At 48.2% G+C, this 143,512-nt stretch overlaps 2 protein-coding genes across 6 annotated transcripts; one reads left to right on the top strand and one right to left on the bottom strand.

The window, feature by feature from the left end:
- Positions 1-2,849: 2,849 nt before the first annotated feature.
- Positions 2,850-46,475, top strand: LOC105096050 (tyrosine-protein phosphatase non-receptor type substrate 1). 2 transcript variants are annotated; one of them, XM_064475826.1, is made up of 9 exons: positions 2,850-3,194; positions 4,062-4,149; positions 22,962-23,315; positions 29,247-29,567; positions 30,145-30,471; positions 32,232-32,342; positions 35,035-35,059; positions 41,474-41,513; positions 43,965-46,475. In XM_064475826.1, exons 2-9 carry the CDS (start codon positions 4,071-4,073, stop codon positions 44,217-44,219), a joined length of 1,512 nt encoding a protein of 503 aa, XP_064331896.1. In that variant the 5' UTR covers positions 2,850-3,194; positions 4,062-4,070; the 3' UTR covers positions 44,220-46,475. The 2 variants fall into 2 exon arrangements, with proteins under 2 accessions (XP_064331896.1, XP_064331897.1); XM_064475827.1 differs by lacking the exon at positions 4,062-4,149 and having other exon boundaries at positions 2,921-3,194.
- A 37,103-nt stretch (positions 46,476-83,578) lies between these two features.
- On the bottom strand, positions 83,579-97,714 carry PDYN (prodynorphin). 4 transcript variants are annotated; one of them, XM_031434071.2, is made up of 4 exons: positions 97,412-97,714; positions 96,058-96,118; positions 87,227-87,371; positions 83,579-85,818 (listed from the first exon to the last, which is right to left on the bottom strand). In XM_031434071.2, the coding sequence occupies exons 3-4, from the start codon at positions 87,353-87,355 to the stop codon at positions 85,177-85,179; spliced, it is 771 nt and encodes a 256-aa protein (XP_031289931.2). In that variant the 5' UTR covers positions 87,356-87,371; positions 96,058-96,118; positions 97,412-97,714; the 3' UTR covers positions 83,579-85,176. The 4 variants fall into 4 exon arrangements, with proteins under 4 accessions (XP_031289931.2, XP_010986593.3, XP_031289932.2 ...); XM_010988291.3 differs by having other exon boundaries at positions 87,227-87,374; positions 97,412-97,713; XM_031434072.2 differs by lacking the exon at positions 96,058-96,118 and having other exon boundaries at positions 97,412-97,713.
- Positions 97,715-143,512: the final 45,798 nt, after the last annotated feature.

Below are 143,512 nucleotides of genomic sequence, written 5' to 3' on the forward strand. Positions count from 1 at the left end.
ATTCCACAGGTGAAGAGACTGAGGCTCATAAAAAATATTTTTTCCCCAAGTCACGTAAATCAAATCGGCTCTCTTGGCTTCAAGGCTCTAATCCTCCCAGCCTCGCACTCACTCAAGTCTTCTTTCCAGCCAAGACTCTGGACAACAGGGGAGGGATGAGGTCTGACTTCTTTCAAAGGGTCCCTCTGGCTGCTGAGTGGAGAATAGACAAGGCTGGGAAGAGGATGCCCAGGTGGGAGATGGTGGAGGCTCAGACCCAGGCAGGAGAGGGGCTGTGGAGTGCTTTGGTTCTGGATGTGGAGGGACGGTCCAGCCGGGGGATGTGCTGACAGGTTACACCAGGGAGTAACAAAGATTCGAGGACCAATGCCTGGATGGAGCCGCCCCTCCATCAGCCCTGGGCCCCTTCCCTGCTTTATTTACCCCATAGCCTATTCCCATCCGATGACAGACTATTCTACATACTGACTTAGTTTGCCTTCACTAGAATGTCAGTTCCCTGGGGCAGCGTTTTTGTCTGTTTTTTCCGACTGCTGCATCCCCAGTGACCAGCACAGTGCCCAGCACACAGTAGATGCTTTATAATGATGCACAAGTGCATGAATGGCTGGGATAGGTATGGAGGCTTTGATATGAGTCCAGGGCAGCCCAGGATGCCGCCTATGGAGGTGGTTGATTCACCTCAGTTACCTGCCATAATCTGCCTGTGTGACCTCAGGCAAATTGTCCCCCAACCTCAGCATAACCAGCTGCCCATTGGTCTCAGTGACCTCCCAAGTCAGCCAAGCATGACTTTAATGCGGACACTGGGTCAGGAGAACGAGGCCCACGGCCCCCTCCTGGGGTGGAGGTGAGGGTGTTGGGAAGCCTGGCTGGGCGCCTTGGCCGAAAGTGCTATATATAAATAGCAGCCGGTTCCATTATTATCCTCCCCTAATCCGCAGTTTCCTAATCCCAGGCAGGTTTGTGTGTGTGTGTGTGTGTGTGTGTGTGTGTCTCCGTCCGTCCTGGGGAACGGTGAATGGCCCCGCCTTCTGGAAGCCCAGGCCAGGAGGCCGCCTCATCTCTGAGCTTCAGCAGCAACCCCAGCCCCTACTCCCACCCCAGATGTATTCGGGAGATGGGTTTTCCTAGGAACCCCTGGTCACCTTCATGGTCTCAGCTAGATGTGGCCTGAACAGTGGGAGACTCCTTACCCTCACCTCAGACACTAGGAGGACCCTGGTACAACCTCCTCAGTGGTGCCCCGATTCCAGGCTCCCCTCCCTCCCGCCCACTCTCCACTCACAGCAGTGTGGCCTTTTAAGCACATAAATTAGACCACGGAGCTCCCCTGCTTAACACCCTCCAATTATTTCTTCGCTGCAGAATGAATGTGGGCGCTTTACCAAGGTCTGCAAGGCCACCCAGCTGGACCACTCTTCACTGGTTCCCCTCCAGCCAAGCTGGCCCCTGGGCCTTTGTATGTGCTGTCCCCTCCTCCTAGAACAGCAAATCCCCAAATTCTCACCTTGATTCAGCTCCCAGCTTCTTGGGAGGCCTTCCCCTTATCTAAATGAAGGCACCCTTCTTGCTCTGTAAGCTCAACCTGCTTGTTCATTAATTACTGCTGCTTGGCTATTTACCTGTCTCCTCATTAGAATGTAAATTCCTTGTGGACAGGGACATTGTGTGCGTCACTGCTATATCTCCCGCACCCAAAGAAAAGAAAATCCTCTTGTACTCAAATACTGCCCAGAACCCTTTGGGTTCCCAAGGACTGCTGTCAAAGATTTGACTCATTTATCAAATGTCTGTGGCTCTTGGTACATGCTAGGTGCTTTTCAAAGTGTTGTACAAATATTAATCCATCTAATCCTCACCCCAAACTTTTTAGGTTCACACTCCAGTTAGTCTCATTTCAGATGAGCAAACTGAAGCACAAAAATGAGGAGGTATTTTCTCAAGTCTACACAGCTCACAAGAAGTGGCTGGCAGGATTCAAACCTGGACTCAGGTCCATGGTGGCACCCTACCTGCCTCCTTGCACAATATCAGCACCAGGCATGTGACAGGGAGGCTGAGATAGGGTGGGGTGGGGGTCACTTTGCAAAGATCTTTAGCCTGGGAACCAGGAATTAAAATCCTGTTTCTACTCCAGGCCTTGCTGTGTGGCCTTAGGCAAGCTCACTCTTTCTCTGCGCCTCAATTCCTGCTGGATTTATAGGACCGGCCCTTCTCCCACCTTGCTTCTTTCATATGTCTTGATGGCTTTTTGAAGCCAAATTGGTCATTGCTTATTTCCAATTAGCAGAGGGTCTTGGACTCCTTTCCCTCCCACAGGCTGGAAGCTTCTTTGGGCCTCTGACCAGAGCATTCCCACCCCTTATGCCTGATCTGGCTGCTGTTGGGAACACAGCTTTCCCTCTAGAAGAAGAGAGACTGAGGCTCTGTCCTGCCTCCAGGCCTCTTGTCTTTGCTCTCCTCCCATCCCCTCACCTTCCTCACCGCCTGTCATCTTCCTGAAGCCCAGGCAGGCAAGTCACCCCCCCCCTCCGCCCCACACCCCAGCCTGGGCCTTCCCCACCTCTGAATCAGCCATCCTTGACAGAGAGGCACTTGGCCAAAAAAGAGAAAGAGAGAGCGAGAGCGCCCACCTCCCCAGGGAGGCCCAGACCCTTCCCCTCCGGTTTCCTGGCCACAGCCCCCCTCGTCGCTCCCTCTCCTCCCTGCGCCTCTTTTCCAGGCGGTACTGAAGTCCTTCCTACACACACGCTATTTTTGTACCATCACTCTCTCCTTCCTCTCCCCTTCCCCCTACATTCATTTACTTCCTGCTTTTCCTTTACCTCGGCCCAGCTCTGAGATAATCGGCCCCCCTGGCCCTCACCCACCCCAGAGGGGCCTTCAGCTTTGGGGAACAGGGGCAGGGCCGCTGGGGAGGGGCGAAAGGCACACAGCCTCCCTCCTCCACTTCCCCCTCATTCGCTGCCTCCAGCCTCCTGCGGCGGGAAGCGGGGACTGGCCGCGGCCAGAGTCCGGAGGCCGGGGGAGGCCGGCCGCAACTTCCCCAGTCCACCTTAAGAGGACGATGTAGCCAGCTCGCGGCGCCGACCTTAGAAAAACAAGTTTGCGCAAAGTGGAGCGAGGGGCCCGGCCTCTGGGCAGCCCCCGGCGGCGCTTCCACCGTCTCGCAGCCCTCGCAGGCGGCGCAGGTCCGAGCCCGGCCGGCCGAGGGAGGGGGAGAGCGGGGGGCGGCGGTTCGGGGCGGGGGGCAGCCGCGCGGGCTTCTGAACTGGCACATTGTTGGAGCCGAGGCTCGTCCAGTCCCGAGCCGAGCGGGGCGCCGGCGGTGGGGGCCGCAGCCAGGGCCTGGCCGCGGGTGCCAGGGGTGCCGGGGCCGCGCGCGCCGCCCTCGCTCCCTCCCTCCCCTGGGCGCGCAGCCGGCAGGCGCTCCGCGGAGGTGCCGGCGGGGCCCGAGCCCCGCAGCCTCCCGCGCGGCGGGAGGGAGGAGGGGGAGGGGAAGGAGGGCGCGAGCTGCGACCCGGACTGCGGGCCGGAGGAGGCGATCCGCGGCGCCGCGAGGAGCCCGGGCGGGGCAGGTGGGCAGCGGCGGGGGCGGCCCGGCGCCGCTGCCCCTCGCCCTGCCCTCGCGGTCCTCCCCTCTCCCGCGCTGTCTGTCTCGATCTGCGCGCCGCCTCGCTCACTCCGCGCTCTTTCTCTCTCTCCCTCGCTTTCCCCTTCTCTCCCCTATCTGTGTCTCTGGCTCTCTGCCTGGCTCCCTTGGGTCTGTTTCCCTCTCCCGCCGCCTCTCTCGGGCCGTCCCTGGCTTCGTTTCTCGCGCGCTTGGGGTCTCTCCCCCTCTCTGTCTCTCGAGCTCTCTGGAGGGGGGAAGGGTTCCTCCGAAAATCGCGGCGCTGACGGCGCCTCCTAAGCGGCTCCGGGCGCCCGTTCCGGGGATGGGGGGAAGCCCGGCCGGGAGGGGAGGTGGGGGGAGAGGGGGGAGCCTTAGTCATTTCCCCGCTCCAGCCCGCTCCCGCCCGAGCGCGCACTCACGGCCGCTCTGCCTCCTCGCTCCGCAGCCGCGGCCCATGGAGCCCGCCCGCCCGGCCCCCGGCCGCCTCGGGCCGCTGCTCTGCCTGCTGCTCGCAGCGTCCAGCGCCTGGACAGGTAAGCACCCCTACCCCCCACCGCTGCTGTTCCCAGATTGCGGGCTCAGGCCTCTCAGACCGCCCCTGGGAGCCACTCGGCTAATGTCCAGCCGTAACCAGGGTTACAGATGCGGAAACTGAGGCCCAGAGAGGGTCAGAGACTTGCCCAAGGTCACACAGCCAAGGATGGAAGACGGAACCCAGTCTTTCTCGAGTCGGACTGTGCGGCACAGCGCTGGGCACTGCGATGTACCCAGATGAGTTGGTTTGCCAGTCCCTGTCCAATCTGATGGGGGAGGCAGGCTGTCAACGGCTTTCAGAGAAGGGTGCCCCTGGCTTCTCTAGAAGCTCTCTCCCTAGACTTATGTTTTCCATATGTTTGACTTCAGGGTCTGAGAGAAGGGGGCAGAGGTCCTTCCAGTACTGTCTGGGAAGGAACAGAAGCCGGCTGTTGCAATTAGGGAAGAGTGAGCTCTCCCTCTTGTGTGCAGAGTAAAACAGTGTTAGTCTAGGGCAGAGAGAGGCAGGGAGGCCGCGGTAACCCTGGGGTGAGCTGCTGCGATCAACAGATCCTGATGTGAAAACACACGGCGGATTGTCTCCCAGCTTGCCCAAGCCTTTCATCAGATGGTCGTGCCCCCTGCTGCTCTGGCCCCCTCCCCCTTCCTCCTGCCTTCCCCAGGCTTCCCGGCAGCTCCCTGCAGTTCAGGTGCTCTGAGGGGCTGTTACCTGTGGCTCTGAGCAAGTCTTTTTGTTGGCCTACATCAAACACCTGGCTGTCTCCAGCAGGCGGGCTCTGAAGGCTACCGTGTGTTCGCCAAGGGGTGAGGTCACTATTCAGGAGCCCTGCTTCTTAAAGGGATTTTGTAGAATCCTGAGTCTCCTGGGAGGGTGTGGGGGGTTAAAGGACTTGGTGGCAGGGGAGAATGGGGATCTTGTTTGTTGGCTCCTTGAAGCTGTGTTGTCGGCAGAGGGGTCTCTGCACCTCCCTCCCTTGAGGAGCGAGGTAAAGATGAGCTCAGTATCCACCTCCCCCCCTCCCTCTGCATTTGCCTAGAGACTGGTAACCATCTGATAGCAGTGAGAAAGGGAGAACTAGCAAAGAGTGGGTGGAGGGAGAAGTGGGGGTGGACAGCAGCTTCTCTCTGCCCCGCAGTTTCCCGTGAACCCCCGGAATCTACACAGGCACTCCCCCACCCCACCCCTGGGTCTTTCAGTTACAGTTGGGTCCTTGCTGGGCAGGAGGAAGCACTGATAAATTTCATGTCTGTCTGGTGAGTCAGTGGCATCTCCAATCTACTCCTTCCTGCCTGAGCCAGCCAGTACACCCAGCAAAAGTCCCAGTCCCTGCCCTGCGCTGCCGTCCTTCCTGGCCTGGAAATGCACGAGGGGCTCTCACAAGTGTTAAATTTTCCTGGAGCAGGGAACTGGGCCCAAGTTAATTTCTAAATGTCTATTCCAGACCCCTCTCCAACCAGGACCCTGTGCTTCCGTCCCTGGCAAATGAAGGGTGACGCTGATTAACGAGTGTTCAGATGGGCAGCTGCCTTTCCCACGGCTGCCCAGGAGCACCAACACCCATTTCGTGAGCAAATTCTCCCCCTTTTGCCTATAAAAACAATCTATAAAATGGTAAAGATTAGGCTGTAAAACTTCCGTTCCAATCCATTCAGCATCAATAGCCTGAAAAAGTGGGAGCAGCAGAGAGGCCAAGATTAACTTTGAAATAAATAAATCTTAGGAGGTAAGAATAAATTTCTTGGTTAAGAGTGGTGGGGAAGGGGTGTCACCGCCAGAGCTCAGGGCTCCCAGGATCCTTCACTCTGTCCTATGGGGTCCTGGTCACTCTCGGCCCTGGCATGGAATTCACCTGGTTTGATTGAAGGATGGGGCTTCAGGCCTTTCTCTTATGGCTCTGGGTATGGAATTTATGACAAAGCAGGAGAGAGGCAGGACAGGAGGCAGGAAGGTGGAAGAAGGAGGTTGTCCAGTTTTCTAAGAAAATAGATTTGTTTGAGTGAGAAACTCAAATGTCAGGCTTAGGAAGGCAGCTTTGGATTGAGTGACTGCTAGTGTCTCAGGCAGAACTGTCAGCCTGGGAGGTGTCACATGATTGCTATGGTTTCACATGATCCCTGTTTGGAGGGGGCTGGTCATGTGAATTATCTTGATGGGGGCAGGCAGGGAAAGAAGTTTCTAAAGATTGCCTTCAGCACAAATGCTGCCAAAGGGAAATTCTAAAAAGATGCGGGTGAAGTCACCAACCTGTGTTCTTGGAGCCAACGTAGGCCTGTTTCCTGAAACAACTTCTCCTTGGGAGATTCTGAGGCTGGGAGAAGGGCAGGGGCCAGGGGTTGGGGACACCTGGGCAGCCGGATTCTGCAGTAGCAGCAGAGACTGACACCGAACCTGCCAGTGCCTCACGTGACCCCCCCCAGGACCTTTGGGACCCCTAATGGGCAGACTTCAGCTAAACCTCCATTCACTACTCGCTGTGACCTGGAAAAGGCCAGGCCAAGTTGGGGTTCGGGCTTTGGGGGACAGCTGCGTCCTCTAGTGAAACTGACCCTTGGGTAGAGGGTAGCATACTGGTGATTCCTCTGTGCTTTCCTAAGTTCATCTCACTTCCTCTTTCATGAGAAGAGCAAGGCAGGGGTACTTGGGTCCTAAAGGGCTCAGTCTGTGAAAGGTCCTTTAAGGCCTCGGTGTTCTCTGGGTACATTCTGGCCATTCATTATTCCTCTACCAACCCCGGGGAGACGCGTGATGTGATCATTCCTTTACTTGCCGTCATTCGGCATGTATGAAGTCCTGATGGGAACCATGTGTGAGAGAAGGGAGGAGAAACCGAAGTTCCGTGAATGTTAACTGTATTCCAGGCCATGTGTTGAGCACTTGATCTGCGTAATCTCATCCATCAGCAAAGCAAAGCATGAATTGGCTCTTATCCCCATTTTGCAGAGGAGGCAAATAGAGCCCAGAACTGGAGAAGTAACTTGTCCAAGGAGTGAATGGTAGGGAGCCTGGGTTTTTAGTCTTGGCCTCGTGGCCTCGTGGCTGAGGAAGTTCAATGATTTCATCAGGGTGACTTAGTCGAAGCTGGAGGGAGCAAGAGGGGCCCCCGCCCAGCTCAGAGGGAGGTTTGTGGAAGGGTTTCTTCTGGGACAGAAGTTTTTCACTGAGTCACAGTCATTTCTCTGAAAGCGCCCTGAGGATGGAAACACTGACACCCCATAGGCCCTCCTAAATGACAGCTCATGGGAGCAAGGTGGGTCCCATCAGAGCCCCCCATCTGGGCTGCCGAGCTCTGGAGCCCCCAGAGCTGGAATCTTCCTGCATCTTCCTGGTGCCCTTTGCGACAGATGGAGAGGGGGTGTGTGAGAGGAAGGCAGTCTAAAACTGTTGTGTGGATCCCACACGCGCTTGCTCGCTGCTCCCAGTGGCTCTGCACGACAGATTATTTTCTTATTTGTAGTCCTTGGCTGATGGAAGGTACCCCCCTCCCCCGCCTCTTTTTAATGCACTCAGATTTCTGGTCTGTCAACACAGTTCTGATCATGTTACTCCCCTGCTCAAAACTGTTGAGTGGGTCCAAGTTTTCTTTAAAAAAAAAAGAAAAACAAACCTGCAACAGGGCCTGCGCTCCCTCCCCGACAGACCCTGTTTCTCAGCCACGTGTTTTCCAAGCAGCTGACCTGTTGAAATGCTGCAGGATAACCAGGCTTCCTCCCTGCAGCCAGAGCTTTCCCGGCAGCTTAAGGAAATTGGCACCTAAGAGATTCTAGAAGTAGAAGCTCCAGCCGGACCCTGTTTGCTCCATGGTTCCCCAAACATACGAGTAGGAGGCATTTGGTTTGTTTAGCGCCCATTAACACGCAAGCTAACCCAGTTTGGTAAATGCTTTTGTACAAATCCACACCCTCAGCTGAACTTTCTCATCTCTGTGCCTTCGCTCATGCTGTTCCTGCCACCAGAGATGCCATTCCCTGTACCTCCCTGTCTTCATACTACTCAGCCTTCCATTTGTGCTACCTCGTGTTCCATGGGATTGCTTCCTCCTCTGAACCGTCACCCCCGGATTTATCTGAGGTTCCTTGTCGCTTTCCCCTTGTTTTATCACATATGAGTGCATGTTTAACTCTGGTTCAAATAGTGCTCCTGCAATGTAGCCTCTCCAGGTAGAGACGCAGCATAGCCTGGTGCTGAGACTCAGGCTGGGAGTCAGACCTCACCCCTCAAGGTGACTCCCAGTGCCGCTACCTACTTGGATAAATTTCCTGAGCTCTGTGTCTCAGTTTCCTCATCTGTGAAATGGAGATGACAGCAACAAATGTATTTCGAGGATTAAGTCAGCTAATGCAGGTATAATACTTGAAGCCAAGCCTGGCACGTAGGAGGCGCTCAGTCTCAGCTCACTGCACGTTACATCTAGCCAGTGCTGTAAGCGTCCTTGTTTTGTGCTGCTGGGTTTTCCTTACCTTTGGGAGTGGAAATGACCCACGTCAGTTCTTGTACATAGTAGGTGCTCACAAAACAACACAAGCTGTTGAGAGTGAACAAGAGCTTGGTGTTTTTCCCTGTGGCTTTTGTGTGATCAGGGGAGGGCAAATTGAGCGGAAACCTGGCTGGTGGGATTAAATAGTTACTGGGACTGAGCGCCGAGGGCCCAGCCTGCCTCTAGGTGTCTCTGTGGGATCCACAGGTCTGGTATCGTGGATTCTCAGACCTAGAAGGCCTGAGGGGACCCGAAAGAGCCGTCAGTCCACGCTCCTCACTCTCTGTGGGGCTGAGAAAAGAGCATCCCTGAGGGAGGAAGGGGCCGGCCAGGCTCACACAGCGGGTCTCTGGCAAGGCCTGGGTAGCATGCCAGGCCCCCTGTCATCCAGACCAAGGCTTTTTAAAACTGAGCTGTGCTGGAAGTTTCCATCATTAAAGCTAGAAATCTGACAGGATCCCAAATTCTGTGGGAAATAGCAAAGTAATAATAATGGAACCCATCGTTTCTGGCCACTTACTGGGCTGAGCGCTTGGCATGGAAGATCCCAGTGGTACTCACGGATACCCTGGGTACTGTGCCTAGTTATCATCAAGTCCATCCAACCAGTGAGGAAACTAGGCTCAGAGAGACACAGCAGCTTGCTCAAGGCCACACAGTGAGAGGCAGAGCCAGGATGACGACTCCCAGCAGCCTGACTGCCACGCCCACGCTGTTCACGCGGCATCCCTTCGCCCTGGCAGGTAGAGACACTGAGGCCCAGGGGTGCGGGCATCCTGCCCGCTTGGCCCCTCTCATATTTCTGTCAGTCAGTGTATCCTTCTGGGAGGCAGAGGTGGTGCGTGTTCCCAAGATGTGTTTCCGTCCCATACGGAAGAAGGAAGTGTCTATTTTCACAGCCGAAACTGCTTTCCTATTGACTGGGGCGTTCCTGGGACAGGTCTTCTGATGGAGCCCTCCACAAGGTGGGTTTTCCCTGACAGGTGTCTTGCCAGGCCCTCTGTCCAGGGATGCAAAACAGCTGAGGCGGAAGTTGGCCGTGGTACAGAATTGGTTCTTTGTGTCTGTAAGATTTCCTGGCACATCCGTTTGGGGGCGCCGGGGGTTGGATGGCTGCAGATTAGTGCCAGGAGCTGAGGGAGATCAGGTGCGCAGATCAGGAGGGAGCTTGGAAGCCGGGGGTGAGGGATGAGCCTGTAGGCGGAAGGGACAGAGCTGGGGCGAGTGGATGACGGAGCCAGGTGGTCTCTAGGCCCCCATTCTTTTTTTTTTTTTAATTAAAGTATAGTTGGTTTACAATATTGTGTCAGTCTCTAGTGTACAGCATAGTGATTCAGTTATACATACATATATATTATATATATATATGTTCTTTTTCATATTCTGTTTCATTATGGGTTACTACAAGATATTGAATATAGTTCACTGTGCTGTACAGTAGGACTTTGTCGTTAATCTGTTTTATATATAGTAGTTAGTATCTACAAATCCCAAATTCCTAATTTATCCCTCCCCCATCTTCTTTCCCCTTTGGTAACCATAAGTTTGTTTTCTATGTCTGAGTCTGTTTCTGTTTCATAAATAAGTTCATTGGTGTCATTTTTTAAGATTCCACATATAAGTGATACCATATGATATTTGTCTGTTTCTGTCTGACTTACTTCACTTAGTATGATAATCTCTAGGTCCATCCATGTTGCTGCAAATGGCATTATTTTACTCTTTTTTATGGCTGAGTAGTATTCCATTGTAGAAATATACCACATCTTCTTTATCCAGTCATCTGTCAGTGGACATTTAGATTGCTTCCCTTTCTTGGCTGTTGTAAATAGTGCTGCTATGAGCACTGGGGTGCATGTATCTTTTCAAATTAGAGTTTTCGCTGAGGCTATGCCTAGGAGTGGGATTGCTGGATCATATGGTAGTTCTATTTTTAGTTTTTTAAGGAACCTCCATACTGTTTTCCATAATGGCTGCACCAAATGACGTTCCCACCAACAGTGAGGGAGGGTTCCTTTTTCTCCACACCCTCTCCAGCATTTATTTGTTGACTTTTTAATGATGTAGAACCCCCCCTCTTCTTCAAAGCCTACAGTGTCCTCCAGAAGTGGCAGCCCGTGCTGGAGGGAAATCATGCACGATGTGCTAGCCGAGCTGTGAATCCTTGCTGTCTCTTCCTTATCTTTTTATTTTGGAACATTTCAAACATTTGCAAAATGAAGAATGGTGTGAGGAACCCCAGCTTCAGCACTCACCTGCCATTTGGGTTTCACCTGCCCCTCCCTTTTCTGGGGTTGGGGTTGTGGGGAGGATTATAAAGCAGACGCTGGACATGAGGCATCATTTCATCCATCAATACTTGGATGTGTGCCATTGTCTAATCCAATGTCTAATACAATGAGCTGAAAAGCATAGAGTCCTTCATCCCCACTTGACAGGTAAGGAAACTGAGGCTCTCCAAAGCCAAGCTGGGCTTTACCCAAGGCCACATAGCCAATGAGAATTAAATAAAGCTGGATCTAAACCTCAGTTTACTCTTAACCACTTTTCCATCCTTGTTATGGTCATTTTAATCTTTATTCGTTCAACAAGTAATTTTGAGCATCTGCTGTGTGTAGGGCTGGCTCTCGGTGCTGGGGATACACCCACAGACAAAAATACCTGCTCTCATGGCGCTGAGTCTAGTGAGGAAGGAACACAGATTGAAGTAAACATTACAGCAGGTGGAGACAACGTCTATGCAGAAAACTAAACAGGATAAAGTGGATAGAAGGTTGAGTGGGAACAGAGGGCCTCTCTGAGGAGCAGAGGTTTCGATAAAACTGAGGGAGCAGCCATGGGAATATTGGGGGAAGAGCATGCCGCACAGAAGGGATAGCAAGTGCAAAGGCCCTGAGGCTGGAATGGATTAGCTCTGTTCTGGGAACAGCCAATGAGGTTGGAGTTAAGGGAGACAGGCAGTGGGAGAGTTAGGAGAGGTCAGGGCCAGACCAAGTAGGATCTGGTTCACTGAGCACTTGACTTTGAACATGTGAGGTCAGGTGATAGGATCTGTACATTATCTCATTGAATTCTCACCACAGTTCTGTGCGATGGGAAGTATTATTATACCCACTGCGCAGATGATGAGATGGAGACTCAGAGAGATGAAGTGACTTGCCTCAGGTCACAGAGCTTTTAACTGCAGAGCTAGGATTTGGGCCCAAACCCCTAAATGCTATAACATCCTCATTGCTGCATTCCTATTTTCACTCTTGCCCCCTCCAGTCTTGTTACCCATAGCAGCTGGAATGAATCAAATCCTCTTTGGTCCTGCTCCAAACTTTCCAATGGTTCCCACTGCTCTGAGAATAAAATCAGACTCCTTACCATGATCCATGATGCATGGCCTTTTCTGGACCATGTCCATCTCTCCAGCCCCAACTAGTACTACACTCTCCTTCCTCCATGGGCTTCAGCCATGGCGGTCTTCTTTCTGTACCAGCTTTCAGCCCTCATCTGCACCAGCTGCTTTCCCACCTCAGGGCCTTTGCACTTGCTCTTCTCACCGGCTGGAACACTTCCGCTGGCCTTTGCTTCCTTTGGGTTTCAGCTACAATCTCACCTCCTCACAGTTGCCTTTCCCAACTGCCCCATTCTAAAAGTGACTCCCCTGTTAGTCTCTGTTGAGAAACAAATTCATTTTTTTCTTAGCACTCCTAGCCTTTTCCGTATTTATTTCATTATTTCAGCCCTGTTTCCCCCACTAGAATATAAGCTACATGAGAGGAAGGATTGTGTCTGTCTTAAATTCTCCTGGGCCTCCTGGGACCTTAGCACACAGCCTGGTAATGGTAGGCGTGTTAATGCATATTGGTTGAATGAGGGATCAGGTAGGTACTAAGACCTTCCTATTAAAAAGGAGGCTCAACCATGAGGTCCTAGAGACAGTAAACCTGGTCGGAAAGCAGAGCTGTACCCTAGCTACTGGAGCATCCCACCTCTGTGGCGGGGGCCGTGACCACACCACAAATCCCTGCCCATTGTGATGAAACAGGGATCCCTAAGATATCAGCAGGCACAAAATATCAGTGCCAGCTGGGGTGAAGGGGGGGTCCAGAAACCCCAGAATGGGTACTTGAAATTTCATCTCTATAGTACGGCTTTCCCCAGTGTAGGCACCGCGGTGAACGGGCAGGCAAACCATGACATGTGATGCAGTTTGGGCTACACTCTCCTGGCCGGGCTCGGTTTGGAGGGCGTGAGTCAGCGCCTGCCTCCTCCAAAGGGCCCTTCATTGCACAAGGCGGTCTGATGCAGTGGGTGAGGACGCAGGTGGAGTCAGACTGCTCTGCAGCCGCGTGACCTTGGCCAAGTGGCTGTACCTCAGTCTTGCCCTCTGTGAGGTGGGGGTGGTGACAGCCCCGTGTTGCTGGGTCCTTGAGGAGGTTGGTGATGTCCGTTGTGCTCCTCGTAATGCCCATGCTCAATGCTCATTAGCCATCATTACTATTACTGTTATTGTTGTGTGATCATCATTTCATAGTTGGGGCTCTAAGGGGCAGGTGGAGCCCCCCTCCGTCACCTGGAATCCACTACACTGCTGCTCTGGGCCTCAGTTTCCCCTTCTGTGAAGCAGACTCAACTTGGCTGCTCTCCTGCTGGTCCCTTCCAGCTCTCAGACTCTAGCCCAGATGCCTGTTTTTCCCTGCTCTGAGCCTCAGTCTCTCCATTGGCAAAATGGAACTGCGACCACTCTTTCCTCCCGCACAGGGACTGTGGAGGGTTAAGGGAACTAAGAGCTGTGGAAAGTGCTTTTGCAAACTGCAAAAAGCGCTATAAAAGGCATCAGCGAATAGTGTCAGCTTGGGGAGAAATCTCGTCCGGAGACTATCTGCTGTCAGCAGCAGAGTGTGCTGAAACCTTGGCAAATGTCGTTTAATAAGCGCGCATCGCCTTTAAGGGGGCCTTCATCTCAGCTGGGAAAATGTGTGCGCGTCCTTGGCAGCCTAAGAATCCAGAGGCCTGAGCCGGAGGGGACCCGGCCGCAGGGAGAAGAGATCGCACAAGACACCTCTGTGTTTGAGTCCTGCCTCTGCCCCTTCCCTGGCCCGCGGGGTCTCACCTGTACGAAGAAGATGCTGACAACAGCACTTGCCTCATGGGCTCATGACAGTTAAATGAGGGCTTCCTCTTATCTGGCCTCATCCATATGTTGCACCTGTGGGCTCATGGCCGGCAGCGCCTGGGCCTGCCTTAGAGGAACAGTTGGGCCTGGAGGTTGGGAAGGACACCCTTGGATTCTCAGCCTCTCCAGTCCTTACTTCCGGGCCTCAGTTTCTCCCTCTGCAAAATGGGGAGGTGGGAAGAAGGTCCTTAGGTTGTCAAGGTACCAAACGCAGTGGATGGTGGGTGTTGGTGCCTGTGCGTGCTCTCGCAACCTCACCTGTCCCCCACCCCCAGGCATGGTGAATACGAGGGGTGCTTACAGCACACACATCTTGATAGTTCTTTCCCTGCTGCTTTGCAAACAGGGCGCACTGTGAACATTTCTCATCACCTCCAGGTCCCTGAACCCAGCAAATGCCTCTAGCCCTCCCTGCCTCCCAGACTCCTGCCAACAGTGTGCACAGCTTGTTCACAGGTCCAGCTCCAGGTGGTCTTGTGCAAACATTGGGCAGAGCTGGTTCTGCCTCGGAGAGAATCCTTTGCTTCTCAGGCTGAAGGCCGTGATCATATGTCATCCCCTTCATCCTTAAATGTCCGCTGCCTGGAAACGCTGCCCTGCACCGGGTGCCTCCTCTGTGCCCAGCACAGCACTGAGCTCTCTACACACATGAGCCTGTTTCATCCTAGAACAACCCTAGTGTTATTATTATTATCTTCCTTGTTCTACGGGTGAGAAACCAGAGGTCTGGTGGGTTAATTTCCTGGGGTCTCATGAGTGGCAGAGTTAGATTCCAAACCAGAACATACATTTAACAAATGCCAGGCACTGATATAAATCTGGAACATACACCGAGGAACAAAATAAGTCTCTCTCAAAGGGCTTATAAGTAAGTCTAGGGTAGGGAGATGGATGCTAATGAAATTGACAAATATCTACATAATATGTTGGGTGGTGGGTAATATGTAGAAAAATAAAGAAAAGGAAGGGATATTGGGGGGTGGGTAGTGTTTTATACGCAGCACCAAGAAAGCCTCTCAGGCCTGAAGCAGGAGAGGGAGCCAACATGTTGATGATGAGCGTGAGGTAGAGGCAGTGGCCAGTGCAAAGGCCCTGAGATGAGCAGAGAAATCTGGCATGGTTGAGAGCAGAGCTGCAGGGCCCTGGGGGCCACCGGAAGGACCCTGGGTCTCACTCTGAGTGCGGTGAAGTCTGCTGGAAGGTTTTGAGCAAAGAAAGGATGTCACCTGGCTTAGGTTTTAGAGGCTCCTCTGGCTGCAGGGGGAGGGCATGTTGTAAAGAGGTGAGGTGGCGCGGGAGGCCAGTTTGGAAGCTGAGATGAGGATCTAGGTGAGGGATTGTGGTACGGAAGTGGTGGTAAGAAGTGGGCAGAGTCTGGCCAGATCTTGGAAGTGGAGCCACTAAGCTCTGCTAATAATACATGGTCGTGGGACGGGGAGTCGAGGAAATGTGCAGATCTCAGTCCAGCTCTTCTAACTGCTGAACCTCTGGCCTTGGGAGGAGAGAGACGAGGGACCCCTTGTTTACAGGTGAGAAAGTGCAGGCTTAGAGAAAAGCGACTCTGCCAAGTCACCCCACTTAAGACTGAGATATATGGGTCCTCTGGTCCCAGAGCACAAGCTTTAGACTGTTGGTTGGCACCTTAGGAGTTTACCTGCTACATAGAGGGGACTACCAGGGTCTGCCCTGTCCCCGCAAGGATATGGACAGTGCCCAGTTCTCTGAGTTGCCTGGAGGGAGAGTACCCTGGCCCACTGGGCCCACCCCCACCTTATTTCAAGGCCATGAGCATCTGCATTTGCACTGATTCCAAGGCAGGTGGTAGTTTCCGCCGCAGCACCTGGGGCACTGGTGGAAACCTTGGCAAATGTCATTTATTAAATGTGTGTCACTTTTAAGGGGGGGCTTTATCTCAGCTGGGAAAATGTGTGCGCATCTTTGGCAGCCTGAGAATCCAGAGGCCGGAACTGGAGGGGACCCGGTCACAGGGAGAAGAGATCACATTTATCGGGTGGTACCCGTAGAATGCTCCCGGTGATGGCCTGCTGTTCAAATGTCAACTGAAGCCATCCTTTTGGGTGTTAGATTAGCCTAGTCCAGGCTGGCCCTATTTCGTCTTGCTCACAGCCATTGAGCGTGCCCCAAAACTCTGCTCTGGTCCTTGAATTGTGCCGAGCCCTTTTCCCTCCTCTGTACCTTTGCTCATGTGATTCCCTCATCTTCAATGCCTTCCCTTCTCCCCAGCCTCTGTCAGCTTTCAAGACCCAGCTCAGGGGCCACCACCTCTAGGAAGGCTTCCCAGATCCCACTCCTCTTCCAAGACCCTATACCCAAGATTCTTCTTGCTCACTGATCACCCTGCACATGTTCATTGTCTGTGTCCAGGACTCTGGCCCACAAGGGTGGGGACCCATCTTACTTGGCTCTGTGTCCTGTGACATCTAGAACAGGGCCTGGCAGTAGAATGAGTTTTGAAAGGGCGTGAATGAATCATTCTGACTCCAGAGGAAAATCAGCTCCCAGCTGCAGCAGTCAGAGCCCTGCTACTCCTGCATCAGAGCCCCAAGCTCCCTGCTTGGGATCTGCAGAGTATACATAGTCCTCCGCCCACGCAGCCCTGTCCTGAATCCAGCCTGGGGACCATCTGCCCCACCCGTGGTCCTGAGCTCCAGCAGGGCATTCCCATTCCGGGCTGGCCTCTTCACGGCTGTGCCCTGCGGCTGGCGCCCAGTAAGCAGGTGCTCAGTAAAGGTGTGAGCCTCCCGTCAAGAGCAGGACCCTGTGCCGGGGCTGCGCAGACCCCTGTCCACCAGGGGCCAATGACAGACTTGAAGGAAGCCTCTCCCCCCACCTCCTTCGTCTCCCACCGCCCTGCGTGGGCCAGCACGTTCACAGCTGGGCACACCTACGAGCATGGTGTGTGGACACATGGGTGTATGTCGTGGTCCCCACTCACACTGTGGCCCCTGCCCCCCAGCCCTGAGGTCAGCATACACACCCTCGTGTTCACTCATGTATATGCCGTTCCCATCGCACATGTGCCCTCCCTGCACGCACACCCTCTACACACACACACACACACACACACGCATGTGCTCATCCCACTCCTACACCCCTGCCCGCACACACATCCGCATGCTCCCACACACTCATACCCCTCCCAGACACCTATCTGTTCACACCTCGGGCACAGACACACCCTTTCACGCCACTGACGGGCTCACATCCACGTTCACATACTCTCCTATGCACAGTTCAAACCCCTTCTGGCCCTGTTCCCCTCTGATACACCCCTGAGCTGCACTGTTGCACGTTCCTACACACAAAGGCATCTTGTGCACACGCTCATGTGCATACACTCCCACTTGGTGCACCCATGCACACGTGTGCAAACGCTTGTGCTCAGCACATGTGCACACGTGTACGTACTCCCGCATCTGCCCTCTTGCACTCCTGTGTGCGTACTCCCATCCACACTCCTGACTACGCACTCACACAGCTGTCAAATCATAACTCAGAAGATGCCAAAGGTGGCACTGATGAGGTGCTGCCGTGTTGGGGGGATAAACCAGCAGCTCCCCGAGGATGGCCAGTAATAATTGTAGTCAGGGAAGGGGGTTGCTGAACACCGGGCACTGCCAGACCTCCAGCCATAGCCTCCCAGGTCCCAGGCTCCTTGAGTCTGTGGAAACCTGAGGGGTGGCCTCCAGCCTGTTCCCAAGGCCCCTGCTGTGGGGGCCTACCACTTCCTGGGGGCAGGCCAGCTCCCATGCGAGTAGCAGTGAGCACCTGTCAGGGAAAGGCTGGCTCCTCCTCCCCGTCCTGATGAGACAGGCTCTGGGGGAATCACAGCCAGAGATTGCAGTGGCCCTGTTTCCCTCCTGGCAAGTTTTGGTTCTAAGTTGATTTTTTTTTTCTATTAGAAAAACATCCATGCTTATTTTTTCACTTCTGATGAAATTGTTTTCATCTTTTCTTCATCTCAAAAACTACATGTGAATGTTGGAAAGAAAAATCAAAGATATCTTCCCAAGTCTGATGGTCAATTGTCAGTCCACGTCTCTCACACCCTCCTTGGCCTTCTCGTGGAAGACCCAGTAGATGGGTGGTGGGAGAGCAGGTCATGGGGAGGGGCAGGAGATGGGGTCAGAGATGCCAGCAGGAGTCCCTTGTTTAAAGGATTGGGGCTCATTCCAAGTGTAAGCATTGGAGTTAGTTCTTTAAAGTCTATCTTCTCCGCTCGTGTGCAGGCTCAGTGAGGCCAGGACCCAGCCGTTCAGCAGCCCTGAGCTCAGGGCCTGGTGCATAATAGATTCCAGTAATGCATCACTGACCGGCCCTGCGCTGTGGTCACTGAGTTCCTCTTACAACAAATTCCACCCACTATGCTGACTTCTTCCATTAGATACTCACTGGTTTTATTTCATTACTTTAATATTTTTCCAAAAGCAATAAATGTTCATGCAAAGAAAGAGAGAGGGAGAGAGAGACTTCAATATATTATTTACTATGAAGTAGAAAACTTGGCTTCTCCTGTGCCGGTCCACCCCAGTCCCATTTCCCAGAAGTAACACACCTGAATATCGTGGGGTTTATCATTCTGAGCCTTTTTCCTAGACAATTTGATTGGTCAGGCTGTAAATATTTACTGAGCATCTGCTCTGTGCCAAGCACTGCATCAGGAGCTGGGGAAAATAGCAGTGAACAAAACAGACAGAATTCCTACAAGGGAGGTTCATTCACGTGATAAACACACATGTAACATACACATTACATGTATAGATTTTTCTCATTACAAAATGGGATACTGTAAATTTTCTTTGATATTCATCCATTTAGAAAATCTGAAAATATCCAAAATAGAAGGAAAAAAAGAAAACCCCATCAGTTTTAGATTCATGATCCAAAGAGAGTTGCATTTTATAGTTTTGTATGGTATTTGCAGTGGTTTATTTATACATAGTTTATTTTATACGTACATAGTTTATACATAGTTTTAGTCTACAAAGTCACGATCATACTGAAAGCAGTTTTTCTTCTTTTTTATGGCACAAGTAACACAAACAGAAACCATAAAAGCAAAAGCCCTTGGAAGTCTACTCACAATTAATCACTGCTAATCTTTAGTATCAGATATACATTTTTGTCAAAATTAGAAGTTTGGGATCACACTGAAAACATAGATCAGTAACTGACTCTGATCTCATGATCTATTTCTGTGTCGATAATTATAATCGTTTCATTACATGTACACTTGATCATCACGTGGGTTGACCATCATGGCATCAGTCAGTCTCCTTTTCTTGGAAACTAGGATATTTCCAATTTTTCATTTTTATAAGAACACCTGAATGAATGAAGCAAAATGTTTGCACATATCTTTCGTAACTGAGTATGATTTTACTTCGCTTTTATTCACTTGTACTTTTAACAACATCAAAGTGTTGATTGCAGTTATCTTTGATGGTATTCTATGGGATTATTATTCTGTTTATACTGTTTTGTTTTTTCTAAATACTTTGCAATGAACAAATTTTATTTGCATAACCACCGTGTCATTTAAAATTATACCATGCAGAAATTTCCAGATTACTGCAGTTTTCATGGTGATGATTTTTGATGGCTACCTGTAATTCCATGGAGGGGACAGGCCACAGTTCACTGAACCATCCGGTGTCAGTGACCACTTGGGTTTTTCTCCAACTTTTATACAGTTCTTCTGTGGGAACCCCACACCATATTTGAGGTTATGTCCTCGTGAAACAGTCCAGCAAAGGCTGGTGAACATCTTTCATACCTATGGTCCATCCTGCCACACTGCTTTCCCGAAAGGATGTTCCCACTCTCACCAGCAGCGTGTGAGGCTGCCTGTCCAGCTTCCCTTCTCTCCTGGATACGGTTCTGGCCCCTGGATAGTCACTGTCTCTGCCAGGAGGGCAGGAGAGAGCAGGAAATGGGTTTGTCAGTGATGCCAGCGTGATGACCCCAAGCCCAGAACCGCAGGAGGGATTTTTTAACAAGCCCGCTTCCCAGAACAGAACCTGCAGAGAGAAAGAAAAGCAAGCGAGCGAGGGAAAAACTCTGCTGGAAAAACACACACTCACACAGATTAAAATAATATTTGGCACTTACGTCGCACTTTTAAAATTCTTCAAACGCTTTATAAACACTAGCTAATTAATTAAGCCTCCTAAATCTGGCTGCAGTTGGTGGAGAGAGCTTGAGAGGAGCTAAAAAAAAAAAAGGGGGGGGGTGGGTAGGGAGCAGCCCTACACCACTCCAGATTTTATTGTCGCCTCCCCGGGTGTGACTGCGGGCCTCCAGCTCAGCCTGGCTCAGCCCGCCGTGGCACCTCCTCTCCGGCTCCCACGGCTCCCGCACCAGCTGCTGACTCACAGCCCCGCGCCGTGGTATTGATATGGGTAATAATAACTGCCATTTATTACCGCGTCTGTGGGCCCGGCGCTGTCCCAGGCTCCAGGCTCGCGCCGTCTCCCAGATCTGCCTGTAGCAGCGCCTTAAACAGATGAGGAGAGAGAGGCTCAGGGAGAGGGTTTGCCTGGGAGCACGTGAAATCCTTCCTTCCTTCCTTCACTAATGTGATCACTCAACGTGCATCTATTGAGGGCCTGGTGTGTGCCAGGCAGTGTTCTAGGCAGGGGGATGGAAACAGTTCCTTGTGGATCCTACGTCCGGGGGAGGGTGTAGCCAGTGGTAGAGCATGTGCTTAGCATGTGTGAGGTCCTGGGTTCACTCCTCAGAACCTCCGTTAAAAAACAAATAAATAAATAAACCTAAATACCTCCCAACCACACACACACACAAAAAGTGTTGATACTATGCCCTGGTTGGGGGGAACCTGACAGTCCAGAGGAGATCAAGTATATAATAATGCATCTGGTAAGAATGGGAACAGAAACTATGGAGGCACTTATGTCCAACGTGTCACGGTCTGCAGTCATCACAGTCATATCCTGGGGGGTGACTTTGCAGAGGATGGAGTGGAGGCCCATGGAGGGCAGGTACTGAGCTGGCTTGGGGCGGGACCGTGCTCGCGCCCAGGCCTGCTGGCCCCATCGCCCCTGCTTCCTCCAAGCCGCATTTCCAGTTCAGTCTCCCATGTGGAATGTGGGCCCACTGGGAATGTTCCTGGCTGGATGTTCTTGGCAGCTGCTGAGCCACCTGGGATGTCTCAGGGTCCTGCCTGCCTCTGTGGGCCTCCTCCGTGTGCCTCTCACACACCTGGCCACCAGCTCCACCTGAAACTCTGCCCTCTGCGGACTCTGGTTTCTTCCCTGCACCATGAGGGTGGGGCCACCGTCACCTGCTGAGGGAACTGAGCAATCCCTGGCGTGGGAGTCAGGGCTGGGACTGTGGGCAGGGGGATGAGAGGCTGGTCCTGAAGCCCTGGGCTTGCCCGCAGTGAGGGCAGGCGGGAATCTGTGGGCCTCCCTTCCCTTGGATGCCCTGCCCCTTTTCAGCAGGTGGTTCCAGGCCATGGGCTGGTGGGCAAATTCACAGTGTCTCTCCTGCTCAGCCAGAGGCGAGGGGGCTGCTCAGGGCATCGGCTGCAACCCTGGCTGATGTCCAAGGCAAAGGTGGACTAGATCATGCCAAGACAGGGTCACTTCGTGACCAGGCAGAGGCCAGATGGCCTGTCTGCACCTCCACCAGGCTGACACAACACCGTGTCACTGTCTTATTCTCTCTTTTTCCCTCTGTCTCAGTCTCTCACTCCATCTCTGTCTGTCTGCCCCTCCCTCTGCCTATCTCATGTGTGTGTGTGTGTGTGTGTGTGTGTGTGTGTGTTTCTCCAAGGTCTTCATGATTGGTACTTTCTCCTCCTCAACCCTGTTCTGAATCGGGGCCCCAGCCGCACCTCCCCCTGAGCATTGGTAACACCTCTCACAGCATCTTCACCCTACCTGTCCACCTTCTTACTGTGTCCCCCTTCCCCCTATCTCCTGGGAGCCCCTGTTCATGTGTCCCAGTCCTCTCTAATTTGGGGCTCAGGCCCCTCCCCAGCACAGACCTCTAGGACCCCTTCCAGCTGTCCAGCCCTGGAGCACTTGAGGCCTGACCTGGGTCCAGCCCCTGTGTGTCCCAGCATCCAGCCCGGGCCCGGCCTGCATCTGAAAGGGTTGGTGGGAGTGAAGTTTGAGCAGCGGACTCATCCTCATTTATTCAGTGTGTGATGAAGCAGCTTCCCTGTGCCCCGCTTGGTGCTAAATGACGTCCACGTGGGATCTCACTTTCTTTTCAGAACACGCGAAGGGCTGGGGCGGTCTGCCCATCTTGTAGATGAGGAAACAGACTCTAAAGCAGTGAGAAACTCAGATCAGATGTGAATAAAAGGTGAGCCAGGTCTGAAACCAGGCTGGATGGCTCCAAAGACCAGACACTTTATTTTTGACACTGTCCCAGCCTAGACGTGTGGTCTGTTCCTACCAGGGATCCATCAAGACAGGGCCATAGTAACTGACAGATGAGGAGACTAAAGCTCAGGGGGCGGTAAAGGGACCTGCCCAAACTAAGGGCAGCACTCAGATGACGCGGTGCCGGGCAGGATGCAGCCCGGACACTCGGAAGGGTACCTGCAGAATCTTCTCGGTCGCCCAGGTGAAGCCAAGGTCACACAGCAGTCAGCTCTGAGCCAGGACTCGCACCCAAGTCCTCCTACTTCACTAGTCCACAGCCTGAACCAAACCCGGCTGCTGACTACGGCTTCCTACTCAGGGCCTGCTTCCTGGGCCAGACCCGGAACAGAATCCAGACTCTTAGTAGAGCCCCCCACGCACCGTGCTGCCACCTCTGGGCCTTTGCCCAGGCTGTTCCCTCTGTCAGGAACACTGTGCCCTTTCCTCCTGGAGAATTCAGATTTGGATTCAGAGCCCAGCTGAGACATGAGTCTTCTAGAGGAAGTTTGGGAGTGTAGACCTGCTCGCTGCCATGTCATTTACCCTCTCTGTCCCTCAGTTTCCTCATTTGTGTTGGGGTCTCACGTTACAGGCTCTTTGTGAGAGTCACATGCCATGGTAGCTGCGCTGGGTTGAGTTCAAGGCCGGCTCACGGTGCTCTCGGTCAGTGAAAGCTGCTGTTGGTAAACACGTGAGAAAACCTACCTGATCACATGAGGAGGAATGAATAACTACTCTGTGTTTCCCTCCAGGAGTGGCGGCTCAGGAGCTGCAGGTGATTCAGCCTGAGACGTCAGTGTCGGTCGCGGCTGGAGAGACGGCCACTCTGCGCTGCACCGTGACCTCCCTGATCCCCGTGGGGCCCATCAGGTGGTTCAGGGGCACAGGGCCAGGCCGGCAGTTCATCTATGATTTGAAGAAAAGCCACTCCCCCCGAGTAACAAATGCTTCAGACACCACAAGGAGAGACAACATGGACTTTTCCATCCGCATCAGTAACATCACCCCGGCAGATACCGGTGCCTACTACTGTGTGAAGTTCCAGAGAGGAAGCCCTGGTGACGTGGAGTATAAGTCTGGACCAGGCACTCGGCTCACTGTGAGTGGTGAGTACACGTGGGCTCCTCGTCCCCTGCTCTGTGATAAGAATACCCATCTCTCTTTGAGCAAAAGTAAGAATCAGGTGCAGCAGTGGGTGTTTATGTAATGATCTGATTTCATTCCTTGTACAGACCAGGGAAGTTGAGGCCTGCAGAGGTCGTGCTGTTTGCTGAAGGTCCCACGGCTGGTAGAGGTGGGAAAAGTCTGGAAGCCCAGGCTGCCTGGCTCCACAGCCCTTGTCTCTTAAGTCCCTTCCAGCCCTTTGATTCTAGGGATGAGGGAACTGAAAGTCTGAGTTACTTGCTGCATCACAGGCCAAACCTCATTTCTTGCCTCCAGAAAGTGCTCCCCTCAGTGCAGCTGAGTCTTCACTTTATTGAGCACTTACTGAGCACCTACTGTGTGCCCGGCCCTGCTCCAGATGCCATGGAAGCAGCAGTGACAAAGCAGGAAACCGCTCTTCTCCCAGGAAGCTTATGTCTCTTCCCTTCCAATGAGGAGAAATCCATCCAGGCCAGGGAAGGGCGGGGGGAGAATGTGTTTCTTCATTTCATCCTCAGAGACAGCACACTGAGAAGAAATAACTAAAGGCACAGATTCAGTGTTGACTCTGATGGCCCTGGTTGGAGGAGGTTCCCAGAGGTTTGGTGTTTGCTGGGAAAACTCTCATGTGACTCAGTCACTGAAGGCTTCCAGCAGAGCTGGCTCGTCTCAGAATGTCCTGACCCAGGGAAGAGGTTCCCCATGTGACTGTCTTAATCGCTGCCCCATCAAGGTAACAAAAGTGCTCCTTTAGGGTTTTCTGCCAGAGGCCCAGGATCCTCATTCTAACTCCTGAATCCTGGACTGTCAGGGCAGGAAGGACATTTAGACACCAACTGCCCTGCCCCCCACCTACGGTTGGGGAGCCTGAGGCCACGAGATGACAGGGGCCCAGACCACAGTCGCATGGCCAGTGCGTGAGGGGAGCCTTCCGGAACCCAGTCTGACCGAGGCCAGGCTCCTTCCTGCACTTGTTGGACACTGGCTCCACGGAAGAGCCTGGCACATAGTAGGTGCTGATTAAAAGCTTGTTAGACCAAACCATTGAACAGGGAACATTTCTATCAGTTTCTCAAAGGTTCAGAATGCCCGTCTCATTCAGACTCTGAGGACATAGGTGAGTGGGGACCTCTCCCAACTTTCAACCACATGATACCAAGTCTAGCATTCCATCTCAACTGGAGCTGCCCCTTCCTAGAGCTGCCCATTGTTTCCACAGCTACAGAAACTGCATTGGATGGAGATCGCATCTACTGTTGATGTGTACTAAGTTGTTCCCGATGTTGGGCTATTAAAACAGGGCTGCAGTGGATAACCTTGTCCATGCATCACTCTACTCAAGGGGGAAATACCCACTGGAAGTGGCATTGCTGGGTCACAGATTATGTGCATTTTAATTTGTGGATATTGTCAGATTTGTCTTCTAGACATGGTACAATAAAGTCTAACTAAATCCTGCAACATAGGCCAGGAAGGTGGCTTTTGCAGATATTACTAAAGTTCCCAGATAGTGCATCCCTTCCCCAGCTGATGGCAGCTAGTAACCAGCTCCACCACCACTCAGACCTGCTGCCTCCCAGGAGACTGTCATCCTTTTCCCCAAGCCACCTGCCAGGGCGATTCCCTGGATAAGAAAGGAGGGAGGCAGGAGGGGCCAAGGAGCAGCAGCCTGTCAGATACTGAGTCTTCCCCCTGGCATTTACTGCCTATAACCAGCAGTCTGCGGGAGAGGCCATGTGTGCCCCTTTTACAGATGAGGACATTGAGGCTCAGAGAGGGGACCTGGCTGGTGAGCAGGTAGGGGAGCCAAGATGGAACCACAAGCAGCCTGACTCACACTCAGCTCTCTGCATAGCTGATGTGCTTGTCAAAGTGGGGAGAAAACTCCACTGTCTCCTTTTGTATCTTGTATTGTTCTGTTCTCAGCAATAAGCATTTTAAAAAGTCCTATATGAGAGATGGGGCTAGCTTTACAACCCATACCAGACAGACAGACAGACACTGCAGTGTCTCCTGACATCCTGAACCTGCTCCTAGGAGGCAGGGCTCAGCGCACTCAGAAGCCCCAGGAGTCCTTTTCTCCCTGTTGCTGTGATGTCGCCCCTTCGCTGAGCGGCCTGCGGGAGCAGCTCCGGGAAGGGGAGCGAGGACAGAGCAGAGGGGCCGCTGCATCCCAGCAGCACCGGGCACGCCCACTCCTGGCCCCGCAGACTGAGGATGGGGAGGGGGAGGTAGTTCCTAGGGGATGCTGGGATCCCCGTGTGGACAGAGTTCATATTCTAGACTCAGGTGTCAGAAGCCCGTGTCTCCCCCTTGTTGCTACAGGGTCCCCAGGCCTGGGCCCTTGGAGGGCACTCCTCCCTATCCGTGATTGAAGTCAAAATCTCAGAGGGAAAGGGGGAGGGTGGTGGTCAGTGTTAGGGCTCCTGAAGGTGGGCGCCTGCTCTGTTGATGGACATCAAAGCTTGGAGGTGACAGGAGGTACTTCTGGGACACCGAGTGGGGTTTTGAGGAGACAGTCCCTTCATTTCTCCCAGCCTCGGTTTTCTCATCTGTAAAATGGTGATAACAGGGTCTCCTTTTAGGAGAGTTGAAAGGATTTGAGGCCCTCTGTCTGAATCACCGGCACAGAGTAGGCATCTCCCTGAACAAGTGTTATTTCAAGGCTGTGACCCAGTTCCCTTTGCAGGGCTTACTGGCCTGTAGAAGGATGCCAATCACACCAACTTTGCAGGATGTCCTGAGGGTACAATGAGCCTGGTGACAGAGCAGCCTCTCAGTGAGCCATGGCGTTGTCCCCCGAGGCTGTGCTCTGGGCAAGTCTCAGTTCCCTCTAGTCCTCAGTTTCCCCACCTGTGAGATGGTGGTAATCTTGGCTGCCTTTCAAGGTCTGTGATGACTGGAGAGGATCTAGAAAGCCCTAGATGGGGTGGGCTAAGGTGTCACTGAGCCTCAGTGCACAGTAGTTGACCGCCTGGGCAGAGCCCCACTGCCTGGGCTCCCATCCCAGCTCCGCCAGGTCCCGGCTCTGGGATCTCGGACGCGTCCCTCCCCACATTGGGGCTCGGGGGCCTGGTGCGTCCCTGTCAGCACCCACCTCCCAGAGCAGCTGCAGGGGGTGAATGGGGGATCCATGTACAGAGCTTAGAGTAGAGCCCGGCACGGAGTATGTGTTCCACCAGCGTTAGCTCTGATGTGCCGAAGCCGGAGGCCTCAGATGGCTCACTCCCTCCGGGACTGAGTATAACTGGGGTTGGATTGGGGCCGGGTGCTTTCCACCTTGGCTGCCCATCAGAATCACCTAGGTAACGCTGACACTATCCCCAGCCCCCGTCCCCACCCTAGAAACCCTGGTTTAATTGGAGACACGTGGGCCCGGGCAGCTGACTCATTAACTCCTGCAGGGGATGCTGCCCACAGCCCGGGCGGAGAAGCCCTGGGCTCCGTGTTCTCTGAGGTCACAGGCATAGCTGGGCTTTTTCCCTGACAGAGGCGGGTCCCCGTGGTGCCTGGGTAGCCCAACTCCCCAGCCGTTAGTAGCCCAAGAAAGTGAGTCCAGTGGAGTGGCAGGCAGAGCCCACCCCCGGGAGCACGCTTTCCCTGAGCGTGGCTTCCTGCCCTCTCCAGCCTCAAGGAGGGGCTTGCCCAGACCACCCTCAGCCTGGAGTTTTGTCGATGGGGAGACCTCCCCAGCTTTAGAGACTTGTGTCTAAACAGGCGCTGGGATCCCCGCAGACACTTCCTGCTCAGCCCAGAGCTCTTGCCTCAACACACCAACGTGGCACTGATGGAATCTCTCCTCCCTCCTTTCAAAATGCCTCCAGCTTTCTGTAAAGAGCGAGTAACCAGGAAAACACCTGTGATCTCACATGTGTTGAGAGCCAATTCCCCAAACTTGTTTTCTGAGGGGACTATTAAAAATAGGGGGAAAATCATAATTTGGTGTTTCTCCTCCTTTTTTCATGTGGATTTTACGTGGCAGCTGCATGGAGCAGGATTTGAGACTCTTCTTGGTGCTTCCATTGAGCTTTTGTTTTGCCTTCTTACCACCTAAGGAATAGACAGGTAGTTTCAGAACTAGGAATGACCAGATCACGTGATAACAATCACAGGTCTTGTTCACTAAGCACCTACTGTACACCAGGCTCTGTGTTTTACATACATCCTCACTCGTCTGACTAGGTTTGTCCAGAATCAGATTTTGAGGCTCAAGGATAAAGATCAGAGACCCTAAAATCAATCAGCCCTGTGTGTGCTGAGATGAGCTCCGACCTTTCCTCGCTGGTGTCCTTGTCCTTGCGTCCTCCCTGAGCCTCGTCCTGTAAATGGGACCCCACTTGGGCACCCTTCTCAGGGCGGGTGGAGGGAACTGAAGAGCTGAAGGTCGTGGGTGGATCAGCCAGCCTCAGGCTGATCGCAGCTTCTCGTCCTTTTGGGGGCATCCAGAATGCTGGTGTTTTTATGACTTCACATGTTCAAGTAACACCCTCTTACTATATCCTTAAAATGTTCCATGAGTTTTAGGAAGCCTGTTAACTATTGACAAATGCAAATATTTATAATATTTGCTGTCTGTCGACTTTTGACTTTTACAGGCAATATTGGGTAATAATGAACAATTTGAAGACACCCTATAGGAACTTCTACAGGAAGAAACTGTGCTCACATTTTTTTTCTCTTTAACGGAGGCACTGGGGATTGAATCCAGGACCTCATGCACGCCGTACACACCGAGCACGTGCTCTGCCACTGAGCTATAGCCCTCTCCCTGCACCCTCACTTTGATTCTCTGATTTGTGTGTGTTTTCAGGACACGGGAGCTGCTTCTGCCTGCTTCACGGGCCTGTGTCTGTGTCTCTTCTGACTTAATAACAATTAAGAAATTAACCACCTCTGCTTTCTCAGCTCTCAGTGACCTTTGCTTTCAACTCAAAACTGACCCAAGAGAAGAACCCAGATTCAGAAAAACATCCCTTCACCCTTTTCCTTTGAAATTCAGGGATTGGCACATTTGTCCTACTGGAATATTTGTGGAGAGAATGAAAACTATGGAGTAAATTAATAAATACCTGAAGGGAGAGCTCTGGATATAAATACAGTCCAGGTTGAAGAGAAATCTTTGTTTAGTTTTGTGAAGCATCTTGATTTTACTCACAGCAAGGATGCTTCCACTGCCAGACTGAACCCTCACTGCAACCCCAGGAAGGACAATGCCTGCTGTCCCGTTTCACAGATAAGGAGCTGGGAGGGGCCCCGGCCACATGTCTCGTCTGCAGCCCAGGATGGTCCAGCATCCGTGGTGGTCCCGCCCCACCCCTGCTTCCCCTGCACTTACTTCTGTAAACGCTTCTCTGATGGGAGTTAAGTTTCCCAGGGGAGCCCAGCTAGGAAGAGTTAATAGGAGAGTGGCAGCCATCGGGTCTTTTGTTCCTGTGCCCAGATTGGTGGGAATTTACCTGGCAGAGGAAAGAAGGTGGACTTTGAACTCAGGCCTGGAAACCATATTGGCCCTGGCCCTGACTCAGAGCTCACCTCTGGGAACCTGTGTGTCTCCTCAGATGAGGATGAAGACACTGCCTTCCGAGACCTAATAGAAGGATTAAAACATAATATATGTAAACGTTCTTAGTGGGGAGCGTATAGCTTAGTGGTAGAGCGCATGCTTAGCATGCATGAGGTCCTGGGTTCAATCCTCAGTAAACTAAAGAAAAAAGATGGAAAAAAAAAAGAAATTAAATAAACCTGATTATCTCCCCCTGCAACAAAATTGAATTGAAATAAAGTTGAAAACAAAATCTTAAAAAAATATGTGAACGTTCTTAACTGCGTTGCAAGCTTATCATTAGTGATGATAATGACAATTATGTTCATTGTTGTAAATGCTCCTTTTGTAGCCAAACCCTCTCCTCCCGTGGTATCAGGCCCCGGCACGAGGGCCCCACCTGAGCAGATGGTGAGCTTCAACTGCACATCCCACGGCTTCTCCCCCAGAACCATCTCCCTGAAATGGTTCAAAAATGGGAATGAGATCACAGCCTCCCAGACCAGCGTGGACCCGGAGGGGGACAGCGTTTCCTACAGCGTCTCCAGCACAGCCAAGGTGGTGCTGGCCCCAGGGGATGTTCACTCCCAGGTCATCTGCGAGGTGGACCACATCACCCTGCAGGGGGGCCCTCCTCTCCGTGGGACTGCCTACTTGTCTGAGACCATCCGAGGTAGATGTCCCTCACACCAGCCCGAGCCCACACCTGCCCCCAAGCCCCACCTGCTCCTCCCCCTGCTATTGGCTCCAGGCCTTGAATTGCCTGGAATTGAATTCCTGACAGTCCTTCCCGACCACCAGGCACCTCCATGTGCTGGTCTCTCACTACTGATTTAATGGCAGCTGCCAGGTGACACCTGCCACGTGCCAAGCACTGTGCTCAGCAGTTTCCTTTACTTACAACAGCATCTCCAACTACTGAGCACCTACTCTAAGCCAAGCCCCTAAGTGCCTAGGGATTTCACTTACTTGGCTGCAGTTATTATATTCCAACTGCATGCCAGTTGCTTACTGATTCCCCACATTATAACCCTAACAGGAGCAACCAGTCCTTGAGCACCTGCTGTGTGCCCTGCACTGTGCTTAGGATCTCATTGATATGCAAATTGCACACTCAGTGTTTGAGCACCTGCTGCATGCCCGGCTCTGTCCTCAGGCACCCCCTTGCTGGGCTGGGAGCTGCTCTCCAGCCCCTGCCCTGTGACCTCTCTGTTCCACAAGGTCAGAGCTCCTGCCCTGTGCTGTTTCAGTTCCGCCCACCTTGGAGGTCACCCAACAGCCCATGGCAGGGACCCAGGTGAATGTCACCTGCCAGGCGAAGCAGTTCTACCCCCAAGACCTCCAGCTGAGCTGGGTGGAGAATGGAAACGTGTCCCGGACAGAAACGGCGTCGACCTTCACGGAGAACAAGGACGGGACCTTTAACCGGACGAGCTGGCTCCTGGTGAACTCGTCCGCCCACAGAGGGGAGGTGCTGTCCTGCCGGGTGGAGCACGACGGGCAGCCGGCGGTCAGCGCCAACCTCACCCTGGAGGCCTCTGCTCCCCAGAAGGACCAGGACACACATGAACACCCTGGTGAGGCCTCCACTCCAACTCACCTGGCTCTTAACTTTTGTTTTTAATGTTAAAAGTAGTAACTCATGCTTATTATAGAACAGTCTAGAAGTCAGTGGATACAGAATTTTAAAATGAGCTCCCTTCCCCCAAATCCCACACTCCAAGAGTACCACTGGTAACAGTTTGGTACATTCTTTATAGATCTTTTGAATTTAATAATTACACATTAAAGAAAGGAAGCAGGGAAGGAGGGAGAGCATCCTGTCCTTTCTCTTACTTTCTTCTACTAGCAAAGATCACGGTCACCGTTCCCCATCTGCCCGCCTCCCTCCGCCTTGCTCCTTCCTACCTCTGCCTGGCCTCGCTGGCTGCCATCGCAAGGGTGCCCTGCTGGGAGCGGGGCCGGGGCTGCAGGGTGTCGGTGGCTTATCGCAAATATAATCAAGGCTGCACTAAACATCCTGGGACGTATTCTGTTACACATGTAGCTACTTCTGTGGGATGACTTCCCAAGGGGCATGTCTAGGCCAAAGTGCGTGCCCGTGTGAGAGAGTGACAGGTGTCAGGGTGTCATTTTCTCAGCCCCCTTCCAGCCTTTTGTTGGTGTTATCTCTCTTCTTTTTCAACATGGCAGCACGTAGTTGGTGTCTCTCTGGAAGTTTCCATCACCTGAACCCTTGTATGTAGCAGACTCTTTGAATGGATTAGCATAGAGGCCATGTCCTTCCTTCATGCATCCTTCAAGGGAATAGCTCTGAAGAAGCCTTGGGGCCATTGTCAGGGTGCCCTTGGATGTCACCAGTGGCTGGTGTTCACAGGACGAGCCTTGTGCTGGGAGGCAGGCTGTGTGGACCCACTCTGGCTGTCACAGTCCTGGGGAGCTTGGACGAGTCAGTGCCTCTGTCAGGGCTGCTCTGCCTGCCCCTGGCGGTGTTGAAGGAGACGACCCAAGCTGCCAGGACCCTGGCTGTCTCAGCATCGTAGCTTTAGGGCTAGGCACAAGGAATAGTAGACACTCAAGGAATACTTTTAGAAAGGACGAGTGAGATGGTTGATTGGTTAGTTAGTGAGGTAATCCTCAGAGCTATCCAGTGAGGTAGAGATTATAATTGGCCTCAGTAACACGTGAGGAAGCCAGTATGTGGAGAGGGGTTTAAATAAGCTTCTTGGGGTCACACATGAGGGGCATTTATTGGAACCTGCATTTCTGCAGCTCAGAGCCCTGCCCTCTTACGTAAGATCCCCTCCCTGTGCCCCGATGCCAGCCCCATCCTCACTGTCTCCAATCCAAGTGTCCTGGGTTCGGCACTCCCGTGTCCAGGTCCTGGGCGCAGACCAGTGCACATCTTTGGAGCTATGCAGAGTCCAGTAGCACGACCACCATTCCTCACCACCCCTTCCCGCTGTGCGTGTGATGCCTTTTTGGAGTTTTGGTAGACCTGTGTCACCAGGGCGGCAGTGCCTGGCTCACTCGGATGAGGGCGAACAGGCTTCTGTTCCTCGGGAGGGAGACTCCCGCCCACATCCTGCAGCCGGGGCTCCTCCGTGGCCTTTGGCAGCACATCCCTCCTGGCGTCTTGGCCTGGTGTTTGTGCTGCCCGTGGGGGACCCTCAAGGGGAGGTGTGTGCAGACCCAGGAAGGTGCCCACGTGGCCCAAAATGTCTGAGCCAGAGGTTCTCAGTTAATGATGCCTGTCTCGTAGTGGAAAGGGACAGTGGGTTTTTATCTTCTTTGTTTTACATCTCCTACGTGATGCCTCTGTTTTGTGTGGTCCTAGACAAGCCTGACAACTGGCACAGTATCTTTATCGCGGTGGGCGTGGTATGTGCCTTGCTGGTGGCCCTGCTGATCGCGGCCCTCTACCTCCTCCGAGTCAGACAGAAGAAAGGTAAGTGGATTCCCCGCTGCCTCCCCAAGACTTTGCCCCTGGGCTGTCCTTCCCAGAGGGGGAGGCCTCTGCTTTGGGCTACATGTAGCTTAAGCCAGAAGGACGTCCAGTTACTCCCAGTAACAAGTCCAGAGGTAGCGGTGCCAGGGCTGTGTGGCCCCTCCACCAAGCTGGGATCTGGGTGGGCCCCCACTTGGCCTTCCCCTTGTGGTTGCAAGATGGCCATCACTGCTCCAGACCTCACGTCCCCATGGGATTGCTACCGAGGTGGAAAGCAAGGAGCTGCCATGGTGGTGAGAGAGTCTCAGGGAGGAACAGTGTTTCCCAGGGGCCCCTGGCAAACTTCTGCTTCCCTCTTACCTGTCCAGGCTACATGCCCAGCCCCCGGCAGGAGGCTGGGAGGGAGCAGGGATACCAACACCGGCCTCCAAGGCCTTTGGGAGGATTAAATGGGTGATTCCGGGTACAGTGTTTGGAAAGTGCCTCCACGAGCCTCAGTTTCTTCACCTATAAAATGGGTGTAGCAGTGCTGGCCTGGGAGGATGGTTATGAAACCAATAAGCCCATATGAAACAGCAGCTCTGACACATTCTCAGACTCGAAAAAAATACATGTCCTCTTTCCCACTCTTGGAGGAGACAATTTTAAGCCAGTGTTTCTGAAACTTATTTGGCTACAAGTGATAGAAATACATTTCATGCCTCACCCTAATGCACACACACATCCCATATATAAAATTGGAACTCTGATATTTTCTTTTTTGTCATATTTTATACTATACTCTCTTTAAAATGCTGGTTGTCACCCACCACGTGCCACAGCCTGCAAAGTGCTGTCCTGAGCTACGCTTCTGCGCCCGGACTTGCGGACTGAGCTCGACAAGCATGCTGTGCATCAGCCCTCCGGCACCCCCTCTTCTCTGCCCCTCGAGTTTCCCTCCCTGCTGGGCTGGCTGGAAGGACTGAGCTTTAAGCTCCCGTCCAGGAGGGCTGCTGTCAGGCCCCACAGCTCTGGAATCTGGACAAGATTCTGCCTACTATGTGGTTTCCCTAATGTTCCTAGAGCACCCCTGCCGACACAGGAAGGACTTCTCCTTCGGTGGGGAGGCAGGATCCCTTGCTCACCAAGGGTGACGAGCCAGCCCTTCGATGGAGCATCCATAGTGTCAGTGAAACCCCAGCTCCCTTTGGAGCCTCACCCCTGGGCACCACGTCAGGCTCTGGCACATGTGAGCTCATTAGTGTGGGCAGAGGCATCGGCAATTTGTGTTCTGGAGGAGGAATTGGGGGTTGAAGAGCTTCAGACGCCGGTGAAGGCCACCCCAAGTGGTGGGTCTGCTTGTGTGCAGAGGCCATCTCACAAACGTAGGCTCTAGTGACAGTGACAACTAGCACTCACCTGGCTCTTCTGATGTGCCCGACACCGTTCTCACCACAGACCTGACCCCACTTCACAGATGAGAAAACTGAGGCATGAGGAAGTTGTAAAACTTGCTTAGGGCCTCCCAACTGGTGGGTGTGGAGGCTAGGATTCAAACCTGGGCAGTGGTTCTCCAGGGGCCATGTTTGAGACCGCTCTGCACATCCCCTCCCCCCAGTGAGACACCTCTTCTCCCTCATTGGTCCCTGGAGGGGACTGTTCATCCTCTACCTTAGTACTTGCAGTGAAATATCCTAATTTCAACTCTGTCTCTTACCAGCTCTGTGACCTGATGGAGTCATCCAGTGTCTTCGGTGTAAAATAGGGGTGATCACTGTCCCACCATTGGGTTCTGTGTGATGACTTGTGTCCCAGCACTTGACAGCCCATCAGCCTGCATTCAAATGTTAGATGCTGAGCTTCAGGCTTGCTAACTGGTACCACTCACCTAAAACTCCAGTACTGCCCGGGCACCAAGCATTCATCTGGCAGTAAGCATTCTTGCATCGTGGCAGCCTCCAGCCTGTTAAAATGTGGTGCAGAGCACATTCGCCAGTGCTTGTTGCTTTTTAATTACAATTTTACAGCAAAATGAGAGTCAAATGGTGGCTGAACCCCAGTGGCTTCTCTGTGGGATGCCCCATATCACAGGCCTAAAATCTCTGAGCCAGATGGACCTTTTCTTTCCTCCCAAAATCCTTTTTTGGAAAGTGGTGGGATGCAAATGAATGTCCAGCCCAACCCTGTGAGTTAGAGCACTGAAATCCAAGCTCAGAGAGGTGAAACGAGCCACCCAGGCTCACACAGCAAGTGAGTTGGTGTCAGAAGTGGGATTCACTCTTGCTCCCACCTAGTAGTCCTGTTAGAGCCTGTTCTCCAGCAGTGAAGGGCCCTGATGGGGACCCAGGCTTGCTGAAGGGTTTCAGGTAAGGTGTGTGGTGGATGGAAGTGAGGCTCAGACAGCGGTGGGGCAGTTGGCCTCTCCCAGGCCGAAGGCTGCTTTTTTGGGATCTGACCTTTGGCAACTCCCAGAGGTGGGGAAGCAGGAAGACCCAGCTCACTGATCTTCCTCCACAGAGGATAATGGACACCCCCACCCCCACCCCGGGGTGGGCATGGGGTTTCCTGTGGTTGGGAGGATGTGATTTCAACCATCCCTCCCAATATCCCTGCAGGCAAACTTCTCCCCGCCACAACCCTGCAAAAACAAAGTTATATGACAAAACTGTGTTTCTAGGTTAAATGACTGGCTTTTGTTTCTTTTCTCTTTCAGCCAAGGGCTCCACTTCTTCTACAAGGTAAGGGCATCACTGTGCTAGGGGTGCTTTTGCAGTTACTACTTGGTTGTTGGACAGCTCCCCCCAAAACTGCGAAGAATAATCCACACCCACTGACCCTCACCCTGTGCCGGTCAGCCTTTCCATTTCTTCCCTTTGTAAGCTCCTAGCGTCAGGTCCGTCTTTAATGACTGTCTCAAGGGAGGGGGTTTCAGCACACGACGGCGCTGACTTCTTGCCCGCTGTCCATAGACACTGAGACCCTGCACGTGCCGCGCCCCCCCCCCCCATTCCATGTTGTCTACTTTGCTCTTTCCTTCATTCGTTAAGGATTTATTGAGTGCCCTGGCACAGGTGGCCCTGGGAATGCTGGGGTGGATGGGTAGAAGCATCTTGGCCCTTCTGAAGCCTGTGCCCTGGTCAGAGGCTAAGGCAGTGACATCACATCGTAGGCGGTACATTAGTTTGTTGATTCATGCTCTCGGTGACTTCTGCCGAGTCCCTCCTGGGCACCAGCTCTGTTCTGAGTGCTGAGGATACAGCAGTGAACAGGAGTCAGTCTGGGCCCTCATGAGGCTCAGACACCGGTGAGAGAAGCAGGCAGTGAGTGTGGAGGTGAAACAATACGGCGAGTCCTGTCAAGTGGTGACAAATCAGATACATCGAGGGGGTGGAGGCTGGGGGTTGGGGGGCAGCAGGGGAGAGGCTTCCGCTGAAGAGGGGACATGAACAGAGACCTGAAGCTGGGGAGCTGTGAGGGGGTGCGTGCTGGGGGGGAGAGCAGGTGAGGTGAAGGCTCGAGGTGGGAAGTGCCAGGAGGATCGGGGAGCAGTGGGGCAGAAGGAACGAGGGGGAGGGAAGGGATGAGATCAGGAGGCGCAGGCCCACGGTCACTGAGTGAAGCCCATGCAGCGGATGAGTTACTAACCCTGACTTTTCTGCTTTGGGGACCCCCCTCAGCGTGCACCCCCAGCAGAGTAGAGGCAGTGCCCCATCATCTACCACGTGAACGTGCCTGCGTGGAAACGTGCACATCCTCACTGAGGCCAATAAATACAAACTGTAAATAGCTTCATGTGGATTCAGGTCAGGTTTTGCAACCAAATGGGTTTTTGCAAATCTTTTGATTTTGTTTTAGAGCTTTGTGGATTTCAGAATTGCAAAGCAATTCTGACTGATGACCTGGAGTGGAAGCCAGTGGTCTATGTATGACCTGTGGCTATTTGGACTCAGGAGTTTATTCCCAGTTGGATGAGGAGGCATAGGAGGGAGATGATCTGACTTTGTTTTAAAAGTATCACCCTGACCACTGTGTGGGAGCCAAGTTATAGGAGGTGAGGGTGGAGGCAGAGAGGCTAAAGAGGAGGCTGCTGTGATTGTCCAAGCAGATGATGGTGGCCTGGACCAGGGTGATGGGAAGTGCTTAGAAATGATCAGATTCTGGATATTTTTTTGGAGGCAGAGCTAAGAGGATTTGCCAATGGGTTGCAGGGTCAAGGACAAGCCCAAGGTTAGGGGCATGGTGGTGCTATGTCCTGTGTTGGGGGCAGCAGGTGATGGGTGTAGTGATGGGGAAATGCTTGGCATGGTGGTTGCACATAGCAGGAGCATCTAACCGTCTGAGGGGCCCTGGGAAGCCCTGTGCGTCCCTCCTGCCCAGCAGTGGAGTCTGTGGTACCCATAGGAGAAAGCCCCGCTTTCTGATCTGACCTCCACGGGTGGCCTCCTTTTCTGAGCCCTGGCCAACCTCCAGCCTCCCCTTCCCCTGAACAAGCAGAGCCACCAATCCAGCCAAATCAGACTTTTCACTGCCCCCAGGGAAACGTGCCTTCACCTGTCACACTTCCCACACCAAGTACATGCTTTTCCAAAGGCAAAACCCGACTTTGATCCTGTACCTAAAAGCCCTCAGCAGCTCCCTGTGGCTCTCGAGATAGCCCAGATGCCTCCTGGGGCCCTCCAGTCCCTCATGGTCTGGCCCTGCAGGCTTGACAGTTTCACTTCCGGTCACTCCCCATGCTTGTGTTCCGTGACTCAGCCATGCTGCGCCCCTGCACCCCCTCCTTCCCTCTGCATCCTTGCTCTCCTCCTCGCTCTTGTGCCCTGGCCTCTCTCCCTGAGGTGCCCTCCCCACCCCTGCTCCTGTACCACCCAGGGGCTGCACAACTCCAGGGGGTGGCAATCACAGGCCCTGAACAGCAGCTCCCCCTGCAGTTGTGCGTCATGGTCGCTAGGGCGGGCACCCCTCCTTTCACCTGGTTACCTCCTGCTCCTCCTTCTGGGCTCAGCGAGGGTGTTGCCTCCTCCAGGGGCAGAGGCCCCTCCTGCGAGCTCTCCTGGTGCCCCTGCATTGACACCCCAATGTGTTGAAGCTGTCTCTGCCCTGATCCCCATAGTATAACCCAACCCTCTTGAAAGCAGAGTCCACTTCCCTCACGGTCACCACTAAGAGCTGCTGAACTTGGCGCTGGGCCTGGACTGGAACAGGTGCTCAGTAAAGTTTTGTTGAATGAACAAACGAATGAGGGAATGAATGCCATCCCAGATGACCGCAGCAGTCCCTGGTCTCTAACTTCTCTGGATCCCCAAACCTCGCCCCGTCAGTGGCTTCACAGCCCCGAATATGGACGAATCTCTCTGTTTTGTTGTTTTGTTTTTCTTGTTGTCATTATTTTTTGCATGTCTTATCTCTTCAATTAGACAATACATTTCTGGAAGAAAAGGGCCGTGTCGGTAATAATGAGACAGCATCTGCAGCTAACATTTATTGAGCATTCGGAGTGTTCCAGGCGCAGATCTATGCTATTTTAGCTTGTTGGTGATTTAATTATCGCAAAACCCCTATGATTTACTATTATCCCAATTTAATTCAACAGCGGTTCTCAAACCTGCGCGTGTAGCAGAATCCCCTGGAGGGCTTGTTAAAACGCGGGTTACTGGCCCCACCCCCAAGTTTCTGCTGCAGAATTTGTTGTTTCTGACAAGTTCTCAGGTGGTGCTGATGCTGCCGTTTCTGAGCCAGACTTTGAGAACCCCCGCCCTACAGGGATTATTGTCCCTGTGTGTGGTCAGGGACACGAGGCTCAGAGAAGTCGGGTGACCTTCCCGAGATTCCACCGCATTTACTAAGCGCTGAACTGCAGCTCAGCCCCGATTTCTCTCACACTGAAGCTGAGGCTCTTCGTCACTGATCCAGTGCCTCCTGCTGCCTGTTTCTCCTTCCCCAGAGAAGCCAACCGTTTTCCGCCTGTTTTTTATTTTTCCAGCCTGAGCCTACCGAGGGAGCCGTGAGATCACTTGCTCCCTTTCATCTCTAAACCAAAGTCATAGCTAGTGAGCGGCAACGGCGGTGGTTTCTCATGCAGCTGCCGGCGTCGGCTCGGCTGCCTGGGATCAGACGCTTTCCAGAGGACGTTACTGTGGCTAACAACCCAGCACCCCGGGAGGGTGCCAGGGTGGAGATGCCACCACTTTGAACTCAAGGGCCTGTCAGGCTGCAGGGCCAGTGAGGGGGCTGGCTATTTCCAACTCCCTGGGTTAGGAATGTTTGGGCAGAACATTGTAATCTTCTGCAGCTTAGATAGAGAAAAATGTGTCTCTGCTCCCTTAATTGGGCACCGAGGTTCATTCGATCGGCCATTTGTTCACTCGTCAGACGTTCACTGCGTTTATTCTTGGAATATTTAAGGCTTTCCTCATCCTTTCACTTATTCATCTAGACTGAGCATAGCTCAGTGCCAGGCCTTAAGCTGAAGGATTACAAAGAGGAGCAAAAAAGACTCTAGGCCTGGTCTCCTGGCACTTTTGATCTGATGGGAGAGATGTTCATTCACTCATTTATTCAACAAACATTCATGGTAGGCTGACGATGCACTGGCCCATTATGAGATGTCAGCACTCCAGTGGTGAATGAGACAGGCCAAGTCTGCCCGTGTGGAGGCTGTGGTCCATTGGGAGGCATTTACCAAACAAGCTGGGAGGTTAATACGCAATGTGCCGCAGGTGCTGGTTAAATAAAACAAAGGCAGGCACGGAGCAGAGCAGGGAGGGGGTGTGTTGCGCAGTCAGGGAAGGCTGTCTGAGGGGGTGACATTTAGAATGTAGCTGAGGAATGAGAGCCTTGGGGACATCAGGGGCAAGAGTGGACCAGGCGGGGGGAAGGGCCGGCGCCAAGACCCTGAGGCAGGAGCAGCTGGACATGTTCATGGAACGTGGAGGAGCCGTGGGCAGCTGGAGTGCAGTGAGCCGGGGGAGAGAGGCGGAGGACTAGGACATTCGGCGGGCAGATCCCTTGGGCTGGGCCAGTCAGGACACGGAGATGGATTTCACTGTGTGGTGGGAAGGAGTTGAGAGTTTTAAGCAGAAAAATGATGCGACATCACTTATGCATTTTACACGTGGAGGATGGAGTGCCAAGGGGCAGGGATAGAGCAGAGACACCCGAGGGAAGGCCCTTCGGGGATCTAAAACCTGGGATGGTGGAGATGACAGACTGGAGGGGTTTGATATGTATTTTGGAGGCAGAGTCAGCAAGCCTTGCAGTGGGTGGTAAAGAAGGAGGAAGGAGAATCAGAGATGGTTCCCACTTCCTTAGCTTGAGCACAGTGATGAGTAACGGAAGTGCTATTCGCTGAGACAGGAGAGATAGGAGGAGAGACAGACGTGGAAAAATGGGTAACTGCTTCTGGTCTGTGATAATTAATCTGAAAGAAAGGAGCCCAGTTTTCTGAGAATGGAGTTTGGGGTTCAGTGGAGGTGTCCCCAAGAAAGGACTATTTGAAACAGGCTCTGAGAGAAGAGAAAGAGTGAATCAGATGAAAAGGCAAGGAGAAGTGAGTGTGCAAAGGCCCTGGGGCAGCCCGGCGGGCATGCATTCCAAGTCACTTTGGACCACCTGTGCCCATGTGGTGAGGAGGCATGGCAGACAGACAGACACACAAACCAGAAGGCAAGATACGCATGGAGGTTTGAAGTTTCCATGGAGGGGCAGCCTAGCCAGCCCAGCACTGAGAGACACCTTCTCAGGAGGTGACACCATAGTTGAGTCCATAGCTGAAGGATACACAAAGGTTAACCAAGAAGGAAAGTGGGTGAGGGGGTCATTCAAGGCTGTCCTTGACCCATAAAGTGTGTTGCACCAAGTAGCTGTTGAGAAATGTTTGGTGGGTGGGTGAGTGGGTGAATGAGGGCAGGGGAGCGGATGAGCCTGGGGAAGTCACCTAAAGCCAGACCACACAGGGCTTACGAGCAGAGCAAGGCATTGAACTTGAACCCAAGGCAGTGGGGAGCCAGAGAGGTTGGAAGCGGGAAGGGTGTGGATGGAGCTGAGTGATCTTCGCCACCAGACGATGTCTCTGTTTCTGGGGCCACGTGGGACCCGCCATGCCCCCAAACTGCTTTCTGAGCCAAATGTTCATGCCAAATCCATGAATAACCCCGCTGCCAAGCCCCATTGCTCGTTTCTGACATGATCCAGACTAACATCCCCAGAGTGGCCGGCTTGAGAATTTACACAGCTTCTGCAGAACCAGCAGCTCTGGTTTGCTCCTCACCTTGGCTGTGACCCTGCAGTGAGTCAAGCCACAGTCTCCAATTACAGAATCAGGTGCATGAACAGCTTCTGTGATCAACCGGAACACTTGGTCCTTCTCTTTTCTTTTTTTTAATGATAAGACTTTGATGTATACAATATAGAACATTTAGAAAACATGGGAAACTAAAAGGAAGAAAAAATAGCACCCAAAGACCACTGCTGTGAGCATTTTACTCTGTTTCTTTCCAGCGTTATCCACACATTTTCCATAATTGAGATCATCCCACAGAGAATTTTGCTTTTTCACTTATCATTTTAATGTAATCATTTGTAATAAAGAAAAAACAACCCTCCTCGTAAACCTTTCAAATCTTTATCTACAAATCTATCCTAATTTCCTTAACCAGTCCCAATTGACAGAGCTGTAAGATGTAAACCAACTTCCCTCATCTCATTCTGTGGTAAATGCCTTTGTGCACAAAGCTTTTTCTATATTTTGAATTTCGCCCCCCAGCCCCCACAAAAATGTGTGATTATGAGTCAAAAGATGAGGACACCTTCCAAGCTTTTGACTTTGCCGAGCTGCTTCCAGAAAGGCTTTTGCCGGTGGGCCCCTCCCTCGGCAGTGTATGAACCTGCCAGTTTCACTGCATCTGCCCCAGCACCGAGTATTATCATTTTTATAGATCTTGACAGTAATGTAGGGTAAACAAAAAGAGGTAGTGCATTGCTGAAAAGCCATTTGTCCAAACATTTGATAAGCAGTTGTATTTCTGTTGGGAATCGCTCATCCATGTCCTCCACCCATATAGGAAGTGGGACCTGAATGTTATTCTTACCAATTTGCATGAGCGCTGGAGATAGTGAGGCTATTTTTATCTGTGTGTCTGTTTCCTTTTTAGGTTGCACGAGCCCGAGAAGAACACCAGAGACACAACCCAGGTACAGTCCTCAGTGAGATGCCCTTCCCGGGAAGCTGGGTGGTGATTTCCTTGCATCAACAGGAGTTGCAGATCCTGTTCTAAATTAAGACTCCTTCCCGGGGTGGGGTTGGGGAGGTGCTGAGGGCGGAGGATCCTTGCATTCCTGAGGTCCTCCTCCTTCCACTCCAGCCAGGAGAGCCCGGCCTGGCCCCCTTGACTCAGCGCCAACCATGGCACAGCTCAGAGCGGGCACTGTTGGCCATGTGTTCTGTGTAAATGGTGCTGAGTCAGGCTCGGGGCTCATCATGCTGCCCTGCCTCCGTGCATTCGCCAGGGCCGGTCCCTCCACGGGAGCACCCCTGCAGCCCTGTGCTCTCACACAGAGTAACATAGTGCCGCGCTGCCTTTGCTGATGGCAGGACCTTGTGCTATTAATTACTTGGTGCAAGGGCACACTCCCTCCAGCTGGCGATTTTGCCTCAACATCTCTGAGGAGATGCCACAGGCAGCATGATTGGCCTGTTCCCGAGAACACTGGCCCTGTCCTCACCGGCTGACGCTGTCAGACCTCGGAGGCAGAGGGCTTCTCTGTGTCTTATAACGAGACAGCCCTGCCCCGAACCTGGAATGAGGATATGCCAGCTGTCCCTGACATTTCCCTGGCAGTTGTCATCGTCCTAGATGGAATCTGTTGAAGGAGAGTCAGGGCTGCTAAAATGCATGATGTCTGTAGGCCAGGACTCTCCTGGCCCGGCCCAGCCCGGCCCCCAGCGGCCCTGGGCACGAGCTCAGGTGGTAATTAGAAAAACATGACCCTTTCCAATCATGGGACAGGAAGGCCTTCTCCTCAGTCATTTTACCTTCTGGAAATTTCAAAGTCAAAGTTCTTTTTGAAACTTTCCAGGGAAAGAATGATGGCCAAAGAGCTGGTCACTGAAACCTGTACAAAATCTACAGTCAGCCAGGACTTACTGAGCACCTACTGTATGCCAGGCCTGGCCAGCAAACAAGGCTCTTGGGGCGCTTGTGGCCTTTGACTGGGATTCCAGTGCTGGGGCCAGCCCTGGCCCGGCAGGGAGTTTAATGCTGTTGGTGTGGGTTTCCCAGAGAGACTTGAGTGAATGAGCGAGTTCAGGACAGGCTGTGTGGTCGGACCACAGCTTCCGAGGCCAGCAGACTTCGGCTCTTTTTGAGCTGTGTGACTGATGCAATTATTTAACCTCCCTGGCTCTCAGATTCTTCATTGTAAAATGGAGTAAAAAATTCCTACCAAGCAGGGCTGTGATAGGGCTGAAGTCACATGATCCATGTGAGAGCATCGCACCCGTCAGCCGTTGGGGACTGAGGTCTGTGATTATTATTGCCCATGAAGTGGGAGTCACGGTTGTTGGTAGCTCCCCTCCACCTGTACAGCACAGGTGCCAGGCACAGAAGGAGCCGAGTGTGTAGCTCATGATGGGTAATTTCCAGGCAGCCGTTGTGGGTGATTGGACGAGCATGTGGGAGCGGTTCAGGTTTGCCAGGAGGTAGAGGACAGCTAACATGTGCTGATCACGCGTGCACACTCGGGTGAGCCAGGCTCTGCCCCGAGAGCCTGACCTAGACCATCTCATCCCATCCTCACGGTGACCCTGGTGATAGATGATGCTATTAGACCCACTCTACGGATGGGGAAACCAAGACCCAGAGAGACTAAGTGAACTGCCCAAAGTCCCTCAGCTAGAGAGAGCAGAACCAGGATTCACACTCCGCTTCTGCCTACAGAACCTTTGCCTCCTGCTGACTGCTGGTCCCATTCCCACACACCCCTGTGCTCTGTCTCCCAGTCCCCAGCTTCACCCTGAATGGGGCTGGAGTTGCCACTCATTCCTTCATTCCTTCATTCATTCAATGTTGGTTGGGCTTCTCCTGTGCCAGCTTTGATTTCTGCATCATGACAAATGCCTAGTGAATATCTGTTGAATAAAGGAGTTGATAAATGAATGGCCCCATCCACTGGGGATCCGAATCTACTCAAACCACCAAGCAGTCACAGTCCGAGGCAGCAGGTGCTGAAATGGAGAAGCACAGGCTGACGGAGCACAGAGATGGACCCTGGATCCAGCTGAGGGGAGGGGCTTAGGATGAAATCTACAGGGTGGATTGGGTTTCCTTACAAGGAGGAAGAGGGATGGACGCTCTTGGCAGAGGGAAGAGTGTGGGGAAGGGCATCAGGGAACTGCAGGTGGGGGTGACACTGAGGCAGGGCGAGGGACCACCCTGAAGTTGAGGAAGAGCCTTCAGGCTGTGCGAGGAGGAGGCTAATTGGAAGGGCCAGGCTGGAGACAAAGTAACCTTGGCCAGAGAAGAGGGGGCATGAGTCAGGGCTGAGCCAGTAAAGGCCCAAACCAGACAGAAGCATCCAGAGGGGGACCGATGGGCAAGTGGGAGGCTGGGGGCTCCAGAATGACCTTCTCTCCATCTCATTTAGATCCAGGACAACAATGACATCACCTATGCTGACCTGAACCTGCCCAAGGGGAGGAAGTCCACCCCACAGGTCGATGAACCCAATAACCACACGGAGTACGCCAGCATTCAGGCCCGCCAGCCGCCTGTGTCCGAGGACACCCTCACCTATGCCGACCTGGACATGGTCCACCTCAACCGGGCCCCCAAGCAGCCAGCCCCCAAGCCTGAGCCATCCTACTCGGAGTATGCCAGTGTCCAGGTCCAGAGGAAGTGAACAGGGCCCCGGTCATCTCTAGGGTCTGTCCCCACGAGCCTTCCTGTCCCATGTGGGGCAGCCATGATGAGGACGGCCAGCTCAGTTCCCAGAGGGTTGGGGTGGCACAGGCCCTGCGACCTAAGGGTAAGGGTCGCTCTTGTCTCCCCAACCCAGTTGGCTCTCCAGCATTTCCGGGGTGGCCGTGCTCCCACCCTGTGTTGCCACACATGGAGGCTGGTGTTGCCAGACCAGGCGGGGAACTGACCTGGGAACTGGCTTGAGCCTCTAGGGGTGCAAGAACTCTCATGCCTTTGTTCATCAACCGTGGGTCTCAGTCATGGTCTTGGAGACCCCTGACTGCCTCCTTGATGCTCCTCAGCCTGATCTTCCAGAGTGAGGAGGGAGAAAAGCCACCTCCTCCTCCTCCCAGTAGCACCCAGCTGGGCTTTGGGAAGAGCTTTCCCTTTAGATCAAACTGCCCATCCACGGAGAAGTTGGGGGAAAAAACTGGGACCCGCATCCCAAGACTTGGTGAGGTGGCTGCCATCAGTTCTGGTCTCCCCATCCCGGGACTGACGGGCCACAAGCCCTGGGGAGGAGAGGACCCTCTGAGGAACTTCCCCACCACCAAGGACCGAAGGACAAAACCTCCCTCCTCCTCCCAGCCCTCGAGACTCCTGGAGGAGCCGTTGTCATCCAGACCCAGATGCTCCACTTGGCCCCACCTCTCCTTTCCAGACCTGAGCTTGCCTCCTCCAGCTAGCACTAACTCACAACATCTCGCTGTGGACGCCTGTAAATTATTGAGAAATGTGAAATGTGCAATCTTGAAACTGAGGTGTCAGAAAATTTGATCTGTGGTGTTTTGTTCTGTTTTCTTCTTAAAACAACAGCAGTGTTATCCTGGCTCTTTGTCATGTGTTGAAGTACGTGGTTGGGTCTTGCGCAGTCTGAGATCGAATGGTTGGTTGTCCTGGAGGAATTCTCTTAAGGAAATAGAGTTCCTCCAAGTCCCCAAGCCCTGAGGGCGGGGAAGGAGGTTCCAGGCTGGCTGCTGCATGGAGCCACTTTGCCTTCCCTCCACGTGGCTGGTACTCCTGCCTTCTGAGCCCCCAGGGTGGTAAATCCGAACCTGCCCCATGCTTCCCCAGGCTGCCTCCTCCGTGCAGCCTGGTCGAGACCTAATGCCTCAGTCTGCTCACCTGCAAAGAGGGGAGAGGAAAGACGCCAGACCCAACTCCATCTCTCACAAGCACTTTAGGTCCATGCGGGGTCGAAAGTTGTGCCTGGCTGTTTTTCCCCGCCTTTTAGCAACCTTCCCCCATTCCAGCTCTCTGAGCTCATCTCTGGAGGAAGCTTCTTCCATTTCTGTTCTCAAAGCTTACTGGGATCAAACTGGAATCAACTGAAAACAGCCAGGAAGTCAAGACTGTCCCTCTGTCTCAGGAGGCTGGGCAGAGCCTGTGACCCCATTACCCTTGGACCCCCACCCTTCCAGTACAGTGTGGGGGCCTGGCTGGGCCCAGGGCAAGCAGATGTTGCAAGCCCTGTTCATGTGTGACTGCTCAACTCAGAGCTGAGATGCCGATCTTCACTGCCCCCTGAGCCCAGCCATTTGATGCCCAAGGGACTCCTGGCTCAGGCTGTCAGAGCCAGGCGCTAAGCCATCCTGCCCATCAGCAGGTCCTCCAGGTGGAACTCCGGGAGCCCAGCACAGACCCAGCTCTCTGGAGGGGCAGTGATTTGGTGTTTTACATGATTGCATCCAAGAATCAGCTGAGCCAACAGGCCATGTGGGCAGCTTTGGCCCCACGAGCCAGAGTTTCTCTGTGGCATCTGGGAGCTCAGTGGCCTGGCCACCTGGCTCGGGCCATTTCCAGATTCCAAAAGGTTGGTTTGTAAACCTTGGTCTCCCTATCTTCTGCCCACAGAGAACACGTGTGTGAGCACACACATGCACACAGAATTTTAAAAGAATGTTTTCTTGGTGCCGTTTTCATTTTATTTTATTTTGAATTTTGGAAGGGGAAGAAGGATGGAGGCCAGGGAAGTCACGTAGTTTAGCTTCAGCCCGGCAGCCTGGAGATTTCCATACCTTGTGTATCGAACCCCAGGAAAAGGAAGAGGTCGAAACAACAGTGCGGAAGGAGTGTGGTTTCGGGAGTTTATTTTAAGACTGCGGGGAAGGAAACAGGCCCCATTTTGTATATAGTTGCAACTTAAACTTTTTGGCTTGCAAAATATTTTTGTAATAAAGATTTCTGGGTAACAACAGCCCCTTTGGGTGTTGAGTGTCCTTGTCTCTGTGAGTTTGTCTCCGTCCCCAGGAGCCTGGGAGAAGATCGCTTCTCCAGGGCCCCAGGGCTTGAAAGCGACCCCTGCGTTTAGTCCTCTCTCTCTTGGGTTTTATAGACACAAAGACTGCTTCCCCTGGTTCAGAGGGAGTCAGTGTAAGGCAGCCTAAAACCCCCGCTGGAGCAGAATTCTGACAAAAAAAAACGAGTTTGAATCCCAGCTCTGCCACGGGATTCAAACCACTCACCTCTCTGAGACTCAGGCTGGTCATCGACACGATGGGGACCATATGCGCTCCAGAACTAGTGTGGGGGTTAAAGGGATCCCTAGGTGCCGAACCCCATGCTTGGCACATGGCATTCATTAATCATTGGGTCTTTCCTTCCGCCCTAATCATTGCACAGTGTGGTCAGGTCGCCCCTCACCACCTGTGGCATCTTGAACAGGTGGGTCACCTTCCTGGACCCCCACTGTCCTCCTCTACCAAATGCAGAAACTAATGCTAGTCTTAGAATATCCCTGCAGATGATTCGTGCCTCATGCTGGTATATAGTAAATGCTCAATAAATGTTAGCTTCTTTACTTCCCCTCCAGAAGAATATTAATAATCTTAATGACAATTGTATAATGATGTCAACATAACATTCAAAGTTAATGCTTACTGCGTGTCAGCACTTTATACTGATTAACTCCTTTATACCTCACAACTTCCAGGTAAACAATCGTACTGATCTCATTTAATAGACAAGGCACAGAGAGGTTGTGTAACTTATATGGGGTCACACAGCTAAATGAGTGACATTGCTGAGACTCAAATTCCAGCTGCCAGCTTCAGTGCCCAACTTCTAACCACCAAGTTAATATCGATACATATATTATAATAGCTAATGCCTGCTATGGTAAATAATACGCCAAGTGCTTTACAGTTATTAACTCATCTAATCCCCCAACTACCATGTGAGGTAGGAACTCTTATTACCCCTATTTTACAGAAGAGTAAACCGAGGTACAGAGAAGTTAAGTCATTTTCTCAATGCCCCATGGCTGAGCCCAAGGAGTCTGGTGGATCTTCCCCCATTATACCTCATTTAATTGTAATTAATTGTAAGTTAATAGCTGCTCAGTAGTGGAGGTTGTGCCCATCTTGCAGAGAAAGAAAGTTGAGGGTCAAAAGTGCCCATGAACTGGCCGATCTCGTACAATAAATCTTTAGTCTAGTTAGGACTTGCACTTGGATCCCCCTAGGCCTGGTCCGTGAGATCACACAGGAGACACCAAGCTGCCTGCGGGGCTTCAAGAGGCCGCCTGCCCCATAGGCCAGGACCTTGGCTGTGACAGAGAATCCAGCTCTCCTCCCTTGGCCCCAACCTGAGAAATATGTGTGCTGCTTGCAGGATGAGGTGTTCCAGACAGGAATCCAGGCCGAGTGGCCAGGGAAGTGCCTTCGTTCTCTGGGGAGGCAGTGGGTGGAGGGCTGCGTGCCCAGGCAAGGAGACCTGGGGACACAGCACCTGGGCCTCGCTTCTCTGCAGCCCGGCTCTCCAGGGCTGAGGTTGGCAGGCGAAATCCAAGTTGATGGAAGCCAAGTAACTCCCTCCCTCCTGCCAGGAAATCAGTTAAGCATTCGGCATTTACCAGGCACCTCCTCTGGGTTCCCTGTTGTGCAAAAAAGAGCGATAGGAACCCCGCCAACTTCACCCCCATCCATGAGGACCCATTGCCCTGGCCTTCTGCCGCCCTGCCCACTTTACACGATAATCAGGGAAATTTCTGCCCCGTCTCATGTTTCTAAGGCCCATCTGTAAACACCCCTGCGTCTTCTGGCATATTCCCACCAGCCAAGGTTCCATTGAGGTTTGTTTATTTTATTTAGTGTTAACATATGCACTTACTATGTATCAGACAGTCTCCTAAACTCTGTACAAATATTAACTTATTTAATATCAGTTCACTCCATCCTCTTGACAAACTTATAAGGTAGGTTTTATGATTATCTCCCATTTGATAGAGAAATTGAAGCACAGAGAGATTATGCATCGTGTTCAAGGGCCGCCGTCCTCCTGGGAAGTGGTGCTGCTGTGGGTGTGGGTGTGGGTGGGCCCTGGACGGGCCTGACGGGGGGCTGGGGAGTGCAGGAGAGATGCCGGGCTCACAGTGTTGGGGTGCGCTGGAAATACAACGTGGTCTGACCCCCAAAGTGTCAAGGTGGTCTCGTTCTCCTGTTTGGTCACCAGCCAGGTGACAGACCCTGGGGCCTCCCTGGGGTTCAGCCTTGCCACCACTGGGCTCCCCTCTGTTCTCCCCCACACATGGCACTGTGTTTGACTAGGGTTTGAGTTTGTTTTCTGAATACAGGATTATGATACTAAAAATGCTTTCCAAAAAGACATGTGCCCCAGATGTTCGAAAACAGATTAAAAACTTGGTGACAGAGGTCAGAGAGGGCTATCCTTGGAGGGAACAGTGATGGAGAGTAACCTGAGGCATCGCCTGCGGTGTTGTTCTGTGTCCCCTCCTGAGCAGTGAGTACATGGGGACTTGCAGATGTAAAAATCCATCAAGTACACACTCAATGTCTGCATTTTTCTGTGTACAAGTTGTACCTCAGAGTTTTAGGAAGACTGGTGCCCTTTCCCCCTGGGGATTCAACCCTATTCCCAACCTTGATGCCTGCCCCAACTTGACACTTTCTTAAGATGGTGCTGACACCTTGTCTTTTGTCCAGGAGCCCAGCCCAGTTCCTGGCCCAGTGTCACTGAATTCCTTTGAAAGATAGCATCCAGGTGACCAAAATAGCAAATGGAACAGCAGTCAGCCATTTACCTGTCATCACTTTGTCTGCTGAGAGTACCTTAATTACTGCCCCCCGTCCCTGCTCACCCCGCGCCCACAGCCCTCCTCTCTCCACCCAGAGGTGTCAAGACAGCTGCGCAGAGTCCTCACCCTGTGACCTTGGGCAAATGGCTTCCTCTCTGAGCCTCCCTTTGGTCACCTGTACATCTTGTAGCATCTTCCCCTCAGGGGTGTCCTAGTGAAGGTTAACTGGAGACTTGATCAGACCCTTTGGAAGAGACAGCAGTCACCACACACACACATTCACACACACACTCACACGCACACGCACACGCACACACACACACACACACACACCCCAAAGCCAGGTTATCAGAGGAGCTCAACAATGGTGGTGCTCCTATCTTGGCCAAAATAATTGTATCAAGTCCCTCCCTCCCTCATTAGCCTGCAATGGCTCCCTCTTACTAATTTTGGGGAAACCAGCACCCTAGCCTGGTTTCCAGCATCCTCTTCCCCACCTAGTCTATTTAAGGACACTTTCTGCTCCTCCCCAGCCCAGACTGGACTCTCTGGCCAGGCTGGTCTTCTTATCCCACCAAATACCTGGTGGGGATGCCTTTGAGTTCCCTGGCCCCACAGAGAGTCACCTTCCCTTCCCCCAGTGACTTAGTAGTGCCCGCACCAGATCAGGAGCTCCCAACGCCTGACCTTCATTTCCTACCTTTGGGATCCAGCCCTTGGGAGAAAGGGCACTCAAGCCCACCTTGTGCCAGACAGGGTCATGGGCACTGGAATTCTATATTTCACTGGACCTTTACTTCCTTTGCAGACAGGTGCCAAGACGTCCACTTCACAGATAAGAACATTGACACTCAGAGAGGCGAAGAGATCAGGTCAAGATCACTCATTCAGCCAATAATTATTCCTCAAGCTCCTGGTTGTGAACCTGGCCCTGTGCAAAATTCTGAGGCTGCAAGTTTGACACAAGATGGCCACACCCTTGTGAGTTCATGAGGTGTGATGGGCCAGAGCATCTGGTTATCCCAACATGGCAGGATCGCCCCCAGAACAACGGGGTGTCAAGGTGTGATTTTCAAGAAATGATAAAACATGACATGTACAAACCCAGAAAAGCAAAGTCAAACTCAGGTATATTCCCACAGAATTAAAGAATCCTTCAGGGGGCCAGTATAACGGATTTTTAAAAGTGCCCCAATCCAGTATGGCAACATAAGGAAAAGACAACTTTTTTGCCTTATTTCCAAGTTTTGGACACTTTATTATTAGAAGAAAGTACACAGGCCTGGATAGGGCAGAAAGGCTTCCTGCAGGGGAAATTCCTGAGCTGAGCCGTAAAGGATGAGAAAGAATGAGCCAGAGCTAAAGAGGGTGTAGAGGCACCAGCGCCCGCAGAACAAGCCTTCCCTGTGTGGACTGGCCCTGTTTTACTCTCCCCATCACTCCCTTCATGGGCAACACCAGCCTCCTCACAGTTCCTGGAATGAACCTCAGGGGCTTTGCACATGCTGTTCCCTCCTGCCAGGTATACTTGCCAGGTCTTTCCTGCTTGTCCTCCAATCCAAAGATGGGTCGAGTTCCTTTGTTGAACACCACCCTAACCCTGTCCTGAATTTCTCCTTTGCAGCCTTGGTCACAATTTGTAAGTATACATTGACCTTGTGATTACTTGATTAACACCCGCTCCTCCACTGCCCTGGGAGCTGCCTCAGGGCGAGGGGGTGTTGGCGTAGCTCACCCATCTGACTCCTGTGCTCAGCCAATAAATATTTGTTTGATGGATGGGAGGAGGAATGGAGGGATGGGAGGATGGAGGATGAGAGGATGGATGGATGGGAAGGAGGGAGGGAGGGTGACTGGATGGGTGGATAGGTGCATGGAGGATGGAGGCACGAATGGGAAGGAAGGAAGGAAGGGAGGAAGGGAAGGAAGGTGAGGAAAGAATAGCATGCATGAAGGCCCAGCATTTGGAGACTGCACAGCATCCTAAGAAGACTCAAAGTACCCCAGCTGGCAGGCAGGTTTGGAGCTAGGATTTAAACCCCAGTGTGTCTGACTTTCCGCATTGAGACCCTCTGCCTTTCATCATGATCCTGGGTTCAGAGAAATCGCTTTTTAAAAAACTGATATAGTCTCCCCAACCGACAAGGAGCCAGTGACCCTTGTCTGAGCCTTTGATGCTTCATCTGGGGAAACTGGGACTGCACTTCGAAAACAGGATGAGATTGCAAAGCTCCTTCTCTACCCTGAAATTGCACAACCCTGGCACAGCTGGCAAACGGCCCGACTTGGAGAGCTGGCGGGGCTCGACTGCTCGGCAGACGTGTCCTCCTGGCCCCACTTCAAGGACAACAGGCCAAACCCTCGTGGTGGAAGGGGCCGTTCCCAGGCGCCCGGACCTCCTGCCCCCGCAGGCCCACTCTGGGCAGGATCAGCTGCTGCGGCAGCCGGTCGCGTGGATCTGGGCCACAGACCTGTCTCCAGAATGAGGCCGGGTGAGAGTTTAATGGCGAGAAGGCTGTGGCCCGACTGAGGCTATCGGCTCCGTTCTGCCCCAGCTCCTTCCGTGCCAGTAAATGGACCCTGTGCCCATGCAGATTAAGGCATTAGCGCTAATATTATGTGCACGATGCAAAGGCGTTTGGGCAGCCAGGCTGGGAGCTGCCATTACCACAGGACCTTTCACTGGAAAATTTTTCTTGGGGCAATTAAATCTTCAGCTGTCTCCTCGCAGGGAGTGCCAGCCTGCATTTTAATTATCCTTAAAAGAGAGAAGTAGGGGAAAGGACACAAGGCAAAGAATTAAAAAATAACAATCTGCTTTATAAACACGGCCATCATCTCGCGGCTGCGCATATCCAAAGGGTCCTCCTTCAACTCTGCAGAGCCCTTGACCCATCGGGCTCCAGGCTTCCTGCGATGATGGAAGGCACCCCTCTCCGGGGACCAGGGGGAGGTGGTGCGGAGCACGGCTTGCGTGCGAGACGCAGAGTCTCCCCTGTGGGAATCAGTGATGCGGCCACGTTGCTCTTGGTCTTGTTTCTTCTTCATCACGTTCTCTGAGGTGGAAATTATTAACCTCATTTCACAGAAGAGGAAACTGAGACTGAGAAAATCATTGGTAATAATATGAGTTACAACAATAAAAAGGAACAAACTAGCAATACATGCATCAGGGTAGACAAATCTTAAAAACCATTTTGAGCAAAGGGAGTCAGATGCCAGAGTGCACACTGTAAGATTCTATTTCTATAATGGAATCTATAAAGTTTCAGAACCAGCGAAACTGAGCTATGAAGACCAAGAGCAGAGAAGTGGGGGCTGGCGGAGAAGGGGTTGACTGAAGCGGCACAGGAAACACTTGGGGAGGTGAGCATGTCCTTTAATTGCAGTGATGCTTACATGGGTGCATATATCAATCAAAAGTCATTGAACCGTATTCTTAAAATGAGTGCATTTCATGGCTTGTAAGTTACACCTTAATAAAGTTGACTTCATAGTGAGAATAAAATAATACAAGCTAATATTTATCTAGACTTTACTCTGTGCCTGTCCGCATTGTAAGCACTTGCCACATGCTGAGCTACTTCTCCTTCTTGCCAATCTGTGACGTAGGTGCGAGGAGGGACCATTTCCCAGATGAGGAAACTGAGGCACAGAGATGTGGCTAGTAAGAATCAGAGCCTGGGTTCAAACCTAGATAGGCTGACTCTGGAGCCTCAGAGCCTTGAAAGCGAAGTTCAAAGTTACCCAACCAATCCTACAAGCAGGATTAAATCCCAGGGCCTTTCCAACATGACGAAACTGGCCGAAGGGGAAAATCGATTCATTTGAGAAATATTTACCCAGCATCAACTGCAGGTCGTACTGTGGACACATGGAAAGCAACTGACAGGTTCCCAGGCCCCTGGGGGTAGGGCGGAGGGGATCACCAAATAATCACAAAACTGGATGCGAGGTTGCAGCTCAGAAGGGAGGTGCAGGGAACCCAAATACGCCATCCAAACTGGGAGTTGCCCACAACCACTCTCTCACCCATTTGTGCAGAAGCAGCGCTGCCCACAGGCACCCAAGGCCAGAGCCACCTGCTCCTAACTTGATTTCCCTCCCAACCTGTGTGTTCTGCTGAGGCTGGACAAGTTTTAAAGTCTCATCTTTCAAGAGATGCGGCAAAGGCCCTTTGAAATCGCCTGCCTTGCTCTTAGCACCTTGTGCCCGGAGCTCAGCTATTTCAAGAATGACCCCTGCGAATTCCCCTGGCTGAGCTGCCCAGGGAGGCGCATTCCAGCTTGGTGGGAGCAGCACCAGGGGCAGAGCGACAGCTGGGAGCCCTGGGGCCCCAGGGGAAGAGCTTTGCTTTGAGCCAAGCAACCAGCCCTGCGGAGACCCCATGTGGCCTTTGGCTCCAGGAAATAGAACAAGGCTTTCAGGCAGCCACAATCAGGTCTGCTTCCCCACACGTTCACAATCCTTGCTGGTGGCTACCACGTGTTGACGGCCCAAGTTGTTCACAGCACTTTAGCTCCATTATCCGATTTATTCTTCTCAGTAGCTCTGGACCACCAACCCGGCTTCCCAGGAGAGCACCAAGAAAGGACTGCACACAGCGCTGTAGGAATAGCATTAGTAACTGGACCCCTGCTCTGACATCCCAGAGCCCCCTGAACCTCAGCTCAGCCCCTCTCCACCCCTTGAGCTAATCACTCTCTACCATTTAGTGAATATATCTGTGGGAGTCAGACTCTCTGGATTCACTCTCTGGCTCTACTCTTCCAGCTGTGTGGACGGGGGCAAGTTTCTCAACCTCTCTGTGCCAGTTTCCTCCTCTGTAGAAAGGGGCCTAAACTGTGCCTACCCCAACGGGTTGCTGTGAAGATCAAAGGAGACAAGACAATAAATGTAAAAGTGGTTACAGCTGGGCCCTCAGAAACTGGGACGTATTCTTATTACATAGACTATTTTTTTAACATAAGTGGATTTATCTCCAAGTACTTTATGCCTGTGGGGCATCTTTCCAAGTGACACATAGAGATTGACTTCATTCTTTTATACAGCTTGTAGTGTTCTGATATTCATTCATTTGTTCATTCATTCATTTGTTCATTCATTCATTCATTTGCCAAGAACGTGTACGGTGGTGGCTTCAGCGCACCCAGCAAGGCCACACCACCCATTAAGCCCTTGCTATCAGTTCTAGTGGGAGAGATAATTTACAAGCATACATATAACTAATCAAGATCATCTCACTTTCAGCTGAATTCTGTGAAGAAAATAAGATGAGGCAAAGTGATGGAGAGACACTGGAGGGGGGACGGAAAACTATTCAGAACCAGCGCTGTAACTCCCTTGCATTTATACTGCCCCCTGCAGAAGGAGAAGGGGGAAGGGAAGGGAAGAAGCTGGGCTAAAATATTCCAGGCAAAGGGAACAGCAACGACAAAGGCAGCGAGGCTGGACTGAGCTCAGTGTGGTTTGGCTGGAAGTAGAAAATGAGCCTTTTTGAAATGATGGTGGAGAAGGCGGCTGGAGCCTGGTGACGTGGAGCCCGTTGGCCATGGCGGGGAGCTAGGATTTTATCCTGGAGGGAAACAGGAAGCCAGCAGAGCAGAGGAACAGCTTGCTCTAATATGCATTTTTACAAACCACTCTGACGGCTGGGTAGGAATGAATCAGACAAAGGGGCGCTAATGGAGGAAGGAGGACGATCACAAATTCTCCGCTGATGGAGGCTGGGGCTGTTTTTATTTTTTCTCTACTTGCAAACAATTTTGCAATAAACATCATTGCACAGAAATTCCTAGGAGTAGGATGGTAGGATTTAATACATGGACATTTGCTATCGTATCCAGATTGCCACAGCGCCCTCCGCGTCTCTCCCTGCAGACATACATGCAGGAGCTCCCATGTCCACTCAGAACTTTCTCCACCTGCTTTGCTCCTGGGAACACCTTCTCCAACTTCTCCAGCCCTGGCCCCAAACCACAAAGTCTCAGATGCATTTGTATTTCCTGTTGCAATCTGGAATTACAAGTTGCTAAGAAGAGAGTCTCAGAATCAGGCTAAGTGGCTAAAAAGACTGCCCAGGGGGTGCCTTTTCCAGTGGGAGTCAGAGAGAGATCTTCAACACCCCCAAAAGGCCAATTTACCCCTATTCTTCCAACCACAGAGAATTTGCTTTTTTTCTCCCCTCGCTCAGCTGTGAAAATAAGGCACGGTGCGGAGATGGCATTGAAAACAGGCCCTGAGGTTACAAATGCTGAAGGGCCAGTTGGAAAAGCTTTCTCCTGACCACTATCTGGTACCAGGAACGAGAAGGCTGCTACCCTGGGAGCCCTCTGCCTCCCACCCCATCCTGGGCCCCACCCCGCCCTCCCCGGCTCACACCTTGTCCGTATCCCCTGGTGGTGGCCACCACCTGCCGGCCGGACTCCTGGCTTCCATTCCACGCCTGCTCCGCTGCCAAACTTTCCTTTTCATAAATGGCCTTGTTCAAGAAGGCGATTTCTTTTCATCAGCAGGCACGGCATCTGCAGCAGGGTTGAGGCGTAATTTAACTTTTTTCTCATCACTTAGGGCTTATTTGTGCTGTTTACTTGGGGAAAGGGGAAGGGCTGCTAAGATCTCAGAGATTCACAGCTAGTGCGCATGCGGTGTCTGACTTAACCTTGGCATTCAGAGATGCTTTTGAAGATGGTTTATGCTATCTTTCCAAGACTGACCTAGTGAGTTATTTAACTGAGGATTTTGCAACAGAATGTTTTCCATTATTTTATCTTCTAAGGCAAGTGATATTTTTCTTTTGTAACAAAATAGATGGATAGCAAACTCTTTGACACGAGCAGTCATTATTATTCATCAACTGATTATGAGGTGTCAGCTGTCAGACTGGACTCATCATCTCACTCTATCTGCTCAGGAGTTCTGTAAGTGACCCATTTTACAGGTGAGGAAACTGAAGCATCAAGAAGTTAAGCAAATATTAACCACAATATATAAAAAATTGATAAAAAAACAAATTTCTTTCATATAGCACTGCAAACTATATTCAATATCTTGTAATAACCTTTAATGAAAAAAGAATATGAAAACAAATACACGTATATATATGCATGACTGGGACATTATGCTGTACACCAGAAATTGACACATTGTAACTGCCCATATTTCAATTAAAAAAACACCAAAGAAGTTAACTTACCCAATCTTACAGAGCTAGTAGTCAAGGGCAGACCTGGGATGCAAACCCAGTACTCCTTTCCTTTGTAATCATAGTTTTTGCTGCCCACAGGTCCTTGAACTGTGTCAGCCTAGCAAAGCTGGACCTGGATGTCCCAGAATTCCTTTCTAATACGGTTCTGGGTTGACACTCATCATATGCGACATTCGGCTCAAGGTTTCAAAGGCACAGGTGAAGAAGCTACAGTCATGTGATGCTCTGAAGCCGGCGCATGGCACCAGGCAGAGTGGCTGCCCCACATGCTGTTGCTGATCTGCTGCTCATCTCGTGGGGTCGGGGTCAGCACTCAGACCCGCAGACCCCGCAGCTCCCACCAAACCGCCTTGATCTGGGCGAGGTGCATGTGCAGCCCCATGGGGAAGGACCCCAGGTTCTCCTGCTGGTCACTGTGGCATGGAGATCGGGAATGGGAAAGACGCAGGTTCCAGTTTGTCCCCTCTCTCTTTTCCACAGCAGGTCTCCTTTTTGATTGCTGAACTGGCTGAGCCTTAGAAACTTCTGGTTCATGCTAGATGCACAGAGATAGCCCGCACAGAAACCCTGTCAGCTCCCACACTGCATGAGGTCATGGAAGGATGGAGCCTCTCTTCTGCATCACTTCTTTGTAAGGGCTCTTGTCCTCTGAGGGGACCCTGACTGATGCCCAGTTGTTGAATTTTATTTGGAAAGTGGCTTGTTCCCCTCTCCCTAAATTTGACAAATTTAGCCAATAAAAATACGGGATGCCTAATTAAATTTGAATTTCACACACACAAAATGAATACTTTTAAAGTATATTTCATGCAATATTGGGGACATACTTCTGCTAAAAACATTTGAAATTCAAATTTAATTGAATGAGAGCATCCTGTGTTTTATCTGGCCAGCCTAGCTCCATCCCCCTCCATTCCTGCCATTCCAGAGACCCACATAACTGAGCCTCTTCCATTTACCAGACATGACACAAAGAACATTCGAGTAAGTACCTGATCAGCATTGAGAGCCTTGGAGGGTGGAGTAGGACAGGCTGAGTTTGGTCCTCAGTTTCCCCTTCTTAAACTACACTGTAAAGCTGGGAAGTCCCCAAGGAAACTCAAGTCCACACACTGATCATCACTGCCTAAGGATAAAGTCCCAGTTCCTTAGTGAGGCATCCAAGGGCCTGGCCTGCCACCTCACCTCACCTCCTGCCCACCTAGGACCTGCTATCCCCTTAAAAGACAGTCTCTTCTCACCTGTCAGTCTTTACCTTTACTCTTCTCCTTGCCTGGAATGCCTCTCTATCCCTTTAATGTCATTTAGACTCCCATTCACCATTTTCATCTTTAATGCCACCTCCTCCCAGAAGCCTTCCCTGATCACTGCAGGCAATGAGGCACCTGCCTTCACTTATCTGTCCCTTTGGGCTTCTTTCACCTCGATTACTGTGGAATCACTACTTATGCATGTTTACTATGCTTTTAAGACAAAAGAAGAGAAAAGAAAGATGAATGATTAAATAAGGCATCAGTGGCCCAGGGGGCACATACGTACCCCGAGTGACTGGAAAATACAGGTAGGAATCTGTTCTCTGGGGCTCAGTCCCCCTGGTCTCTCATCTTACAACTCCCTGAGGATAAGTGTAGAATTTAAAGATAAATACATTTTGTTTCTTTTTAAACTAGGAGTATAGTGGTCAAGAATGAGGAATAGAATGACCAGACTTGCCTAAATTCAGATTCCAGCTCTACCACTTATTAGCTGTGCAACCTTGAGCAAATGGCTGACCCCTCTGTGCCTCAGGCTCCTCATCTATAAAATGGGTGTAAGAAGAACACCAACTCCATAAGGTTGTTAAGAGAATATGTTTACAACACGTGACTGCTCACAGCATTACCACCTCATATTACACCAGACCCATTAGCTCTAGGAAGGAAGAGCCACCTGCTCCAAGGCGGCAGAAAAAAATCGACTGTGCCGGACTCACTGGGGATGACATGTTGGTCTCCAATCTGGTGTCTCCTAAGCATGTGTCAAGTGTAATATTTATTGTACTTGAACTTTGCTTTCCAAGCTGACTCCACTGGATAGCACCGTTAGGGGAGTATAACCAGCAGGTAGTCCTGGGTTAAAATCCCCATGCTGCCGTTTCGAGGGGTGTGACCTTGAGCAAGTCAGTTCAGCCTTGTTCATTCCACCTGTCAAATGGAGACGCAGCTGCCCACCTTGCAGGGCTGTGTGGAGTCAATATCTGTGTTAAGACACTGGATACCTGGCTGCTTCATTGTTTGACTACCATACGGCTGTTGTCACACAGTGTTGCATTTTCAGTTTACGTGTGGTTACCCCCGACAACTGACCCCTTGAGAACAGATGTTAGTTCCAATTAGCCCAGATTTCCAAGGTTAAGTCTACTGAGAATCAAGGAGGCATCCACATATGTGGAAGGAAAGAGAGAAGGAAGGAAGGAAAGAAGGAAGGAAGGCCCTATCTCTTTCTCCTTCCGCCCCAGGCTTGTCTGACAAGGTTCCGATCAGAGGAATGGAGCCACAGCTCACGTTCACTCTCATATCTCTTTCTGGAATCACAACTTAGGTTCGTAGCTGTCTAATTTATTATTATATGGTGCAGTGCAGGGTAATTATATGCTGTGGCATAATTTGTTATAACTTGGGCTCAGGCCTATAACTGTATAATTTATTATTATACAGTACCGTGCTGAATAATACGAAGAGTATATAATTTATTTCAGGCTTACGAGCCTAACCTGTAATCCAAATGCAGTACGCAGCCTATGCGGATGAGCTCATGTTTCTACGGAAACCTGAATGTAGAGATTTTCTTCATTTCTAACTGCTTTCCATGGCTTCTCAGAACTACTCCTGGCCACCAATTGCCAAGTTCCTGGGACTCTTTTGGTTTTTTTGGTTGTTGGGTTTTTTTTAAAATTATCATTATTTTTATTGAAATACTGTCAATTATGTGTCAGTTTCTGGTGTACAGCACAATGTCTCAGTCATGCATATACATACATAAATTTGGGGACTCTCTTTTGAGCAAGGCTGAAATCTCAGGCAGCCCTGGGGGCCAGACTGAGTGGGGCTTACCCATTGGGTCATAGAAAAGGTGGCTGTCACCCAGAGCTGTCACCTTGCCCAGTGAACAGTGGGAGGCCATAGCTTGCCTGGGAGGGTGTGGGCCACAGGTGCAGAACCATGGTCAAATCCAGTTTCTTGGGTTGGGAACAGCAGGATCCCCAGCTTGCGATTTCTCCGTGCATATATTTGATAACTATTCTTTGTTCTGTTCACAATGATGAGAATCCATCACTGATCGAGAAAAGGCGTCTCCCTGTTGGAGACTGCATCCTGGGAGTTGAGAGCTTACACCTCAAAATTCCTCAAAGTGTGGTCCCTGGACGTGTACCATCTGGGACCTGGCTGGAAAACCAGAATCTCAGCCACCTTGACCTGCCGGATCAGAGTCTGCATAGTAACAAGAACCCCTGGTGATTCATAGGCACTCAAGAAGCCCTGCTTGAGTTTCTACATGATTTAGGGAAACTATTTCCTTTTGTACATCACCCTACCTTGCAAATATATACCTGCTCACTGAGCTTTAAAACAGAGTTCCTTCTCCCTGGGGACTTTTTTCTTTTTTTTTAAGGATGGCTTCTTTTTTTTTTCCTCCTGGTCACAAGTGTTTACTGTGTAACTTTTGGAAATGCCAAAAAAAAAAAAAATTTCACAAAGAAGAAAATCAAAATCACACACAGCATCCCACCATCCAGAGATGACGCTGTTGATATTTGAGTGACTAACTCATAAGACATTTTTTATATATCCATATACATTTTTAAAATCAAAACTGCAGGCAAAAGTGGAACTGGGTAGAAGGTGGAAGGCTTGCTCATACACAGCTCCCACCCCTGCAGCGCTGCTCAGAAGGCCTGGAAATTAGCACATCGAACAAGGTCCAGGTGATGCGGAGTTCCTGGCCCAAGGACCACATATCGGGAACTGCCGGCCTGACGGCTCAGGTCGTGGACGCTGGGATTTGGCTGGAATCCTTCACCTTCCAAGACCTGCCTACGGGGCAGTCAGTCACCTCGCCCTGCTTCAGCTTCTATTATCCAAGGACAGCACCTGCCTCAGAAGATTATTGTAAGAATTAAATGGGTTAATTAAATAAATAAAGCACATGGGAAGAATTAGTTCTGATTAATATGCATATAATTTTCTAATTGCGTTTTTGCAACTCAGCAATTGTTCATAAACACATTCTAAGTCATTCTTCTTCTGCGTGTTTGTTTCTAAAGGCTGTGGGTTTGGCTTTTGAATGGATGCATTTATCACAGCCCAGTGTTCAACTAATATAATATAAACAGCGCTGTGATGAGCATTCTCCTGGATAAATCATGGTGCACCTGTCCGATTATCTCCTCGGGATAGAACGCTCTAGTTGTGAAATTGCTGAGTCAAATGGGATGAATGTATTTAAGGCTTTTGATAAGCTTTGCTAAATGGCCTTCCAGAAAAATAGCTCTGATTTATAATGCCATGAGCAGCATATGAGAGCATCTTTTCCTTGTACTTTCAACGATATCTGTGTTGTTTTTTAAATTATGCTAATATTTTGTTTGTTAATTTGAGTTTTTGCAATGACTGTTCAAGTTGAATAGACCCCCTCCGATAGCCTAGCACTTAAAAGAATTTTTTTTTAAATCCCTCAAAGATTGTGTTTACATGATGTCAACCAGCCCCTTTCCCCTCTAATGAGCCAACCCCATCTTGGCATCCTCCGTGCTCCTCACGCTGGGGGAGCAGGCTTCATCTCACAGTTAACAGCTGCCGACTGAAATCTCACCTGAGCTGCTGGTAACATAGCTCCCACTTAAAAGACAGATGTGGACTGGAGAAGGCATGGAACAGTAAGAGGGCAAACAGAAGGAGAGAAGACATTTGTTCCACCAAAACTCCCTTATCATCTCCCACAGGTCAGGCCCTTTGCTAAACAGGAATGGGTGGAGATGAAAAAAAAGAGGGATCTCAAAGCAGAGGGAGAGGGGAAGGAGCATACAGGAAACACACACAAAATGCAGCAAAATATAACAGTGTCGATAGGGACAAGCGGGTGGGAATTTCAGGTAAGAAAAGACACTGGCTTTGAAGTCAGAGGGGACCTGGATTCAAATGCTGTTTCTTCCAGCTCCTAGCTTTGGGCAGGTTGCCTAACTTCACTGAGTCTTTATTTTGGCACCTGTAAAAGGTGAAGACTATTTTGAGGCTTAAACTAGTTAAAATAACAAGTAAAAAAATATCTAGAAAAAGGTGGGTTAAGAGTCTCAAAATGGTCACCCAAAGGCCAAATATAGCCTGTGGAAGATCTTGTTTGCTCCATCCAGTGTTTTAAAACAATTTAAAGAGGAATTAGGATGGTTTAGGTCAGTAGTTTTCCATCCTCGTTGCCCAGCAGAAACATCTTGTGATATATTGGTTTCCTGGGAAGAAATCTAGGCTCATTCATTGAGCTTTGAGTTTATCTCCTTCCCTGAAACAAAAAAGTGGGCAAAATATATGAAACAACAGTTTTAAAGACATTGGGCATCTGACAGCAAAGGCAGTGATCCCTGAGAGACAGAAAACAAAAGAGGGGGGCCCTACGACTGCCCCCAGCTTACTATCTGGAGAGAACTTTCAGACCACGGTGCAGGAGCGGGGATCCTGGTGGAACCCCATGGTCTCCTTAAGTGAGAAGCTGCAGCCAAGAGGCCAAGGTGGCCGCCATTCACAGGGTGGAGTATCATTGAGGAGAGAGCTGTACAGAAGGAGAGTGTGTAAGAGGGAAGGACTGAGAGAGAGAGAGAGAAGGAGCCAGCTCTGGAGATCTGCAGTGAAGCCCTCGAATCTCCATCTGAGGATTGATGAGTATGTCTGTATTAGCCAGGGTCTTCCAGAAACAGAACCAATAGGATATGTTTACAGATGACCTTTGAACAACATGGGTTGGAGCTGCGCGGGTCCATTTTACACAAATTTTCAACTGTGTGGAGGGTTGGCATCCCGAACTACCCTGTTGTTCAAGAATCAACTGCATTTACATAAGATGAGAGGAGATTTGTATAGGAATTGGCTCATGTGGTTATGCAGGCCAAGAAGTCCCACAATCTGCCGTCCGCAAGCTGGAGACCCAGGAGAGATAGTGAAGTCATTCAGAGTCTAAAGGCCTGAGAGGCAGGGATGCTGACAAGAGCAAGTCCTGACCCAAGTCTGAAAGCCAGGAAGAAACCAGGAAGAAAGCCAGGAGCGCTGATGTCTGATGTTCAAGGGCAAAAGAAGATGGATGTCTCAGCTCAAATTCACCTTTCTTTCACCTCTTTGTCCCTCAAGGGATTGAATGAGGCCTGCCCTCACGTCAGGGCCATCTTCTTAACTCAGTTCACGCATTCAGATACTAACCTCTTCCAGAAACATTCTCACAGACACACCGAGAAATAATGTTTCACCAGGTCTCTGGGCATCCCTCAGCCCAGTCATGCTGACACAAAAACTTCACATCACGACTTGCATGTGTGGAAACTACCTGAGGTTGTCCCTGTCATAAGTCTATCACCTGTCAATTTGACACACATACAGTTAATCTCCAAGTAAAGACAATAAAAGGTCATGATTCTGTCTAACGTGATAAAATCACCCTGCAAACAACCCAAAATGCATTACTGTCTTCCCCAGGAGATAAATTTCTTGGGTGATGTTTACTCTTCTCCTGATATCCCATAACTTTACGTCAGTACTATGTAAGGTCAATACGTCTTATGTTACGTGATAATGTAATAAGAATAGAAAAAAACAAAGACATTTGCTTAATCTGTATATATGTACACACACACACTCATCATGAGATAAGGAGGAAATACTCGTGACAATGACAGTCCTCATTCCTATAACTGGATCTGCTGGATCATGTGGCCCTAGTGGCAGAGAACTTGTGAGGTGGGAAGCTCCATGAAAAAGACCAGCAGGACCCCCAGGCAGGGCCACTACTCTCCTGCCAACACCATCCAGTTCCCTGGCCCGGTGGCATTATCTCACTTTTTGCCTCTGAAATGGCTTACTTCTAGGAAAGTGGAACTTACCCCTAAGATTCTATTGGTTCCCTGAGCTAACTCCTGATTGGTCCATTTCTATCACTCCTGATTGGTCCATTTCTATCACTCCTGATTGGTCCATTTCTACAAAGCTTGTTCCTAATTAGTCAACTTTTGTTACACCATATTTGCATATGACGTTGCAAAGTGTAGACTGGCAGCCTATAAAAGCCTGTGTAAACCTACAGACGGGGTCCAGAGCTTGGAGTGTTAACTCCTCTGGGCCCGCTGGCATAATAAACCTGAGTTCTCTAACTCTTCAAGTGCTGCTTAGTGTCTCGCCCAGATTCAGGTTGCTGTCACAATTGAGCTCTACCACTGAGCTGTAACACACATTTTGCTGCAACACTTGCACAACAGCCAGAAATTGCAGCAGGAAGTTCTCTTGTTCTGGGCCTCATTCAAAACGAGCAGCTTTTCAGGTCACTCAGTAAATGAGCTGGAGTAACATCCCCAAAAGAGAAATACGTTGCCTCCAAAATCCAAAGAGGTGCAGTAGGCACTGTGCCTCTTTTATGGTTATAGGAGGGGCCAGATGCAACAATTTATTCTTCACCTTAGAAGGGGTGCCTTGATATGCCCCACTCCACTGGACCCCTAGAAATTTCACCAAGGTCAAAGACCCTAAATTTTTATCTAATTGACTTCCCACCTTCTAACACACCAGTGTCTCACCAGTAAGTCCAGAGTAGTCGCTACTTCCTGCTCACTAAGACCTGTCAGCATCTCATCAATGTAATGGACCAGTGTGATATCTTGTGGAAAGGCTGTTAAGAGCCCTACAAACTAAATGATGACATCGGGCTGGAGAGTGGCTATACCCCTGAGGCAGGAGAGTGAAAGTATATTGCTAGCCTTGCCAGCTGAAAGCGGACTGCTTCTGTTGGGCCTTCTAGGAATGTGTGAATAAAAAGGCCTTTGCCAAATCAATAGCTGAGTACCAGGTACCAAGGGATGTGTTAATTTGCTCCAGGAACGAAACCACATCTGGTACAGCAGCTGCAACTGGAGTTACCACTTGGTTAAGCTTATGATAATCCACTGTCATTCTCCAAGATCCATCTGTCTTCTGCACAGGCCAAATAGGAGAGTTAAAGGAGGATGTGGTGGGAATCACCACCTCTGTATCTTTCAAGTCCTTGATGGTGGCACTAATGTCTGCAGTCCCTCCAGGGAAGTGGTATTGCTTTTGATTTACTATTTTCCTAAGTAGAAGCAATTCTGATGGCTTCCTCTTGGCCGTTCCCACTATAATAGCCCTCACTCCACAGGTCAGGGAACCAATGTGGGGATTCTGCAAGCTGTTAAGTATGTCAGTTCTGATTTTGCATTCTAGCTCTGGGGAAACAACCAGTGGGATGGGTTTGGGGACCTACTGAGAGACAGATCTCATCTGAAACTCCATTGATCACCTGACCTCCATAAGCCCCTACTCTGGCTGTGGATTAGAGGGATATTTGGGGTCTCCTGGAATGACTGTCAGTACAGAGCCAGTGTCCAGTAGTCCTTGAAAGTTCTGATTATTTCTTTTCCCCTAATGAACAGTTGCCCTGGGAAAAGGCTGTAGGTCCCTTTGGGGAAGGCAGGGAGAAAAGATTAACAGTATACATTTTCCAGAGTGTATATCAAGATCCTTCTTCAAGTGGACCTGGCCTCCCCTTCATTTAAGGGGTTCTGGGTCTGTAAATTGACTCAAGTCTGGGAATTAATTGAGGGGCCTGGACTCCATTTTTATGATTCAAGTTTGATTTGTGTTCACTTGACCTCAACTCTTCGGTGAGGTTCAAGTAAGAGCTCAGCAGGTTTGCTGTCTGTTTCACTTCTAGGAATACCATCATTAACTAGCGTGGTATTGACCAGGTCTACATGAGTCACACTATTCTGAATGCTTTGGTGCTGTTCCACCATGGTAACCACACCTACCTTGCCTTTGGTGGTTGAGTGTCACCATTTGTCCCCTGCCACCCCAGGACCCAATTTCTTCCATTGCATTTAGCTTTTCCAACTGAGTGGCTTCAGTTCCCACCAAAAGGTCTGGCCTCCAGAGAAGAGTGATCGTGGAGCTCTTCAAGGATGCTGGGACTCCTCTGACAAATTCATTTCTCAAAGTATTGGTGAAAGGTATGTCTTCTGGACCCTCTCATGTGAGTGAGTGGGTATTAAACGACAAATCCACTGTAATATCTCACCCTCCCTAAGCCTCTGAGCCCCTTCTTCTACATTAAACCAAGGGAAGTTGGGCATTTCCAGTTCATCTACCACCTTTTGGTCCACGTTTCAGCTGACCAATCAAACAAACTGTTAGAGTTCTTTCTACCTCCCCAAACAGCACCATTAAATGCAGAATCTCTGTTTAGTGAGCCCATGTCAGTAAATTCAGCCTGATTCAATTTTATGTTCCTTCCACCATTATCCCACTCCCTTAAGTATCTATTCCGACACATGTTCCCTGGATTTCTGTCTGTATAAACTAGAAAACTCATCTAGATCTTTTGGAGTGTGGTTCACCTCCTCTCGGATCCCGCTTTGTACCTCACCTTCTGGGGCTGATGGAACTTGAGTCTAGTTAACCGTCTAGAAGGAGAGAGCGGTGGTGGGGCTGGGTCCCGAGAAGAATCAGCATTGTCATGCATGAAATCTGCCTCAGGGGAGGCCATTACAGTTTCCCCAGGCAGTATGGGGTTAATTCCCTCAACCCAGGTGGAAAGGACTATACCAAGGGGGTGGGGAGCCACTTCCACTGGGGGTGGGAAGATCTCTTCCACTGGAGATTGGGAGATGTCTTCCACTGGCAAAGAAGGTCATCAGAATTTAGGGGTTTAATGTCCCCACCTTCATCAGGGTCTTCCTACACGTCCACATCCCAATTCACAGGATCTTGTTCTTTCCCAGTCAATGTCTTCACTTTAACAGCAGTTACCTGGTGAGGCTGAGTTCAACTTGCACTGTATTGTAATTCATCTAGCCGTAGGATGATGTTCTGCATTTGATCTGTAGCAGTTTCAGCCCCTTCGGGGCACACCTGGATGCTCTTCAATCATTTAGGCCACGCTTGAGATGGGAATTTGAATCCCTGAGCTCACCCTTTCCCTCCACCACTTTGACCGGCAGCATTAGAAGCAACCAACCAACATTATTATAGTCTTAATTTTCCCAAAATGTTTGAAAGTATCAGATTCGGAGTCACCCAGCTTTTTGTTTCTTATAAGTGGCCTATTAGGACTCTCCGACGTAGACGTTTTGCATAAGAAGTTCACACCACAGACTGTCAGTGTTCTCTTTACTATGAGGGATTCTTTAGTATATATAAATCTAATGGCATTAGAGACCCAATTCCAGAAACCTCAGAACCAATTCGAAAAACTGGTTCTTAAAATTCTGTTCTTGTAGAATGACTCTTGGTACTGAAATCTTCATTAGTCTGGGTTCTTCAGAAAAATAGAACCAATAGAATATGTCATGTATGTAAGTATGAGCTCTATTATAGGGATTGGCTCATCGAATTACAGAGGCCAAGAAGTCCCACACGCTTGTCAGAAAAGCTAGAGAACTAGAGAAGCTGGTGAAATAATTCAGTCTGAGTGCAAAGGCCTGAGAACCAGGAGCACCAGTTTCTAAGTGCAGGACAAGATGCTCAAGCAAAGAGCAAATCCACGCTTCCTCTGCCTTTCGTTCTGTTCAACCCCTCAAGTAATTGGATGCTGTCCACCCAATTATCACATGGGTGAGGGTGATCTTTACTCAGTCTACCTACTGGTTCCAATGCTAAACTTCTTCTGAAAACACTCTCACACACACACACACAGAAATAAGTTTTTTTCCAGTTTTCTGGACATCCTGAGCCAGTCAAGTAGACACATAAAATTAAACATCACAACATGCGTGTCTGGAAACTACCTGAAGCCAGAAAAGAACCACTTGAAAGATTAAAGGGAACAATCTCAGGAGCCTACACAGAGCTGAGACTAATTCCTGTTCCCAGGAGACAAGGTGAAAAATCTCGTAATTCACAGAACAATAGGCAGAGTACTTTACAAGGTTTATGTCTCAATAGTGGGACAGAATTAGCTCTAAACACTGCTCTGGCCCCATCTTACAAAGCTTAAACTGATTCCAAGTCACTAGAAACTATGGACTTTGGGTGATAAGATGTGTCAGTGTAGGTTCATCAATTGTAACAAATACATCATATCACTCCAGTGAGAGATGTTAATCATGAGAGAAGCTATGCGTGTGCAACAGCAGAGGGTATATGGGAAATCTCTCTACCTTCCTGTGAACCTAGAACTATTCTAAAAAATTAAGATTTTTAAATCTGAAAAAAAGTTATAGCTAATAGCCCAATAAAATAGATAAAATGGAATCATAAGAAATATTCAACCCAAAAGAAAACAGGAAAAAAAAACAACAAAGGAGAAAGGAAACAACAAATTGGACAAATAGAAAACAAATAGCAAGATGGTGGATTTAAACCCAATCATATTAATTATCACATTAAATGTAAATGGTCTAAATGCCCCAATTAAAGGGGCGGAAATTGTCAGATTAAAAATCAAGACCCCGTAATATGCTTGGCCCCTTAAAGCACTTGAGTTTGTTTCCCTTGTCTGCTTCCTGAGTAAAGACTCAGGAAATGATAAAAGCTAACTCTTACTCAACATCTCCTGCATGCTTGGTAGCATTTTAAGAGCTTGAGATATATAAACTCATCTAATCCTCATAACAGCCCCATAGGCAGGCACTGTTACTCCGTGTTATGGCTGAGGTTATAAACTGAGGCCCAGAGAAGTGAAGGAACATGTCAAGGTCACCAGAAGGAGCTGGGCGGCCCCAGCTGCTGTGCTCTAACATCCCACTCTTCCGCCTTTTGGAGGAGTGATCCCTTCCCTGCAGGGCCAGAGCAGAAGGCAGCACCATCTGCGCCAAGGCTGAGAGTGGAGAGGGCTTCCCAGCACATGCTGCAGGAACGTCGGCACAGGGTAGCAATGAGCCAGCCTTGGGAAGCAGTAGTCAGCACCTCCGAATGAATCTTCATCTGCCACCACCTTCTCCCTCAAGGCCTTGGCTCTGACCCAGAGTTCAGCTGATTGACAGCCCAGCATCTGGGTAATCTCTGGGTTGCCTGTCCCACGCTCAGGATGTTATTTTGTCAGTCAGCTCTAGAGACAGGATCTCTCTGAGAAGAGAAATTCTTGGAAACCAGTTCCAAATGCCAAATAACCAGACTGTCCTAGCATCCCCCGGTGACTCAAGATGGTCCTTTGTCAAAGGTCTGCAGAGCTGCTCTGTTGGCAGGATAAATGGTCCTTAGAGGACCCTGGAAGAGTTATTGATCTGATCCAGACCCAGGCATCCATGAAGATATTTTGTTCATTCTTTCATTCTTCCATAGAAAATTGATAGAGCACCTTCTGTGTACCAGCCACAGTTCTAGGCTCTGAGAATGCAGCGAGGACTGTGAAAAGGCTATGCCTCCCAGGGGCTCACAGTCTAGTGGAGGGAGACATACAGATGGAAAATAAATGCTGCAACAAAGCATGATGACTGGCAAAACAGCTGTCATGACAAGGCACAATGGGCCCACCCAGCTGCGTTCTGAAGGGTGAGCAGGAGTCTTCTGGGGAGACAAGGCAGGGAAGGCTGTCACAGACAGAGAGCTGGCAGTTGCAGAGACAGAAGTGAGAAGAAGTGGGATGTGTGGCGAAGTTTCTGGGGCTTTGGTAAGCATGGAGGGTACATGTGAGGAAGTGGAACCAGGCAAGCCTAGAGAAATGGAGCGCTCCAGGTGGGAAAGGGCTTTGAATGCCCAGCCAGGGAGTTTGGACTTGACCCTTTAGCCTGGAACAAGGTGCCTTAAATGGTCTTATGCAGCTGGATGACAGGAGGATTTTGGAGTTTCAGAGAGGCCACTCTGGAAGCAGAGGAATGGCCATGCAGGGGTGAAGGGAAGCCACTAGAGGCAGAGAGATGAAAGAGGGGGCTGGTAAGAAGATGCTGGCAAGAGATAATGGGGGTCTGAATTCAGTAAACATCAGTCTGGGTAACAGGGAGGATGTGGATGGAGTGAAGATGGGAACAGGCAGGAACTAGAGACTTAGATGCAGGGAGGAAGCGGAAGCTGGTGGAGGTGGGGGGCTGAGCTGGAGTTGATCTAGAAGATACTCCTGTGGAGGCAACACTGCCCAGATATGACCACAGGCAAAGGGGAGGGTTAGCGGCGACTCTTCACCACTGGCTCCGACAGTGACCAGGATAGGTGGGCTCTGTCACCAAGGACACGTGGGGGAGCCTGGATTTCCTGTAGTCCTGCAGGGCTGGTCTCTCAGGGCTGATGGAGACCAGAAGGGGGTTAGGGCAGAAAGAACTCCAAACATTGCCATCCTCTGAATGTTAAAAGCCAAAAATCTTAAGAGTCAATACCTGGGAGAGAAATCAGTGTGGTTCCAGATAGTTGGACCCACCATTCACTGCCTGCCTATCTTTCCCTCTGTTTATTTCTAAGTGCAGCCACACTTGCAGGTCTCCGTTCATGATGCCTGCTCCGCCTCCAAGCATGTGTATGTGTAATTCCCTTTGCCTGAAATTCCTACTGCCTCCAGGATTTCCTACCCCCTAAATGACCTAGGATTTCCCCCCGTGCTCTGCCATCCTCTTGTCATGGTTCTAATCACAGCAAAGTGGTGGCCTTTCTTCTTATCCACCACCACTGAATGGTGGGTGCTTCAGAGATCGGAACTGGGTTTTATTCACTTCCTGATTTTCAGGGGCAACACGAGGCCTGAAAGGATGGAGGCAGATGGAGACATGGATGAATGGAAAGAGGAATTGATGGAAGGATTGTTGGAGGAATGGATGAAAAGGTGGATGGATGGATGGATGGATGGATGGATAAACAGATGGATGGATGGGCTAATGGAGCTATGGATGGAGGGAGAGATAAATGGATATGTGAGGGGTAGGTGGAGAAACAGACGGATAGATGGATAGAGAGATATACAGATAAGTGAATGTACGGATTAGTGAAGAGATGAATAAAGAGTGAATGATTCGTGGAGTAAGAGAATGAGCAACTAATGAGCAGGCAAATAAATAAATAAGTGAATAATCATAAAAATGGAAGAGCAAGTGAATTGAGGAGTGAGTGAGTGAATGCATAAGTAAATGGAGAAATAAGAGAATTAATTAATAAATTATTAAATAAATTATTTGCATGAATAAAACCAAGCACAAATAGATGGGAGGGTATAGCTCAGTGGTGGACTACATTGCCCAGCATGCATGAGGTTGTGTGTTCAATCCCAGGTACCTCCAGTAAAAACAAATAAACAAATTTTTTAAAAAGAACAAGTAGATGGGTGAATGAGTCGATGAACAGAAGTGGTGAATGCCATGGGTAATCTAAGCCACAAGTAATTATAACTTGGAACTCTGTCTGGTCCGTAGTGGGTACTCAGTAACACCTGTTAAAGTCATGAATGAACAAATGAATGTTGGTAGATGAGTCGACCCAGGGATGTGGCAAACACTGAGGATTCTTTAAAAGATCTGAATTCTAATCCCGGTTCTTCCCTTTGCGATTCTGTCACTTTGAATTCATCCTGTTCCTCTCTGAGCCTCCGTTTCCCCAGTGTAAAATGGGAGATTGTCTTTGTCAAGACTATTTTAAAGATGCAATAATAAGAGCCACCTGGCAATAGCAGGGGCTTAACAAAGGTTAGTTCACTCCAGTCCCCCCACTCTTTTTGTACTACTTGAAATAATTACTGGGTATATATATATATATATTTTTTTTTAATTAACAAAGCCCCTACTATGTCTCCTCTCTCACAGAAGCATACTTTCTCATTTATACATCTAAGCAGCTGATTTTAACCCATAGCACCATCAATGATTCTGGTCTGTACTCGGGAAATTCTCATAGACTAGATATTTCTTTATTCTTTTTTTTTTTTTCCTTTCTCTTTTTCTTTTAATGGGGGTGCTGGGGATTGAACCCAGGACTTCGTGCATGCGCGCTACCACTGAGCTATACCCACCACCTCAGGCATTTCAAGCTTAGTGGTGAGCCCTCAGCATTTATAGTTTATTGTTGTTGCTTTTATCATCATCATTATTATTTAAAATTTCCACCAGAGCTTCAGGCAGGGCTAGGTGGGCAAAATAAATTGGGCTTGTTTTTATCTTATTTTAAATTTTGAATGGAGAAAAGATGGGGTGGGTGGAGAAAGAAAAGTGCTTTGTTCTCGAGTGAGGCTCAAATTTCTGAAGCCAATTGCCCAACCTCACTCTCCATGGGTGCAGATGAGAGCTGTGGCAATCCTTATTTCCTTTTCTTTGCAAAGAGGAAATTGCTTAATCATTTGCAACCAAAGAGAAAAGAAGGCACCGAAGAACAGCCTATTTTAATAGGAAGCACTGAGGCCTCTCATCTTAGTGCTAACGACCACCTATTTATATTAAATAGGCCCCTGAGCTCCAGTCTTAAATCCTCATTTTCTTGTCTCCTGGAGTTTGAACCACAAGACCACTTGGATGGTGGGAAAAAGCTCCCTCAACATGTATTGCTCTGTCTCACCACGAGGGGGCGCTCCCAGATCAGACACCGGGGTTTTGGGGGGAGCTGCTGGCCACCTGCCTCGCTGCTGCCACCTCTTGTGGATGTAGCATCTTTGCAGATCTACCCAGAATTGCTGGACCAAGGAGCTCCTGCCCTGTGAAGATCTCCATGAAGACTAGACACAGCCTGGAAGGCTGGAGTAAGGTTACTACAGAGGAACCGGATGTTCCTTGAGGCTTCCCTGGATCACGGAAGATACTGGGCCTCTGGGGAGGCAATGGGAACTAAACTGAGGGCCTACTGTGTGCCAGGGCTTTACATAAGTCAAGTCATTCACTCCACAAACACTCAGGGCTTTTGGTGGTGGCTGTCCAGGATAGGGGGAAGCTGTGGGTCCAGGTGGAAACTTGACCCCCGGTGAGATTTGTGGGAAGCCAGCGCCACTTTCCACCTTGGTTACTGAGCAAGACTGGCCTTAGCTGTGGACCAGCATCAGCCTGATCCCAAGGGAGCTCTGGTGCATGAATTGCACCCGCACAAGGTGAGGGACTGGTCTTTTGCAGCCCAGGTCTGGGGTCGGGGAGGGCAGACTTGCTGAGGGGAGGGCAATTTTCTGGAGACAGGACAGCGATGGTGCCTCCATTCAAAGCAAGGAGGGAGGGGTGCGGCAGCCAGAAATGGGGACTGGGTGTGGCTCCCACAGCGCTGACTACAAAAGTCGGCAGTGATTGTTTTCAGATTATGATGAGGTCAGGATCCACCCCTCCCCAGGCACAGAGTGCAGAGATGGCTCTTGGAGACACTCTTCCAGAGCTCCTCTGAGGGTCTCGGGGCCAGTCTCACTTCTTCACGAGTGTCCCCAAAGACCTTATTCCTCTCTCCAGAGGAAAGCCTTCCATGAAGATCAATGTGTAACCTTAGGAGGTTGAGGTAAGTGAGATGGGATGGTGCGGATGTGCCCGGGGCTCCTGCAGTCCACGTGGACCCTCTGAGCTCAGACACCTGTGTGTCCTGCAGGCAGTTCATTCTTGATGCCTTTTCTCTTGCCGTCCCCCATCCAGTCTGGTGCTGTGTCCGCCAGTTCCATCCCCTTAATACTCCCCACCCCGCTGCATCACTGGGTAGCCAGTAGAACTTTGGGGTCACTCAAAAACCCCCAACTTAGCTCCCAAATGAACTTGGGTGTGTCAGTGTCAGGAAGATTTTTTTGTATACAGAAATGGTTCCCTGAGAGTATTTGTTAGTTAATTAATATTTAGTGTATTGCAGTAGCTTTAAAAAAAAAACTTGGTTATTCCTAACCTTTTAAGTTCAATTTACAAACCATTATTCTATTTCTATGCAGTCACTTTTAAGGGGCTTTTGATTAATGGTCAGTCCGCTCATACTCAGTTAAATGATCCATTCCGTTTGCAAACTTGGTTAATTAAATTATCTTCAACACTACACAGGACTTACTAACTTCATACATTCAATTTCCTTTTTTAAACACTTCCATTGCCTGACCTGACAGGCAAAACTTTCCAAAGTACTTTAACTACTTAGGAAAATCTAATTTAAAAAGCTATATGTACAGTGAATCTCAAGATCTCTTATACATTCTGGTATCGTTCATAAATTTTGTATAAGAAGATGTGTATACTTCTCCACAGAAGAATCACGAGTCTAAAATCAATTACAAGTTTTAAATTGGAGTCACAAGGCTAATTTGTTCATACTCTAATATGCCCCAAAAAATCTCTTTAAATGTTATGAATACTTTAAATACCAAATACAAAATGATGTGGGTTTGACTTCTAAACCTTTGCAGGATTACAGGCATTTGCATAGTGAAGGGACAGTCTTCTCCTAAGTGAATGGGGGGGGGGACTTCCTTCAGTATGTGGTGCCATTTTAGAGGCAAAGTTTCACATCGTGGCAGAAACTGCTGGGTCTCCATTTCCATGCCCCATTTCCTTCTCAGAAACAGAACCTCAGATTCTGGGCTGACATTTGGCCACCTGGAATAAAGACAGTATTTCCCAGCCTCCCTTGCAGCTAAGTGTGGCCACGTGACTAAGATCTGGCGAGTGAGGTGTAAGCAGAAATGTTAAGAGGCAACTTCCAGAAACCTTTCTAAAGATAGCTAGTGTGTGCACTTTCCCCTTCTTTTTTGTCCATTCCTCCCTCTTGTCACCTGGACCATGGTGTGATGGTTGGCATCTAGCTGCTCTTTTGGTCCCAGACATAGGGATGCTGGATCAGTGAGCTGGAAGGATCCTAGGATTAGATGACTTTACGGAGCAGAACGTCCACTTCAGCCTGTGGCAGATTGTTTGAGAAGATCCCTCCGTCCCAGTGCCTTTGGACAATGTGACTTTGCCCTCTTCCCATCAAGAGATAAAGTGTTTCCCTACCCTGAAACTGGACTGGTCCTGTGACCTGCTTTGATCAGTAGAATTGGCCGTGGGTGACTTCTAAGGCAAGGCCATAAGGGGCCTCACAGTTTCCATGTTTGCTTGTTGGAGTGCTGACCCGAGGCCCCATCATGAAGAAGCCGGTCTAGCCTACCAGAGGATGAGGGTCCCAGCCAGGGGCTCCAGCTGCCAGTACAGGATGAGAGTGAGGCCAAGTGGGACCTTGCAGGCCAGGCTGCCCTCTAGCTGAGCCCAGGAGAAGCCCGCGGGGGAGGTGCCCCACCCCTGCCCCGAGTCGCAGAAATAAACGGTCCTTGTTTTCAGGCACTAAATTTTAGGGTAGTTTGTTTACGCAGCAAAAGCTGAATAAAACACAGCCCTAGGCTGTGCACCTCTGACTTCTTCATGAGAAGGAAACTTTGTTCTTGTCGAAGCCATTCTTGTTGTGAGTCTGGGGTGAGCCCAGTCCCGATGCACCTGTGGACTAGTGGTTTACGCTGGGACGTGACACTGCAGTGTCCAGGGTGATTCTCTCTTGCTGCTGACCGACATGCTAAGCCCTTTTTCAATTGGTTGCCATGACAACAAGGGACTCCATTTCCTCTAAAGAGGATGGTCTCCGGGGCAATTAGATTCTGGCCATATGCGTTACCTAATTCTCCAATCTGATCTGAAACTACAACCCTCCACATGCTCCCCGCTTTGGCCACCCTCTGCCCGGGAGGTCAAAGCCGACTTCCTCTGCTAATCTCCTTACAGCCTAATTGAATTCTGAGGCTGTTTCTTATTCATGCTATCTTCCCAGGCTCCACTCAGATATTCAGAGGCTTCCTTTTGGATTCTGCATCTCTTGTTTTCCAAGATCTCTGCTACAACATCCCTGAAGTTGAGTTAGACCAGGACAGTGAGCCCTCTCCCACACTGAGCCTCAGTTTTCTGATCTGTAAATGGAGACCACATGGGGTTGCTGGGAGATCCCCATCTATAAACCTTGCAGTTTTCAGCCCCTTCACTCTGTGCTTTAAGTCCCTGAATGACATCCCAGAGCACTGACAATAAAATCTCATATGCTTGTTGCAGCCTGGAGGTCTGCCCAGCTCTCCACACTCCCACTCCACACCCCCAACAGGGGCCTCACCCTCTTCCTCAAGCCCCTGTGTGTTCCCAGCTCAGGGCATTTCCCTTGCTGTTCCCTGGCTCCTCCCCACCCTTCAGACCTCATTTTAAAAGTCATCTCCCAGAGAGGCCTTCCCTGACCATATTGTCAAAAGAGGCAGCCTATTCCATCCTCCCCCCAACCAAAGGTAAGAAAAATAACCTTAATAATTAAATTATAACTTTAATAAGAACTAAAGCTCTTGGTTGAAAACATATGTCCCCACAAAAACCTGTACACAAATGTTTATAGCAGCTTTATTCATCATTGCCAAAACTTGGAGGCAACCAAGACGTCCTTCAGTAGGTGATGGGTAAATACTGTGGTACATCCAGATCATGGAATATTATTCAGAAGTAAAAAGACGTAAGCTCTCAAGCCATGAAAAGACAGGAAGGAAGTTTAAGCGCATATTACGAAGTGAAAAAAGCAATCTGAAAAGACTACACACTGTATAATTCTAACTATATAGCATTCTGGAAAAGGCAAAACAATGGAGACAGTGAAAGATCAGTGGTTGCCACGGGTTAGGGGAGAGAGGGATGGAGGGGTGCATCGGGGGTTTTTAGGGAGTGAAGCTATTATTCTAGATGATACCGCAGTGGTGGGTATGTGTCATTATACATTTGTAAAAGCTCATAGAAAATATGGCACAAAGAGTGAGCCCAAATACTAATGTATCATTACTGGCTCATCAGTTGTAACAAGCGCATCCTGCTAATGCCAGATGTTAGTAACAGGGGAAACTATGAATTGGGGGAGGTGAAGCAGTATGGGAACTCTGTACTTTCATTCAGTCTTTTCCTGTAACCCTAAAACTAAAAAAAAAAAAACCAAAATCTATTAAGTTTTTTAAAAATTAAAGCACTGATAGCACTTAACTTATGTAAAGTTAATTGAGGCTTTACTGTCACTATCTTATCCTTTAGAGTGTGAACCCCAGGAGAACAGGAGTCCCCATGAGGACCGAGAGTGAGAGTGAGTCCATTGACAGTACAGGGCAACATTCATTCCAAGGAAAGAGGGCATAACTGCTCCACTCCCACACTTCAAACCCTTAGGAGTAAATTCCAAACTCATTGCCAAGTGCACAAAGCCATCATCTGAGGCTACTTTGAGGTGGGAGCCCTGTGAGAAAGACGGAAGTAACCCCAGGCAAGGCCACTACTCTTCTGTCAGCACCATTCGGTTCCCTGGCCCAGTGGCATCATCTTGCTTTTTAACTCTGAAAGGGCTTACTTCTAGGACAGTGGAACTTACCCCTAAGATTCTATTGGTTCCCTGAGCTAACTCCTGATTGGTCCGTTTGTAGTGCCTCATTTGCATGGAGCTCACTCCTGATTGGTCCATTTCTACAAAGCTCTTTCCTAATTAGTCAACTTAGTTACACCTTATTTGCATATGATGCCAAGTATAGGCTGGCAGCCTATAAAAGCCTATGTAAACCTACAGACGGGGTCCAGAGCTTGGAGTGTTAACTCCTCTGGGTCTGCTGACATAATAAACCTAAGTTCTCCAACTCTCTGAGTGCTGCTTGGTCTCTGGTCCAGATCCAGGTTGCTGTCACAACTGAGCTGTGACACTGAGCTGTAACACACGTTGCTGCAATAACTTCAGCCCTCAAAGAAAGCCACTCCCTCTGGTTATGATGAGCCCAGATTTACCACTGGGAGCCTGAAGGAGAGGGTTTGTAACTCTCTTTGAAACTCTGTTGTTTTACTAAAGGGAAAGTCTCCATTGAATGCTAGAGTCTTCACCATTCCTGAATGCTTGCAAAGCACCCTCTTCTCTTGTCTTTCTCTAGCAGGCTTGGTCCAGAGCTGGTCCCTCACAATTTTATTCTTAGAATGATTGTTATATCATTTCTATTAATACAATACAATATGGGCTTTCCACTTATGGTAGTAGCATAACCTTTCCTTCTTTCATCAATTCATTCCTAGAAGTTTTTAAAAACTAAGTTAAATTCAAGGAAACTGTTAAGTGCAGGACTGTGTTGGCAGTGAGTGGCTGTGCAGATGGTATGTGAATGTCTGAAGTTTGAGAAACACAACCAGGCAGATTCTGTGGGTCCTTTCAGCAAGAGCTGGTTGTGATTCTATGGTTTGTTTAAGCTGATTGGCTGAAGTATATTCATCATAGGGTGATTCACAGCAGCAATAAAAATACCATTTGTAATAGTATAAACAACTCAAATGTTCATCCCATTGAAAAGGTGGCCATATAATTCCTCATCCAGGACTCTCTGAAAAGGGAAAGAAGTGCTATCAAGAACGACAGCAGAGCAAGGCACCATTTCGACAATGTCCCAGACATGATGTTCAGTCCTCCTCCCATCAGGAGACGCTTGAGTAAACTATGTGTATCCAGTTTGTGAACTATTATGATTATGTAGATTTATAAATGACACTTATGAAGAATGCATTAAAAAAATGCTAAGACGTATCACTTTAAATGAGAAAGGCATATCATTCAGTGCTCAGAGACAAGCAGAGAAACCAGCCTGGGAGGAGACACACCACAACAGTGACTGCAGCTAAGAGATGGGGTCAAAGGTGGTATTTTTTTTTTCTTAGTTGTAGGTTTATGTATAAATATTTATGCCTGACTTTGTTTCAGAAAACTCTGATTAAGCACATCTGACCGTGTCATTTCTTTGCTTAAAATCCTCCACTTGCTTCCCTTGTTCTTGAAATAAAGCCCACCCACCACAACATGGCCTACAGGTCCAGTGTGATCAAACTTCCTCTCCACGTCTCTGCACAGCATCCTGGCTTTCCTCTAAACTCATGCACAAAGTGTTCCTTTCACCTCTGCCTGTGCTGGTCCTTCCACTGAAAACCCTCCCTTCACTCGCCCAAACCTGCAGCTCTGTTTGTTACACACTCCTCCCCAGAGTAACTCTTTATTTTTCAGAGCTCCTTGCTCTCTGAGGTCTTCCCTGCTGAGCTGTAAACCCCTTAAGGGCAAAGATTATACACGTTTTGATCCCCACTGTGCCTTGGCCCAGGGGCTCAGTTAACATTTGATACTTTTCTGATGCTTTTCTGAGTATCTCAAATGTTCCTAAGTGGGCAAGAGACACTTGTAATCTGTAAAGTCAATGAGAAAATTGACTAGCCATATTCCCTAGTGTGTTAAAATATAATTTGATTTGCAAAAATTCAATTTATACACTTTGCAATGACATATCTTTTACGTAAAACAAGTCTCAATTCAGGGACTTTTCTCCCCAAAAGATCAAAGCTCAAAATACCAAGACTACGTTTCTCAAGGTTGAGATGGGGAAGGGGTGGCGAGCGTTTGCTGTGAGCTGGCTTCTGCAGACGGATTTCTTAAGTGCAACCCACCACCACCTCCACTGGCCGAGCCCCGAGAGCTCACCTCTCCCTGGCCATGGTCCTGATACCTGTCAATGTCTGGTAAGGAGAGAACATTGTGTCTGGGGCCTTGATCCCAAGGAAAAGAAGCTCCCATGTCATTCCTGGTAGCCTGCATTTCTCACATTCACTTTGGAGGATGCTGTTTGCCAAGAGGACCACAGAACATTCCCTGCAGCTCCCTGCAGCCTGCCCTGCACTAGGCAGCTAGCCTGATCCCCCAAACCCAGTCAGATAATGTTCCTCAAGCACTTAAAACCCTCCAGTGTTCCCTCTTATCCAAGGCAAAAAGTCCAAGTCCTTTCCCATCCCAGAATTGGGCAACAATATCATATACTGCCCAAACCAGGGCACTCTGAGGGTAAAGGGGGCTCTGCCAATACCACAGGGTAATGATGTAAACCGGGACCCAGTGCTGAGATCCGGGAGACCCACACGATTTGGCCCCTGTCTGCTCCTGTTTCCTACCCTCTGCCTTCACTGGTCCCCTTTGCTTCCTTATTCTTCTTTACACAACCACAAACCCTCCCCTGGACCTTTGCACTTGCTGTTCCCCTACCTGGAATGCTGCTTTGCCTACTGACACCCACAACGATCCCCCCACCTCCTACACATCTCTGATCAAATACCCCCACTTCCGAGAGGTCTTTGTGACCCCTCTAAGTAACACTTCCAGCCTGTCATCACTGGCATCTCCCTGCCCTTTCATCTTCCCGCACAGCACTCATACCCACATGAGACATCGACCCATTGCTTCGTTTATAGGCGACTAGTCTCCCCCTCAGAAAGTGAGCCCTATGAAGTAGAGATTCTGCTTAATCACCATGGAATCCCCCGCCTCTACCCCAGTGCAGGGTATACAACAGGAAGCATTCATCAAGTGATCAGATGAATTTGGGTGGGGAGGGGATTCGCACTGATCGCACAACAGCTTTGGGCCGTGATCCTCATGTCTTCTCATGTGACACCCCCACCAACTACCTGCCAGGGTAGGAATGATCACCCCCCGGTTTCAGATGAGTTAGCCAAGGGTCCTTTGCTTTGTGCATCAATCATTGACACAAAGTCCAAAGCAGAGCAAGTGTTCCTTGTCAGCCTTGAAAGGACAAAAGCCCTTACAATATCATCCACGTGGTTTTAGAGAAGAGAAATCTGTGTCCTGGAGAATTCAAAGCCCACCTCCTGCAGCTGGTTAGCAGAGCCGGGACCCCACTTGGACCCCAGGTCCCCGGATTCTCAGCCACAGGGCTCCTTTTTCCAAGTCCAAACACCGCATGGATCTTATCAGTGACAGGAAAGCACTCCCCCAACTCTCTCCAACACCAGGGTGGGTCCCTCGGGGTGTGAGAGTGGGACAGGTGGGCATTTTGGACAGCAAAACTCAAAGGTGATTAAGGATGAGAGGAGCCCTGGGGATGAAGAACAGTGGGGCTGGGCTTAAGTTAGAGCCGAGACAAATGCGTGGGGGCACAGCTTCGTGCAAATTTATATACTAGAAGGGTAATTGTAAATCTCTGTTATAAATCTCAGCAGCTATAATGGGAGGCGACAGGGACCCAATGCATGAATCGTAAATACCAAAATGACATCTATTAGGGCACCATTGTTCCTGACACTGTTGTGGGCATTTTGTTGTCTTCAGCTTTGGGGCCTCTAATTAACAGACAAATCCCATCGCTGGGCCCGTTTGTGTGAAGGGCTTGGAGTTGGGGGGTGGGGGAGGGATAAGCCAAACGTCAGGGATCATTATGAATTGTCATCATTATGACAAGACTTTCCTCGTTGGCGATGGTGTACTGCGTTGTCGTGGAAACCGCATACTTATTAGTCACACGCTTTCTGAAGGTTACCGGGATGTCGGCATCCCTTAACCAATGCCTGCTCTCTGATCACTGCCCAGTGGCCTTGGTGACATGGACAAAGAACCAGAACTCCACGAGGCCTGTGATGTTTTCATTCCAATTCTTCCTCGGGCTTGCGTTCCATCACCACAAACAGCTCATAAAAAAAAAAAAAAAAAAAACTCAGCCCTCCGGGATGCTGGAAATGTCCTATATGGTGATGTGAGTGGTGATCACATGGGTGTGTACATACGTAAGACTCTATCGAGCTGCACACTTAAGATTAAGTTCACTTTACAGCATGTATATTGCAGCTTGATTTAAAACCAGTTTTGTTAATATCATCTTTTCCTTACTACCAGGAGGATTGTGTCATTTCAATAGGTGTGCGCCTTGCTCAGGTGACACCTGGGAGACCATAATCAGAGGCACTGCCCTTCAAGAGGGGGCAGCGACCAGTGTCACACACTTCTGTGGGTCAAGTGTATCACAGACTTTACGTTACTGAATCCTAACCTCTGTCCAGAGAAGTCGGTCTTTTTCTCCCCGTTTGACAGTTTGGAAAGTGAGGCTCAGTCAAGTGCAGTGGCCTGCCCAGAGGCGCCCAGGGAAGTAGGATCTGAGCCCAGGTGTCTGTGACGGCTCCCTGGACATGCTCCTTCCAGCTTGTATGGGCAGCTCTCCTTCACCAAGTGAAATGCATCCAAAAGGGGAGTCCAGGACAACAGCATTCTGGAAACCATACCATATGGGGAAAATTGAAAAAGAAAAAAAAAAAAAAGAAAAAAAGAAGTGTTTCTCATTAAACAAAAGGTCACAAAATTGTGCTGAGACTAGTCTGTCTCATCCCAAACATATTACTGTTTGTTCTGCTCAGTACTTAAAAAAAAAAATTACTTGCCTACACTGAAATAAAACTGCAAACCCATATTTCTACAGTCTCTTAAAAATCAAATCTGGCTACTCTGAGCCCACATTTCCATCGCACATCCTCTAGTTGGCCCTAGTCCCCCCACCGGCCACCCTCACTCACTAGTGGTGAATGTCTACTGTTTGGTGGGCTGGCATTCATTCACTCTCCTACTGGGAACAAGTGTCCCTCTGAGAAAATTACCCCCTTTCCCACTCCTAGTCCAACTACTTTGAGTTGGATTGAATCCAGCTCTGGATCCAGTGACCACATGGTTTAATTCTGACCAATCAGAGCATCATGTTAATCTGTCTGTCTACAATGACTGGCATTAGCACAGGATGGACGTTTGACCCATTCATGAGGTGCCATGAAACTTTGATTGGGATTTGCTGTGAAAGCATGCATGCTGGACTTGAGTCTGCCTGGTATAGCCTGGAGCTGCTGTCAGCCATCCTAAAAGCATGTGGAGTCTTAGAATGAGTCCAACACAGGGGAGAGAAGAGCCTAGTGACAGAGAGGTTCTGGTGTCCCTATTGGACCCCTGGATCAAGCTCCACCTGAAGCTAAGTATCTTGGATCTTTCTTTTGTGTGAATCAATAAATTACCTGGTTTTTTGTTTGTTTGTTTGCTTCTTTAACCTACTTGAGATGGTTGGAGGAAATAATCCCAATCTTAGGTTCCTTCCAACTTGATGATCCTACAAATATCAAAAATGAAATATTCCTCAAGAAAGATTTCCTGAATACCCTATAGAGATTCCTTCCCTACCCCTATTATCCATTATTACCAAATCCCAATTATTTCCTTTAAAAAAAGTCCTATATTTTAATTTTAATTTTAATTTATTTTTAATTTATATTTTGGTTTATGTGTTTATTTCTCTCTCCCCAACTAGACTGTAAGTTCCATAAGAGGTGAGACCTTGTCTGTCTTATTTTCCTGTACCTCCAGCACCTGGTCAAAGGCCTTCAATTACCACTTCGTTGAATGAATGAAGGAATGAATGAAATCCCCCTGACTCTGTGTTTTCTATGAAGTCACTCAGAAAGCTAATGTCCAATGGGAACCCATGAGGTCTGTAGCCACTGAATCTTCTAGCCATATTTAAAAGCATCTCATCTATGCCTTTTCATGAGAGATGTCATTTTAGTAAAGGACACCATGCCAGCCATTCTCTAGAGTGTTCTTCATCCTTATCACACTCCCCTTTGTCTGGAAACATTTCTCCCTTCCAGTTGGTCACCCAGCATAGGAGACAGCACCCCTCCCTCCTCTCCCCACTATGTTGCTTGATCTTTGAGCTTTGCCACTATCCCTTAAGACAATGTTGGAGAGGAAACCCTCATTTACTGAGTGCCTACTATGTCCTAGGACCTTTGCGTATTTGATCGCACCTAATCTTCACAGCCACCTTGCAAAATTGGTACTGTTGTCTTTATTGTACAGAGGAGGGAACAAAGGCTCAGAGAGGTCAAGTGACTTACCTGAGGCCACACAGATCTCAAATTTAGGGCCATGGCACTCTAAAGTTTGTGTTCTTTCTATTAGCCTACATTAAGTTTTCTAATCTGAATGTGTGTGTGTGTGTTTGTATTTTTTTCATTCCACAGTACTCTTTTCTGCAAATGGTCTTTTCACTCTTGGGGCTGAGGTACACACACACACACACACACACACGCATGCACAGCCCAAGTCATCAGTATCTTTATTTTATTTATTGTACTGGAGAAGTAGGAAACAACACAGTCTTGTTGAGGACTAAGCAATACCAAGTAAATTGCATAAATGGGATTTTCAAAAAGCACACAAAGTAACTCTAAAACAATCTATACATTTCAGAACATCATGAGAGGCCTGGGGGTTGTGCATGAAGATGTGAGCTCAATAGCGTCTTATACAAAATAACCAAACTCAAGTTCATTTCCTCCCCTATCCAGGCCAGCCTCCTGGATCCACAAACCAAACCATAGTGCCTGGGGACAAATGAGAGACAGATTCAGAGAGGCAGAGAGAAAGAGACAGACAAAGAGACAGAAGAGAGGACTCTGACTGAAACCAAAGCATCAGGAGGTCCCTGTCTCTGATTCTGGGTTATCTGAATCAAGGGAACTCATTTGGCCTCAAGCATTTAATCATTTCATTCCTCTCTGTGGTTTCACTTGGAGGCATTAAGAGGAAAGAATCATCACGGGGGATAAAGAGGGCCTTTTCCTCTTTCTAGCTGTCGCTTCTGGATTCCCTTACCCAATGCCCAATGCATATGTTTGGCCAGATGGCTTGGACTCTTGGCAGCAGATTCAGCTGCTCAAGAACACGGTTTTGCTTAACCTCATCAACTTGACTCAGCTTCAGTTCATCCTGGGGTTGGAGTGTGATACCAATCAGTTTAATTAGCTTAATGAGGGCTGAGGGAACCGGTCCACATTTTGAGTCTGTTGCACAGAACAAATTGGTTTGCCTCGCTCCCTCCTTGGTCCTTTCAGCATTCAGGAGAGCTGCTCTCATTAACCATTTCGGAAAGGGATTTTCACTCCCTTCCCCTCCTGTGAGGAGTTGGGCGCTGTCCAGGGTACCGACACGGACTGGAATCCAGGAACTGGGTTCTTCAGAAGGTGTGTTTCTAAACAAAGAGAACTCAGAGTACATTGACCAAACATTTAACCCACTGGGAAACGGAACCCTAGTGTAGGAATTCCTGCTCCAATAAAAAAGCAGTGTTTGAGCTTTTTACCTAAAACACGGTCTCCACATGTAGGTGGATCTTTTGAGGTGTGAGAATAAAATGTTAGGATTTTTATTTGTTTATCTATCTTGTTTTAGATTTCTCTTTTGTATGTTTATGATACATATTTACCATATAACTGAATATGTCTGCGTGGGAGGGGGTATGATCATTTTTTCTTCTTAGAGAAGCATTGAGCAGTAAAGTTTGGAGATCATAGATCCAGAGGGATCAAGAAGTCCGTCTGGATTCCAGGAACTGGGGAGTCACATGAATGGGGTGGAGGGATTGATACCAAAAGCTGCTGCTGGCAGTAGTTTTAGAAGCATAGGGGCAGAGCCAAGCATTAAGCCTACGGGAGAGGGGACCCTCTATTCTCACCCCTCACTGACCCCAGACAAACACTGCAGAAGACAGGCAGGCTAGGCTTGAGTGTTTTGTAGAAAATGCCGAACGGAGGATGGAGTGGGGGGCCACAGGGGGAGGATGAATGAGTGCCTTCCAATCTGGAAGGGCGTCAGGGGAAGCTCCTGACTCAACTCCGTGGTGGGGAGGGGTTTACACATCAAAAAGCTCTTCGTAGTAGGCATTGGGGTCTTCCTGAGACCGAGTAACCACCTTGAACTGGCGCCGGAGAAAACCGCCATAGCGCTTCTGGTTGTTCCACTTGAGCTTGGGACGGATGCGCCGCAAGAAGCCCCCGTAGCGCTTGTAGAGGTCCTCATGGCCCACCTTATCCCCATCTTCATCCCCCTCCCCAGCCACCTCTGAGCTCCTCTTGGGGTATTTGCGCAAGAAGCCCCCATAGCGTTTGACCTGCTCCTTGGGGTGTTTCTCATCGGAATCCAGCGCTCCAGCCTCCATGGCACCGTCATCTGGCTGGGTGTCCCCCAGCAGCTCAGAGTCCGCTTCCTCCCCTAACCTGCTGGAGAGACCCCTGAGCTTCTCCTCCAGGCTCCTGCTCAGAGCATTCTCCTCTGTGGGGGTGCTGAGGAGGAATCGGTTTTTTTCCAGCTCCTTCCAGAAGGGCCCCACGTGCTTGGCCAGCTCACTATAGGGTTCTTCCAAAGTGGCCTTGCTCTCCAAGTCTTCCTTGCCCTCAAGCCCGAGGGTGAGGGGAGTGAGAAAAGACAGAAGTCCCTGGCATCTCTCCCACTCCTCAGTGGGCTGCGGGGCGGCCTGGCATTCCAGCGAGCAAATCTGCAAAAGACCCCCCAAGACCATAGTGGTAATGCCACCCCCAGCAAATCATCAAACCACAAGCCCCTGCCCCAGAAAGTCCCCTGTTCAGTGTCTGAGATAATCAAAAAGCCATTACTAAGCCCCGGACTGCCCACTTTAACATGCCCACTTTAATGCTCCCAATGGTGCATTAAAAAGGTAGGTGACTTTGTGCCTGTGCGGAAGATGAGGAAACAGACGTGGAGAGGTGAAACAGCTTCCCCCAGGATGCATGGCCACAGGTGACACTGCCAAAACTGGAAGTAAGATCTTCCCGTAGTGCTCTGCTACGCTCACCAGTAATCTTGTACTTCTGACTCCAGAAGGAGTAGTTGGTTCTCCCAACCTTTCCAAGGTGTGAAGGATGCTGCAAACACTTCATAGAGAGGGACAGAAGCCAAGCAGAATGGTGGAAAGAACACAGGTGAGGACATGTTTGAGGGTTCTTCAAACTGGGGAGATAACAGTATCTACTTCATAAGAGTAGGGAGAATTCAAACATTATAATGATGATGATGACCACAATGCAATGCTGCACAGTCCCAGAACTTGGACCCAGGTTCTAATGCCATGAGTCTTCACGTTTAACCACTGTGCTTTCCTGAGATCATATATGGGCAGCACCCAGTGCGTTGTCATGTGCATCTCAAGAAAGAGCGGCTAGAATTGTATACTTAATATTTTGTATCATCATCTCAGGGAACCGGACCCATTTTGCAAATAGCTTTCCCGTGTGTCCTTGGGGAAGTTGTTTCACCTCTCCATGTCTGTTTCCTCATCTTCCGCACAGGCACAGAGAAGGGGTTCCAAGGTCATGCAACTAGAAAGTGGCAGAACCAAAGCCTGTGTTCTGTCTGCCACACCCTGCACCTCTGGGCCAGCTGGTCTGCTGTCACGGGAGAGTCAAAGGGAGAAGCTTGACTCAAAGTAAAGCCAGCAAAGCCAGCCAAGAGATGCTAAAGTCCCAGGAGAGGGGTCAGGCTTGGATACTGACAACCAGATCCTGGCATCCAGGGGTGGTGGAAAGAGCTCCTTCCGTGGGAGTGACTAGATTTGGGGGGTGCCCATCAGCCTGGTGCAAGCAGCCCTGAAAAGTTCATATAGTGCTGTTGACTCCTGAAGTCAGCACTGCCTCTTGAATGACACTCCTTGTTGCCAGGCAATCGGCTCCCTGGAAACCTAAGTGTCTGCCCCAGACCTGAGGGAGCCCATGGTGGTGAGGTCTGGGGTGGGGACGGGAGCTGGAGAACAGCAGCCCCTGCAGTGCAGGCTGACAGAACATGCCCTGCACAGGCGGGACCTTCCCTCTCTGGGCTCACACACAGACGGTCCCTTCCTCGCACGGGTGCCAGGACCTGGGCGTGGAGCAGCCTTGCCTGAAACTCACCAGGGGGTCGATGGGCTTGGGCCCATCATGGGTCTTCACAGCACACAAGGAGCACCGGGACAGGCAGTCCGCTGTGGCGGAGGGGAGCGCGAGGAGGCAGGCAGCCAGCACCAGCCCCTGCCACGCCATTCTGTCTTGGCTCTTCCTGCTGGGGAGAGATAAAGAGAAAATGATATCTGTGATCGCCCACACTGCGGGGTGTGTCCTGAGCCTGCAAAGCCATCTCATCAACTTCTGCTGGCAGCCCTGCACTGCAGGGCAAGCGTTCTTGTTCCCATTCCACAGTCCAACCAACAGAGGCCCAGGGAGGAGGAGCGGGTGCGTAAGGCCAACAGTCCAGGAAGGGCGCTACCAGGGGCTGTGTGCCTGCTGTGTGCTAGGAGCTTTCCTGTGTGTTCACATTCAATCTGCACAAGACTCTTAACGTGGGTAGTGCCATGGGGAGGTTGAGGCTCAGAGAGGAGAAATGATTGCTCACACAACTAGGAAGTCTGCCAGACTTCAGAACCCGCCAAGCCAGAAGGCACTTGTCTACCTGCTTTTCTGTGTTCTCTGGGCCTTCCCTCACTTGCCCTTCTCTCCTGCACTCCAGGCTGTCCCCAGCCCAGTCCTTTCTGCTGTGGACCTTCTCCACCCCAGCACTTCTGCCTGCTCTGGCCAGAGCTCCATCTTCACCCATCTCCATGCTGGCCTCCCTGCCTCCAGCATCCTCCCCTGGTCCCTTTTACCCACCTTGTAGTGCCTGTCTCATCATATCAATCTTGGGATCAGACCCATCAGGCTGGGTCAGGCCTGGCCCTTCTCCTAAATGAGGGACACCCTCAATTTCATCCCTACATCCAACTCTTCAGCTCTGGGTTCCAACCACGTCTGGCTCCCTGTAATTTCCCTAATGAATGGATCAGGCCCTGCCCCACCTCTGGCCCTTTGCACATGCTATCCCCTCTTCCTGGGAAACCCTCCTCTTCTCTTCTGTTACCTGTCATTTAGGCCCTGGAGGAGACATCACCTCCTCCAGGCAGCTTTCCCTGATGTCCTAGGTTAGATGGGATGTTCTTCCTGTGTGTTTTCCCAGAAATTTGTGCTTCCTCCGTGAAAATATCCCACTCTGGATAATTAACTATGTGAGTCTTCAGACTTTGGTTCCATGAAGGCAGGAGCTGTATCCTCTTTTGGTCTCTGAAATACTTTCTCTGTGTTCCTCAAATATGCCAGGCTTGCCCTTACCTCAGGGCATTTGCACTTCCTGCTTCTCCATCTGTAGTGCTCTGGCCTCAGATTTTCACAGGGCTCACTTCTTCTTGTAATTGAATGGATTAAGTGTCATGTGCCTGGGGAGGCATTTGCTGACCCCTGTCTGTGTCTTGGCTTCCTGGGTCTCTCTCACATCCCCCTGCTTTGTCTGCACTGGAACACTCACCGTTTCGCATCGTCCTGTTGTCTGGTGCGTGTTGTCAATGTTCTCATTACCATTCCCCCACTGGAATATTAGCTCCCAAAGGGCACAGACCCTTACTGGCATTGTCCCTGCTGTACCCTGACCAGCACACAGTACGTCTTCAACGAATACTAGGCAGATGAATGAATGCTTCACAAATAGTCTATTAAAAGCTGTCTCTGGGGAGGGTATAGCTCAGTGGTAGAGTGTGTGCTTAGCATGCACAAGGTCCTGGGTTCAATCCCCAGTATCCCTATTTAAAAATAAATCAGTAAATAAATAAACCTACCCCCCCAAATTTTTTTCAAAAACAAACAAAAAAATTAAAAAAAAAAAAAAAAGCTGTCCCGAGGGGAGGGGAGGGTATAGCTCAGTGATAAAGTGCATGCCTAGCTTGCATGAGGTCCTGGATTCAATTCCCAGTGCACCCATAAATAAATAAATAAATAAGTAAATAAATAAATAAATAATCTAATTACCAACCCCCTCAAACTAAAACAAAAAACAAAAACTGTCCCTTTCATAGTTAACTCCTTATAAACCAAATATTGAGACTCAAAGCCATCAAATGGGAGCGCGGTGCAGAACTCCAAACTAGAAGTGAGGACTTCCCCTGAGACCCCCGCCCCGGGCAGGGCCTCCGTGCTCCTCCCAGCCTGGTCCTGGTGGCCTAATGCCTGTACCGCTGCTCTCAGAGACGGCTGTCCTCCCTCCCTCTTCCGAGTTCCCCGTCCTGCACACTGCCCTGTTTGCTCAGGGGATACAGGGGTTTGGAGATTCCACCCATGGCCCCAGGGCCCCACGCTGTTACCCAGAGCAGTTGGTCTCAAAGTACACAGTAGGTTTCCCTCCAGAGCCTGGCTAGCAAGGATCCCCGCCACCACTGATGAAGCACCTACTGTGCTCCAGGCCTTGACTAAATCCCCACGTCCATCATCTCATTTATTCCTCCCCAGTGAGGTAGCACTTTTGGTTCAGTGAATTCCCTGTGCCCTCCAGTGAGTGGTGAAACTGGGGGGCAAGATCCATTCTGTTTGACTCCCCACCCGTGTGCCCTTAATGACTACAATTTCTAAGACAACTTTGATTATTAATAGCTGAGCCCTTTGTGAGACCCAGAGGGCCCTGTGCACAGAGCCTTTCCTCGTATATTCTACTCAATCCACCTGCCAGCTGTGAGAGGTAGTCATCATTATCCCCACTTCAGAGATGAGAAACCTGGGGCTCAGAGAGGTTTGGTAAATCTCCTGAGGTCACACAGCAATTAAAGGTGAGAACTCAGGCTTGTCCACCTCTCTTGAGGCTGGACTAGGTCTGCGTCCCTAAGCAGCAAGGCTCAGAGGAGAAACCTCAGGGCGGTGGACCTGCGTCCATCCCACGCTTCTATCCTTCCTTGAGTTTCTCTCACGCTCTATCAACTGCTGAGCGGATTTGGGTTCCAGGCGAGTGAGCGGTGCCATTTCTGTGCAGATGCAAAGCAGGCAGCTCCTGTTTTCTGTCACATCAGTGATGGCTGGGCTGGCTTGACACAAGATTAGCAGTGACTTAACCCACTGAGGGAGGGGCAGCTGTACCACCCTCCAACTCCTGGCCAGAAGCTTCGCACAGTCTGGCTGCTATGGTAGGAAGCTCAATTTGAGGTCTTTTTGTCCCTGGCAAAAGTAACATCAGCATCCTTTCCTCTCATCCACGAACTTTATATTTAATCATAATAGCTCTAGTGGATCTGATGGTTGTTGAGTACTTGAGATGCTCTGAGCAATTCTCCCGGATGAACCCATTTATGCTCACAGCAACTCTGTGGGGTGGCTCCTGCTGGTACACCCACTTTCCAGATGAGAAAACAGAGTTAAGACACCTGCCACAACACTGGAGCTAGTAAATGACAAAGCTGGAATTTGCACACAAGCATTTGAGCTCTGGAGCCCACAGCCCAGTCCCTTCATTGCACTTCCTCCCCAGGCTATAGCTCCTCCCTCCTGGCTCCAGAGCAGCCTCCAATGTTGCCCCTGAGACACCCTCCACACAGCAGCCAGAGGACAATTCCGAAATGCCAGTCTGCCCTGCTTCCGGGTTCTCCACTGCCTGTGCCCCTTCCCACCTTACCCAGGGCTTTCCTGCTGCCATTGACCAGGCACTCACTGTTTGCTAGGCCTTGTGCTTAGTCCCATATGTGTCTCTGAGTTTTGATGAAATTCAGCTTCGGCTGCCTCCTCCAGGAAGTTTGCCTGGATTAGGCCCCCCCTTTGAGCTCTCACAGCTATCTGTGTGGCTCTACCATACAACTGCCTCTTCCTGAGTCCCCTGTCAGTGCAAACTTTGGAAGTGAAGCGTCCGGAGGTTAGAGTGTGCTGTGTTTGAAGATGACAAGGAGGCCGGGTGGGTGTGGGAGCATCAGGGAGGAGACGGGGAGAAAGCAGAGATGTGGGCACAGGCCAGACGGTGACAACCCTCGTAGGCCAAGGTAGTGTTTGCATTTCATTCTAATGTGATGGGAAAACAAGGGACGTTTGAGTGATGGATGGATGAATGAATGAATGAATGATGTCCCCAGTGGTGAACACAGGGCTAGAATGAGAACAAGAGCTCCACACAAGTGTGTGAGTGAGTAAACAGGCAACCCTGGACCCCTCAGAAACCTGGCTTGAATTTTTCTGACTCACATCTTCGTGTTCCCAGAGAAAGCTCACAGACCTGCAGGCTGTCTAAACCAACACCTGCTAAAGAAATTCAGCAAATGTGAATGAAACCAGGGAGAGGAGTGAGGGGAGGAAAGAGAATAGGGCAGACGGGAGTGGGGACATAGGAGGGAGTGGGGAACTGAGACCAAGAGAGCCCAATAAGGGGGCGGAGGGAGAGGGAGTGGGAGGAAGTGCAAACAGTCCAAAGAGAGAGCAAGGAAGGATGGGGTGGGTAACTAAAATGGAGCGACAGAGAAGAGGGAAGGCATTGGGGCTGGGGGCAGAGACAAGGAAACGAAGGGGAGTATGAAGGCTGTATTTCAACCATACTCGGTCTGCAGGAGATGGAAAAGAAAAGGCAACAAGGAGTGATAATATACAGCCTGGAACAGAACAGAAACTCAAAAAAAGTGGTTGAATGAATTAACTGCCATGTGTGGAGAGCTTGCTGGGTGCCGGCGGTCTGAGAGCCCGTACTCATGGTCCCATCAGTCCAACATCGGCCCCACTTCTCAAAAGCCTACTCAGGTGAGGGGTATAGCTCAGTGGTAGGGTGCCTGCTCAGCGTGTGTGAAGTCCTGGGTTCAGTCCCCAGGACTTCCACTTAAAAAATAAGTAATTAAATAAGCCTGATTACCTCCCCCCAAATTAAATAAATGTTATTTTACAAAAATAAACTAAATGTTCTAAAAAAAAAAAAAAAAGAAACAAAAAGCCTACCCAGTGCCAGGCTGCGCCTTCCCACTTTACACGTTATTCTAATCCTCACAACAACCCAGAGGTGAGTTTTTATACCCACTGTACACAGGACAAGACTGAGGCCTGGAGAGGAGAATTTGCATGCCCAAACTCATTTGGTTTGTAAGCAGATGCATAAGGCTTCCCAAGGGATCTCTCTGGTCTCTAATGGAGACGCATCAGCCCTGAGCTTTCCTAAGACATCCTATTTCCTTCCTTGGACGGGATAAACAAATGATTGAGTAACGTCAGATGTCAGACGAGTCCCGGGGGAGGGACTTTGCTTTGCTGTAGGGATTTGCCCGGAAGCTGTACATTACGGGTAGCCCTGCCTGGTCATCTCCCCTGACTTTGCTGTTCATCTCTATGTAGGACGGGGAAGTGAGCTGCTTGGTGAGCTCCAGGGGCCGTGAGTCAGGCCCAGACCCCCCTGGGAGGGAGAGGGTGGTGGGGTGCGGGTTGGAGTCACCTACGGTGAAGGAGGGGCCTCTTTCACAAACTCAGCTTGGCCGGCCAGGGAGCCTCCTAAGGTCTCCCTTCCCCCTAAAGTAAAACCACTTTTGTAAGTTCAGGAAGCATTTCTTCAGCCACTACCTCGAGGCATGCTGGGCCAGCTCAGTGATGACAGCCTGGGCGGGTGGGGAGGAAGGGGGAGTCTCCGCCTTGGGAAAGGGGATTTTGGACTCACCAGCCTCCACAGTCACGCGACCCAGCCCTTATACCGAACCTCTTTCTATGTGTACATCCTGGCGAACCCTGATTCATACGACAGCCTCCCCTTCATTTACATTTGTCTTGGCTGTTTTCACACAACAAAAGCACAGCTGAGTCCAGAAGCCAAAGATATTTACTAGCTGGTCCTTGACAGGAAAAGTTTGCTGACCCTGCTTTCATTAATTTTATAACCATTTTACAATTCTCATTATTCTAGCAGTTCTGAAGCTGATTTTCTTGGGGAAATCAGAGGGGACTTGCTCCTCTGTCCACGCCTCAGTCTTCTTACCTGTCAGTGGGTTTGTGTCACTTCCCCACTGTGTCTCCATAAGGACCCCTAAGACGCTATCATTTAAAGGCCAGCACACAGCAGACCCTTTCTTCACCAAGAGCCCAGAGTTCCTTGAAAGGGAAGGGATCTCCCGCCCTCTTATCTCCTCTTGATATTTCTGTATTGTATTCAGTGGGCTCTGAGGAGCAGCAAGCATTTTTATTTAAAAAGCCAGCATGGAATAATAATGGCTTGATTTAACATCGCAATTATCTCTCTGAGCACTTTATCCGCATATGATTATCCCTATTTGATAGAAGAGGAAATGGGAAAAGGTAGAAATGAAGTCACTTGTTTAAGGTCACATCATGAGTCAGGAGGGAAAGGGAGACAGAACTGGGGCCTCCCACACCCGGGCCCTGACTCGCGTGGAGGCCATGGTGTCGTTGGATAACCTTCTAGCAGTCACTGCGCTGCTGTGGCCCTGTGCCAGGCCTGGGGTGGCCCGTGGACCCTCCTGGGCAGGTGCTACCATTACAGGCTCAGTTTCCAGGTGGGAAGAGTGAGGACTGCGTGACAGCGCCCCCGGGGCCCCAGGCACACGCATGCCAGAGGAGTGGCAGCGACTGGGTCCCTTGCACCCCCTGTTTAGGGCACAGCGACCAGCTTGTATCTCAATTACTGCATCCTCACCTCTGGAGGGTCCAGTAGCCTGGGCTCTATTAGCCCATTTACTGGATGGCGAGACAGAGACTTGGAGAAGCAAAACGACTGGGCCAAGAGGCCAGGCCCCAGCAGAGCAGGCTCAGGGTCGGTTTGAGACTCCACTCCGCAAGCCATCGTGAGCTGTAGGCACAGATGAAACGTCCACAGGGCTCCCCTCATTCCAGCTCATGTTCCTGAAGATAAGACTGTTCTAGGAATTTTACCCCACTCAAAAATATATGAAGTTCACCTTTGTGGGTCTCCAGTGGGCTGGCCAATGGAGACCTCCAAAACCGGAAAAGAGTTTAAGACTTTTCATGCCATTAACAAAGAATGGATTATCAGTTTGGGAGGATGGGGGCTCCAGTTCTGAATGGAAAGTGAGGGCACTGGTTAGTCCACCAAGAAGTCAAAACATAGCAGAGCATGAGGCCCACGCTGAGGGCTGGCCGCCTCTCAGGCTATTTGCTGTGCAGAGACCAGTGAAAGACGGCCCTGTGATCCACATTCATGGCGGGACCATTAAGCACATTTTTAAAAGGCTGTTTTTCAAGAGCAAGATTCCTTTGGAACTCCCACCCTTCATTATTGGATGCAGTTAAGAGATGGGGAGAAAAGCAACGAAAGGGGGACCAGAGAGATGGAGGTGCAGAGATACAGAGAGAGAGAGAGAAAAGAACGAGAGGGAGACAGAGAAGGGCTTAGAAGAGCAGAGGGTGAAATGACAGACATGCGGGAAAAGAAAATACAGGTGAGACGCCGAGATGGGTGGGGAGAGGGCGCAGGAGAAGGTATAACGAAAAGGAGGAAGAGGGGGAGGAGCGGGAACAAGACAAAGATGGAGAGAAGGCAGGGAGGAAGTGGATTTTGATTCAGGAGGTTGACCTACTATGTGAATCACAAACACCAGTTCCCTCCTCCCACAACCCTTTGATCTGCCCTTTGTTCCTAGTGGCCAGTGGGCCCGAGGCCCAATCACATAACTGCTCCGTAAGCCCTTGTCAGGTTAAAGTGAACTGTCCAATGATAGGTCAAGGGGCCAAATGCCGATGCCCGCAACGAGCACGCCTGTTGCCCGCGGTGACCACTCTAGCCAGGCGGATGCTGGAAGGATTCATGGAGAGGCCTCCTGAGCCAGGGGATGTGCCTCGTGGCCCTGGGCTGTTACCTTCCTGCCAGGAGCATCTGTCTGGGCGCAGGCTGGAGGGATTAATGAGCTCCAGCTTCCTAGGACCCGGGGACACCTCTCCATCTCCAGGGCCTGATCCTGGGTGCCTCCAGCAATGTTTACTGCCTGCCACAAAGGTCAGTTCTGACTCACTGAAATCGTTTTAGCTCTTTGTCAGGCCCAGTGAGATTAACCAACATTTACGGGCTGGGACGCGCAAAAACGGTGAAAGATACCAGCTAGCTGACTGCACTTTCTCAGACATGCGTTGAAATCAAACCACCGGCTATTGATCCCGCTTAGAAGATGGAAGACATCTAATAAATACAACAATTGTGCAAGAATGACCCAAGGAGGCGGGCAGTGGGCGGGGGAGTTGGAGAGGATCGATCAATAAGACACGTGGAGATCCCGAGGCACCAGCTGAAGAAATAGTCTTCTGTTGGTGTGGAGAGAAGGGGTGGGGCAGGGAGGGAGTGCCAGCCCCACAGATAGAAATATTAGACATGAGACCATATTTCCTGGACATGGCACAGAATGCCATGGGAAGATCAAGGATGCTATCCTAGGTTCGGGGAAGGAGAAGGCTCCAACTCTGCCACTTTGGACAGTGAAAATGTGAGCAGTCACACTAGCATTTATTGAGTACTTACTGAATGCCAGGCATGTTACTGTATCCCATGGGAATCTCCCAATAACCTCAGGAGGTGAAGATTGTTATCCCTATTGCTCAGAGAGGGAGAGTTACTGTCCCCAAATCACACAGGAAATGAGTGATGGGATCTGGGACTTGAACCCAGCACTGACTTGGGTGATGTGAGACACACATTTAAACAATATATGGGTAATTCCTGACTCCTAAAGACTCTAATCCCTCTCCACGTGCTTTAAGGGGATTGCAAGTTTCTCAAACAGCCCCAGAGCTGATCCTTTTGCCAGCTCTGGTAAAACATGCTGGGTTCCATTACACAGCCTCAGGAGCCACTGCAACACACCCCTCCCAGCTGCAGCAGCGCCATGGGATTCACCTGGCACCCATCACACCTCTAGCTCATCTGGGGCAAAGCAGTGGGCTTGAGATCCCTTCAGCATCCTCCCCCAGGCAGCACAGCTCACCCGGCTTGGGCTGCTTGCAACAGCTCCCCCACGCAGATCTCAAAGCCTGGAGATAAATGACCTGCAAAAATAGAACAAAAGGCAAGGTGGGGTAGGATGGGGGGAGAAGGTGAGGGGAAAAGAGATGGAAAGAGCAGCAGTGGGAGGGGGAGCAGGGGGGAAATGAAGTGAAGAGGATTGACATTCCGAAATGTTTTGCAGTGGATCTTAACTGGAAAGCCTGTCAAATTAGAAAGATGAGCCTGTGTATTTTCCCAACCCTTGAAAGAAAGATGGTAATGAAGACTTTTGATCTGTGGGAGGGGAATTGAAATCAGATCCAATAATCTGAAGAGCTTGTTTCCCTTGGGAAGCTTGGAGGCTTAAGTAAGGAATGTTTGTAAAGCTTGGAGAGATCTAGATAAAAGATACCCAGGAAAAAGTATGAGGTCTCAGAGTTAACTATTCAACCTTGGAGTCACCAGCAGGCATTTTTCCCTGAAGCTCACTAGCTTTTTTCTTTCTTTTTTCTTTCTTTCTTTTTTTTCACTAGAGTCAAACTTTGAGATTCTAGAATACTTTGTTTGAATGTGGATATCTTTTACCAGTGAGCAAAATGTCTTTCTCATCTGAGTTTCATCCCTGCCTAACTTAACTCCTCCCGCTGCAATTTACATGAAAGCAACAAGTCCTCTCAAAGTAAAATTGACAGGAAAAATCCTGCTAAGCCTGCCTCTCCTGGCATGTTGTCACTCTCTCTTCGTTCCCTCCCAGCAAAACAACCCCAAACTTCATTTCTGTGTGAAATTACTTTAAAGGAAGCCACTAAAGCCAGCACCCTGTCAGCAATTAAACACGATCCAAAAAGAATGAAAAGGCTAAACTTGGCTGTACATTGATGTACACGATCCAAGGTAAATGCCAGAGCCCTGATGTCTCATGAATGCCCCCAACGTCTTGTTCTGTAAGTCCAGCGAGAATCACTGACCTTTAGAATTACCCTGATTAGCTGGACCTCTCACTTCTTCCACACAGGGCACCCGATTCTCTCTCACATGGGAACCGATGTGTGGAGCAGCCTGCAAGGGGGAGAAGACCCCCCAGCCAAAACCAAGGTGGGGGTCCTCTTGGGAGGGAGCAACACATCTATTTATATTTCAGCCCGGGCTGTACGGAGAGGGAAATTCCGAAGAGCAGTCTGTCTCAAACTGATTTGGTTTTGTAAACTAGCCTCATAACTCTTTCTACCTTTGCAAGATAATCAGACCCGAACCTGAAATTCCCCAGCCCAAGCTCCAACGCTCTCAGGTCCAGAGAACCAGGAAAAAAGAAATAAAGCCAAAAGAGAGGATTCCAGTGACCCTCTGCATATTACCTGTGCTCTTCTTTGTCCCTGAGCAGCTTCTGGCCGAGCAGGTCAGAGGGAGGTGCCAGGTAGCCGGTCCAGGACCCAGGGATGGCCCTGACTCCCCTCAGAAGGAGGTGTCAAAGAGGAAGCTGTGAGCACAGCCAAAGCCCCTTAGAATGACAGTTCCTAAGCCTCAGCCCCCTTTTATGGGCTGGAGCCTCCCCCTGTCGCTCAGCCCTTGCTGAGCACAGGCTGCTCAGAGCCAATGGGGAAGTAGCTCAGAGCAGTCAGAGGCGCAGACCCCGGGGCCCTCCAACCCCAACTCCCTGGGCCCGACACAATAGGCTTCTCTTCGTGACAGGGGATGTGGAGGAGGAAGGCAGCCGCGCTGGAGGGGGCGGATGCTGGGGGTAGTGCTGTTTGTCACTTGAAATCCGGCCACTTCAGTCTGCGATGCGTTTCCAGGAGAGTGTCATAGAACAAGAGAGAGAGAGGTGGGGAAGGACAAAGCCCAAAAGAGTAGGGACACAGAGTCAGAGAGAGACAGAAAGACAGAGATATAGAGACTGGTGGAGACAGAGAGAGAGTCAGAGAGAGAGACAGAGATATATAGAGACATATGGAGACAGAGAGTCAGATAGACAAACAGATAAGAGACAGAGTCAGACAGATATAGAGACAGATGGAGACAGACAGAGGGAGAAAGGAGCAAAACAGAAAGATTCAGAGAGAATCAGTATCAGAGAGAGGCCCCGTCAGAAGACGTGGAGAAATACAGACAAAGCCGGGGAGAAAGAGTCAGAAAATCACAGAGACTCGAAGAGAGCGTCAGGTGTCAGAGACGGGGAAACCCAAAGAGACAGACAGAAGCAGAGAGACAGAGGAAGAGGGAGAAGGAAGCCAGGACAGAAGACAGACTCAGAACCCACACGACACACAGATGCAGAGACGAGGCTGCCAGAGTCCTGTGATGTGGAGGGAAGCCAGCAGGGGTGTACGGGGCCCCGTGTCGTGAGTGGTGGTGGCCCCGCGTGTGGCTGGCGCGCGCGCGTGCTGGAATGTTTCTGTGCGTACGTTTGCCTGCAGCCGACAGTCGACTCGGGTACACGCCTGAGCTGGTGCCAGGCACAACCAGCCCTGGCAGAAACACAGCCCTTCCCAGCAGCCAGGAGCTGCGGTTTATTTTTCTCTGGCGGCAACACAAAACGAATATCATGAAATCCTCCTCAAGACAGGAGCTGCGATGCGCCTTTGCACGCACTCTGGGCAAAGGGTGTACCCTCTTCGGTGCACCCTCGGCCCCCGCCAGCAGCAGCTGAAAGGCTGTGCTCTTCATGGCTGCAAATACCTTCCAGAATATAAGGAGTCTCTGAGTTTACAGAAGAATATGCTTCTCCCTTCAGTCAACAGCAGACCAGCAGTTTGTGGTGGGCGGCATGACTGTTTCAGAGCTCAGGCGGGGACTGCCCATTTTAATAGACACCTAAGCTGTGCTGGGCAGTTAGCCAACACTGTCAGGTTTAATCCTCAGGACCTGGCCAGGTCATGAATATTATCCCCATTTTGCAGACAAGGAAAAATAGGCTTTGAGGGCTGAGAAACGTGCACAAAGACACACAGCAGGTAGGTCACCAAGCTAGGATCCAAACCCAGGTTTATCTGACCCTGAGGTTCCTGCTCACTCCCTCATCCTTCCTTAGACATGAAGCCTTGACTCTGCCTGCCCTGGGGGGTGGGGACAGGAACTTCCTCCTCTGGGACTGTCCCTCCACCTGCACAATGTAGGAGAGGGCTGTGCCTAGTACTATTTAGATGCGGACTGGATTCCCAGCTCTCTCTCACCAGGGCAGAGACCTTAGGCAAATTTCCAACCCAAGCCTCAGTTTGCTCATCTGTAAAATGGAGATAATGGTATCCAGATCACTGGGCTCTTGGGAGGGTGAGACGAGAGGATGTGCAAAACAGCACGTAACGAGTGCTCTGTGAGCATCTGTCCTGATGAACAATCACAGTGTTCCCTTTCTGACGCACCAGGGTTCTCTGGGGCATCATCCTCTCTCTGCCCCTGGTTCATTACAAGCAGGAAGACAGAAGGGGCCGTTTGCAGGGCACCTCCTCTGTTTCAGACACTTCTGTATGTTTCACTGTATCTTCACAACAAGCAAGCATGTGGGGTGGCTGTCATGCTGCATCCTCAAACCCATTAGGCAGCTGAAGTTCAAGGAGGCCCCAGGCACACAGGGATGGAGGAGGCATTGAACCCAGTCCCTCGGCCCCAAAGCTCAGCTCCCACACATCTCCCTCCAGCCCTGAGATGAAGTCTCCCTCCTCCCTTCCACAGAGGACTCTTTGCGATCCCAGTCTGGCCTCCCTTTTCCTCCTTGTCCCTTTCCCCAGGCAGTGCCTTGGATCTGACAGGCAGATGCAAAGACTCCAGGTGCCTGGGTAGGAGTCCCACCCCCAGTGTCCCATGGCCGTGGCCTGGGTTCAGCAAGTGCTTGGCCGCACCTCATCTCCCTGCCTGGCAACCCACAGGGCTTGGCTACAGACTGTTGACTGTCACCTGGTGATCTGGAACCCGGGTAGCTTCTTTATCCCTGAAGCCAAATCCTCACCCCCGTGGCTCTCTGTCCTCCTTACTGTTCACCTCCTCCTCCTGACCTCCACCTCCATGAGCTCTTGCTAATAACCTTGCATAGACAAAGGCCCTGAGAGATGAGCTACCCATTCCTGGAAGCCAGCAGGCACTACAATAGAGGAGTAGGGGCCTTTCTTTACCACAAGGAGAAGTACAGACAGAGAGGGTAGAGATGCTGTGGATAATCCTGCCTTAAGCCATTAATGTTTCATATCCTTCACCCTGGGAGTCTGTTGTCAGCCTCAAGAGCAAATGGTTCATTCATTTGCTTTTCCCTTCTTTGTGCAACATCCTTTACACACACACAGGGCAAAGCCAGAAACAGCTTTTTCCATTAGTCCTGGAGGAGCTTGTCATAAGGCTCACCCCATCCTGGGCCATGCAGTGCTCTGCATCGATGCTCGCGGGCCCCAAGGGCAGCAGCATGTGGGATGGGAGACCACGGAGTCGGTACAAGCTCATTTGGGCTTGAATCAAAATGATCCTGCTTCCTCCCTGTGTGGTGACCAGTGGATATCTGGCCTCCCTGAGCTCCTGAGTCATCTGAAGACAGGGGGATGGCATTCGCCTCGTGCGGGGTCAAGACTGTCCCCAACTTTGCCACACTCCCTTCCCCGCACGTCCTCAGTGCTCACATCTCTCATTCAGACCTTGAACCAAAAGCGAAGACTGAAGAGCAGGAGGTATTTGAAACCACCAGCACTCAAACCATTCCGGTAGGTGGGAAGAAGGAAGAACTTGGCAGAAGACAGGAGAAGTGAAAAGGAAAGCCAGCATTTCTTAAGGCCGTCCTACCTGGTGGGCCCTGTTGTAAACGGTTCACAGCTATTAATGCGCTTGATTTTTCCCAACAGCCCTGCAATTAATTAGATGCGATTCCCACCCCGCTCTACAGTGAAGACAAGGAACAGGCGGTGAGAAGGTTTGTCACTTGCACGAAGTCCTGCAGCTAGAAAACCGCAGAACACGCCGGAAGCCGGGCCACCAGACTCCAGGCTGGTCCCATCTGCGAGCTGCATCACCTCCCAGCCTCTCCCTGCCCCGGTTCTGTCTCATACACGAAGCTCCGTGCATTCTCTCTACCCACCTGTTGCATCGGGAGGTAGGAGCAGCTGACATGGGTCACTCGGGAAGATTCCAGCAGAATTTAGTCCCCACCCTCAGGTCAGCTTCCGGTCTTCATGCTACACGGGCCCCGTGTGACTCAGGGGACCCACACTGGCTGCTGGTTGCAGGAGCCGCATCTGTGTGTGGCCGCCACAGGGACAGGGAAAGTCAGAAGCTGTACTTGACGGGTAGCAATGCCCAGTCTCTCTCTCTCTCTCTGAGTTTCATTTTGAAATGTCACAATGTGCTTGGCCCTAGCAGTGAAATGTGCTGCACACAATTTTGCCCTCTTTGTCCTCATGGTCTGGGGTGGGAGGCAGATGTAGGGACAGGCAGTTCCTAGAGGTATGAGGCGGGCAGGGATAGGAGACCCAGAATAACGTGGAAACACTGAAGAGGGGCTCCTGACCCAGCCCGGTGGAGAGAGTCAGGGAGGGTTTCCTGGCGAAGTGAGAGCCAGGTGAGCTGATGCCCCAGTAGGAGTTGCCCAGGCACAGGCAGGGAAGGGCACCTGGCAGAGGGGACAGCTGAGGCAAAGGCCTGGAGGCAAGGAGAGTTGTGGGGGAGTCACCTTGATGCCCCTGATTCTCTGGCCCCAAATCCAGGTCATCAGATGTCTTCACAGTTTATGGCTCCATTGCCCTGGGCTGGCTGCCATCACTTCTCTCTGGGGTGACCGTCCCTGCTTCCAGCTTTAGCCTGTACCTACCACTGGCTCCTCTGAAGCTAGAGAGATTGTTTCAAAAATGTAACTCAGTTTGAAACACTCCAGTGGTTTTCATCCTACTTGGAATAAGATCCACACTCCTTACTGGCAGGGTCTGTTCTCTGCCGACCGTTTGCTTCCTGCTTCCTGCCTGCTCACTGCTCTGCAGCCGCCCTGCGTCCCGGCTGTTCCCCAGACACACCAAACACACTCCTGCTTCACAGACTTTGCATGTGCTGTGTCTTCCATCTGGAACACCCCTTGCCTTCATCTAGGTTTTGGCTTAAATGTCACTTCCTCATCAGGCCCCTTGCCCACCCTTCACCCCATCGATCCCGACCCCTTGCCCAACTCCATTATATTCACAGCATTTGTCTCTGGCTGAGTGATGTATCAGTTTGTCTGATCACTGCCTGTCCCCGCCAGTGGATATAAACGATGAAGGCAGGCACACTGTTGACTCGCTGTGTCCCTGGCACCTAAAACAGTGCCTGGCACAGAGTAGGTGCTCCGTAAACATTTGTTGAGTCAGTGACTAAAAGAACTACCAGTCGCTTTTGTGGCTGGAACACAGAGCACAAGGCAGGGATGGGGAGAGGAGAGGATGATGGCTGTGGGACCTGAACACAAGGTGAAGTATGTGTAGCACTTTATCTGAAGAGCATTTGGAGGCTGGGAATAGTTCTCCACGAGGATCTAGAGCCCAGTGATCTGGAGAAGTGAGTTACTCAACCATTTCCATTCTGTTCATGAGCATTTCTTAATGCTCTGATGCTGGTGACCCAGATTCAAATCCAAGTTGATTGCTGTTACAAGTTCAGAGTCCAGTGGGGGGACATATGAAGGACATAAAAAATTATAGGGTAGGTGCAAAAGTAAAGCAATGAAGGATACAGAAGTAGCAGTGATTAAGTTTGAGACTGTAAGGAATGTTTAGGAAGGCCTCTCTGAATGGGTAACATCTGAGGTGGGTTTTAAAGGATGAATAGGAGTTTGTCAAGCAAACAAAGATCTCCAAATGCACCTCAAAGAGCCAATGTCAAGGATGTGGAGAAATAGGAACGCTCCTGCATTGTGGTGGGGATGTACAATGGTACAGCTGCTATGGAAAAAATGTTGGTGGCCCCTCAAAATGTTAAACACAGAATCACCATACGGCCCAACAATTCTGCTCCTAAGTATATACCCAAAAGAATCAAAAATAGGGACTCAGATTCTTGTACAGCAATGTTCATAGCAACATTATTCACAATATCCAAAGGGTTAAAACAAATCAGTGTCTATCAATAGCCAAGTAGGTAAACAAAATGTAGACTATACATACAATAGCATATTGTTCAGCCATAAAAAGGAATGAAGTTCTGACACCTGCTACCACATGGATGAAACTTGAGACATTATGCTAAGTGAAATAGGCCAGTCACAAAAAGGCCAGATATTGTATAATTCCACTTCTATACTTAGAGGTGTTTAGTGTAGACAAATTCATAGTGACAGAAAGTAGAACGGAAGTTACTAAGGGCTGGGAGGGAGGGAAATAGTGACATTGCTTAAACGGCACAGAGTTTTTTGGGGGGATGGATGATGAAAAAGTTCTGGAAATCAATTGCAATGATGGCTGCACAATGTTCTGAATGTCCTCGATGTCACTAAACTGTACCCTTGAAAATGGTTAAAACAGAGAGGGCAGGAAAGACCTGGGGAGGAAGGTGCCTGTTTTCCTGGTGGAGGAAAGCTCTCCAGTAGCAATGAGGCAGCAGAGGGAAAGCAGTGTTTTCTTCTCTCAGCCAAGAGGGCAGACAGATGCCAGCGGCTGAGTCGGTGAACCGGAATTGGAGGGAACATCGTTCCCCAAAGGGCCAAACGTCCCCTCCTCTCCCGTGTGCCTCAGCTGGCGGCAGACCTTTCTGGCTCCGGCTGATAGTTGTCCGACATCGGTTTGACGCCCGTCGCCCTGCTGAGTCGTCTCCTTGGGTCACCCCATTTAATCCTTGTGGACCCTGCAGGTGGGTGCTGTTATTCCCTGACTCAGTCGGAGGAAGAACCCGAACTCAGGGAGGCAGTGACTCAGCTAAGAGCACACAGCTCTCAAGAGGAAGACAACCCAAGCTCGAGTGACTCTGCCCCCAAAGCGCATGCCGAGAACTCCTGCCTCACGGAGGCAAGCGAAGGCGGGAGAGCAGCAAGTGCGTAAACGGCAGCGTTCGCTGCGCGATGCCGGGACGGGTGTGCACGGTCCTTCGTAAGCTCTCAGGAGCCCTGGGAGGGGAGCGCTGTAAGCTACACTCTGCAGATGAAGAAACTGAGGCCCAGAGAGGTGAAATGACCCCCCACAGCGGGTAAGGGGTGGAGCCAGGGCTTGCATCAAGGTCTCACTCCAGAGTGCAGTGTTACCTCTCCCGGACGCTCCTCTGTCAGTCCCAGCCACCTGGGAACAGGTCCCCAACCAGAATCCAGCCCGCATGTAGCAAGAAGGGACACCTGTTGACTAAGCCCCTGTTGTGTTTTGAATCTTGAACTATAGACTTCACGTTCACGACCACACACGGGGCCCACATTGACCTCAGCCACAGTTGAACAAGAGGTTAGTGGTGGGAAATGTTTTTAACCAAGTGGAAAAGGGAAAAACCATGTATCAAATCCCTGCTAGGTGGTAGGTACTGCTCCCAAACCACCTCGCTGACCCCTCCCAACACCCCTGGGACGTAGATGTCATTAACTCCACTTTGCAGATGGGGAACCTGAGTCAGGGCAGTGCAGTCCCTTGCCCGATGTTGCACAGCCAGTAAGTGGTAGAGCCAGTCTGTCTGCCTCAAAAGCCTGGGCTGTTTGCACTCACCAAGCTGCTTCTCAAAAGCCATCAGTTCTGAAATTCCTCAGCAGCAGCCTGGGCATCAGCAGGAGGACAGATCCACCGAGGGATCCCAGATACTAGATCTGAAAGGAGACCCTCAATCCGAGAGCCGCCTGCCACCACCCACGAGCTCCACGAGGCACATCGCTCCTAATGACAGCTCTTAATAGGAAGGGAGTTTCTTTTTTGCCACAGGGGGAGATTAAATTGCTTTTTTTCTCAATCTATGAATCTTACAGTTTCTCCTAAATCCTATCGAACTGACAGGTTGCCACCTGTTCTGCATTCATTCCACAAAATGCTCTCAGAGTATCTGCCACAGGCCAGGTTCTCTGCTAAACACTCAGCTGCATGGCCGAGAAGACCCAGTCCCTGCCTTCTGGGGATCACAGTCTGGTGGGGATGGTAGAAAGTAAACAGCTAATTTCAGTGCCATGTAGGAAAGTCGGAGATAGGGGTGACTGTGGAATCACAGAAGAGGGGTACCCAAGTCAGCCTGACTGATGATGGATGTCATCCTGCAGCTGGAGATGGAGGCTGGGTTTTAGAGACTGAGTAGGAGTGTGTCATGGTGACCGGTCAGGGTTCAGTGCAGAAGAAGGAGACACCTCAGGCTTCTATAAGTAAAAAGAGATTTAATATAGAGAACTGGGAAATTTTCAGGGTGTTGGCTGGGGTGGGCAGTGGGGCAGGCACTGCTGGAGGAGTAGACTGGGCCTCCAGGAATGACTCCCAGAGCACTGCATGACTACCGGCCACACAGTCAGAAAGCAGGCCAACAGGATGCCATCCCTGCATGTGGGGACTTCAAGAGCTCAGCACCACATGATGATCCTGGAGTCTAGAAGCTGGGACCACTGGTCTCTGAGATGCTGCTGCAGAAAGCCCACACCCCCGTGACTGCTCTTGCTCGAAGAAGCAGCAGGAAGACGGCCTCCATTTCATTCCATCGTGTCAGCCTCACACAAGTCTAGGTAATTGTCAGGATGTAATTTGCACCCAGAACCCTAGCTGCAAGGGAATCTGGGGAAAATAGTTTTCATCTCTGCAGTCCAGAAAAGGTACATGATCAAAAAGCGGGAGGTCATGGGATTGGGTGCTGAGAGCCAAGCAAACATATCCACTGCATGTGGGAAGGAAATAAAAGAGGTTTCCTCTTCTGCCCCCACACTGAGCCCTTTTACCAGGTCAACACTCACCAGGTGGTGTGGAAGCTGCCCACAAAGTCCCCCGCCCTGTGGCCCACACAGAGCAGGGCAGTTATGAGGAAACCGAGGTCCAGAGAGGCAGAGCTACTGTCTTAAGGCTTCACAACCACTGCATGGCCAGCTGGACCTAGAACTTAGTTGTTCCCATTTTGTCACTCTGTCCTGCCTGCCACCTCAATGCCCTCTGCTTCACCTTCTGGGGCTCACCCTGCCCAGGCTGGGGCTTAGCTAGACTGGGGGTTGTGATGCAGGTGGAAAATGTTCAGCCTCTGGAGTCAGATGGGCTGTCTGTGCTTCTCCTAGCTGCATGGCCCTGGGCAAGTTTCTTGAGTCCAGTGGCCTCCTCTATGAAATGGACATAATGGTGGCACAGAATTGTGATGAGAACCCAGCTAATGTACCTAAAAGGGCATAGAGTAAGTACTTTCTAAATGGAGATAGTATGACTAGTTCTACAATACTATTATTCACTTTTGTACTGCTATTTTTATTATTAATAGTAGATCATCTACCCCAGTTCAAGATGAAAAATTTGAAAAATTTTATACTGGTTTAACCTGCATTTTTCTTCTCCTACATCATAGCAGCATCAAAAGATGCTCTTTAACTCCTTCCATCATCCTAGCCCACTTATACCTATCAGTTTCTAATGAAACATGTAGATTCCTCCCCTCATAAAGGTCCTCAGAAATATATACCCAGAGACCCACAAGTACCCTCAGGCTCACGTACAGTGTCACACCAAACACACACTGATACACACACACACACACAGAGCAATCGCAGCAGCATGCATGCAAATAAACCCTCCGACAAACAGATCTCACACCCCCAGTTCTGTGGCACATCCAGGAATACTGGAAGCTGCAGGAAGAGTAGCTGAGAAGCCCTGTTCCTGACTTTCCTTTGAATAACTGGTCAGCAACAGCTCACGGCTCTCCATAACTCTTGTTGAATGCCCTTTATCAGTCTAATTCTGAGTCTTCAGCCTGGGTACCATCTCAGATAAAATAATAATTTTCCATTATAGCCTCTCCATCTCTGAGTCATCCTTACAAGTCCCTGGAATAATGGCACTTAAGGAAGGAGCTTTCTGAACACCCCAAATTCCTACAGAAAAGTTCAGCTTCTTTGGTGAAGCATTTACGTGCTAGGAAGGGTGCGTGGAGCGACATAGTTTCCACATTTGAGAAAAGTAAGTGGGAGGGACTATCAGACAACTGTGCAGTGCAGATCGTCATTTAAATAAAATCCCCACGGGGCTGCTTGGCAGAGTTAAATCACTCTGTGCCTCTATGGAGGTGTCTCAGAACAGCTTCTCTCCTTTCTTCTGCTGCACCATCGAGAAAGGCAGCGTGGAGCAGTGGGAACATCCTGGAGTTTGATCCTGAGCTCGTGTCTGATCATCATTTCCAGACTATATATAACTGGGCGAGTAGCGTGCCTCTCTGAGTAACGGCTGCTTTATAAACAGAGAACAATGATTAAGAGTAAAGCCTCTAGAGTCAGAGTGCCTGGTTCTGCCCCTGACTAGCTGTGTGATCTTTGGCAAATTACTTAATATCTCTGGCCTCTAATTTCCTTATCTGTGAAATAGGAATAATAATGACACTTATCTCATAGGGTGGTTGCAAATATAAATTAATATATATATAATGCTTAGGAAAATGCCTACTACACACTCAGTGTTCAATAAGTGCCAGCTATTCTCATCACTACTACCTTCCAACATAGTTGGGGGGATTAGGAGAGATTAAGAATGAGATTGTGCCATGGAAGAAGCAGAGATATTGGGTGCTACCATAATCAAAGTTAGCTTCGCAGGGAATTGCTTTTAAAAAAAAAAAAAAAAAGCCAAACGTGAACTCCATGTTTGAGATCCAAGGAAAAATCATTACTGCAAATGGCTTTGGGGTCAGACAGATTTGGAACTGAGTCCTATTTCTTCTCTTAAGCACTCTGTGACCCTAGATAAGTCGCTTAAACTTTCCAAGCTTCAGTTTCTCATTTGTCAAATAAATAAACATTATTCTGACAAAATCTCAAAGATGCTGATGATACTATGGCAACAAAGCCAGGTGTATAAAATTTCTTTGCAACCTAGGACCAGTGAAGAAGGGGATCTTGTTTGGCAGGATTTTGTTCGGGGACTTGGGAGTCTCCTTATGGGGATGATAAGGAAACTCCAACCACCTCACGGAGCTGACTTGAAGACTGAGTGAAATTCTTAGCAAAGATGCCTGGAATACATGTCCCTTTCCCCATGCTGTCTGGCAGGAAGTAGCCCACATTGCTTTCCTCTGTTTACTGAGCCTCAGTGGTGGGGGTGATTCTAAAGCACTTGTTTCTGAGGTGTAGCCTACTCTAGTCCAGTCTTGTTCTTGTCTCTCAAGAGGCTCTACTGGAGAGCAGACAGGAATCAGAGGGAAGTGGCTTTGCCAGGCCTTCTGCTCTCTGGAGCTTCTTACTTGCCTTTAGACAGTCTGGTTCCATCCAGGGACTCATTTCCTCTTCTCCTCAGCTCCTAGACCAAAGACTTATATTAAACAATGATCTTTGGGTAAGCAGTAGGTACCCAGAAAATGTTGGCTGAATAAATATTACATCGCTAACTACCACTAGCCTCCATTAATTAGATCTTTAGACATGGTGAGATCTGTAAAGACGAGGAGTCTAATTATCCTAGTGTCCCTGGTGGCATCCAGAGCGTTGTGGTTTATCCATGGCATGTGCAGTAGTAACTGTCATTTTGTAAGTGTTTCTTCTATTGTGAGCATCTTGCTTTGTCCTCCTCAAGACACAGATCTGGTCTCTGTGTGTTTATCCAACCTTTTCTAATGTCCTTTTTGATAAATCTGCTCCATCCGAACTGGCCTCTTTGCTGTTCCTTGGACATCCATCTTGTTCCCGCCTCCCTTTTGCTCTTTTTGTGTCTGCTGCCTAGCACACTGCCCTTCCCCAGTATTTATATGTCTTATTATCTCAATTAGTTCACATCTATACTCAAATGGCACCTCCTCAAAGAGGTCTCCCATGATCATCTTACCTAAAAGAGCATTCCCTGTCATTATCTATCCTCTTGCCTGAAACTGTACTACACATTCCTTTGTATATTTGTTTATTTCATGTCTTGCCTACTGGAATGTAAGTTCTGGGAAGCCAGAGATCTTATCTTTCGTGTGCCTGATTGTATCTGGAACTCCTATAACAGTGCCATTCTATAAATATTTATAGAATGAATGAATTAGTGAACAAACATATTGTCACATGAAATACTGGTCAAAATGAATTCTTGCCAGTGTAACACTCACCCAACTCCAGACTGTCAATCTCAGGCCCTGCCTCTCTCTGGTTTCCCCATAGCCAGTTCTAACTCAGATCTGGCCACATTCTTAGGGGACAGACATGGATGAGATCAGCTGGGGGAAGCATCTATGACTGATGCCTTTTCCTCACTCAGGAAGAAGCTGGAAAAAGGGTCCACCAATTTTCAACAATATTTTCAAATAGGGCTTTATCAGGCTATGGGCTCCTAGTACCTTCCCTATTGTAGAGATTATCACCCTGGTTATTAAGAACACCTATCTCTGCTGTGTTTCCAGCTAGCAAGAAATGCCAAGTGGGGACAGCTGGGGGAAAAAAAAAACCCACCAGCTTTGAATTCTAAGATACGGCAAAATGAAGCTGTCACTATTAGCCAGTGAAAAGCTGGCTCATTCTTCCCTTCTCTACTCACTTCCCCTGGGCTCCATTTTCAGCCTCAGCACCTGCGCTGCCTCATGCCGAGAAGCAGGAATTTGCTTTTCAGCACCACGGACAGCAATCTGCTGGCAGCCGGGAAGGCAGAGGAAGCCAGAACTTGGGGCATCTGTGGAGCCAAACAAATATTTACCAACCACATCCTGGAGCCAGGCACACTGGAGAATATAAAGATTTATGTGGTCTTGACCTTCAAATCACTTAAACTTTTCAAGTCATCAACATTCCTAGACTGATACAGCTGGGCCAATGCCCCAAACTTCTTGATATTTGAAAAGTGGGGAGAATCAAAGGGAAAATGTTTTCCAACAGTTGTTGAATTTCTGCTGTGTGTTTGCCATCTAATATGTCATCTAATTTTCTCACTAGATTACCACCCTCAAAGAGAACAGGTACTGCCATGTCCTATGCACTGTTATATTCCAAGTACCCAGCACGGTGCCTGGCACATGGCAGATACTCATTAGTTTTTGAATGGCTGTGTGAAGAAATTCTTACAAAATTCTGTTTTACTCCTTGTCTTGTTACCCTTATTTTACAGATGAGAAATCTGAGGCTCAGAGAACTACCTTCTCATGACAGCTATTAAGTGGTAGAGCTTGGATTCAAAACCAGGACCTCCAGATTTCACACTATGCTGCCAATCAGAGGCACTTACTATGTGCTGGCACTCTTGGGTCCTAGAGAAAAGTTCTAGCCACAGAGAGACTAGTTCTCAACTTAAAATAGACTTTCAGTAAATCACAACCTTGAGTAAATCACACTTTTCTTTCTGGCTTCAGTTTCCCCACGTGTAAAATGAGGAAAAGTGGTTGGTACGGCTAAAGGCTCCCCTCTCCCCACACCTGGCTTGTAAGCCACCCTGCCCCCCAACTGCCACTGTCCCCTGCTCCCCCTAAACTTGATTAGGCATCTGTCACAGTTGGGAAAGGACACCAGCAGGGGGCATTATGAAATGAATATGAAACATTTCTCCCCCTGCCTCAGCAGGACATCAAATGACAAGTACTAAATTGATATCCCAACAGACTTCAGGCTCCTTTTTCATCTTCCTGCTATAACCAGAGCTTGTGCGCAAGCAGTGCAGGCTCTCTTCTTTTTAGAGTGCAACAAATGAACTTCAACCCCTCTTGAGAAGTGAGTAAAGAGGCAGCCCCAGGACACAGAGACAGTGGAATGAGGCTGCGGTGACTTATCACCCAGGAACCCACTGGTTGAGTAACTTTGGACAAAGCCCCAAGCAAAGATAACTGTTTAAATGGCTGCAGCAGCGGAAAAATCAGTTTAGTTGATTGATGTCCTGGGTTTCTAGTTAGTGGGTGGCTTCCAACCATGGCTCTGCCTCAGCTCCCAGAATTACTCCAATAAGTGATCTGCTCATCCCTAACTCTTCCCGGGAGGCAGGGAGGGGGCTGAATCAGCTCTCCAAGCCTGATTGGGATTTAACGGGGGCCAGTGGGTATTTGTGCACTGGGTCGTACGGGGAAAGGAGGAGCAGATCTGTCAGGCTTGGCAGAAGTATCTGGCTCCTGCCTGGGGGTGTGGAAGAGAAAATAAAATCAGGAAAGAACTGATTGCAGAGTGAATGTCTTTCAATAATTTGAAAAGAATGTGAATCAAATGTTTCATAAAGCCTGTTTTTCTAACCACAACTTAGTCATTGAACTCTAGATTGGCCAAGGAGGGTCTCCAGATTGAAGAACAGTGATGGGAGGCTTGGGAGGTTTTGTCAAGGGGCCTAACTCAGTAGGAGGCATCTAGGATAACTGGAAGAGAACACACTCTTCAATTAGCCAGACCTGGGTGCAGATATTGGCTCCACCATTGACTACCTATGGGACCTGGATCAAGTTGCTTAATCTTTCTGAAACTCAATTTCTTCATCTGTAAAACAGAATGATAGTAACAATACTCATTCTTCCAGCTATCTGCTTCTGCATTAAAAAAAAAACACATGTTAACACTTTATAACACAGAAAACAACCATTTAATTAAGCTCACAGATTCTTAGATCAGGAATTCAGACAGAACATAAAAGGTATGGCTTATTTCTGCTGCATGAAATCTGGGGCCTCAAATGGGAGAATCTAAATGGCTGGAGGTTAGAATAACCTGGAAGTTATTACTCACTCACATAGTTCTGGCTGGGATGACTCAAGGCTGGGATTATCTAGAACAGTGACTGGATTATTCACTTGAGGAAGGTAGACTTTTGAGGATTGGCCTCTTGGAGAGGTGGTGTTCTTGGTCTCCATCTCAGGTCTTATATTCAGCACCTTCTGAGACAGCAGAGGAGAATTTAAGGAATGTCCAGATAGATTCTATAAGGTACAGGAAGAATGTTTCCATGTAAACTCATCTGAGCTTCTTTTCAGCCAAGTGGTGACAACACCACCATAAGCATTTAACAAGTAACTGAACCATAGAATTGTATACACTTATACACTGTATGCTAGGCACTGTGCCAGGCAATAAAAATATAGGGATAAGAGGGCAGACATGGTCCCTGTTCTCATGAACTTTAAAGTCAAACAGGGGAGAAATATTTCAAAACACATAATTAGAGAAGTGTAAAATTTCTGTAATAGAGGAGTCCCAAGGGCCCGTGAGAGAACAGGGAAGGTGCCAACCCTGCCTGTGTTAGGGATAGTTAGGGATAGCTTTCTTGAGGAGATGATATCCAAACAAAGAATTCATAGGTCTTATTGAAAGGAAGAAGGAGGTGATGAAAAACAGTTTGAAGAATGGGGATAGCATGTAGTGGAAAGGACTAAAAGAAAAAAGTAGTGTGGCTTCTTCAAGAGGTGAAAAAATGTGAGAGAGGAAAGCACAAGATGAGATTAAAGAGCAGGCAGAAGCCCCAGGATTAAGGACAAAAGCTAAGCCATGTCAGGGAACCTGCACTTTGTCCTGAGAGCAATGGAAAGTCACTGAAGGGTGTTGAGCATGGGCCTGATAAGGCTTTAACATAGAGAGCAGATTATATGGAAAGACGCTGGAAGTAGGAAACCAGTTGGGAGACTGGTTATCGTCCAGGTAGGACGTAATGGTGGCCTCTTTGATGCAATGGTAGAATAAGAGCAGTTGACAATTCCCAGGGATACCTGGGAGGAATAATGGTGATTCATAAGCAAAGGGGAGTGGAAGAGATAAGAGTCAAAAAGACTTCCAAGGTTCTGTCCTGAGTACCTGGATGTAAGGGGAGTCAGAATCTCAAGAGTAAAAGCATGTTAGTAAAGAGAGGTAATGAGTTCAACTTTTGGTCTCTTGAGTTTGTGGTGCTTGTGATCATGCACATGGAAATGTGGGTCTTGGAATACCCTGGTCCTGGAATCCTGTAAGGATTTGGCTTTATTTGGAGAGTGGATGGAGTCATGAGGAGAGAGTTCCATCTCAGGCAAAAGCTCCTAAAAACTCAAAATCTGGCTTATTATTTTGAGTTCCCCAAATACAGCCAGCTTTTCCAGGGATCAGCTCAGGGTGCATACAATCTCCTACCATGTGTCTGCTCTGTGGTGTAAAGAGAACATGATGTAAGAACTCAGAAATCAAGGGTTCTCATTAGACGTGGGAAGTAATGAGTTCTTTCTCAGTAGTTGTATTTAAGCACAGGCTTCAGAGAGATGTTGTATCAGAGATTTAAGCATTGGATAAGTAATTGGATCATGTGATCTTTAAGAACTCTTAAAGCTCTAATCTCTAAGGACCCTTAAAGCTGTGATCTCTACTTATTGTATCTGCTATTTAAAAAAAAAATCTAAATATCTCATGGCCCCAATTTCCTTATCTTCAGAAAAGGGTATAAAGTGATGATTTCAGAGAATCCTTCTAGCTTGGTAACTACAACTGTTTTGTCAACAGCCTCCTTGTTGATAGATCCAAAGGGCCCTTCTCAGTCCTTATCTTGACTGATCCCCACCCCTGTAAGTATTGTATACTGCTAATTACTCTCTGTTCCTTGACTCACTCACTTTCTGGAGTTTCCAAGACAAAGAACTCTCCTCTGTCTCTCTGAGCACTCCTCTTGTGTTCTTTCATGGGCTCCTTTTCCTTAAACGGGGCTCCCTCTTTTTCTTCTCTCTCTTGACACACTCTCATTTACCACCATAGCTTCCATACCCACTAGATGCTTATGTATCAGTCAGTCACTGGAAAGGTATGGAAAGCCTGATCAAAAGTAATTTAGGAAATAAAGAGAGTACTGGCTCACATGACTGAAAAGTCCAGAGACTGAGCCCAGATTAACTGGGGGCTCAGACAATTTCCCCTGAACACATTCATTCCTGGCATCCCTCAGTTCTGCTTTCTCTCTTGCTGATGTATTTCCAGACAGCTCTTTCTTCAAGGAAGCAAGAAGGCAGCAGCATCTTCAGATCTTATTTCCTAATGGATTAACTCCAATTAGAAACAAAGTGTGTCTCCCCAAGATGATGGGACAGAAATATTGGACCTCCTTCTCATTGGCAAATTCAGTTACAAATCTAACCCTGAATGAATCCTTGTGGCCAGGAGGAATAGGAGGATAGTTAGTTGCATTTACTCAAGGTCCACTTGTAAAGTTGAAAGTAGGTTAGTTCGTCTCATGTGGTCAAGAGTTGGGGATGGCTTGCCAGAGGCAAACAAATGTTGAGTGGCAAAAACAATAGATGCCAACCACAACTGAAGACTTCCAAACCTATCCTTAAGCCCAGGATCCTTCTCTTAACTTCAGACCCATGTGACAAATTGCCTTCTGACATCTCCATATGAATGTTTCACAAGTATCCCAAACTCTACATGTTCCAAACAAAACTCAGTTCCCCAAGATCTGCTGCTCTATTTAAATTCACTCTGGCAGTGAATGAAATCACCTTATACCCAGTTACCTGATCCAGAAACTTCAGTGTTATACTTAACTCCTTCCTTTCCACAGCCCCACATTGAATCAACCACCACATCATCTTGATTCTAGCAAACTGTTAAAAGTAAAGTACACATGTATATTGTAATCCCTAGAACAACCACTAAAAACTCCATACAAAGAGATATAGTAAAATAAAACTGGAAAAAATGTAAATGGAATACAAAAAAAATTTCAAACTTTAAAAGAAGTCAGTTCAAAATGAAAACAGAACAAAGAAAAATGGAAGTCAAAAACAGAAAAGAATTTTAAAATAGGAGAACTAAATTTAAATTTATTAATAATTACATTAAACAGAAATAATCTGAACACACCAGTTAAAAGGCAGAGGTTGTCAGATTTGGATTAAAAAAACACTAAACTATATGCTGTCTACAAGAATCTGATTTTAAATTAATGACATAGGTAGGTTAAAAGTAAAAGGATGAAAAATTATATACCTTGCAAATACCAATGAAAAGAAAACTGGAGTATATTTATTAATACTAGACAAAGTATGCATCAGAGAAAAGAAAATTACCAGAGATGAAGAGAGGAACTAAAAAATAATAAAAGAGTCAATTCACGAAAAAGATATAACATTCTAAATATGTATGCATCTGACAACAGAGCTTCAAAATACACTGAGTAAAAACTGCTAGAAATGGAAGGAGAAGTGAACAAATCCATATAACATTTGGATATGTGAACACTAGCCTTTCCATGACGGACAGAACAAGTAAGAGAATCAACAAGGACAGAGAAGAACTGAACACACCACCAAGGAACTAGATTGAATTGACATTTGTAGAATATTCCATCCAAGAACAGAAGAATGCACATTCTTTTCATATGTTCAAGGAACAATCACCAAAATAGACCGTATTCTGCATCATGAAATAAACCCTAACAAATTTAAAGAACTGAAATCACCCAAACAATATCTCTGAGTATACTGGGCCTAAATTAGAAATTAATAACAAAAAGTTGTCTGGAAAATCCCGCAAATACTTAGATAAAACGTGTTTGAACTTGCAAACAATCATGGGTCAAAGAGGAAGTCCCAAGAGAAATTAGAATATTTTGAAATGAAGGAAAGTGAAAATACATCACAAAATTTGTGGGAATATAGCTAAAGCGGTGTTCAGGGGGAAACTGCCTATCATTAAACGTATGTATGTGAATAAAAGAAAGGTGTCAAATCAGCACTCTAAGATTCCACCTTAAGAAACTAGGGAAAAATATGTGTAGTTTACTGTACAGGAACCATATCACAATAAAGAAGAAAGAAAAGAAGGAAGGAAGGAAGGAAGATAGAAAGAAAGAAAGAAAGAAAGAAAGAAGAAAGAAAGAAAGAAAGAAAGAAAGAAAGAAAGAAAGAAAGAAAGAAAGAAAGAAAGAAAGAAAGAAAGAAAGAAAGAGAAATTAGAGGGGAAATGGGCAAAATAAACCCAAAGCAATCAGAGGGAAGGAAATAATAAAGATGAATATAAAAATAAAGAATAATAAAAAAATAAAGCTAGATATATAATAATAAAGGCCAGAAATCAATTAAATTTAAAACAAAATCAATCAAACCAAAAATTGCTTCTACAAAATTATCAAATTGTTAAACCTCTAGCCAGACTAACAAAAAATAAGAGACAAATTAACAATGCCCAGAGTGAAACAGAGAATATCACTACAGACCCCACAGACATAAATGGATAATAAGAAAACACTTTGAACAACTCTATACATTTAAATTCAACAACTTAGTTGAAATGGACCAATTTCTTGAAAGCCACAAACTACCAAAACTCACCCAAGAAGAAATAGATGACTAATATTCTTATGTCTAAGATATCAAACAAGTAGTTAAAAACTTTCTGAACAGTATGACTCCAGGCTCATATGGTTTCAACAAAATATTAGCAAATTACATACATGCATCTATATATAATATATGTACACACACACATGAACACATACACGTAATATATCTCCACCAAGTGAGGTTTATCTTGGGAGTGCAATGCTGGTTTAACATTTGAAAATCAATGAAACACACAATACTAACATAGTAAAGAAGAAAACCACATGATCATATTTATTAATGCAGAAAAAGCACTTAAATTATACCCAACATCCATTCGTGATTTTTTTAAATGCTCTTAGCAAACTAAGATCATAAGCGGAATTCTTTACCTGATAAAAGGCATCTACAAAAAATCTACAGCTAACATCAGACTTAATGGTGAAAGATTAAATGCTTTCCCTAAGACTGAGAAAAAGGCATGAAGGTCCACTCTTGCTACTCCTATTCAACATTGTACTGTAAGTCCTAACCATTGCAAAAAGGCAAGTAACAAAAAATAAAAGGCATATAGATTGGAAAAGAAGAAATAAAACTGTCACTATTCATGGACAATGTGATTATCTATACAAAAAATTCCAAAGACTCTACGAAAAGAAAAAGCTTCTAGAATGAATAGGTGAATTTGTCAAGGTCACAAAATATAAGGTCAACATGTAGGTTATTTTTTTAAAATGTAATTATTATTATTACTCATATTTCTATATGCTATTAATAAACACCTAGAAAGAAGTTTTTAAAATAGTACCATTTACAATAAGTCCTTAAAAAGTAAAATATTTAGGTAAGTCTAACAAAACAGGTAGGGGATCTGTATGCTGAAAATTCCAAAACACTGATAAAAGAAGACTTAAATAAATGGAAAGTCATGCCATGCTCACTGATTAAAAGACAACATAGTTAAGGTATCAATTATCCCCAAACTAATTGCAGCAGGAGTTTTTTCGGTAGATATAGACAAGATGATTCTAAAATTTATATGAGTCCCCAAAAGAACTAAAATAGCCAAAACAATTTGGATGAAGAAAACAATGTTGGAGGGCTCACACTACCCAATTTTAACATTTATTACAAAGCTACAGCAACAAAGACATTGCAGTTTTAACAAAAGCACAGACATATAGATCAATAGAACAGAGCAGAGAGCACAGAAAAGAGACCCACATCAATATGGTCAGTTGCTTTTCAGCAAAGTTGCAAAAGCAATTCAATGGAGGAAAAATAGTCTCTTCAACAAATGATGTTGGAATAGTTGGACATTCACATGCCAAAAATAAATAAATAAACAAACTTCAACTTATATCTCATCTTATACAAAAATTAACTCAAAATGATCACAGAAGAATGTGAAATATAAAACATTTAAAAGAAAACACAAGAGAAATTTTCATGACTTTTAGTTAGGCAAAGAGTTCATAGGCATGACTCACTAAAAATTATTGATAAATTGGACTTCATGGAAATTTTAAATGTTTGCTCTGCCAAGAGAATGAAAAAACAAGCTACATATGGGGGAGAAAATATTTGCAAATCGTATATTTTGTAAAAGACTGTGTTCAAAATATATAAAGAAATCTCAAAATTTAGCAATAAGACAAAAAAATTGGCCAAATATTTGAACAGCTATTTCCCCAAAAAAGACCTATGAATAGTAAATAAGTGTATGAAAAGACGCCCAATATCATTAGCCCTTACGGAAATGCAAACCAAAACTATACTGAGATACCATTATACATCAGTTAGAATGGCTAAAATTAAGGGAGAAAAATCCTAACACTATCAACTGCTGATGAGGATTCAGAGCAACTGGAACTCTCATACACTGCTGGTGGGAAGGAAAATGGTATGGCCACTCTGTCCAACAGTTGATAAGCAAATTGGACTATCAACTCAATACATTATTACTAAGCAATGAAAAAGAATGACTTATTGATACACATAATAATACAAGTGTCTTTCAGAAACATTATGCTGAGTGAAAAAAGTCAGCATCAAAATACTGTATAATCCCATTTATATGACATCTATATGGCAAAATTATAGGGACAAAGAATAGATCTGTGGTTGTCAGGGGTTGCTGGTTGAGGGAAGGTTTGTCTATAAAGGTGCAGCATGAGGAAATTTGAGGGGATGATGGAACTCTTCTGTTCTCTGATTCTGGTTGTGGTTATTTGAATATTGCATGCATTAAACTTCATAAAACAGTATATCAGAAAAGTCAATGCCCCATATGTAAATTTTTTAAAGCCTCAATGACAGAAAACGGTAGAGCAATGTCTACAAAGTTCCCAACCCAAACCCGATAATTTTATACCCAGCCAAGTCTTCATTTGTATGAATGAAATGGCAACACACATTTTCAAGTGTACACGAGTCCAGGAAATACAGGAGAAATAAGACATTCTTTAAAAAGTACTTATTTATGAAATCCAGCCAACAAAGAGATGAGTCAAAATAAAGAATTCAGGAAACAAAAGGACAAGTGATGAGCACAGAATTATTTAAATACATAATTAAGATTAAACAGCTCCAATCATAATTATGATTGCCAAAAAAGACATCAATGTTCTAAACCTCAACAATATAAAAATAACAAAAACTTGCAAGTTTGGAAAGAGAAAATGAAAAGAATTGTAAGAGTGCTAATGCCATCATGTCTGATAACAGGGAGTGATTCCCATACTCTCTAGAATAAAAATTTACCTAAAAACTACTCTAATCATTTGTATTTTATAACTTTTTCCCTTAACCTTAAAATGATTTTTTAAAATGTTTTATTTTGAAATAATTTTAGAGTTACAGGAGAGTTGAAAACAATAGTAGAGAAAATGTGGTACACTCTTCATTAGTGTCCCCTGATGCTAACATTTTACACGACCATAATACAATGATCAAAATCAGGAAATCAACATTGATATAACACTACATGTGAAACTATACACTTTATTAAAATATCACCAGTTTTCTCATTGAGGTCCTTTTTCCAGTTCAGAATCCAATCCAGGATCCCACACTGCATTTAACTGCTATAATAATTCCCTTGGAGTAATTGTTAAGAAATAATATCCCTTGGGGGAAGAAAAATTACTTGGAAATCAGCAATTACTTCAATTTCACTTCAGTTTTTTTTTCCTTTAAATTCAAGTGAAGTTAAATTATACTTTTATTTAAAACACTATTGCAACAACACCAGTGTCATGTGTCACAAGAGTTGAATGATTAATATCTCAATATTCATCAGGGAAAAAAAAACTGATCAGGGTGCTGAAATGTTCCCTGAAAATCCTTATTAGCCAGAGAGTAATACAATGCCCAGGGCTGTTGTAGGTAACGGGAAACTTGAAAAGTTTTCAGCACAGGAATGATCAGATTTGTCTATTTCACAACAAACCTGTGGCTGTTATGCAGAGGATGAATTTCAGGGCTAAACCTGGAGGACGTAAGTTGAGGGGCTGTTATAATAAAACAGGTAGACCATTTAGGAATCCATTTGGCTCTAAGTAACAGGAAACCCAAATAATAGTGGTTTACACAAAAGAGGGGTTTATTCTTCTCACAAGAAAATCAGAGGCCAGCAGTTACTGGTGTTATCAACTGTTTCACCGAGGACCCAGGCAGTTTTTGTTTGTTTGTTTGTTTGTTTGTTTGTTTTTGTCTTTCTGTTCTATTATATCAGCTTTCATCTTCATGGTTGTAACATGGCTGCCACTGCTCCAAATATCACATCCATGTTCAAAAAAAGAAAAGTTCAAGGCAGATATAAGGCTCTACATCTATTTATTTTACCTCCAGGAGACTTTTCCTTTCATCTCCTTGGTCAGAACCATCACATCTAAGTGCAAAAGAGGCTCAGAAAGTGAGTATTTAACCTGAGATTATGCACATTACAGGCACAGACAAAAATCATGACACTTCTAGAATGGAAGAAGGAGGGAATGTGTATGTTGGGTAAGCAATTAACAATGTCTGTCAGGGATGAGTTTAGGAGCCCCAAACTATGTCGGTGAATGGGGGCTGAAGATGAGCAGATACATTCGAGATATATAGAAGATAGAAAAGGTAGATAGAACTGGGTGACTGACTGGCTATCAGGTATGAGAAAAAAAGAGAAATGAAGGAAGCCTCGCAGGTTTATGAGTTGGTAGAATAGGAGAAAGGGGGTGCTAGGACTGAAGGGGGAAATGCTACCTGCTGTTTCCTTGGGGCTCCCAATATACTGATCAACATTAACAAAGTGTTCCTTGATTAATTTTAAAATAACAAAAACCCCACCATCTAATAAGCACATACAATGGACCAGGCATGGCACCAAATGTTTTATATGCATTATATCATTTAATCTTTGTTTCAATTCAGTGAGTTTGGTCTCTTTTGGTCATTGGAATATCAGCAATATCCAGAAAAGCACCCAGTACATAGTAGGTGCTCTAAAAGTATTACACAAAGGAAGAAAGAAGCAGGATCATCATTATTTTATGGTGAAAAACCTGAGGTTCAGAGAAGTTAAATGGCTTGCCTAACCTGAGGTCATATATCTGTAGAATGGGAGAGCCAAGAGTTCAGCTTAGCCCTGTGTGCTTCCACCATGGTTTACCATCTTCCTGTTAAACAAAGCTATGATAAACTCCCATTTCTTCAGAGAAAATGGAACCACAGGGAAACTAAAACCTTTTCAGACACCAAGCCCTTCCATAGTTTCCCAAACCCTGCATGATCTGGCCTCTCAATGCCTCCCACTTCAGTCTCCTGTCACTCTCCCCTCCTGGCTGTGCTCCGGTCACTTTGCTCCTTGCTCACACAGGTCTTCTCTGCCTCAAAGCTGACCTCAAGTTCTTCCCTCTGCCCCGAAGTCTCCGTTCAGCTCCCAGATGGATGGATAGCTCTTTCTCATGCATCATCTCTCAGAGGCTTACCCTGACCCCTAGGTACAGGATCTCTTAGCACCATCTTTTCTATAGCACTTCTTGGAGCCATTAACTAAAAAGATATTGGCATGATTACCTGTTTATTGTCTGAACTCATGCTAAAATATGAGCTCCATGAAGGTAAAATATCTGACTCATTCACTATATTCCCACAGACCAGCACAGTTATCTGGTGCATAGAAGATGCTCAGTACGTATTTTATGCCTGAAGGGATAGATAAATGAATGTGGTAGATGGGTGGATATAATGGATAGATGGATACAATGAATGCATGAATGAATAAACAGATAAATGGATGGATGGATGGATGTTACAGATGAACAGACAGATGCTATGGTTGGTTGGTTGGTTGTTTGGTTGGTTGGTTGGATGAATAGATGAATGAATGGATGGATGGATGGATGCATACATAGATGTTACAGAAGAACAGACAGATACTATGGTTGGTTGGTTGGATGGATGGATGGGTGGATGGAGAGGCTTGCTCCAGACCACTTATCCCAGAGGCTTCTCATCTCATATTCCCGGGTTTCCTGGCAGGCTGCCCCATGCTGCAACTTTTGATTACTTCCTCTTTCTTCCTTTGCTGGCAAAGACTGCCTGATTGGATCTTACCTGGGCCCACGCTGCTGGGAAAGTAGCCAAGAGACTCTAGATCTGACTTGGGTGTGTGGCAGCAAGAGACTGTGGGCCGATATGAAAATATCTTCCCCCTCGGGAGCAGGTGGGCCCACGGCAATTACACAGTAGAAAGGGCTCTCGAAGTAAATCTGTCTTGCACAAACGGGTTGGAGTTAAATTTGACCTGAGCCATGAATCATGCTGTCAGTCTCCCATTCCACCGCAGCACGAGCCAGCAACCTTTGTGAGCGCTACTATTTATACAGATACAAATATATGTATTTATACAGACAGAGGTATGTGTGCAACTAAAGCATTCTGATTAATTGTATCCTTGGTGAGAAAGACTTTTTTTCATCATCCCTCCTTTTGTGTTTAGTCAAAACTGGTTCAAGGATGTGGAGATAGAGGCCTGTGAAGGACCAGGAGTGCCAGCAGTGCGAGGAGGGATCAACAATTCATTCAGCAAACGTTTCCTGATGCTGTCTCAGGAGGAGCACTTGGGAGTGGGAGTCGGGGGTTGGAGGGTATGAAAGTTAATAAGACGTGCTTTTTGCCCCCATGTTATTCAGAGTCTGGTGGGGCTGCTGCCTGACAGGAGGAAGGAGAGTGGGTGGTTAAGGATTTAGTCTCTGAAATCAAATAGATGGAGATTCAAATACCAGCTTCAGCATGTACTTGCTGCGTGACCTTGTTATTTAAAGTCTCTGAGCCCAAGCTCTCACCTCTATGGGTAAATATATATATGTACATATATTCTGAATATATTTATATTCTGTCTTCCGGAGCTTGTGTGAGTCCAGAATGAAACAGTGAGTGTAAAGCCTGGCACAGACTAAATCCTCAAGACTCATCACCATCATCATCATCACATCATCGTAACCAATACTTCTTCAGCGTTCACTACGTGCCAGGGACAAAAGGCACTTACGTGTAGGAACTCACTCAATCCTCGGAGATATCATTATCCTCCTTTCTCCTCCCTCCTCCACCCACACCCCATTTTTCAGATGGAAGAAAGTGTTACACAAAGAGCTGAAGTGACTTGCCCAAGGTCGCACTTCTACTAACTGATGTCTCCAGGCCTCAGAATACAAACCCAGATCCAGAGGGTCACAGATCCACTCCAGGATTTCTTTAGTGCCCTTCTGGCACCCTCTTCTTCCCAGTGCTGATCCCCTGGCCCAGCCTTGAGGGAAATGGCTTCTTTGCTTACTCATTGTCATTAAGTACTAGGTATTTTATATACAGGAGAAACAGTATTGGGTCGTGTTTACGGCTTGAATCCATGCTCTTCTCTCATGTGGAAGAAAAGATCCCTAACAACAGTACTCAGATGGACATCCTACCTTGAATTTATGGGGAGGCAGGGTGTCCTGAGGAGCTGGGTGGTGGTTTGGAACAGCCTGACCCTGGTAGGTGGTCCAGGATGAGGGAGGGAGGGAAGGAAAGAGGGTGGGGGAGGGAGGGAAGGAGGGAAGGAGGGAGGATGCACAAACACACTGGTAGGACCCCACCCCATCACCGTTCTAATTCATCTCAGAACCAGAATGTACTCTTCTTCTTGTCTCAGTTTCACATCACAGCAATCACCTCCTGACACTAAACAATCGTCTGGAGGGTCTCATGTTCCATCCACCCCAAGGAGCTTAACAACTTATTCTTTTAAACAATTTCAGGGCTCTCCAGGTCCCACCTCAGTCCAACAGACATCAAACCTCTGGGGGTAGGACCCAGGCATTGGTATTTTTCTTAATCCATCCCGCAAAACACTACCCATAACCATTTCCACTACCCTTGAGTGCCTAACTCATATTGGCCTTTCCAGTCTCACTTCCTCCAGGAAGCCTTCCTGCTGGCATTCCCCAACCCGAGTTGGGTGCGCCTCCTCTAAACTCCCACAACGTACCGTATGTCTGTGTTCACACTTAGCACCTCAGTGAAATTGCGCATTTACTTTCTCTTCCCCTCTGAACCTTGAGTGTTACATCCATATTGTGTCTTATTTCAGGCATCTGTCCAACGAGTCTAGTACAAAGGTCTCCCCTGTTGTAAAAGAGCTTAGTAACTGTGGAATAAATGAGCAGTTGAACATTAAGGATGCTTCTGGCTTTCTACTTTTATAAATAACAGTAAGCATCTCCATAAATATTTTCTTGTGTTTTAGAATATTTCCCCAGAAGTAGGGCTACTGGGACAAAGACACAAAGATTCATGTGTCTCTTGTTACAGGCACATGTATTTCCTCCATACTTCTCCCTTCCCTCTTCCTAACAAGACCAGGAATGTGTCACTCATAGAGTTTGGATAGGACTGACTCAACCCCTTGAGTAAATCTCTGATTTAATCCAATCAGGACATCTTACCATTTCTCCACACTCACCCACTGCTGCACAGAGTGATGGATTTAGGGATGATTACGTGATCAAAACCAGGCCCATCAGCAGGACCAGCCAGACTCAGATCCGATACTTTTTTTCACTATTAGGAAAATGTAGTCTTCTGACAGGAGTCAGAAAGCATATAGCCCTGGTACTGGTGACACCAGTTTTGTGGCCACAAAAGGAAATCCCATTGCTTGCTAAGGATTAGCACATATCCCTCCTTCCTGTAAGGAAGGAGAGGGGAGAATTTCAGAAAAAGAAACTGATGTGGTCACGCTGCTGCTGGATTACGCCTCACCTGAAACTCGACTTACCCCTCACGTTTTGAGCTATGGGAGTCAATACATTCTCTTTCTTGTCGAAGCCACTTCAAATTGGATTTTTTGCTGTTGTTGTTTTTACTTTCAAACATAAGCATCTTAATTCATGTACTGTGCTGCTGCCAAACTGTTTTTCAGAGTTGTCAACATTTGCTATTAGGCTTAAATTGGTTTTAACTTATTAGATAACACAGCTGCTTCTAAGAATTCAATAATTCAGGATATCAGGGGTCACAAAGATGCTAGAATGTTGATTCAATCACATTGCCGCCCCCCCCCCCCCCGCCAACCCCAGTGAGCAGAATATAAAGTCAAGTGTCATCTGTCACCCCTGACCTGGAAGAATGAGTAGATGAAAGACAAATTTCTATTCCCAGATGGTGCTGTGAATTTTTTTTTTACATCTGCAAATTTTAAAAGTAACCTTTTCTGTTTTTTAAAATATAAAGCAATGCTTGTTTATCACAGGAAAATCAGAAAATAGCTATATTTCAACTACCTATTGCTGCATAACAAACATTCCAAAGTAGAGCAGCTTCAAATAACTTGATTATGCTCCTACATTCTGCGGGTGAAGACTTCAGAAATGGCACAGTGGGGATGGCATGTAATTGTCCTACCAAGGACCCTGAACTGGGAAGACTCATAGCTGAGATTGACTTGATTCTGGGGGCAGAATTTTCGGGAGGGAACTGGACTTACATGTCTGGCCTTTGATGCTGGCTGTTAGCTGGGACCTCAGCTGGGGCTGGACTGTCCATGTGGCCAGGGCTTCCTCATGAAGCATGGCTGCCTCAGACTTCCTACATGGAAGCTCGTCTCCAAGGCTTGTGTCCCAAAAGGACTAGACCAAAACTTCATGACCTGTTATGACCCAGCATCGGAAGTCACACAGCATCACTTCCACCACACTTCAGTGGTCACTCCAGATTCAGTGGGAGAGGACACAGACCCCATCTTTTGCTGGCAAGGGTGTCAAAGAATTTTGGGGCATATTTTTAAATGACCACAATATTCATGTAAAAAGAAGACAATGAGCAACAACACAACTCTGCCCACCCAGAGAAAACCGCAATCAACATCTTGGCGGCTACTTCACAGAAACTTTTTTCTTATTGATTTTAGAACACTGGGTTAATTTTAAGCCAAATTTCTTTTCCTTAAAAGTGAGAGAAACCCAATGCAAACTAATGTAAGCAATAAAAGAAATGTATTGGATCATAGAATTGAAAATCCCATAGATCTCACTTCAGGAGAAGGTGGATCCAGAAGCTAGATAAGTGTCACCAGGATCTGTCTTACTACACCTCTCGGTTCTACTTTCTCTTAGCTGGTTTCATCTCAGGCAAGCTCTCCACCATGGTGGCAAAAGGCACACTACAGCTCATGGCACGCCTGGTCCTCAGTCTTTATACCTGTAGAAAGAGAGTTGCTTTTCACCTGAGAGGTCTACCCTCATCCTGGGGATGGCCTCCACTGGCCCAGCGTGAGTCATGAGCTCAGGGCGACCTCTAATGAGTGGCCTGCCCGAGAGTATCCTGGGGAGATGAAAACTCATGTCCACCACAGGGATTATACCACACGTGCAGTTTTGTTCCCTGCTTTTTTTTCTGATTAACTTTACATCCACGTCTATGAATATGCTTCCAATAACACCATTTAGAATGACCCTATGGGTGGATGCACCATTATTTAATTAAGTTCCCTGTTGTCAAACATTTAGATATTTCCAATTCTTTCACTGCAACAATCAGCACAGTATGCCTTTTAACTACATCTTTGCAAACATCCACCAAATATTATTTCTAGATGTGGAATTGCTAAGTCAAAGGACATGCAGGTTTTTAATGCACTTTTTCGTCACACTGTCTTTGCGAAATGTTGTAACACCCTATACTCCCACCTACATGATTTAAGATTGCTGATTCCTCCCCAACCATACCCATCCTGGGTCCTAACACTTTAGTAACAAAACCTTTGGCAAACAGACAAAATGGCATTTTGTGATTTCAATTTGCATTTCTCTTATTGCTAGTGAGGCTCAATGAATTTCAATTCCTCCTGTATAAATGGCATTCCCCGGAAGAGAAGCAAAATGCCTTTAAGAGTGGACTGGCCCAGAGCCCACAGCCCCCAGTCCCTGAGAGACAGTGGGGCACTGATTGTAATGATAATTTAAATAATAATGGCTACTGTCATAAAGCTTTTATTACGATCAAGGGTTGTGCCCAACACTCTCCACTCACCATCGTGTTTAGCTTCCTCAGACATCATGTATCACCCCAACCATTAGGGGCTTGTAGAGCTTTACTCACAGGTCCCAGTTTCATGGCAATAAAAATCTCCCTCAAGATTTCTGCAAAGGGATTTGCTTTACTGCGCCCCCTGCAGGAAAGTCTCAGTTTCGTGCCCTCTCTCCTCAGCTTTTTATTTGTCCAAGAGCTCTACTCACACAGAGCATTTTGTAAGTTTTGTCAATTTGAATACAGCCTTGGCAGCTGCAGGAAGCAGGCAACAGGCTTACTGCTCCCTGTCTGGGCAACTTCATCTTTTCTTGTTTTCTCTCTCCGTCTCAGGAGCAAAATACATCCCTCTCCCTGTCTGTTCAGCAGCTTGGGAGTTGCCTTGGGTGGTTTAAACATGCCCTGGTAAGGGTGAGGATGTGTCTGCCACCCTCCACAGACTCACTGAGTCTTATTTTATTTCCATACAAATGACATGGGGGAAAATGGAAAATAAAATGTTCTCTCTGGCTTTTAATATCTATAAGGTAGGGGCTAATGCTGCCCCATTTTATAGGTGGAGAAAACTGAGGCTAAAAGAAATACAACAATTTGTGTGAGGTTCTACAGTCACACCATCTAAGAAACTCTGAAAGATGCTGTCCTGGCAACAGGAACTAACTACTGACCCTGAACTTGCAGCCCATCTTCTTGCTCCCATGCCTTCCCTCCTGCTTCTCACTGACTGTACCACATTCTCCCATCATCCCCATGCCTGCCGCACAAAGAGACCGTATCCCCATCCTTCAACCTGCAGAGCAGAACTCAGCCTGTAAAAGCTGGAGAGCTCTGTTGGACCCACACCAATCTCAGCATGAAAGGTAAGAAAACGTGATCTTGAGACCTATTCCTCCAGCACCCCCAGCGCTCAGCCCTGAGAACAAGGCGCCTGGAGCAACTCTCGAGTTGGGCACAGCTCCCCGGCACATGGGCAGAGATCAGCCTGTACCAAGTACCAAGGCTGACGACTGACTCATTTGCCCAGATCCTTCCCGTTTTCTCAGCTCAGGCAGTTCCTGACGCAGAGCTGAAAATTCTCCTCTGCCTCATTGTGTGCCTGTTCATGGGGGCGGGGGCTTTGGGTAGATTTCTGAAAAGCAATTATGCTTATTACTGGTTAGGATTTCAGAAACCTTCTCTGTTTGCTGAATGCATTAATTTGCAGCCCTTTCCATCACTCACTCTTCCTGACAGCCCCATTTTGCAGGTGGAAAAATGTGCAGATGGAGAGCAGCGGAGAAAGGCTGTAACAAAAAACCAAAGATGGAAGAGAGATTCAAAGGTGGAAAGAGACCTTCCTGATGACATTGGTGCCTGTGGCATTCCCAGGGCTTCACCCTGGACATCTCAGTCATGTAAGCCAATAAATCTCCTCTTTAACTTAAACCAGTTCGAGCTGGCTTTCTCCTACTTGCCATCACAGTCTTCTATTATGACTCTTATTTGTGGTGTCTTTTTTTAAAAAAAGTGTATCTGTTTATATACATATATACACATATACAAACTAAATGTTAGTATTAAATATACGTAACATTTTAGCTTGTTTTACAAAATAAAGGCTCATTAAAAAAATTGAAACCATACAGAATGATACAAGACACAGATTTGGGGTTAAGCATAACCAGTGAAGCCTGTGGGCTTCCTCTGCCCTCTTCCACATTCCCACTGCAATTAAAGAGATAAAAGAGGTGACCCGCAGGGTGAACAGAACTCACGAGAAGACAACAGCAATGAAACACTGAGGCTCTGTAGCCAATGGGCAAATGGTGACTGATCAGCCGATAAGAAAGCTGAACCCTGCGCAAGGCAGCGGAGACAGCGGAGAAGCAGAAAAGCCACCCCACTTATGCTCTGGGTTCCCCCAAAAGGCTCAGGAGTTGGAGGTGTCATGTGCCTCTTAAAACAAGTAGCACAGGAAATGGCAGGTTTGTTAAAAACCCATAAAAGAAGTGATTAAGGCCTCTGGCAGAGGACCCCTTTCTCAGGCAGAAGATTAGAGAGTGTCTTTCTGGCCTGAAGCAGGACACCCTGGCCTTGGGATGGAGGTGGGGGTTGCAGGGTGGGGGGTTCCAGCCAGAAATCAGGAAGAGGCTGAGTGAAGTGAGAGGCAGAATCTGAAGGCTGAGGCCTCATTCTTCTCTGGCCTCATTCTTCTCTCTACTTTGAGAGTCAGGCTTTTACTCTACCAGGCAGGCAACCAGAAGGTTCTACTCTGGGAAAAATGAGCCTCCCAAGAGAAAAGGCACAGGCAGCTGGGGTTTCCCACAAATAGACAGCCCAGCCAATCAGTCCCTTCCCCACCAACACCTTTCTCCGATGCATTTATTTACATGCGTAATTGCTTACAAAAGAGGGAAGGTTGTGACTACTCACACTGTTCTGCCACTTGCTTTTTTAATTTAATAAGGTCCTATGGACTCAGCCCACGTCTGTGCAATAGACTTAAATCTATGAAGAATAGGACGTTCACGCAGTCTCCCAGTATCACTCACAGGTTACTTATGTACAGGGGGAGGGGGTTGCTTTCCAGTGAGAAATTTGCCGCACAGTGCTTTAACCAAAGGATCAAATTTGATGTCAGGAATAAGTGACACGCTGATACCACATGTCTTTTTATGTGATGCCCTAACAAGGACACAACATTACTTCCAAGACATGCCCACCTCAAACACACACCTTGATTCCAACCAGGAGCAAACAGACAAATCCAGAAAATGACTAGACTCTTCAAAAAAGGTCAATGTTATGGGAGGGGAAAAAAAATCTAGAAATAAACTGTTCTAGATTGAAGGCAACTAAAGAGATTTGACAACTTAAATGGAGAGGAATTCTAGATTGGAAAGAAACTAGCTAAAAAGGACATTTGGGGGACAAATTCGAATAGAGAGCGTAAGTTTGAGTATATAATGCATAGAACGTATTTATGAATGTCTTAACGTCGAATTTCCTGAGTGTAGCGTAAATATGGCAAAATGTTAGCAACTGGTACAGCTAAGTAAAGGATACATGGGCGTTTGCTGTACTTCCCTTGCAAGTCTTCAGTAGGCTTGCAATTTTTCAAAATAAAAAAGCTGAGGGCATGAGGGAGTTGGCACTGGAGTCTGAGCCACAGGATTCATTTAGGAAGGTGACTCAACTTCTTTAAGTGCCTTCTCTGTCAAAGGGTGGTAAGAATAGAACCTACCTCGTGAGCCTGTTAAATTAAATGAGATGATGCCTGCGAGTGCGTATCAGAGTTCCTGACATAGTAAATGTTAACTGTCATTATCTTCTGCCTCGTTCTTTTTTAATGGATACATAATTCCACTGTCTTGAGTTTCTCTTGAGTTAGGCAAGCAAGTCATCACCCAGCTAATGAGGGCTGCTGTTTTCTTGTCAGTGCCAGAGAAGGGGGTCACAGTTTGTGCGGGCTGCTAGGGAGTGGAGCACAAAGACGTCTTGCTCTAGCTGATGTATCTGGGTGCCTGACTGGTAGACACCTGTGGTTTCAGAGCCCCTTTCCCCACCTCCTTCGGCTAACAGAAACCCCTTTTCAGCTGGGAACCCATTCAGCGTGGTTTGAGTTGGGTTCACTCTGCTTCCTCTATTGCTACCAGGGTAGCCACCCACCCAGGTTCAGATAAAGCTCTCTCCTCCAGGCCACAGCAGTTACTTATAGGATAAGCATCATCCTTTACACAGGGTTCTTCCCGGGAAATCTTGCCACCATGATCTGGAATACCTACGATGAAGCAGAAATGCAGAAGCCGATAAAGCCCAGCCCTGGCCCCAGGCAATCCTTGGGTCTAGGAGGGGAGACTGACAAGATACAGGTCCAGCGGTCTAGAATCCCAACCCCCCCCCCCACAAAGATCAATACTTTTCATTCCTTTGTCATTTCTTCAAATGAGGCCCCTAAATTGAACTTCTCAGGAACGGGCTTTATCTGCAAGGCAGAGGTTTAAGGTTCTCTCCAAAAGACCTGGAAGGAGCAATTTCCTCCCAATTACCACTAGTTTCTCGTCAACACCATTCCCTTGGGAGGCATTACAGAGGGGAGATGGCACCAGATGATACTGTCAGGGAACCCGCGCACTATTAAATAACTTCTGAAAATTCCCAAGGTTTAATGACAACGCTTTTCCTTTGAACTCCTAACTCCTTTTTTCAAAGAGCACTCTCCAGCTATTTCATTTTATTGTGTTCAGACCATCCTTTGACGCAAATGGGACAAATACAGTCATATCCGTTCCTCTGATGGCAGAGGGGGTGGTGCAGTGTCAAGCAGAAAAGCACCAGTTCCGGAGGCAGAAACTGCCAGCATTCACTCTTGGCTCTGACAGCAGCTTGTAACCTGGGGCCAGTGACTCTGTTTCTTGGAGCCTTGGTTCCCTCATCTGCAAAATGGAGATTTAAAAAAAAGTCCCTACTTCATAGCCTTGTGGTAAAGCTCAAATGAAATAATGAATGCAATGGCCAAACTTGGCATGTAGTAAGTGCTCAATAAATTTTAGCTATTATTATTATTGTTATTACAGGCAGTCCAGAGGTGACAGAGATAGACAAGCAATTGGAGAGCTGGCAGAAGCATGGTGTTAGACGTGGAGGTAGATACAGAAGGTCAAGGAAATTGTGCCTGCTCTCTAACATCTCACCACTAGATTGGGGAAATGGGAAAAATGCAGTGACAAATGAAACAATAATGCTAGTAATGAAGAAGGAGCCCCCTATAAAAGATGTTCCCAGGTCACACTGACACTCATACATGCAGTTCAGGCATTGGCGTGAGCTCCACAGAGTAAGGATGGGAACTAATTCATCTCTGGCTGGGAATCAGCATAGCATCAACCCCAAGAAGATGCTCAGGTGCACACGCAGACATTTGTTACAGACAAATGTGGTTTGAGAAGTGTCTTGATAAACTCTTGCAGGAAAGTCATGGCAGGGGTCATGGAGTTGGTCTGGTCTAGAATTCAGGTCTACGTGATGCCCAAGCCCCTGATCTTTCTATGACAACCCACTGTCTTCACTGATTTTTCTCTACATCTTCACAAACTCTGAAGCAGAAGAGGTGCTCATTCCGCACTGGTGGAGGGGATGGAAGGGTGGGTGGATGGCGGGTTGCAGAGCAATGAATGGATGATATATGAATGGAAAGTAGAGGGTAGAGGGACAGTAGACAGATGAATGGATGGATTACGGCTTGATAGCTGCATAGCGGATGGATGGGTGGACAGGGGCTGGAAAAATGGTGTGGATGAATAGTTGGATAGTTGAAAGATGAAAGGATGATGAAGAGAAGGATGAGGGTGGATAAATGGACAGAGGTTCAGACTTGCTTTTACTTAAAATCTCATGAGATATAACCTATAGTTTGGGCAGTAGCCCAGGGTGAAGTGCAATCAAGTACAGTTAGGTACTTAACAGCTCAGTACTTCTTGTTAAATGACAGCTACTTCACAATAGCTAAGTACTGTTGCTCAGTACTTACTATTTGCCAGAGCCTGTGCCAAGCCCTTTACAGGGATCATCTTACAAAAGTCCCAAAGTCATTATTATTATACCCATAAGGAGCTAGAGCTTAGAGAGACATGTCTCCAAGGTGCACAGCATGTAACTGGCAGAATCAGGACTCAGACTCAGGCTGCTGAGAACTCCAAGCTCCTGTCTTAACCTCAGCGGTCAATTTCTGTGATTGACATTTTTCTTCACAGAAGAGGCTCATAACACCAACTAGGCATCAGGAAATATTTCCCCAGGGAAGGAGACACCTGAACTGAGTCTTAAAGGCCAGGAGACCAAAGGGCTTTCGGGGCAGAAAGGAGATGTACAAGCTCTTCCCACATGTGAGAGGGAAGCAGGAAAAAATACAAGACTGTAAAGACAGGCGAGGACAAAATCACAGAGGGTCTTGAATACCATAGATGGAATAATTAACAGTAATATTAGAAGTAATGAATACTATGAGTCAAGCATTCCACCAAGTACTTTTACTTGTATTAGCTCATCCATCCTCTCAAATATGTGAGATTAGTTGCCACTGTTACCCTGATTTGAGAACGCTGAGCCTGTGATTTAGTAACTTACTGAAGGTTTTACCACTAATAAGTGGCAGTCAAGACTTGAACCCGGGTCTCTCTGACTCCAAAGTCCGTGTTCTTAAGCACCATGCTGTACTGCCCTGAGTTTAACTTTATCCATTTCACTAGGGTTTGGACTTCACCCTGTCCAATGGGATGCCATTGAAGCTTTTAAACAGGGAAACGGCCTGAAAAATGTACATATGAGAAATATCCCCTCTGATGACTATGCAGGTTAGACAGAGGAAGACAAAACTGGGCTCTCCCATAAGTCCACCTTGGGAATTTTCCATGTGCCTGCCTTTGCCTAGACAGCCCGCCCTCACCTCCCAGATCCCTGAGCCCATTTACTGGATGGGAGACAAGATAACTGATTCTCTGTGTGACCTTATGAGGCCCTGACCTCACCGCACCTCGGATTCTGCATGGCATGTGAAGGCGCAGGCTCACAGATGCCTGGCACTCTCTCCAGCTCTGCCACTCTGCTTCCCTTTGATCTTTTCTGGGACTGAGTGGCTAAGTGTGCCACTTCCAGCCACTCATAGCAGCCTCAGGAAAGTTGACATCTGCATTTTTTTTTCACACTATCATGAAGTTGCAAAGGCTCCTCCTCCCAATATAAAAGAGTTATTTTTGGCCACTGTTCAAAGCTTTGTTCTCCTAGCTAGCCCTCCGGTGTCATCGCCAGCTTGTCTCTACAGAATCCTCTTCAAGACACCTTTGCCTTCCAGACCCACTAACTCCAAGGGAAGCTATTTATAAGCCCCTGACAGTGTTTAATTGCTGATTGAGTCTAGCTGAGGAGTTGTCAACAAGTAGCTTTATACCGGAGATTGGTTCCCAAAATGGCCCGCAGACGTGTCAACTGTCACTCGCTTGAGAACTGGGGAAAGTTTGTATTCCATTTAAATGCAGTCTGGGAACTAAAGTTGGGGGTTGGGGGGGGGGAGTCGTAAACCAAATGGTGAACATGGCCTCTGGCTTGTGCCCTGGAGAGAACTTGGGTAGGACCAGCCCTTTCCGTCTTAGTGGAAAGGCAGGTACTAATGAGCGTGGGGACTAGAGTGTGGTGCTTATGGGTGTGGGCTTTGGAACCAGACTGCCTGGGTTCAAGCCCCGCTCCTTTATGGGTGATACAACCTTAAGCAAGTCACATAACATCTCTGTGCCTCAGTTTCCCCACATGGAAAACGTATCACGGGTTTAAGTGAGTCGCTGTGCATGACGTCATAAGAACAGTAATCAAGAACAAAGTAATTGCTCAACAAAATGTTGTATATTATTATTATTAGGATTCCAGGGACTGTGAGAGACCCAACTATCCTGAAATAAATATACTGTAAGGCTGTGGTCCTCAAATTGTTCTCCCAGCTTACCAGGCAAACTTGTTAGAAATGCAAATTCTCCGACCCCACCCAGGCCCACTGAATCAGCCTCTCTGGGGGTGGGGACTGTCATAAATCCGGGCTTTAACAGACCCTCTGGGTGACACTGATGCACAGTGAAGTCTGAGAACCATAAGCGTCCCTCCTTCCTCCTAAAACACCCCTAGCGACCCTTCCTTTAAGCTGGATAAAGATGGCAGCAGTGACTGCGACTCGGGGCAGGTCTGCCCCTTTGCCTGAGCCACAGTGTTCCCTGTTGTGAAATGGGTGAAAATACAGGATTGTTGTGAGGAACCAGTGAAATTAGGGAAATGACAAGCCTGACTGGCCCATCCTACCTCGGTTTTGTCTTCCCGGAAGATACTAGGAAAACGTCCCTGGGACGAAAAGTTGGCCACCACTGATTTAAGTTTGGTTCCCTGGCTTTGGAAACATACATACCTTTGCAGTAAAGAGAAACCCAAATGAGAGGTGAGGCTCCGGGTGACTTTCAGCAGGTGGCCCCCTCCTCTCTAGGTTCCATTTGTAAACCTGGGAGCAGAGGGCCTCCAGACCAAGTGACTAGGGGGAGAGGAACAGCTTCAGAATGACCAGGACTCAAATCCTGGCTCCAGCTGAGTGACATGGGCGATTTATTACACCTTTTGGAGCCATTGAAAAGGAAAATAATCATCTCCCCTCTTCAAGGCTGTTGAGACAACTAAATAAGATCTCTTACCCAGGAGACTCTTATTAAACACCTATTATATACAGCTCTGTTCTTGTCCTGCAGATACAGTGGTCACCAAGACAGATGTACTCCTGCCCTCGTGAAGCGAACATTTTAAAGAGGGAGACAGACATTCCATATCTAGTTACAAAGTTACTTATCTTATTACCATTGCGATAAATACACGGTGACATAAGAGGGACCCAGTCTGATGTGTGGGGCTAAGGGCAGGTGAGGAAGTAATATTTGGTTTGAGAGCAGGTCTGGACTCAGTGGGCAAAACTTCAGCAAAACTGCAGAATCTTGAAGGCCACCTTGAGAATTCTGAGCAATAAGAAGAAACAGAGAACTTTCAGCAGGGACATGAAGTGATCAAATCTGAATGACAGACCTGTTTTCTATCTTGATGACAGTGTTGGTTAACTGACTCTGAGTGTTTGTCCAGATTCACAGAACTGCATCGTTTTTTAGTGTTCAGTGAATTTTACTGATATTGTTTATGAATAATACCTTTTAAAAAAACAACAGATTTAAAGGGCAGAAGACCTAAATAGGACATTTCTCCAAAGAAGACATCCAGATGGCTAACAGGCACATGAAAAGATGCTCAATATTGCTATTTATTGGAGAAATAGAAATCAAAACTACAATGAGGTATCACCTCCCAACAGTCAGAATGGGCATTACAAATAATAAATGCTGGAGAAGGTGTGGAGAAAAAGGGACCCTCCTACACTGTTGGTGGGAATGTAAATTGGTACAGCTACTATAGAGGACAGTATGGAGGTTCCTTAAAAAACTAAAAATGGACTTACCATCTGATTCAGCAATCCCACTCCTGGGAATACACCCAGAGAAAACTGTAATTTGAAAAGACATGCACCCAATGTTTATAGCAGCACTATTTACAACAGCCAAGATATGGAAACAACCTAAATGTCCATCAACAGATGACTGGATAAAGAAGATGTGGTATATTTATATAACGGAATATTACTTAGCCATAAAAAGAATGAAATAATGCCATTTGCAGCAACATGGATGGATTTACAGATGATCATTCTGAGTGAAGTAAGTCAGACATAGAAAAGAGAAAGACAGATATGATATGATATCACTTATATGTGGAATCTAAAAAAATGATATAAAAAAACCCCAACAGATTTGCTACAGAGAGGGAATAGATTGGGCTGGAGAACAATTAGAAGGTCTTTACAGGTGAGAGATAAGAGATGACTGTGCCTGTACTGGCGAGTGGTGGTGAGGATAGCGAAGGGGGTGGATTCAAGAGCTAGTTAGGAGGGAAGTATATACACAAAATACCACACAGCATGAGGCTGGCATCTTGTAGGCTCACTCTCAAAGCTCTCTCATATCATCTATATGAGCCTTAAGAACACATAGACAACTTTCAAGTGTGTATCTGCAGTTCCTGCCAATTAGAGCACGCTATGGCCTTGTAGGTTCATAAGAGAAAGGAACCAGGGACAGAGATGAGTGGGCAAAGGCATCTTTGGAGACCCAGTGGAACAGAAATTCACATATGATCTCATCTACATGTGGAATCTAAATGGTGATCATTTCACAATACACACAAGTAATGAATGTTGTGTACCTGATGTACAACATAATGTTGTATGTCAATAATTAAATAGTTATTTTTAGAAGAAAACACTTAGGATGTGAACAGGGTCTTGAGTGATGGCTGCAGAGGGACAACTGGCTGCTGTCCATAAGGAGACCAAAAACAGTGAACTGTAACACCATGGTAAGCAAATTCATTGACACAGATGAACTTAATAGAGACTCCAGATTTAATGTGTTATCTCACACCCCTGGAGATGTCTCTAACTGCTTACTTGGTGATCAACTAAAACTTGAACCTAATGGTGAGTTTAATTTAATGAGTTTGGGATGCTGGAGCCTGGATTTATATGCCTGGAATTAGACAGAGGAGATAATTCAAAGGCGTAGGGACATCAAAAGGCTTGATTGGATTTGTGATGTGCAATCTTCACAAACTCTATTCCCCAAGAAGACCCAGAAGACACTGCCTTGACCAAGGCATCAAGTGGGGACACTTGTGTCCCTGAAAGCTCGGTGGTTGCTCTTTTTGAATGATAGGTTCAACTACAGGGAAAGTCACCGTTGATATGGGTCCCTGATTTCAGTGAAAATGATGGGATCCTGAAGTAGCAGAAGACAAATGGCAGCACTTGACTTTCAGACCAGGTGGGCACATGTATATAAAAGGCAATAGGGATGTCCCAGTAATTAGAATGTCTTAGTCCACAGAGGTCTTTGATGATGGCTAATTGATCACAGAGTCCTGGGAACGAAATAGATGGGCACCCTATTGGAGAACTGCTTGACTTCTGTAACAGGAAACATTTTAGATCTGGTAGCCAAAAATCTGACTGTCTCCACAGTGAAGAGTCATGGCTTTACTCGGTTTCAAAGTCTAAGTCAATTCACACATGAAGAGCCCTTTGATTGTAGGGGAGGTGGGTTATTCTTGAAAAATAGCTCTATACCATTGTCTCAAGTACACACAGTAAATCTTCCTCTAAGAATTTCTGTAGCCACTTGCTAGAGTGACTCTGTTAAGAGGAAAAAAGAAATGTTCAGAGATTACTGTCCACTGGCTCTGAACTGACGCTAATTCCTGGGGACCCAAAATGCCCCTGCGGCCCAAAGTGGGTATTGTAGTGTCAGGTGATGGAGTCTCAGCTCAAGTCAGACTCATGGCAGACCCAGTCTGTCCCCAAACCCCCACCATGGGTTATGTTCTCAGTTTCTAAATTTTCCATTTAAATAGATATACTTGACAACTTGCAGAGTCCCCACACTGGCCCTTTGAGCAATGGGATGAGGACCGTTTTGGTAGGAAAGACGGAGTGGGAGCCCTTGGAACTTCCCCTCTTATTGCAGTGGTAAAACTGAAGCAATACCACATCACTGGGGAAACTGCAAAGATTAATGCTTTTGAAGTAGTGGAAAATAGTAGGAATATTATATCTCCCACTTAACTCTCCAGTTTCACCCATGCAGAAGTCAGATGGCTCTTGAAAAATGAGTGTGAACGATTATAAACTTAATCAGGTGGTGATTTCCATTGAAGTTGCTGTTCCAGAAGCGGTATCTTTACTGGAACAAACCAGCATGGCCCCTGGCACTTAGTATGAAGCTACTAAATTGCCTAATACCTTCCCCCACCCCACACCAATTTATAAGAGCAATCAGAAGCAGCTTGCTTTTACCTAGCCGGGACAACAATCTAAATTCCCAGCCATGCCTCAAGAATACATCAGTTCTCCTGTTCTCTGCCATAATATAATCCACAGAGACCCTGACTGTCTTGACTTTGCACAAAACATCACACGGGGCTATTACATTGATGAGATTTTGCTCACAAGAGCTGATGAGCAGAAAGTAGCAAGTAACTTTCGATGCCTTAGAAAGATGTGTATGAGTAAAGGATAGAAGACATATGTGAGTGAAGTGTTGGGGATTCAATGGTCTGAAGCATGTCAAGATATCTCCTCTAAGGTGAAAAGCAGGTGGCTCTACCTTGCACCATCTACAATGAAAATGGATACAATATTTAGTAGGCCTTTTTTGGATTTGGGAGGCACACCACATTTAAGTGTGAAATCTGACCCACCTCAGAGTTATCTGTAAGTCAGTTTCAAGTGAAAACCAAGCAAGAGAAGGCTCTACAGCAAGTCTGGGCTCCAATGCAAGCCACTCTCCCACTTTGGCTGTATGATCTAGCATACCCAATGATGTTTGAAATGTCTGTGGCAAATAGAGATGCTCTGCGGAGCCTCTGCAAAGCACCGATAGGAGAACTGCAGCATAGACCCTTAAGATTTTGGAGCAAATCTATCACCTCTTCCACAGATAGCTATTCTCCTTTTTAGAAACAGATTCTGACTTGCCACACAGCCTTAGGAGAGACTGAACACCTAATCATGGAACATGTGGCCTGAGCTTCTCATCATGACTTGGGTGTTGTCCGACCCATCTAAACATAAGACTGTGCATGTGCAATCCAAGTCTACCATGAAATGGAGATGGTGTATAAGAGGCCAAGCTTGGACAGGCTCTGGGCAGGTCCAGAAAGCATAAGGAGGGTGCATGGGCAGATGACTCCGACTCCTCGGATATCAACTCCTTTCAAATCACCTCCCCTCCCCTCTCTTAATCAGTGCCTTTGGCTTCCCAGGGTGTTCCTCAGAACCAGTTGACTAAGGAAGAAAAAACTCAAATCTGTTTCACAGGTGAGTATGCAAATTTCTGGTACCACCTGAACACAGACAACTGCAGCACTGCAGCCCTACTCCTGGGTTATCCTGAAGGGCAACAGTAAAGTCAAGTCTTCCCAGCAGTCAACTTCAAGTAGTACATCTGGTTGTCCACTATGTTAGAGTGAGAGGAGGCCAGAGGGTTCTCTAGTAATCCATGGGCAGTTGCTAATGGTTTGGCTATATGGTCATGAACTTGGAAAGAACATAATTGGAAGACTGGTAACAAAGAAGTCTGGAGAAGATGCATATGAATGGCCCCCTCAGAATGGACACACACTAGGAGGATATTTGTGCCCATATGAATGCCTCCACAGAGGGTATCCACTGCAGAGGACGGTCTTCATAATCAGGTAGACTGAATGATGCACTCAGCGAATGTCAGCCACCCCAGTGCATACTTAATAGATCCCTTAACAAAGTTGCCATGGTGACAGAAATGAAGGCTATGCATGGAATCAACAACATGAATTTCCTTGCAAGGTCAACTTGGCTAAAGCTACTGATCAGTGCCTAATCTGTCAAGAGAAGAGATGAACACTGAGCTCCCAAAAGACACTATTCCCTGGGGAAACTAGCCAAACACCTGGTAGCAGGCTGACTACATTTGATCTCTTCCATCTTGGAGACGGCAGAGATTCATCCTCCCTGGAAAAGACACATATTCTGGATACAGATTTGCCCTCTCTGCCCATAACGCATCTGTCAGAACCATCATCTCTGGACTTACCAAATGCTTTATCTACCATCTTAGCATTCCCTGTCGTATTAATTCTGATCAAGGACCTAATTTCACAGCAAAGAAAGTGCAGAAATGGAATCATGCCCATGGAATTAATTGTTCTTGCCACACACCCCATTATCTAGAAGTGGCTGGACTAATTGAAAGGTGGAATAGCTGATTGAAGACTCAGTTACTGCACCAGTTGTGAGAGAACATCTTGAAAGGACTGAGTTCTGTCTTGTAGGATACTATATGTACTTTGAATCAGAGACCACTGATTTTGGTTATGAGAAACCCTATCCAGACTAAATCCATAGGTCTAGAAATAAAAGGATAGAAGTAGAAGTGTCTCCTCTCACTATTATTTCCAATAGCCTATTTTCCATCTCAAGAAACTTGAACTCTGCTGGTTTGGAGGTCTTAGTCTCCAAGGTAGGAATAATTCAACCAGAGGATACAAGAATGGTTCGACTGAATTGGAAGATGAGATTGTCACATGGCCACTGAAGCACTCAGCAGAAAAGGGGTTATTTACAGGATGGAATAATTGATCTGGATTACCAAGAGGAAATTCGATTGCTGCTAACAAATGGGGACAAGAAGAACTATGCCTGGAATGCAGTGGGTTTTCTGGGTCATCTCTGAGTGTGTCCATGCCCTACAGCCAATGTTAAAGTAAAACTATAGCAAATGAACAAATGAAAAAGTAGAAGAATCAGGGACTCAGACCCTTCGAGAAGGATGGTTTGGGTCACTCCATCAAGTAAAGAATCTTAAGTAGCTGAGGTGTTGTCTGAGAGAGAGGAAGGTACAGAATGGGTAGTGAATAAGGAAGCCACAGACATCAACTATGAGCTCATGACTGATTATGGAGTCAATGACTGTAGCGGCTTTGTGTACGTTCTCTTTGCTTGTTATATGTATAGGCCTGTTTTTATACGCCACTTTCTTCTTATTTTTGTTTCATACACATTTTTAATGTTAATTTTACAATTTGGTCTTTAGGTAACAGACTCTTCAGGGGGCTTGTGACAGAGCCAAAAAACAATGAACACAAGTAGCAATGGATACAATGACCGTGGGGATGGTGCTTCTCCTTTTCTGGGGAGAGGGCGAGAACTTCACTTGTAATAAGGACGACCACATCTTACTAGATGGAAAGCTGAATCCCACTGGGGATTTCTTGGACACCCTGCAGAACCCACACCCCAGGGTTATCCCTGCAAGGGTCAAGGGAGACAGGCTATTTCTGCACATCAGTCAGTGGCTGAAAGCTGCTGCGGAGGGGATTGTTAAAGCTCCAGCACTCCCAGCCTGCCAGCCTGACAGCAACAGGAAACCCCTGGGCAAAGACCTGCAGGTGCCAGCTGTCGGAAGTCACTGAGGTGGGGAGGGCAAAAGGATATGGGTGAGGCCTTGAAAGTGTCTGCTACACCAAAGTTTCCTTCTCTACAAAATGGGGATAAGAATTCTCACCTTACAGGGCTGCCACCATGCTGCTGAGTAGCTATGAAAATGAAAAGAGATGGTATAGAAAAAGCACCTGCCACGCAGAAGGCCCTCAGTATGAGTCCATTCCCTTCTCTTTCATTTTAATAATTGTTTCACCATATCAAGGACTTGGTGCCAGGCACTATACCCAGTGTTCCCCACACCTGCGATATACGTACTAACCACCTTATACAGAAGAGGAAACAAAGGCTCAGTAGGGCTTAAGTCACTTTGTCCACAACCCCAAGCATGTAAGCACCGTGTCTGCCTGACTCCTGAGCCCTTGCTCTTAACCTCTGTGTTGTTCGGAGCGGCCAGTGGCTGATTCTGACACGCTGCCCAGCTGTGCTCATGTCAGAGCTCGGGTGCCACATGCCTCAGTCAGCATCTTCCCTTGTCAGACATCACCCAGATTAGTTTCGGGAGAAGCTGCTGCCAGGAACTGGCATGTCTTCTACTGCTTCTCTTCCTTCTTAATTGGTGGCCCACCAAGACAGCTCAGGTGGGTGGGAAGAAGTCTTCTTTCTCCCTGCCTCAGGCTCTGGCCTCTGCAGCCCACACATGTACCAGAGGTGTCGTGAAGCATCACCTTCTGAGCACCTCCTGGGGGGGGGGGGGAATTCATTTTGAATCGAGGCCCCGAGGCTTGCAGAGACAAGCGATGTGGCAAGGCTCTTGTTCTGTCAAACTAGCTCATCCGAGCACAGAAGAAATGGACACACTGCCCACTTTCTGTCTCTCTGTCTTGGGAGACCCAAGCTCCAGCTGCTCACCTTTTCCTCATCGGGTTCTTAGTCTGGTGGGGACAGATCAAGCATGTGCTTAGGGTACCAGCAAAGCAGGGCACCAAAAGTGACAGTAAGTAAGTGTGAAGCAATGCGGTAAGCAGGAAAAGTGATTCCTGTATTTAGGGTGTATTTCTGACATCACAGGTCAACTCACCGAACTCCATTTGGGCAGGCTTTCCTGCAGGCTAGACGCTGGCAAACCCACGTCTACAGATTGGTCCTTGAGACACCTCTCTTCCAAAAACGGATGCACTATTCGGAAGGCAGAAGTGAGGTGGAGAATGTATTTCCGCTCTTTGCACTGGCAAGCATCTGCTGGGAGCATTTGTTTTTTCCTGCAGCAGTGAAAGTAGAGATCCAGTGACTAAGTGCCTTGCTCTGTATTACTGAGAGGAAGGTCATGGATATCCGTTTTCTTGCCATCAATCAAGGGAGAGGCAGTGTGGTCCTGGGACCAACAGTGGCAGCGCAGTTTCCTGATCTGTGCATCTCAGCTGAGGCAATGTTGTCCTGGAGCCAGCAGTCAGGACAGGGACTTCCTGAAGCTCCAGCTTCCTGATCATAGAGGATTTAGAAGCTCCCTTGGTGCACCAACCTTGTAGATATATCCTGGGGGACACTGCTGGAAGTTCTACCTAGAACCTGTTCCCCCAGCACATCGGACAATCCTGCAAGCACCCAATATCCCCTGTATGAAGTCTCTTTTGGCTTAACCTGGTCTAAGTATTTCCGTTATATGCAGCAGAACCTGACTAATACAGAGTGCTTCTGATGTCCTGGGATCTGTGTGGAGTTCTTTACATTTAATCTTCACAATGGCCTTCTGAGTTCAGTATAGTCAGGTATGTGGTGGCAAGCAACAGAACTGATCTTGACTAATTTCTGCAGAAAATGAACTTACTGGAAAGATATTTGTTAACCCAGTGAATCACTGGGAGAGGGAAGCCTAGGGAACTAAGCTTGGAAATTCCACAACTAAGAACACAGCCTGAAAGCGGGGGAGGGTATAGTTCAGTAGTAGACTGAATGCTTAGCATGCACTATATCCTGGGTTCAATCCCCAGTACCTCTATTAAAGTAAATAAATAAATCCACTCTGGCACAACCATGTCTCATGCAAATTTGT

This window comes from Camelus dromedarius, chromosome 18 (assembly GCF_036321535.1).
Source record: "Camelus dromedarius isolate mCamDro1 chromosome 18, mCamDro1.pat, whole genome shotgun sequence".
Taxonomy (NCBI): Eukaryota; Metazoa; Chordata; class Mammalia; order Artiodactyla; family Camelidae; genus Camelus; species Camelus dromedarius.

Bases quoted from the DNA above. Each gene is read 5' to 3' on its own strand.
- LOC105096050 (XM_064475826.1), top strand. From the start codon at position 4,071: ATGGAGCCCGCCCGCCCGGCCCCCGGCCGCCTCGGGCCGCTGCTCTGC. The intron at 4,150-22,961 runs GTAAGCACCCCT...GTTTCCCTCCAG, and splicing joins AGCGTCCAGCGCCTGGACAG to GAGTGGCGGCTCAGGAGCTG. The intron at 30,472-32,231 runs GTGAGGCCTCCA...GTGTGGTCCTAG, and splicing joins GGACACACATGAACACCCTG to ACAAGCCTGACAACTGGCAC.
- PDYN (XM_031434071.2), bottom strand. From the start codon at position 87,355: ATGGCGTGGCAGGGGCTGGTGCTGGCTGCCTGCCTCCTCGCGCTCCCC. The intron at 85,819-87,226 runs GTGAGTTTCAGG...GGTCTTTTGCAG, and splicing joins CCAAGCCCATCGACCCCCTG to ATTTGCTCGCTGGAATGCCA.